The sequence below is a fragment of the Mixophyes fleayi genome, chromosome 1 (genome assembly GCF_038048845.1).
Source record: "Mixophyes fleayi isolate aMixFle1 chromosome 1, aMixFle1.hap1, whole genome shotgun sequence".
Classification (NCBI taxonomy): domain Eukaryota; kingdom Metazoa; phylum Chordata; class Amphibia; order Anura; family Limnodynastidae; genus Mixophyes; species Mixophyes fleayi.
In genome coordinates this window covers 279,663,037-279,807,215 of record NC_134402.1, presented here as the reverse complement: position 1 = coordinate 279,807,215, position 144,179 = coordinate 279,663,037, and the positions used below count along the sequence as shown (strand labels likewise).

The 144,179-nt window shown below is 40.2% G+C and overlaps 2 protein-coding genes across 4 annotated transcripts in view; one reads left to right on the top strand and one right to left on the bottom strand.

Annotated features, from left to right (window-relative positions):
- CORO2A (coronin 2A) overlaps nt 1-15,083 on the top strand; it is a 135,381-nt gene extending 120,298 nt beyond the window's left edge. Inside the window, exons 9-12 of the mRNA XM_075210935.1 lie at nt 4,504-4,616; nt 5,700-5,790; nt 11,544-11,821; nt 14,527-15,083. Of these exons, the coding sequence (XP_075067036.1) occupies nt 4,504-4,616; nt 5,700-5,790; nt 11,544-11,821; nt 14,527-14,658 (614 nt within the window). The 3' untranslated portion in view covers nt 14,659-15,083. The remainder of the gene's footprint in view (nt 1-4,503; nt 4,617-5,699; nt 5,791-11,543; nt 11,822-14,526) is intronic.
- Nucleotides 15,084-82,246: 67,163 nt separating this feature from the next.
- On the bottom strand, nt 82,247-137,732 carry ANP32B (acidic nuclear phosphoprotein 32 family member B). 3 transcript variants are annotated; one of them, XM_075210933.1, is made up of 7 exons: nt 137,384-137,732; nt 103,554-103,703; nt 102,488-102,610; nt 96,124-96,319; nt 95,510-95,640; nt 94,290-94,353; nt 82,247-83,042 (listed from the first exon to the last, which is right to left on the bottom strand). In XM_075210933.1, exons 1-7 carry the CDS (start codon nt 137,435-137,437, stop codon nt 82,969-82,971), a joined length of 792 nt encoding a protein of 263 aa, XP_075067034.1. In that variant the 5' UTR covers nt 137,438-137,732; the 3' UTR covers nt 82,247-82,968. The 3 variants fall into 3 exon arrangements, with proteins under 3 accessions (XP_075067034.1, XP_075067033.1, XP_075067035.1); XM_075210932.1 differs by having other exon boundaries at nt 94,290-94,356; nt 137,384-137,731; XM_075210934.1 differs by lacking the exon at nt 137,384-137,732 and adding an exon at nt 136,658-136,704 and having other exon boundaries at nt 94,290-94,356.
- Nucleotides 137,733-144,179: the final 6,447 nt, after the last annotated feature.

The window sequence follows — 144,179 nt, the reverse complement described above, 5'->3', positions numbered from 1 at the left end:
ATGAACTTCTGATGACCGAGACTGAGTCACAAAGCTTGACTGACTACATTTTTGTGAAGTTGCCAGCTGCACAATGATTGATATGTAAAATATTTTGTACTTGTATTTTGTACAGCCACTAAAGTATTAAAATAACACATTCACGTACGATATAAGCTGCTCATATTTGGAGGTACATTTTATAATCACAAATTAGTTTTCTATCTGTTATCAGAATGTTTGTTATCTTTTGCATTTTACAATAGAAACCATACAAACATTACTAGAGATATAAAAATTCTATATTTGTATTAGCATCCCCAGTTCTGAATATTGTACCCATGGTCCTGCACCTCCTGACATACAGTTTCCCTGTGTTTTCTCACACTAGTGTGCCAGCTCTGACAGTGTTAAATGCCTATCCCCTTTGTAACGTAGCAGTGGGCGTTTGAGGAAGAGGGGCAGGCACTGAAATTCTTTACTTTGGACATAAATCATTGTCGCTGGACCTAATGCTTGCTTTCCTCCTATTTCCATGTCAGTGGGTTGGCCCAAGGCTCCATATTGGATCCCATTTTTTTCTCCTTGTACAATCTGTCTTTATAGGGGATAACATTTTTTTGCATTTGAGTGTCATCTATATGCAAAACATCTTGGAATCAGGCAACTTTACTTAAGAAATGGGAGCACAGTTGGTTAGCAGTCATATAGAGGACTCATGTCAAACAATTGTTAGTAAGCAAATAATATTTGCACATTTTAATGAACCTAGCTTTGGGGCTTAAATTAGAGATATGCGACCAAACCTGCTGATACGTCAGTATGTAGCATATGAAATAAAGATTTTTGGATGCGATTGGTGTGGCTCCAAAGCACAAGAGTTTCATTTGCAAAATAGATAAGGTCAAAGTATTGCATGCATACGCCTGCGCGGTTGGCACCAACAACACGCTCTGAACAATTTATACACTGTACAGTCATAAAAAGCAGTGATATCACAAAGATACACAGTTACAATATTAAGGTCCACATTCATAGGTCGATGGTTCATGACCGCCCAAGCACTCGATGCCCCATTGGTTGATTATTCTGGTCATTGTTCCTTGAGGTGGCGGTCTTATCTTTTCTATGTGTGGCCAGCTGTTTTTCCTCAGGCTCCCCTCTAGACCTGTATAAACCGGTTCTTTTATGATATCTCTGGCAGGGGCGGATTGGAAACTTAAAGTGGCCCTGGAAAAAATTATTGAAGTGGCCTCATGTCGGCGGGACCAAAATAACTGTAGGTTGGGCCCACAAAAAAGTAGGCGGGATTTAGAACTACAGGAATTTGGTTGTAGTAACATTTAGGAAAACCTAGATGTGATGACTTTACACACAGTGGGTCATGTCTAAAGCCATGCAGGACAAATGTATAGTATACTATAGGCAGCCCCCTCTTAGTATAGTATAGGTAGCCCCCCAATAGTATAGTATAGGTAGCCCCCCTTAGTATAGTATAGGTTGCCCCCCTTAGTATAGTATAGTATAGGCAGCCCCCCTTAGTATAGTATAGGTAACCCACCTTAGTGTAGTATAGGTAACTCCCCTTAGTATAGCATAGGCAGCCCCCCCTTAGTATAGTATAGGCAGCCCCCCTTAGTATAGCAGAGTATAGGTAGTCCCCCTTAGTATAGTATAGGACCCCCCTTAGTATAGTATACTAAGCCCCCCCTCACTTACCTTCAGTTGCTCTGAGCAGCGTCTCTTCTCACATCAGGCAGACAGGAAGTGAAGTCAGACTTCCTGTCTGCCAAACAGCACCGTGGGAGCCTAGCAATTGGCTGCCTGTTGCTGCCCACTGAACACCAATATTTTAGATTGCTTTCATGTACGTGCCTCCCCCCGCCGCATCCAAATGCGCCCCCCGGGAAAATCTGAGGTGGCCTCGTTAGGCCATCGGCCTACCGGGAAACTTCCCTGTAAGGTCTATGGCCAATACGCCCCTGATCTCTGGAGTTGCCATTTGGTGTATGAAAAGTAATATTAGTTATTCCTAGCGTTCGCAAAGTGCAAACGCTTTATAAACAATACCGGAAACGTTCTCATTTCATTGGGAACAGAATGAGACCAAATTCGATGTAGGAAACATTAATTAGATTCTTTACCATATTATGTCTATAAAAACTGAAGTAAATAGATTAAACATATTTGCATGTTGTTTGTTAAAATAATTGTTCTATTGCGTACTAATCTCATCGCAACCGATGCAATTAGAAATTGTTGATTACATAAATTGCTGATTACCACTTTCATACAATTATTAAACGTCAACCCCATAACTAGACATTTTACTGCCCTGGACGAAAGAACACTTGCTCCCAACCCCAGCCTGTCTTAGGTTCGGTTTCTGCTTGGCTGGATCCTGAAATGTTGGGTCCCTATTTGGAAAAGAGATAACTACTATTCACCTCCTGTAAAGCAGTAGTGAGTAAACACTAGGTCACCCTTCCTCGAATCAGCCCTAAAATGAAGTTAATAGCATTCACATTTCATAAATAGATCTTTTTTCCCCCCATATAGTCCCCCCCAAAAAATAGCCGTCACCACAATCACCCCATCATTTAAAGAATAGCCCCACAACAATAAATGCCCTTACCCAGCCACACTTACCTTCTTGCATCCAAACTTCGGAGCTATATTTTGTAAGAGACAGACTCTGCCTCCATTGCTGCCTCCACATATAGGAAGCGCACATGTCAGAAACTGCGCTGTCCCATGTGTGACTTTCTGAGAAGGGTGGAGGCTGTCACGCTGAGGGGAGGTAGAGGTGGTTTACACTCTGATGGGGTTTGTTGTTACAAGCTGTAGGGGGAGGGCTATCGCAATCTGTGGGGTGGGCAGGGGGAAATTTGTCACAGACTGTGTCTGCCGCAGGTTGAGGGGACAAAGGGAAGGCTGTTACAGGATGTGGGTGGGGGGGCATGGAGGGCAGTCACAGGCTAAGGGGACAGCGTTAGAGCCCAGTATGGGACACTATATGCAGATGTGGTAATTGCGCTACCTTAGTCTTGGAGAGGCAGAATAGGGAGGGAAGGCACAAGATTACAGTATGCTTATTGCAAACAGAGGCAGACTCGCACAGAGACGCATTTATGTCTGTTAGTAGCTATATCACTGGGTGCCTAAGGGCTGGTGCAAATACAGACTGATGATGATGATGATGTTTGCCAGCAATACCTACCTGATTTTCATTAGCTGATTGCTCATTCACTTCTAAAGCTGATAGGTGTTTTCTTCAATGCTTGTGCCTATGATTTTGTTGGCACATTTCAGAATAAAGTTTTCTACTTTCATTCAACAAGAAAGAAGATTGTACCTGTTGCATTATAGAGGCTTTTTTTAAAAAAAAAACAAACCAATAATAAAATCTAACCTTTATAGTGAATGTGTTTATTGTTATCAAAATAAATGTTAACTTTTCTGTACTTATAAACTGGTTGGGTATAAGTATGCCTGGTGCATATGCGACTAGTGGAGAACTGGATGCATCTTAAGAGCATATGGACATAAATGTTATTTTTACATGCATCTTTTTAAAGCTAATTTTTTGGACATGTCCCAACTCTGCATGAACCCCATGTTGGAGAACTCAGTTCAACTCTATGAGATTTCAGAATCTGTCTCAGGGCAACCTCAATGAACATATATGCATTTCCTATTTGGGAAAGAGTGGTTAATGATTTTGGTGAATGCCGGACCATAAGATAGTGACACATACTTACCAGTAACTAGTTTACATCATCCACTGTGGGGATAGCTCAAGGAAAATCTATGCTGGATCTGTCAACTACTCAATATACCCAATGCAACAGTGTGAGTGTAGCTAATGTCAGGTGAAGGGAAATCCGAAAGGTTAGGTAATGGGTAATCCAGTTCAGATAATATGCATTGCAAACCTAAATGTGTGGAAACATGAGAGTTTGGAACATAAATCAATTTTTTTAGCTGCTGAAAATATTTAAATGTGTTGGGTAGAATTGCCCAATGTATTTAGGACCATAAGGGCTCCACACTGTTACATCTGCCCTTCATTGGAATTTAAGGAGGAGTACATTGTGCTATAATTGGGCATATTGATGCATAGCATTCTTATAATACAACATGACTGACTGAATCCCTTGAGTGTCTGCATTATGACAGTGATCCTTCTATTTGAACAAGACTGACCCCTACAGCTCAATAAGGAGACATTCTGTGATACCTTTATTTGATTGAGAAAGAGGCAATTTATTATCTCCCGTTTCCAACACTATCCAAAGTTTGATGATCATTTATAAGTTCTTAAAGAAAATTAAGAAATTACTTACAAATTATAGCAACAACCTGTGATCATTACTGGAACTGATAGTTTAAAGGGCATATTGTAAATTTTCAAAACTGTATGAGAAAAGTTAAATCGATAGTGTGAATACTCACACAATGCTGTGTGAAAATGCAAAATACATTATAATAGTTATAATGTAACATGGTCTAAATGTTTTACAGGTTTTTTGCCAAAGAGGGGTCTTGATGTATCTTCGTGTGAAGTGTTTAGATTCTACAAACTGGTTACAATTAAAGGAATTATCGAGCCCGTTTCAATGATTGTACCTCGGAGGGTAAGAGCAGATTTCCTTACTGGATTAGATTGACCAAATGAAAACAAAACATCCATTTCACATACACACAAACCACCAACATTTGAATTTTAAAGAAGGTTTTATCTGATCTCAGAAGATTTGGAGTAAGATCTGAAAAAAACATCTTGTTGAAACACTTAATAAAAGTACCATTAGCTGTAATTACTGCACATCTGGATACTGTAATTTTCAACTATTTTCCTTTGCAATATTGCAAGTTTTCTCATGTGCCAATTTTCAAATAATTCACAATGGATTGAAGTCTAAGCTTTCACTGTGTCACTTGAAAATATGAATGTATTTTTCTAATTCATGGCACTCCAGTATTTGCTTTGCTTCATTATCCTGCTGGAATAAATTCTTCCCCCAATCCCTAGATCTCTTGCAGACTGTAGCAGGATTTATTCACAAGACTTGTCTATCACTTGCTCTGTTCATTTTGTCCCCTATCTTGACAAGTTTTCCAGTGCCACAAGCAGGGCAGCATACCCAAAGCATTATGCTTCCTCCCCCGTTTTACACATTCGGTATAGTGTTCCTGAAATGATGTACAGTATTAGACTTGCACCAAGCACTGAAGCCACAAAGTTCATTCTTGGTCTCATCAGACTATAGAATCTTCCTCCACTCTTTATGGGTCATCCTCATGATTTCTGGAAAACTGTAGGGGTATATTTACTAAACTATGGGTTTGAAAAAGTGGAGATGTTGCCTATAGCAACCCATCAGATTCTAGTTATTTATTTAGTACATTCTACAAGATGACAGCTAGAATCTGATTGAAAAAGTGGAGATGTTGCCTATAGCAGCCAAGCAGATATTTATTTATCTTTATATGCAAGTAAGACGTTTTGTGTAAATGCAGATGTATAGATAGTTAAAGAATAATTCAGTTTTAATTTGTACATTTTATACTAAAATTTCCTGTGATTTTTCTGCCTCTCCACTTTTCCAGTAACTCAACATTACCCACAATCATATATTGTAATGTATATTGGCAAACTGCTATCAAAAATACTGATGTGGTTTTAACCCTTGAGCTCTCTTCTTTGTTTCTTGCAGTCTGAATCATACCAGGAGGACATTTATCCAATGACAGCTGGAGCACAGCCAGCTCTCACTGCACGTGAATGGCTGAATGGAATCAATAGAGGTCTGACAGGGATATCCTATCTGAGCACTTGCTTGATTTTATTTTTTATTTTTTTTAATATGTCTGTGATTAATGCTATTAGCGTGTGTAACTAATCTGGGTTTTCAAACCTAGATTTAACTCCAATTATATAATGTATAGATGGGTGGAAGGAAACAAAGTGGCAATGAATACTTTCAAAAGCTAGAATCTTTAATATTTAAATATATCATGTCTGAAAGCTAGCTAGTGACCGTCCAAATCTAGCATAGATTGTTCTTACGTTTTCACCTTTATAAACTTTAATCAGATCAATTTTGTAATAATGTATAAGAATATCCCTCCATGGCCTTTTATGTTTGGAATGCTTGTGTGAAGAGAATGAATGTCATACATAATCATACAATTGCAGTCAATGTCGGACTGGGACATGAAGGGCCCAACAGGGGATACAGTGGTAGGGGCCCACCAGAGGGGTTGTGGCCAGCCACTAGAGAGGCGTAACCAAACTACTAGAGGGGGTGTGGCAAGCCCACGAAGGACAGCTAGCACCGTAGTGTAGTATATAAAGAATGCAGTGTGTATATAAAGAGTACACAGTCTTGGCCTGCCCCTTAGATTGGGCAGAACAGTCACTAAAAATCAGGATTGTCCCACTAGAATCAGAACAGTTGGCACACTGTGCTGCTCTCTCCTATCTGTTCTTGTCACTTTCACCATCTGTGGCTGCTGGTTTCTTTAATTGCGGCTTGTCTGGATCCTGGAATGTTGGGGGCCCTATTTGAAAATAAATGGGCACATTTAGAAAATGTCAACCAACCCCGGCGGTAAATCAATAACACCCACGATTAATAATTAGGCCTTCCTCCAGCCCCAACATTAAAATAATAGTATTCCAATTTAATAAATAGATCTATATCTCTCCAACCAAACCCAACATTAAAGTAATAGTATTCCCATTTAGTAAATAAACCTATTTCCCTCCATCCAAACAGCCCTAGCAATAAATTAATAGTATTTACATTTAATAAATATACTTGTTTCCGCAAACATCGCTTGCCATTAAATAATTCATATTCACGTTTAATAAATAGACCTAATTCTCCCCAAACTCACCCCCACATTCAATTAATAGCCCCCAAACCACCCCGTCTTAAATGAATAGTCCCCACTATGAAATTAAATTGCCCCACCATCACCCCACAAAGAAGAGCACCAATAAATTAGCCACCACCTACCACACACACACTACAGTGCCACAAGTTCCCTTCTGCCATCGCACACACATTACTGTGCCCCTTCATCATCACCACGCTATGCCCCCTTATGATCACATTGTGTCCTCCATGCTGCTTTTCCCCCCTTCACCTGGCCCCCCTTCATCACACTGTGCAATGCCGCTCTCCTCCCCTCTTCATCACTCTGTGCCTTTCTGCCCCCCACTTCATCATCACTCTGTGCCCTTCTGCCCCCGCCTTTTCTTTTTTCTGTGCCTTTCTGCTCTCCTCCCCTCTTCATCACTCTGTGCCTTTCTGTCCCCCTCTTCTTCATCACTCTGTGCCTTTCTGTCCCCCTCTTCTTCATCACTCTGTGCCTTTCTGTTCCCCCCTTCTTCATCACTATGTGCCTTTCTGCTCCCCTCCCTTCATCACTATGTGCCATGCTGCTTTACTCCCCTCTTCATCACTATGTGTCTTTCGGCTCCTCCCCTCTTCCCCTCTTCATTACTGTGTCTTTCTGCTCCTCCCCTCTTCATCACTATGTGCCTTTCTGTCCCCCCTTCTTCGTCACTCTGTGCCATCCTGCTTTCCTCCCCTTGCCTCCGTTCCTTTACTTATATTCCATTTGGCTTCTTTCAACTCATTTCTTTTCTTGTCTTCTGACTTCTTTCTTGCGTGCTGGCTCCTCTCTGCGCAGTTCATCACTGAATGTTGGGCGTGACGTCATCACGTCACGCCTGACATTCAATGCGAAAGGAACAGGGAGGAGGAAGGAGGGGCACTGGTGCCACAATAAGGTTTTTTTTTTTGGTTTTTTTTAAAAAAGTACCTGCTCCCTCCACCACTGAAGGGGGCGGAGCCGTCACAAGTCGGGGCCTACCGGGGAATACCCTGGCCCCCCAGCAGGCCAGTCTGACCCTTTTTGCAGTTATAGTATTTTAATGGAAGTGTTGGGGTTTTCCAAAGTCTATGCAAATCACTGAGTCAGGAATAACACAGGTCTATTTTTAATGAGAAGAAGCAAGTTTAGAGTGTCTTCTAAGCTGTGCTTTCAGAGGCACATCTTTTGTAGGTTTACACCTTATGCAGCAGAAATATATATCATAAGATTTACCTTTTCAGTTCACAACTGTACCTCAAATTTATCCCACCTTTCGGTTGTGCTAATTCCACACTGAAACTAGTCTTGATGGACTTAATCTATCTTGAAGGATATCTACAGTATATAGGGTCAAGAGTATCTGTATAAATCCTACAGCAGTCGTCTACAAGTGTGTTTGTCAAAACTGGGCATCAATATTGATATCTATATTAGTGTAGTAAACTCTGGCAAGGGAAGAAGTCTTATAAATTTGTTTACATAAGTTATGAGCCACATGAGTATTGTAGAAAGCCCCATAATCCCAGCTAGAATTTTTATACTGATCACAGTATTCCCATCACCCCAACTGAACACTGCATTAGCCATGTAACCTGCGTTGTTACCTTTCTACGACTTTAAATATACTTATGAACAAGGCCATTATGTGGTTAAAGTTTTCCGTGATCCCAACAGCAGATATTTTTCTCTTGAGAAACATAAGAGTATTTACCTTATTACCATATTTATATTTGACTTCACCGATCATTTGGAGAATATCTTTATGAGCTTCATTAATGTGTCATGTGTCCATTAGATCGGGTACCTCACTCTGAAGCTGGGCATCCAAGTTTAATGTCCTCCTATTATGACAGGGGCAACTAGATGTAATCAGTGGGTAATTTACAATCTGTGTCGGGCCAGACAAATATGCCAACTTTGTCTCCAAATGTCCACAATAGGACCCATTGGCCAAGGGAGTCACGTAGTTTTAGTTTGGCCTACATAAAAGGACATGATCCTGTTGAAGAGGAGTCAATGTGAACACTTATTCCTAAAACAATATGTGTACTGAATGGTACTGTTAGGCAAGTAGTCAGTAATAACACCCTGCATGCTATTAGTAGAGAGAGTAGCGTTAATCTAATGAAGGTTATGTTGTGTGGACCAACCCTTCACAGTATGCCTGTAACTTGGGTATAGTAAAATTCACCTGTACCTTGTATTTGGGCCATGCCTAAAGCTCTTCAGCAATCCATACCACCAGGATCCCATAGTCCCATTGAAGGAAGCAGAGGCAGAACTAGTGCACTGTGGCCCCCAGTGCAAGGAAGCGGTAGGGAGGAGGGAACCGGAGCCCACAGCTCAGTGTTTCCCTGTGCAGCGGGCCCCATTATCTCTATGAGCCCTGGTGCACTGAACCTGCTGCTCCAATGGTAGTTCTGCCACTGGAAGGAAGCTATATTAATTAATCTGGTAAATTCCCTACCCGTACTAGTGCCAGGCTGGTATTTTCCCATTCATCCACCTCTTAGTGCAGCTTCATAGAAGTCATTAGAAAGTAGGAGATTAAAGTGGTGTAATTCTCAGCATTGGTCACTAAGGAGATGAGGGCAGTCATGGCTCTCAAGATAGAAGCCAGATTGACTGGGATTGGTCCCATGCTAGTTTAGAGGCTGCTGTAAGTCTTTAAAATCTTATAGCTGCCCTCAAAAACTACATACAGTCTACCCCAGGAGAAACAAAACAGAGACTTTTGCTGCGTTATTAGTGAAAGCATTGCCTTTTGAAATATAATATGTGTTTTAGTATGTGCCTGACAACAGAATACGACAATAATGCAGTATAAAGGAGCTGGACAGATCTTCATATTTAGTAGGGGTGTCAGTTGACATGACAAAATCTATGTTCATACCACAATGAGTCCAAATCATTAAAGTCACCCAAATTATTTCTAGAGTCAGTGCAAATGTTAGTAATTATCCTCTGAGTAAGCCCTAGGGGTATAGTTACTAAACTGGTGGTTTGAAAAAGTGGAGATGTTGCCTATAGCAGCCAATCAGATTGTAGCTGTCATCTTGTAGAATGTACTAAATACATTATAACTAGAATCTGATTGGTTGCTATAGGCAACATCTCCACTATTTCAGTCCCACAGTTTAGTAAACATATTCCTATATAGATTAAAATCTCTACCGGCCATTTTGATCTGTATAGCCCTGCAGTGCTTTTATAACTGTGTTGAACAGTTCCAGCCTTGTGTATTGACAACCTCTGAAGCCTGCTGTTACTACACTCCCTTAGTCCCAGAAGCACCACCACCCAGCTGACTGTGCTATAGATTGGCTCATTCAGGAAAATGTTGGGTGGAGGATCAGTGCCTGAGCTTTTACTCAAAAGTCAAAACCATTTTCTGAAAATATGAAAGCTGCATATTATGTATGAGCATATATGTCCCATGTATGACAAGTCTTATTTAAATGCATCTTCAGTCTAAATGGGATTTTATAAAACTGAACATCAAAGCATGCATGATGTTAAACCTTTATAAACCATTATACTCCTCTTACTATTATTCATTAATCCCAAATCAGTTAATAGGGATTTGGCATTTTTGTGTTATGTATCTAATAGACATACAGTACATAAATTAATTATTCAAAATTAGCATGCTGCCGTCACATTTTTAATTAAAGCTGCAATCCCACGTAACCTAAATTACTCTGGTTTACTGTAAAAAGTGACATGGCGGTCTTTTTCCTTACCCTTTTCCTGCAAGCAGCTATTTAGGATTTAAAGTTTAAGTGTTGTGTGTTCACCATGGTGGCCATAGTCCTAGGACATGTGATGTAATGACCAGAGACACTTTGGTAGGCCCCACATCTCAGCATATTTGTCAGTATCCCTCTTTCCATCATATACATGAAGCAAGGTCTCTGATTCCAAGGTCATGTGACCCTCTCAGGAACGTGCTAGAATTCTGAAATATAAATGTATTCCACCTGAGAGACTTCTCAGACATATAAGTCTCCCTCACAGATAGATTTTGCAAACAGCAAAAACGAGTGAAATGCATGTTTAACAAGGTACAAAACCTGTTGTTTAAAAATAAAGATAAAAATGTATTTGGGATTGCACCTTTTAAACCCATAGCAATGAACAATCTTATTTTTGTCAGTTTAATGTGCATATTTTGCTAAAATTTCATCCATCACACATGCATTAGTTTTATTTGTCTCTCTCTCTCTCTTAACATGGACCATGTAAAATTAAATCACTTGTGTTTCATAGTACGGAGTGACAAGGAAACAATCCGTAATATATTCAGCCAGTGCTATAAATCTTTTATTTTGATATTTTTATTATTTTAGTTCATCTCTACAGTAGCTATTAAAGGACAGATGTGTTTTCACTATCATATTCAATTCATATTTAATGTTAGGACTGTATGTACTGATAGATGGTATATACATATGTTTATCTATGGCATTGTTATTTCCCTGTTCTTGCTGAAGAATATTTTATTGTTAGATTGTGTTTTTATTGGGACCAACTTAGATGAACTGGCTTGGGCTGGACCCAGAACCTAATATTACTTAGTATCAAACCTATTAGGTATTTTGCTAACATTAATTTTTAGTTGTTTGTGACTAAATAAGTCAGTTAAATTAAATTTATGCTAATTTTTATTTTAGGTCCTCTTTTGATATCTTTAAAGCCTGGATCAAAACCTCCCTTCACTCAGATAACACTTCCTGATGAGCAACCCAAGCTGCCTGCTAAAGAGCCAAAGAAAATATATGATGAAAAGCCTCCCAAAAAGACAGTATGGGAAGTAGAATACAAAACAGAAATCATTAGAGAAGACAGGGCGAAGAAGAGAACCACTGGACGGTTACAGGACAATAGAAACTCTTTTATCTCCAATGGATTGGACTTGTTTGAATGTCCACCACCTAAGACAGAAAATGAGGTATGGACTTTTCAGGAAAGGAGTTGGAGAACATAGAGTACATCTTATGGTTAAGTTTAATTTATTTTCCTGGTTAAAGATGAACGTGCACCTGAGAAGATACTGGCTTTCAAAGTGTGCAACTTTTGCCATTTGGCTATTTTGTATTTATGTTCACAGGTATATTGATTACATTGTGCACAATTTACGGGTCTAATCTCAGCTAACAATCCAGGTAGCCTCATTCATGTTGCATATTTTACCGATTAGGCCTAGAAAACAATCCAAGTAAAGGGGGAACTTGTGGATCTCGCAAATGTTCAACTACATGGAGATCGGGGGGACGGGGGTGGTGTGGATTGGTGTTTTCTAAAATTATTATGGTGTTTAAAGAAAAACACTTATAAACTGCATTTCCCCATTAAATGATGACTTCATTTTCAATTAACTTAAGCCAATTCCTGTCCCTGCCATTTCAATATTTTTTTTCAAATATTGTCAGGATAATAAAACCTTTTGAGTCCATGCATCTGCCAAATGTCAGCAATACAATTTGGTGGGGGTGTACCAGTATATTGTTATATTTCAATAGAATTTATTTTGGGTTCCTTGAGAAGAACAGTCATGTTTGATTGCTGCCTACATGGAAGCAATATATTCATCTGTGAATAGGCTTCTGCAGCTACATAATGCTCAATGTCACAAGATTAGGAAAAATCCACGGATAGAACAGTTTAGTCATGTTAATGCATTGGCCTCATTAGATGTCAGATCTCAATCCAGTTAATTATTGATGGGTTGAAACCAGCTATTTGTCGTAGGCCTTAGCTGATTTACAAGAAATCATAGTGAACATGACCCAAATTTTTTTTACCACACTTTCAATATTTTGAGTAGTCCATGTCTTGATTATTTGAGAATGTTCAAATTGCTGATAGATATTACGTTGATGTGGACCCAAAACCTAATTAGGTCCCAATAGTACGTATAATTAAAGGAAGACATAAGAATACTTTATTGTTCTTTAATCTCCTAAAAACATTAAATAAACATTTTTATATTGAAGCTTATCATGGATTGTAGTATAGTATAAAACAGGTTAACGGCCCATTAAGTTGACAATTAGATACTTTACATTAGTAGATCTACTGCTGGACCTTGCTCACTATATAGTCCAGTACAGTGTGGAACAGTTGTCGTCTACCATGGTTTATTCAACATCACTCTTCTTCTGTCTAGCTATTAGACGCAAGATAATCTTTGAAATTCAGAAGTCTCTCATCTCTACTGCATTTAGCCTGAAAATGTTCTTTGTTTCATCAGTATCCCAATTCTAACAATTCAGTGAAGCCAAATACCTCCAAGAAATCTCTTCTTGACCCAACTTGCAATAGTTATATTAACAGAGGTGTGCCTAGTCATTCTGCTGTCTCAGACAACAGAAATAACGCATTCTAATCCCTTATACAAATCACCATAAAGATAGGTATATTAGTTGTATGCACTCTAGAAGACAAATATAACATTAAGAATTGTTTTATTTAATGCATCTATGATAATAGAGACTTATGCAGTACAAAAATATATATTTTATAATATTCCCTTCAAGTTGCAGTCTGAGACAGCTTGTTAGGTTGCTTCACTATATGCATGATCCCATACATTAATACAAAGCAAATGTAATACATAGTGTTGGTATATATTGCATCCATTGCTTTTCTCAGCATCGTCCACGTGGAAGGGACTTTGAAGTGTGTTACAAGAACTTAAGTTTCTAGAGGCACCAGCGTGTGTCTGGCACAATATTTCCACTTTTAAACAACCACCTCTTTTAATGAACTAATTGTTTACAATTCATACCTTGATTACTGATTTCTGTAAAAAGAAATATTGTTCTATGCAGCCTTACTTTATTACTGAAAGGGGAAATCACTTTAAATAATAAGAAAAATATTATTACATAGCTGTTGGGGTGTGCAGTAATTTGGGTTGGGTATGCTTCAACGATCACGAGAAATCCGACAAACAAGACCTACAAAGAAAAAAACAAAAAACGATTTCAGAAAAAAACAACTGGAATCTACATAGACTTACCTGAAACCGACACTGCAGATATCCAATGGCAGCAGAAGGCTGACATTACTTCCTTCCGAATGGACAGCTCTCCGGCAGTAGTGTCTGACGTCAGTGCGACCTGAATAAATTTTAATTTAAAGTGGCAATGTCGGGACCCCGCTGGTTAAACACTTAACCAGCGGGGCCACTTTAAATTAAAATTCATTCAGGTCGCACTGACGTCAGACACTACTGCCGGAGAGCTGTCCATTCGGAAGTTAGTCCTGTCAGTCTTCTGCTGCCTTTGGATATCTGCAGAGTCGGTTTTCTGGCAAGTCTTTATAGATTCCAGTCATTTTTTCCTGAAATTGTTTTTTTGTTTTTTTTTGTAGGTCTTGTCTGTGTCGGATTTCTCGTGATCGTTGAAGCGATTACCACCGAGTAATTTCCAATCTGTAAACATATCCTATGGCATAATGCCTTGGTGAGCAGAGCACAATTGCAACAAAGTCAAGTCTGAGTATAGGCTGCTGCTACTCCTTGCCTGGGCTCTTGGCATATGCAATACCACATTGTTTTTTTGACAAAAGATTGTGGAGGGAACTGTAATGAATGAGCATATACTCATCATATTGTCTTCAAGCACCATTATTGTTTCTTTTCTTTTGCAGTTGTTGCAGATGTTCTACAAGCAGCAGGAAGAAATCCGTAGATTGCGTGACCAATTGAGCCAAAGGGATATTCAGATCCGCCAACTTGAGTTAGAAATCAAGAATGTGCGGAACAACGCAGCCACCTATTGACTATAATCTACTACTCTGCCTACAGACACAAGAATGTAACACTCAAGAATGTCTCCAAAAACACTTTCAATGTATTTTTATTTTGTGTACCGAAAAATTCACTGACCGCAAGGTAGCAACGCTACATAGTGCACACACTGTTTATTTTGATTTGTTGCCAGTGTTTTTAAGACAATTTTAAGTTTTAATAGTGTAATTATGGCGTGTCAATCCTAGGGGTTGCAGAGTCTCTTCATTAAAGGCTCTTATCTGTATTTAAAAAAGGAAAAAAAAAGCTAGAAATAAAATGCCTATCTATGCAGTCGGTGCATATCCATTATCGTCTTTCAGGGCATCTAACACTTGGCTAAATAAATCCCATCATAGGTCTAATTTTTCTCATGTAAGAACCAATGGTGAATAGACTATTAAAGATTTATAATTGAGTGCTTTGACATAAATGCATCTTAAAGTGAGCCAAAACTGTTAATATTAAAACTATTCCTAAGACCTCCAATCTTGACAGTGAGAACAAAGACATTGGTAGACACTAAGATTTGTATGTTACTAGGGTCAGTACTTTTTCTGCTGTGGTTGATAGATCAGGATGACTAAATAACACATACTTATGTGATGCCTCCATGCTCTGACATGTTCATAATCAGATACTGTTAATCTGTTTAGCATACAGGTTTGTTTTTTTTAATTGTCCTGAAATAGTTATTCTGTACCCTTAAACAGAGGTCTAATAGTTTCCAGAGGAACTGTTTCTATTTTTAAAATTTATGTGCAGTATGATTTAAAAGCATCAACCCTATTAAGAGAATTCCTGTGAGATTTATACATAACTGAGAAGCAGGTCATTGGTTTAAACTATTTCATTAGCACCAATGCTGCTGAGTAAAAGTGGAAATAATGATAATTAAAAATGTACATTTTAAATGGTAAGCTGTGGTCTCACTTCAGCTCATTTACATTGTGCCTGTACTACAGGCATCAAATACAATTTCTATCTAGGCCATTCAGTGGCGCACGCAGGGGGGGGGGGGTTTCTGAGTCTCCAGAAACCCCCCCCCCCTGCACTAACTAAGTGGCTGCTATAGCTGCACTGTCCTATACAGCAGCCGCGGCGCTGTCAAAGAAGCGTCCGCGGCGGTGCTGTAGTGTATACAGCACCGCCGCGGACGCTTCTTAGACAGCGCCGCGGCTGCTGTATAGGACAGCGCTGAAGAAACGGAGCAGCTCTCGCGGGGGTGGGGTTTTTTTGGGGTCGGGGGGGGGGAACCCCCCTTCCCCCCCTCCCGACAATCCTCCGTTCGCCCCTGCCATTATATTCCTAATTTCCGAGTTCTACAGAAACCATGACATTGCACTCTAGCTTGGAGTCTGGACAGCTGATGGTGGCTTATGGCTCCAGTTTGCAAAAATGGCATTTAATCATTATTCAATTCCTAACTTTTTTTGTGTGTGTGTTAAAATATACACTACATTTTGAGTACAAGTCTCCTACCCATAGGAAATACACAAACAGGAATGGTCAGATAACAAATAAAAGCAGTGGACACTTTCATTAGATGTTTAGTGTTATGATGTATAACTTAGGAATGTTTCAATATAATCACATGTTCCAAACAAACAATATTTTGTCTTATGTAAGTTGTAGCAGTGGTCGAAGTGAGCTGGTATACAGTGGTATGTCCTACCGCCACTTTTCGTACTGCCTTCATTGGAAACCTATCAAATTCCACCAGTCACTTACATTTTTCCATACCACCACTTCTAAATTTCCACTTCAACAACTGAGTTGTACTCCAACACAATGGGGAGAGCAGCTTATTTATTGTGCGTTTAATAAATTAAGTTAAAAAAAAAAAAGCTGGTAACCTGTATACAATGCATATGTAAGGATGGTTGTCCAGATAAAGTCTCAAATTGTTTGTGTAACAAATTAACTACTTGCTGAGAATAAGTTCAGAAAACTTCAGGAGATATAGTCTCCCTCTTTATATATCTGCCTTTTTAACCTCAGGGTAAAGTCGCAAGATGGCAATCTGATTACACTTGCTAGATCAGTCTCGATAACTGTGTAAGTTACTTGTTAGAACTAATGATAAAATCCTTTGGCAGAAAGGCAGCCAATACATTACCCTGAAAAGTGCTTGTCCATGAAAAACCCTTTTCTAGATTTTCTTTATTTCTTACAAAAAAATATTTTGATATATAGCAGTAATTGCTACAATGCCTTAACACATGCTTTAATTGTGGATTCTGAGACTCATGAGTTAATGCTTATACAATCTTTATCTTCCAAATTCATCTATTATATTTAACTAGGAACATTAGTTAAGCTAAATATTTGAGACAAGTTTGTTTATATCATTTAACTATATATTTTTAAAATGATTTCAGATTGTATAACTCAGAAATGCCTATCAAACATGCCCTTCTGATAGAGCCAAAAAAGAGGTAAGGTGACGTTAGTAAGAAATGGGGCAAGCTGTCAGGAATACTAAATCCTTTAAAAAAAACAAAGAAACAAGTTTATTAATACAATTTAATCTAAAGAATGAAGCTCCAGTCAGCTCACTTATAAGCATAGTACGAATTTTATAAAAAGTTTTCTCATGCATGTTACAGACTCTTGCATGCTTTAAAAGTAATTTATATCTCCAAAAAACAAAACTAAAGGGATTAGTTTATATATGGCCTTCCTTAGTATTCACCGTAGAATAATAATGTGCTAACTAGTCTACGAGCTGTTGTGCAAGATGTGCAGTTAGTTCAGCCTGAAAAATTACTGAAAAGGGCTAGTTGGTAACCTGCACTGCACTTCAAAGTGGCCGTCTCCAAACTGCCATTTCATACTGCTGATGTATTGTACAGATCTGCATTCTTTTGGCTTTTTATTGTATAAACTCAAGCCTCTCTTGTTAAAGTTTAAAAAAATATCTTTAGCCACATAAAAAGATAGTTTATAATGGAGCATGATCTATTGTCTTTCTATTCAAAATTATTATTTTCATGTAGAATATATTTAAATTATTCTTAAACTACCATAAAAATATAAAAAGTGTATTTTGTAAGATTCATCTATTGTATTACTTTAAAATTCATTATTATAAAGAGGTTTAAAAAAACAAAGCAAAAAAAATAATGAACTCACCTGTGTTAATTACTGGAAAAGTTAATTCTGTCATTGTTTACGATGTAAACTTTCCAAGAACAAACAATTAGCACTTTGTTTGGAATACTTCTACATAAACACGAGTCACATAAGTTTTATATATTTATCAATTTATTTACTTTTTTTGCTTCCGTTTTTAGGTTATTTCCTGCCTTTGCAAAATCAAATTTTTTGTTTAAATTTTGTTTTATTTCTACAAAAAGTATAATAAAATCAATTTTGTGACCATTTCAATGTGGTATCTGTAATTAATGCATATTGCCTAATGTATATTTATCATTATACGTTTTTTATTGGGTTTTGAAATATTCCCCTATTAGAGGTAAAAGTGTAGAATTTTTTTTTTTAAGTTACGGCTCCGCAGTTACCCAAATGAGTATAATAATATAATAGATGAAGTTCTCCCACCCAGAACAAAATGCTACAAGCACTTTATCATCTTGGAACATTACTGTAGTTCTCAGTACGAACAGATTAAAGTTTCAGAACTGATGATGATACTTGCTGCACAATACATCAGTAAAACTCCTATAATTTGAAGCTAAAGTTCCATCTATGTAACCTGAAATTGAGGTCATAAAATCAGCAGTTTATGTATGTACTGTTTTCCCTACTGTACAGCGCTGCGGAGCACTGTGGCGCCTTACAAATCTACAATAATAATATAGGTTCTCTTTTTGGTTGCCAAATAAAGTAACATTTTTATTGTAACCTATTGCCATTATTTTGATAATATAAATGTAACTATAATGGCAGAGATACTTCTTGGCTTGGCCCCCTCGTGACGGCAGGAAAGATCACTGGGAGGACAATAAAACAAATAAGGCACAGGCCTAGCTGGTGAGAAACGATGATGCAGACAGCTTCGCCATCGCAAAGGGGCATGGCCAAGCGGTGTGGCGTGAAAGCACCAAGCACCGTTGCTCGCCAGTGACGTGGAAGTGGAAGTCGGAATTTATAAAAGACTAAGCCTTCTCGTGCATAGGGGTGGAGTGTGGTCCCTGGCAAAATGAGAGTGAGCGACAGATGCCACAAGTCCATAAGATGTCTCCATTAAGGGGGGGTCTAGAGGCCCCATATATTGACAGCCCCATAAAAGTTGGGCAGAAACAGAGGGGAGTCCCCACCATCAGGGGTACCTAAGGAAGGTGCCAGAAATGCCATGAGGAAGTTTATCATTTAAGGGGAACAATCCCTACAGCAAGAACACATTTATACGGTGAGCCATCTCAAAAAGATACAACTAGAGCACCAGATCTCAAAGATTGTTGTAACTCTCTTTAAAACAGATGGGGTATTTTAATGATATTAATAATTTTACTGTTTTTTCGATATTAAAGAATATTTGATAATGATTTAATAAAATTTAGCTTTTTAATTTAGAGGAATGATCACAGATATGCTATGCTACAAGATTAGCTGTTACCCTCATTACATCTTGGGGGTAAATGTATCAAGCTGCAAGTTTCTGGCAGATTTAAAAAGTGGAGATGTTGCCTATTGCAACTAATCAGATTCTAGTTATGATTTATTTAGTACATTCTACAAAAGGACAGCTAGAATCTGACTGGTTCCTATAGGCAACATCTCCACTTTTTAAACCCGCCAGAAACTCTTGAAATGATTATCACATCCTTGACTTGTGAGAGTCAGAACGTGATATCTTTTAGAATGCCCTTGCAATATATTGGACGTACAACCAGAAAATTTAACATATGGATAAAAGGGCACATTTGAAATATTAAGAAGGGCTTTACCCTACACAGTGTGTCCAAACATTGAGAAACAGGACTGTAAACCTGATGATTTGAGATTCCTGGTCATTAGATCTGTGAATAAAAATTGGAGGTGAAGTAATTTAATTCGCAAAATCAATAGGAAAGAATGAGGGTGGATTTCCAAAAGGAAAACTCTACACCCGAAAGGGCTGAATAAAGATTTTGACACTAGTCACTAGGAAAATAATCTTTTAGTCCTAGGCCCCACACTAGATTAGAGAGGTGGTGTTTATGTGCAAGCATGTCAACTCGCTATGAGTGAAACACTATCCATCTGCTATATAACCCTCAGTGTGAAAGGTTTTTGAATTTTTGACATTTCAGTCTCCCTTTGGCAACAAGTATGGAGCCATAACATTCTAGGACTGCCATTACCAAACTTTTTATATATTTATAATTCTTTTTTAGTTTATTTTCGTTATTTTAGTTTATTAGTATTAAGAGAAGATACAGTGTTTTTAACCACCTATATACTCGTAATCAAAGAAGGCAGGTTCGATTCCAGGTTAATCTGGTATAATACACTGTAAGCATGTAACATCCATGGAGGATTGCAGTCCTGATGAGTAAATACATCAGCTATTCATGCAGATTCCATACATTTGCAGATAGATTAACATAGTTATGTGCCTAGGCAGATATTATGAATCACTTATTATTTCATACCAACATTTTGCTGTATGGACATTACAGAATTCAGGCAGGTATATATACATTATAGCTGACAGTTTGTGAGGCTGCAAGAAGTACTGACAACCGTCAAATTCTGGAAATGGAGACAGTAGATGAGCTGTGGGGTTGGCCTCGTATGATCACTGATGACAGGCAATGTGGGTAGTTAATACAGGTGAAGCACACGTTTCTAATGCACAAGCTTTAAGTTATTAACATAGTATTTAGGAAGCAGAGGAAAATGGGGCTAAACATCTTGAGAAAGTCCCTATAGTAGGATGAAATGCGTTGCAGGCAAATACAGAGAAATATATTACGCAAAGTACACAGACCATCTGAACTACAGGTCTGAGATCCGCATCTAACTTACAAAATATAATTTGAGAGTATTGAGGATTTAGACATGAGCTGTGACCACAGCAGGACTGCATTTACATCCAGGAAAGCTGCTCTACACGTATTGTGTATATAATAACCCATTATGTGGAACACGTTCTGTCATATGGACTTCACATTACCAGCTAATAGAGGAGGTAATCCTTCTTATACTTACGTCTATATACTATTTTCATTCCTGTAGATTTACTTATTCTAATTTATTAGACAGCATCCGTTAATTTAGAGATACCAGGCATTTTAATACATGTTGTTGTGCGCTGAGTGTAAACACTTGCCTGCGGGGTCCAGACATTGGCACTTTAACATTTATCAAAGTCGCGCTGACGTCAACCTGAAGTGCTGGAGTTCTGTGTCTTCGGAATGACTGCCTGTTAGATCTGGCGCTTCGGTTTTCAGGTAAGTCTCTATATATTCTACTCGTTTTTGTGACAAGTCGGATCTTTTTGCAGGCGTAAAGGCTGTCGGATTTTTCATCATTGGTAGGGACATACAACATATTGGTATCCTTGCAGCTTTTTTCTAATGATGCATCATTCCTTGCAGAAAATTATTTAAATTAAAAAATATTGTGGTATCCACATATGTATTTCTTAGGTATGCAATGGAATAAAACATAAATCCAGAAGAAATTACTAAGTTGTAGCTTATTCCACAGAGAAATCCTTAAATGGGATGGGATGGTTTATTTTTGAAGAGTCAAAACTCAAGGATAATCCTTGTCTATAGAAACATGAGGAAAAGGAAATGAGCTTCTCTTGGTAAATTAAAGGGAGAACGAAAGTTGAAGAAGGATAACCACGGGGACCAAGTGTTGCTAAAGGATTTAGAGGAGTTGTTGAGAATGTTGGTTATAAATTCCATACGCTGAATGTGCCAGAACCAATTAATTATATATTAAATGGAAGGAGGGTTCTGTTGTTTCCAGTCAGCAGCGAGTTGGCATGTGGCCATTGTAAGGATATCTTGAGTGAGTTTATTATGGTGACGTGTAGCCCCAGGTATCCCTAATGGAAGTAGAAAAAAATTTAGGCTCCATGGTGACAGTGATTGTAGAATCGCAGTTATCAAGCTATTCAGTTCAAGCCAGAAGCGAGTCAGCTTCGGACAGCTCCACCACATGTGGAGGATCATCTCTTCCAAGGAGCAATCTCTCCAGCATTGGTCAGAAGCATCGGGTAACATTTTTTTAAGACTGGTAGGCACATAGTACTATCAATATAAAACTTTATAAACATTTTCTTTAATTTTCACACATATGGAATATGGAAGCAGCATTCTTACGCCAATCATTGGCAACGAAGTCCTCCCCAAAGTCTCTTTCCCAGGCCAATTCATGGGGGTCACTTTTGGTCCTGCATAGTAAAGGAGAGTTCTGAGCAGTGGATAGGTATTAAACCTACCGTGAAGGATTTACGAAGACAGTGGGAATCGAAAGAAGTGAGTGGGCGGACAAAGAACCGGTGTTTGATTGTATTGTGAAAGTTGCGAATTTGTAGGTATTGGCAGAAAACTTTGGTAGGGACCGCAATGGTTTTCTGGAGATTAGAGAATTGAGGTCATTCAGAAACCTGACACCTCAAGTGTGCCATGAGGCAAACACGGCAGGCGTGAGGCATGGGAGAAATCCAGGGAATTGAAGAGTGGTATAGCCGAAAAAGGGTTGAAGAGACAGGCATATTTCTGAGAGACCAAGTTCCAAATTGTCAAAGAGTGGGAGGCGATAGGATGAAGCAAAACTAATTTTGGGCGGTGGGCTCATGGGAGCCATAGAAAAAATGCAAAAGACAATAAACCCAGAGCCTCAGCCTCAATGCAGATCCACATTCTAGGGGAATTGGAGCAAAACCACAGGGGACACTGTGCAGAAAGGTAGTAGTATTTAAAGTTGGGGATGCCTAGACTGCCGCCCCATGAGTACCTCTGTAGAACCTTCAGGTGTACTCGAGGACGTTTACCCGAGCAAATAAATCGGGAGATTGTGAATTGTAGAAATTTAAACACATAGGAAGAAACAAAGACAGTGAGGGTCTGAAATAGACAGAGGAACCTGGGGAGAATGTTCATTTTGATTGTGTTAATGCGACCTATCCAGGAGATGAGACAACAGGACCATGTGTTTAGATCGGATTTCATGTTGGAAAGTAGGTGGGGGAAATTGGCTTGGAAAAGTTGGTGGTATCACTTCGTAATGTAAATTCCAAGGTATTTTATTTTTTGGAGTTGCCAATTAAAGGGAAAGATTTTTTCAGTGGCTAGTGCCATAATCAGGGAGGAGATTTTACCAGTATGGATAGAATGAATCAAGTTGAACGTTCTCCTGGTATTGTCCGGAGCCTGTCTACCTGGAATAAACTGACCTGGTTCTGATGAATAAGGGATGGCAGGAGTGGATTTGATTTACTGGTCAGAATTTTTGCATAAAGCTTCAAATCTACGTTAAGAAGCGATATCGGCCTGTAATTGGTGCATAGGGTATGGTCCTTCCCAGGTTTTGGGATCACTTGAGTGGTGGCAAGATCAAAGGAGGCACCTTCTAGAATCTTGTTAAGAAAAGGTGGTTAAGAGGGGTTCAAGGACCCCCACAAACTTTTTATAATTTTGAGTGGTAAATTTGTCAGGTCCTGGGGGTTAGGAGGATTTAAGAGATTTGATGGCTACCAGAACTTCCTCTTGTGTGATAGAGTTCAGGAGAGAAAGCTGAGCTGGAGTGAGCTTAGGGAGGGCAGTGTTGGTTAGGTATGCACTCAAGTTCTGTTCAGGGAGGTCCACATGTGGCGGAGGGGCAGGTAGGTTATAAAGGAAAGAGCAATATTCCTGAAAAATATGAACAAAAGCCGACGACTCATATGTAATAGAGTCATGGACTATCTTATGAAGTCTATCAATAAAACCTAAGACCTGTTTTTTCCGTAATTTCCCCAACCAGCACAGAACCAGCTTTATCCGCCGTAGTAGCGTTGCTGGAGTTTTTGCATTATAGAAGCTGCCTAACGGGAGAGAAAGGTGTTTGATTGGCCTTTCAAGGAATCCATCTGCGTCAACAGGCTAGGATCAGGGCGAAGTTTGTGCTTGGTGAGCAAGACGGAAACTCGCTGCTCAAGAGAGCAGATCTCTGCAGCCGATTTCTTCCTAGCTGCAGAGGTCATACTAATCAGGTGTCCACGAATAGTGGCCTTGTGGGTTTCCCAGACAACTCCAGGCACTCTGGAAGGGGACGGATTCTCTAAGAAGTAATTAGTGATAGACGTATGGATGGTTAATGCTATAGAGTCATTCAGTAGAATTGAATCGTCCAAGTGTCATGGTCAAGAGTGAGGAGGTTGGTGGATAAGATCCAACAAAATGTATACTCCTGCATGATCAGTCCATGAAAATTGAGTGATATCCGCTTGGTTTGTATGGGACGCGAGAGAATGAGAAACATGAAACATATCTATGCGGGAGTATGCCTGATGAGGGGCCAAAAAATAAGTATTGTTCCTAGCCGTGGAATATTTGAGGTGCCAGGAGTCATGCAGGTTGTGCGGTGTTTGAACAAGCAGGAGGAGTTTTTGGAGAGGGCGGAGATGATATGTCTAGAGAAGGGTCAAAAACTACATTAAAGTCTCCGCCTATTATAAAGTGTTCCTATGGCAGTTTTTCAATATGTTTAACTGAAGTAGTGAAGTATGAACCTTGTCTCTGGTTAGGGGCGTAGACAGATACCAGGGTGATTGGGTTGGAGTGGAGAGTGTCAGTTACCAGTAGGAAGTGGACCTCTGGGTCCAAATATGTGGAAGAATGGGAGAAAGGAACCTTACTATGGATGAGTATCGCTACCTCCCTCTTTTTGCAGACTGCTAAGGCAAAGAAAGTCTGTGAGAACTGTTTACCTTGAAGTTGGGTGTGAGTACCTCTGAGGTGAGTTTCTTGAAAGACAATGACATCCGCCTTTTCTCTCCTACAGACTCCCAGGATTATAGTACGCTTGCGGGGTGGATTTAGCCCATTCATACTGATGAAAAGAAGTTTCAATGTCATATGAATGAGATGTATTCGGTCTCGAGATGCAAAATGAGGAGGATAGGACAGAAAGAGAAGTGGTTAGTCCTTCCAATAGTATAGGGGGAAGCAGGGAGAGAGAAATAGAAATAGCCACATTGGGGAGGGGGAGGGAGAAGGGGAAAAGGCAGCCCAACTTGACGAAAACCCAGAGGAGGTGTTCAGAAGGGACAATGTACAACAGATGAGTAACATACACAAAGAGGAAACAGAACTGTTCTGTGCAGATTGATCACTGGACGAATAAATACCAATACACATTAATATATTTCAAAAAGATAAATGTGACAAGAGGGTCTCTAAAACGTAATTTTTAATTACTATATATATATACACATATAAAACATTACCAATAGGTATTAGTATGCAAATATGAAGATATAAGGATAACTCCAAGCCAGGTTCCAGCAATAAAATCCAAATAAAGCCAACACAGTCCTTAAAGACCTTGAAATAGATATATTCTCCTGACGAATCCCAAAATGTGAGTATACTGTGAGTATTTGGGAGAAAAAATGCAGTCCCATAAAATAATTGTGTGCTCACACAGACCCCATTTTGAGATAAATGGAGACAAGGTCTTGTATAAGAACTATCCAGGTCAGATATTGGAGTATATGTCCTGTCCTGTTTTATAATAGTGGTCCCAAATGGTAATAAAGTGCAAATACGTCTTACCTGTATGCATCTGATGACCAACCCTCCAGGGAGCCATGAATGCATACCACTCCCGCCCATAGTTTCTGTAGCTTCTCCATAAAGATCACCGGTGCATACTCCTTATTAGATTCCTCTGATACGGACCCCAAAATTCAGTTCCGCCTGAACAGTAATGGCATACAGAAGAGAGCCGAATCTCAGTGCATAGAGTTCACAGCTGACGTGTTTCGTCTTGTATCAGCAACTTTGTCAGAGTTGTTCATAATAGATAAAGAGCCTCTATTTAAGGGCTACAAAAGATGACGACCTCCCCGCTAATCAGACTCTACATGACACTTAAATAATTAGCCAGTCAATAATAACAAATATTAATAGATTAAACAAATACTTATTGTTACTGCAAATTATATTTTGCACACTAGAAAATCGATTTAAAATACAATTACAAAATAATAAAACAACATTATCAATTCTATAAGAGACCCGTCTGTCCAATGAGACAATATGAAAAAAATAAAAAACAGAATGAATAAAATACATTAAAAAAACAAGTATCAAAATTTAGACCTTTCATAAGTTCTATAAATTTAATCCAACTAAACATAATAAAAATAAATATAAAAAGAAATAAAAATAAAATTAACTAATATAGAATAAACATAAAAATCCCATAATACTAATCCGTTAAGGATGAAATAAAACTCCCTAATGGACACATTAATATAAACAATTATGGTCCAAGGCCTCATTAAGTGCCTCTTATGATTGTATTGTCTATAAATTTTACTCCCACGACTGTAAGACCATCTGGATTACCTCCATGTACAGTAGAGAAGTGTCTAGAGACACTGTGTACCAATACATTATTCAGTATGTTCCAACTGTGTTCACGAATTCGGGCCTTGAGGTCCTACCTACGTATTGTAGTTTACAACTGTACTCTAAAACAGACTACATATACAGTATCACAATTGATAAAATCCTTTATCAAAAACTTAGTCCCTTGTGAATTCAATTTAATTCTTTCAAACCTATTGAAAATATGTTTACCAGTAATACATACTGATTTGTTACAGCGAAAACAACCATTGGGTCTTATTGGGATCCAAGAATCCCTAGAAGTTTTCCTTTCCATTTTCAGCATACTAGGAGCTAGAATTCTTTTAAGATCCATGTTCTTTTTAAAAATGACAGCTGGTCTGTAATCCAGGACCTTGCTTAGTATATTATCATGTTTCGATACCAAAAATTGATATTAATAATCTCCCTAATATGACGGGAGTAAGTATTATAGGTGGAAACAAATAAGGGTCTATCATTCATAATTTTCTCTCTTTTCTCTAGTTCCCCCATTCAAGAGATAATTGCTATCCAAACTCAGGGCAAAAGTTTCAGCCTTTCTTAATAAGGGTTCTGGATAACCCCCATCTTTAAAATTATCCAACAATGTCCTAGTCTGTTTTAGAAAGTCAACATGATTCGAACAGTTGTGTCGCAATATTCCAATTTGACTTTTAGGAATATTGTTGATCCATGGAGTATGATGACCACTCCTATAGTGCAAAAAATTGCAAGAATCTACTGGTTTATTAAAATTAGAGGTTACAATTTGATTATCATACATAGAGAGGGCGATATCTATGAAGTTAACCCTGTGAAAATCAAAAGTGTGTGCAAATTATAGATTGAAAGTGTTCGTGTTCAAAAAAGAAACAAAGTCCAGTGCTAGATCCAAACCCCCATCCCAAATAATAAAAAGGTCATCTATGACCTGGCCATAGAGGACCACGATCGCGCCAAACGGACAATTCCAAATAAGTTGTTCCTCAAGCAGACCCATATACAAGTTGGCACAACTCGGCGCGAACCTGGACGCCGTTCCCAGTACCTGCAAATAAAATTTATTTTCAAATAAAAAATTATGTGTCAAAATAAAATTCATTGCTTTCAAGATATACTCACGTCTTCCATCTAAGATACTTTCATCAGCTTCCAAAAATGATTAATTGGCTTTCACTCCCCTTTCATGAGGAATATTAGTATATAAGGCCTGTACATCTAGGGTTAAAAAACCATTACCCTCCTTCCATTGTACTTTCTCCAAAAGTTTCAAAATATGCAATGTGTCCTTAATATATGATCTTAGATGAGAGACGTGATCCTGCAAATGATGATCCACAAAAAAGGAAAGATTCAAAGTCAAAGAACCCACTCCCGAAATGATTGGACGATAGGATAAGTAACAAGCATCAGTAACATATTTAAATATGGAGCAGGAAGGGAAGGAGGAAACAAGTGGGAAGGAGCAGAGGGAAAGTGTAGGTGGAAATGAGGGGGGAAGTAAAAGGGAAAGAACGGGGAGGAAGAAGAGTGTAGGATAGGAGAGCAGGTTGTTTCCATGAGGTGAGAGAGAAGAGAAAAGAAAAGTAAGAGCAAATATGAGCATATAGTATATTGGAATGTATATACAACAGTATACAAACGTTAACATGTTATGACGATGAAGTAGCAACATGGAATGAGCAACATAAGTTACTATGGACAATGTGCAAATGCGACATTTAGATATGGAGCAGGGAGGGAAGGAGGAGATGAAGGGTAAGGAGTAGAAAGAGTGGGGAGGGAAATAAGGGGTGAGGTGTTAGGAACCCCTCCAGCCGGCACAACACAACCCGGGGTCTACTCTGCCAGTTAGATGTTCACTGGAGCCCCTGATGGTGGGGACAGGCTTGGCTGCAGACTGACAGAGGGTCGTGAAGTGTGTACCGGCTGGGGAGAACCCAGGCAAGCGGAGTGGAGTCCAAGCAGAGGTCAAGGGCCGGCAGCAGATAGCAGATCCGATAAACAAGCCGAGGTCAGGGGTCACGAGCAGACAGGGAGGTCGGTATTCAAGCCAGAGCTCAAGGTCACGAGAAACACAGACAGGGTCCAAATCCAGGCAAGGGGTCATACACGGGTAATCAGTAGAATTTCCAACAGACAGGAACAAGGCACAGAGCAGGTCAGCAGACTGGCAAACAGAAGCTATAACTAGCAGTGAGGCTGCAGACCTCACTGCCTTAAATACAGACACAGACCAATCAGGGCTTGCCCCTGGGAGATACACAGCTGCAGACTAATTGCCTGCCATACCAAAAGGCCAATCAGGGCTAATCCATGAGGGAGACAGTTGCAGGCTAATGCCTGTTAATTAAGCATTGCTGCAGCTAATAAACATTAAATACTTAGTAGCCATCAGGCTATTACAGACCTCTGCACACGCGCCCGGCTGTCCCCTTGTTGCCGGGACAAGGCGCTGACTTGCAAAGTGTCCGGGGTTAGGAGGAAGCGAAAACCGGCGAAAACCTCGAACTGTAAGAAGAAGCCCCAATAGTATCTAACATTGTGTTGACGAAGGAGTCTAGCGACTGGTTGCAGGTCTCTACATTTCTGAATGGTGGAGGGTGGCAGGTCTTGGAACAGTTGTATGCCCATTTCACTGAAGAAGGTGGCAGAGCTATCTCTGGTAGCCATGAGAATCCACTCCCTAGCACGGAAGTAGTGCAGGCGAATGATGATGTTATGTGGGGGCTGATCGTCGAGCTTTAAGAGCTCTGTGAGCTCGGTCCATGAGGCAGTCCGCATCTGAGAGGTCCGGGAGAATATGTACAAATAAAGCTTTTAGAATTGTAGGGAGTTCAGATGAAGAAATTACTTCTGAAACATTGCAGACGCGGATATCGTTCTGCCAAGAGTGATTTTCAGAGTCCTCCTGCTTTTCTTTTATCACCTCTAAAATGTCATGAAGGCAGGATATTTCTCTACTGAGGACGTCATGAGAGCGACACAGGTTGTCTGTTTTGGGTTCGAGGGTGTCTGTTCTATTGCCTAGTTACATAATTTTGGACTTGAAATTGTTAACCGCTTTGATAAGTTCCTGGCGGACGGTGGCTTTGACACCTTCAATTAGATAGCTTGTATCTGTGGATCAAGCTCCAGATCTGCAGATGACAAAGAACCTGAGGTCTCGGATTGATCAGATGCCTGTGAAGCAGGCATAAGGACTGCCAGTCACTAATGCTGCATTGTAGAGGCCTTTCTCGGCTATAATTATCTGAATGTGTAGCAGGCCCAATGGGAGACCCCTTTTGGATGAAGGTGGAGGGGATGCACCCGCAGGACCACACTACCAGGCAGAAGTCCGCGTCACCCGGCAGAATAGCAGGGAGAGATGAGCCTGGCAACAATGATGATCTCTGCGGCAATCAGATCTGGTTCTACTGTGCCCAAATGTCACAGGGGAAAGAGCAGAAGCATCAATGGCTCTCCAGCTCTCTCACTGGAACAGACAGCGGAAAAACCGACAGCGTGATCGCACTTCACAGGCCCTCTGCAAGATGTCCACATGAAGAGGCACAGTCAGTAAAGCAGGTGAATCCAAGGCTATCCGGAGATCTTTGAAGATTTTCACAGGGCCCGAGATAGGAGTCACGGAACGGGACTCTTGGCGGGAAAACAGGCCAGATAGTTATTGCAGGAGCCAATTCGCTGTGGTGGGTCCAGATAGCCCCCTCCCTGAAACAATCTATAGCACTATATTTACCATACCATATACTGCTATAGCCGAGAAACTGGGCAAGCCTTATGCTGCTGCGTAGATGTCAAAGTGGGCGTGGCTTGCATTGTTGGGGGCGTGCCTAGCAGGTGAAAAGAGCTAGGCCACCCTCCTACAGAAAAAACCCTGCAACCCCTGTATATGACCATAAACAAACAAACACACATAAAAAAAAGGGAGTGACAGAAGTTCAAAAAATGTGCATCCTTTGGTACACTAAGGAAAACCACCAAATTCTAAAAAAACCAAACATATGCATGAAATAGTGTACCTTAAGTGTTCATTCTCCCAAAAGGCAGTTCAACCGAGGTAGTTCTTCATCCTCACACTCTTCTTTACTTCCCTCAGAGTGTGAGCCATTGTGCCTTCGGCTCTGTTAATTTACTTACCTTTCTATTGCCGCCTTCTTTTCTGTTCTTCTCTGTTCTCTTCTGTTCTGTCTTCTTTCTTTTCCAGGGTGTGGCTCCTCCACCTGCCAAAGAAAAAAAAAGAAATCACCTGACTTGAAGTCACATGGCCCGGCAGCCTCCTCCCCTCCTCTCTGCTCCGTTCCACTGAATGTCGGGCGTTATGTCATCACGCCCGACAGCATATTCAGTGAGGAGCTGAGAGAAGGGTAGGATGCTGCCTGGCCATGTGACTTCCACGTCAGGTGATTTCTTTTTTCTTTTTCTTCAGCCGCACGTTATTATCCTGGGCTGGCGGACAAGCGGCAGCGGGGAGGCCAGGCAGAGGGGAGTGTATCTCAGGCTTGGTGCCCCACCGCCTTTCTTACCCTGCTCAAAGTGGGCCCCCTGGGAACCGCTGGGCCCTAGGCATGTTCCTAGGTTGCCTAGTGGTAAATCAGGCTCTGGCACTGGGTGCTTTAAATGTGTGCATGGCATCATGGAGATTTGCAAATGACCATGCCATTTTGAACTGCAATGTTAAACCCAGTATCATAAAGCTGAGTCTACATCGAAGGACAATGACCCCAAGCACAGTTTTACAAAGCACCCAGGAATGGTTCAAGAAAAGAGACAGCACAGTTCTGAAGTGGACAGCTAGGAGTCCAGATTTATATCCCATAGGACACATATGGAGAGATCTGAATACAGCAGATGGGAGAAAGCTCCCTTCAAATTTGGTAGAAATGGAGCAGCTGGCACAGACCAAACTGCCAGTAGAGTGGTGCCGAAAACTCATCCATGAATATAGTAGTTGATTGCAGTTATTTGACCAAAGACTGTACTACCGAATATTAAGCCTAAGGTGTCAATGTTGTCAATGCTATTTCTTTTAATTTTCTGATTTAAAAGGCTATACAGCATTATATTCAGAATGAAAAAGAAATAAAGTTATGTAATATTATATAACAAAATACTTTTGTTAATTTCAAATCATGTTTAGAGAAAATTTAGAGTTATTTTAAAAAAAATGCAAAGGTGTCAATATTTTGGCCGTGATTGTACCTCCCAACATTCTGAATCATGCGACAGCGCCCTCCAATCTGGATTGTCCTATGTAAATCAGAATAGTTGAGAGGTATGCATATACCTCAGTGTTTAAAAATCCAGAAGTATATGAATAACAAACATTGTGCTGAAGTAATCCAAATGAATTCTCAACTAGCCTCAGAGCCTGCTTACTGCCTAACACCACAGCTTAGAAGTAGTCCACAAATTATGACCTTAGACAGAGAAGCTATCAGCCCCCCTCCTGCAAATTCAACATTCCAATTGCACTTACAATAAGAAGTGGAGAGAATTTGGCCACAATCTTTTAGTAATTAGACACCATACGGTTAAGGGGAGACGTGTAACCGGGCAGCCAAGTGCCACCAAAGGTCCACCTTGCAGGCCACCTGTCCACATTGTCCTTGTGACAAACACAAAACCAAGGCCCACAGACAGCAGCTTCTGCACCAACCTAATTTTCTTATGAAATTTTCCGTGTAAAGTATGGTACATGTTGAAATCGGCATTGAGGAATCCTGGGGAGAGTCTTAGGAATGTCATAACAAAATGGCTCAAACAACTGGAGTTTTTCCAACAGATTGATATCAGAATGCTTTGTAGTGAATTCAGCAAAACAAAGAGTAGCTTGCGTGTATTTGACTGAGCAGCACATGCCTCTGAAAATTTTGATCCTTGATATTAAAATCCAAGTGTTTGACTGTGAAGGCAGTTGTGTGAGAAGCAGTATCACATTATACATACTAGTAAGCGGCTAAAAGGCAAGGTGCTGTGTTTGACTTCACAACCCAAAAAAACACAAAACATTATTTTTAATGAACCAAATGTATTAATGTGAATGATATTGTGGAGCAGTGTGGGTATTGCAAGGTAACTTTCCTTCCTTTCCTTATCTTATCGGGTGTTCACCTACTGAAGTTTCAACTACTTGAAGCTACCACCACAAGTAGCATTACTCCTTTTGTCAATCATGGATCAGTCTATAGATCAGGAGCATCTCAGTACTAGTACTGTCAACTTAACTAGTACTTCCCACATAACCTTTTTTTACTCATGGAGGTTGAAAACTTATTGCTAACGTTTAAGAAAGGGTGCTCCAAATCCAAACAACTTTTGCCAATTTCAAAGAAAACATCAGCTCTTGATGTATTAATGGAAAAAGTTACTGATGAATGTGGTGATTTGTCTAAAGAAATTAAAATAGCTTACATTCCATATAGATAGGAAAATGTGGAAAATATGCGCTTCCCAAGGGGATAATTCTTAGAGATAACAGTAGTCAGATTCCCCGGTGCGGGAAAGGGGAATGGAGGATGGGAGGAGCCAAACAACATAAGTACTTGGAAGGCAAAAAGTGTATTTAAACAAGTAGGCCAGCTGGCGTACTTGTATTTATTCAATAGAGGTAAAAAACCTTGTTATTTAATAAATCAGCAAACACTGAATCAGGTATAAATGCGGATACAAATGTATATGAACACAGTCTTAGAAACCGTTAGTCTGTAGACAGAATAAATAGCTTCTATTGCTTAAGCCAGCTGGCTTGTAACAAACAATGCATCCAGTAGGATCATGAAGCATAGATATCCGCAGGGTTGGTGTTCAGTCAAAAAGAACAGTATATATACTGTATTCAGGTGGTACATGAAGATAATCAGTTATTGCAATAAAGGTCCATAGACCACAATGTTAGGTTTCTGCTTGCATGAAGCTATATCAGCAGATAAATATGTATAATCCACGGGCAAACAATATACACAGATAAATCTTGTGGAATAAATATATCCAGTAAAGTTCAGAGCTTGAAAAACAGATGGTAAGTATTAAACGAGCACGTATCGGAGGCCGATAAGAAAGCAGTCCTTTAATATATGCCGTGTGACTGAAGTCCGTTAACCAGACTCTGACTTGGCTTGGCTTCTATACACAAGAGTTTAGAGTCTGGAGCTGTGCGGTCGTAGTGAGAGGAAGGGGCAGTGCACTTAACCTACTTGAGGAACATATTCCGGGTGTCCCGGTCCTTAGGTAATCCTCTTAGGGGCACATTTAACAAATGACGGTATTGCACTATCGTGCACTTACCGTGAAAATAGGTGAAGGAAGTCTGCAATTGATATTTATGACAGCTCCGTTCGACTGTTCAATCTTCAAAACCACTAATTTTCGCTGCAGTTCAATTTTTCTAACAGTCACCATTCAACAGAATGGTGACTGCTCCTGGCCGCAATCTAACAAGTCCCGAAAAAACATTTTTTTCGGGAACTTGTCATGTTAATGTACGCCAGCTGAAGCTGGCGTACATGAGGAAATCTAATGCTGTCAGCTCTGCTCCGGAGAGCAGAGCTGGACAGCGCATGTGTGGAGGGATCACATGATCCCTCCCTGTCACTCACAGCTCTCTCTCTGCAACGATAGTTGCAGAGACAGAGAGGGGATCTGTGTACTGGACATGCGCACTTGAAGAGTGAGGAGAAGACCTGAAGACAGCGCTTCCGAAGAGGGGGGTAAGTATGTTTTTTTTTATCACTGAAACAGCAGTTTTTCGGAACTGCTGTTTCTCTGCACGGCTGTACATAAATGTGAGAAGTAGTTCAATCCTTATCATTGCGATAAGGATTGAAAACTACTTTTCACTTTATGTGAATAATGATAAATGTGCCCCTTAATCTGTGCCGCACGATGTACAGGTCCACCAAAAGTGGTAAGAAAACAGCCGGCGAATAATCGAAGTCCTATAACGCATGCATGATATCAGTAGCGGGTATGGAGCGGAGCAAATGTCAAGCCGGGTGCTGTGAAGAAGATATCGATATCAGCAAGTAAAAAGTGTATAATCCTACGTGTTTCACCCCAGGGGGTGTTAGGCTGTGTGCCAGTGGCAGTACTATTGAAATACTAATAGATGATCAATATGATATACTAGTACCACATTTGGATCTGTGGCAGGTATACTATCTATGTGGAAGTATTAACATACCAATAGATATTATTTGATTGATATTTAGTCCAGCTACAATGATATAGTAGGACTGCTATCTAGCTTAAAATAACGCACTGGGCATATTAATTAGCATCTATTTGTCCATATCCCTAGTTATATTGATATATGTCCTTTGGGGATAATATTTGGCTCTAAATGAATATATATGAGGGTGTAACAAGAGTGTGAATCTGATGAGACATATATAACTTGTGATCTATATGAGTATATGGAGGTATATTAAGTTTGATACGTCTAATTATTTGATGTCTCATTGTTTGATGTAAAACTAGAGATGGGCGGGCTCGGTTCCCTGAGATCCGAACCCGCCTGAACTTTGCCTATGCGAGCCAAGCAGGCTCGGTACTCTCCCGCCCGTTCGGAATAGAAATCGAGGCAAAACGTCATTGTGACTTCGTCGGATCTCGGGGGTCGGTTCTCGCGATATTTGAAATGCATAAATACCCGCCTCCACAGCAACCCATCGCCATTTGACAGACGGAGAGAGCAGGGTTAGGTCACAGGCTGTATTAGAGCAGGGACAGAGCAAAAATTGTATACCTTATTCTTTAAATTATTATTGCAATTCTGCTACCAATTCTATTAGCAATTGTTACAGCAGGAAGAGAGGAGGATAGAGGAGGCATTTTTTTCAATATTTTGCACTACAAGTGCTTTGGGGTGTCCCATATTCCCCAGTGTGAAACACTAATTTTTCTGGCTGCCAAAAGTCATATTTAGCAGCAGTATCTATTGAATATTTTGCACTACAATTGCTTTGGCCTCATTCAAATGGATTCAAAGCAGTCCACATATGAGCAGGATCAGCAAGCAGGTGCTGGCACCAGTCCTGATGGTAGTGTTCCCAGTACATCATCTGGTAAAGCCTATGTAAAAGTACATAGTCTTTTTAAATCAGGGAAAAAAACACACACACAAAAAAAAAAATTACCGTGTTGAAGCAAAAAAGAAGTGTAACTGACGAAAAGTTAACTGCCGGAAAAAATTTTTGGGCAACATGCCATTCTACACACGCAGTGGCAAAGAAAGAATGAGGCCTTCGCCTTTCTCTATTAGTGGCAGATCAAGAAATGTTACTGAGCCTCCTTCTTGTACGGTCACTCGTGACCAAGCAAGACAGTGACGCACGCAGGGGGGGTTTCTGAGTCTCTAGAAACCCCCCCCTGCGCTAACTAAGTGGCCACTGTCCTATACAGCAGCCGCGGCGCTGTCAAAGAAGCGTCCGCGGCGGTGCTGTATTGTATGCAGCACCACCGCAGACGCTTCTTAGACAGCGCCACGGCTGCTGTATAAGACAGCGCCACGGCTGCTGTATAGGACAGCGCTGGCTAAACGGAGCTGCTGCGCATGCGCAGCAGCTCTCTCTCAGGTTTTTGTTTTTTTTTGGGTCGCACCGCTGCAAGACCAAGTAATTTGGAGTCTAAAAGTGGTGCACAACTACTGTTACGTTTCAAAGGCTAGCTGCAAAAAAACAGTAAGGCATTAGAGGATAATGTATGCTCAGAATCAGAAATGACACCAATCACTGTGGAGAGTCCATCCACCAGTGGTATGTGTAATCGTGAGCATTCTGTTGGTGTACCCATAAAGAAGGGCCCTTTCAGCAGTTCTGCTGATGTGTGCCTTAACAGCCCGAGTGTAGCCGGTGATACACCAATTGAGGATGTCACTTTGGAATTAGAAGAGGATGAGGGGGAGATTTGTGTAGGCGACAAGGGCACTAATGATGATATTGATGAGGATGATGCAGATACCAAATTGCCTTTCTCAATTTCTATTTATATTCTACAGTCTATAAGGGCTGAATAGTTTTCTATTTTACTCCTAGTGGAGTCTGATGCAGACAGATAGATACCAAACTGCCTTTGTACATTTCTTTTTATATTCTAATTCTACAGTCTATGCAGGCTGCTTTTTTTTTCTATTTAACTACAAGTGGAGGGGAGGGGGTCATAGACAGCCACCAAACTTCCTTGTTCCATTTATTTTTTATATTGTTCAGTCTATGCAGGCTGCTTTTTTTCTATTTAGCTACAAGTGGAGGGGGGGGGGGGAGGCTAACACAGACTGACACCAAGCTGCCTTTGTCCATTTCTATTTAACGTACAGTCAATGCAGGCTGATTTTTTCCTATTTAACTACAAGTGGAGGGTATAATATACACCCAAAGACGATGGCTACATTGCCAATAGTCAAAGATAGTCAAAGATAGAGGGGGAAGACAACCAAGTTTGTCTGTATAATTTGCAGGCAAGTGTTAGAATTAAGGACGGCCTACCAGGGATTAAACTGTTTTTTCATAATTTATTAGCTTTAGAATTACCTCAATTATCCAAGAAACTGGTGGAGCACTAAATTAGGTTATTTTAGACCAAAAAAAATATATTTTCAAAAATAGCAAAACAAAACCAAAACCAAAACACGCAAGGGCGGTTTTGCGAAAACCAAAACACAAAGGTAATGCAGATCCAAAACCAAAACACGGGGGTCAGTGACCATCTCTATGTATAAAACACACATATCGCCTAGTACATTCCAAGGTCTAAACAAACACAAGAATTTTTTTTTAAAAAATTTTTTTAACATCTTCTCTCTATACTTTTTCATCTCTTAATGTTTTTAAATATTTCGCCTATATGTGATTTATATAATAAAGACTTATTTTGCCCAATAATACAAAATTTTAAAGATCATTTAGTTGGGAACATTATAGATAAAAAGCAAAAAAAAAAAAAAAAAAATATATTTTTCCCTTTATTGTATTTAGTGAACTGAAGTGCCTTCTATCTATATACTGTGACCATACTTGGGTCTTGTTTGTAAGAGTTTGATCTTATATTGGAAGGGCACCCCCTCATGGCATTTTTCTGATATAACATTGGATTGGTCTGAAATGAGGATGGTTTTAATCCTAGTGCGATAACTATCCCCCCATTTTTTCTGTACAATTTATGAATTGTCAGACTCCCTCAGTGATCTATTTATTAGAACGCACATGTGGAATGAAATACATTGGCAAGGCAAAAAGACCACTTAAACTAAAAATACAGGAATATGTTTGTAATATTAAGAATGAAATACAATCCCACTCTGTTTCTAGGCATTTCATTACTGACCATAATTCTGATCCTAGTTTTCTTTTCAAAGGATAGAACGTGTACTTTTGGGCCCTAGAGGTGGAGATGTTCAGATAAATTATCCAGAGGAGAGATGTTTTGAATTTTTCAATTAAATACCCTTGCCCCCTCTAGTTTTAAGGAAGGATACGAGATTGCCCCTTTTTTTTTTATAAATATTATGGGTGTATTTATATGTTTATACATAGTATAAAAATTATTTTAATGGTATTTTTATAAGGTATTATTTTATATGTGCTATATGTATTTTAGATGTGCTATATGTATTATTGCGATTTTATATTGTACTAAGTTTATCTTAGCAATGTTATTTGTGTACTATTATGATTGATTTCCAATGTACGGTTATTTTATGCATTATAGATTATACCCTTAGTGTCGTTTAATAGTTGTTGTTCCTAACAGTGTCTCTGTGGACACAAATGGTTTATTAATGTTTTTACATTGTAAAGATGGCAATTGTATTAGTAATGAATGGGCTTGGTTTTGCCCTCATAAAAAATGGCCGCCGTATTAAATGAGAGTAACTGACGTTGATACAAATACCTGTCATTTGTTAATTTTTGTTTGCCGCTCTGGCATGCTTATTTAGCCCATGTGTCATGAATATTTATATCGTAGCTCGGTCAACTGTACTCTCGTGAGTACGAGCGGACCGTGCATGCGCAGAAAGTCTGGTCTAATGCGCATACGCAAAATGGCCACCGTATACAATATAAATAAAGCCAATATGGATTATGTGTGTAATATGCTCCTGAGAAAGTCTGAGATAGACGAAACGCGTAGAGAAGGAGGGTCCTGCAGTGGCACCCTCATTGTGTGGAGCATCTGTACCCAGTTTCCATTTGTTGAGGTTTCCCGACATCTTATCCACGGAAATGGGGTTGAAGGACATATTACGTCATTACAATAAGCTTCTGCATTGAAAGTTAGACAAATTGTGCAGTTCTCCCTTACCTGATCTTGCAGTGTAGACCATCTGATGTTCTCTCTTGCTTGTTTTTGGAGTATTGTCAGTTTGCTGGCCTCTGGAGTGGAAAATGTTAACAAACCCTGAATGATACAAACACAACACTCCATGACTACAAAAAACAAAAACCTTAATACAAGCATATATAGACAATAAAATATATGAAAATTATTTATAATCATATACTGACATCTGCCAACACCGTCTGTCTGTCTAATATTTAGCATTCTAGTGATCATGGCCCCAACAAGCTATTTCATCACCTCCCCCATCCATTTTTATCAACCCCTCCAGAAAGTTTCAGATCACTATCTATTTCATCACCCACCCAATCATTCATTTGCTCACCCACCCCCAGGCCAATAAATCACCTCACCTTAACCAGTACATTAATCTTCCCTAGCCCATTCATTAACCCCCAGCCAATTCATCAACGCATTGCAGCCAATCCATTAGCCCCCTCCCAAGTCAATTCATCAACCCACTGCAGCAATTCATTAATCCCCACCCTCGCGGCGGCAAATTCAACAATCCATTGCAGCCAATACATTAACCTCCTCCCCAATTCATCAACCCATTGCGGCCAATTCATTAATCATTCACCCCACCCCCCAGCATATTATTTAAACCCACTGCAGCCAATTCGTTAACCCATTAACCCCCTCCTCCCACCTGTAGTCTCTCCCCCTCTAAAGGGAAAAGTATCACCTTCTCCTCCCCCTTGATATTAAGGACAGAACTAACATTGCTGTCTTCTGCTCCTCCTCTGTTCAGAAGCCGGCACTTCTGTCTTCTTGACAGGCAGCTAACAGCAAAGCTGATGCTGTTAGCTGCCCTGTCAGTGCGGACATGCTCTCACTGCTTAGTGTGGTCACGTGAGATGTGATAATCTTACAAGACCAAAGCATACCGCACCTGCATGGGCAGGGCAGCTAACAGACAGGCAACTAACAGCAAATCCGATGCTGAGCCTAATTGGATCCACTGACAGTTAGGGCCACACCCTGATAATGGAGGAAGAAGCTGATCGCCGGCATTTGCAAAAAAAAAATAATTAAATATTAATGTGCCAGACTCTACGCCCCCCGCCAGGCTGCAGCCTGATCAGCCTATCCATCTTCAGTCTCTGAGATGGTACATATTAATACATATTTATAAAGAGACTGTTAAAGTGAATGCAAATGATGTAGACCTGGACATAGATACACCTGTCAGGAAGCGTATCCGTTGTTGGTGCTTTACTGTTGGAGTAAGATACAAACTGGGAATGACAACGATTGGCTGCCACGTGTGATTGCTGAATGCATCTTTACCCCTCCCACTGACAATCCAAAACATTACTGTGGCTCCTATATAATATAAAATGCAATTTATTCCCATCACTTAATTGTTGTTTGCATTTTGACCTCAGCAGGAAAGAAGATTTGCATTTGACAGTGGATGTTCATATTTTTTTTTTTTTTTTAAATCCAGTATTTTTATTGAATTTTTTTTAAGATATAAACATACTAAACAACAAAAAGAAAAGAAAAACAATCGCATACATATCGGAATTAAATGACGGAATTTACAAGATTACATTAAAGCATAATAATAATAAATGTGCTATATTCATTCAGGATCATACATCGTAAATGCTTATACATAAGTATGTTACACATGCAGGGTTTATTACATGGACTCAGATACTTATTATAAGAACTGTGGTAGCCATACATTTAAGTAGATAGAGCATCTGTACTAGATGACATAGGATAGAATGGAGACTCTAACCATCTGTACCATATATTCTCAAATTCCTTCAGAGCCTGTCTGCTAGTATAAACAAATCTCTCGTGCCTTATGGTGGTATTGACCAGTGCCTTCCAATTTTTAACCGTGGGACTCGTCGGGCCAACCACAGCCTTGCTATACAGACTTTAGCCAACATCAATAACTGTGAAATGTACATTTTTGTCAGTTTATTAACTTTCCCCTTCAATCGGAGCCCAAAGAGACAAGTGGCCGGTGAACTAAATGTTCATATTAATGAATGTTCATATTTAATGGTATTTTAAATGCTAAATGCAACTTTTGGTTTTATAAGTAACACTTCCATACATTATTCTCTTAGGTATATGCCTGTCATTAGAGTATTAAATTGTGTACTGCATATGTGGTGGTCGAGTACTGATGGGATTTTCTTCCCTTACCTTGTCCTCCAGACACGAGTCAGGTTCTTTTTTGTTCGGATATCCGGTTGTTGAAGTCGTATAATTGGATGAACGAAAGTATATTGGTTTAATATTGGTTTGCCGTGCGTATTGCGAAGCGTACGCCACGTGTTACGTGGCGTGGTGCGTTCGCACGGTAAAATACGCACGCACACACTCGCATTACAACAGTTAGTTATTTATATAATTTCATATTGGTTCTGTTACACTGTAATTCAGGAGCAGATAGTATTCGGTTTATTATTAGTATATATATATAGTGATTATATGTACATTGTAGTGTTATTAAAGGTTTAGGTAATAGGAAAGGTGTCATGCCTGATATCATATTGAAGCCCTGATCATCAGCAGCTGTCCGGTGCAGTCGGCGAAGAGATCGCACATTGCATACTTTAGTTATTGATATTAGAGAGTAAACCTTTGTATGATACTGGCTATGAAAAGGAGCAGACCCCCTGGAGAGAAGACCCCCACCTTTGGATTCCTTAGATTAAATCAACCTATTACCTGTCTGGCCTGGACCCACCCAACGTCTGGACCTATAGAAACAATCTACGTCATCTCTATTGTTCACAATGAAACACTGACTGTATATATATTAGCTGCATCTCACTGGGGCCTCAGTCAACTCTGACACAATATTCTATACAGAATATTGTCCATCGGGTCCCGTGGGTGCGCAGCGTGCGCAAGCGATTGCATTGGTATGTACTTATCTTTTGGTATTGGCTGTGCTGTACTGTACTTTATCATAATATAATAATGTATTGAAAATGTTGACTATTTACATCTGCTAAAATAAATCACTTTGTGCTTTGGACACACATTCAATTGATTGGGCAATGCTTATTTTAAAACGATAGAATTACTTTAATAATTTGGGGGCTCGTGAGTTAGGCGTTACGTTACCGGCAGGTATGCAACGCTTACGATATTCGGTTCCTCAACAAAGGGTGGATTGACGGACGCGTCGCATAAAGCAGGAAAGAATGTAATGTGTTCAAGACCTGTGGTTCACTGTGTGTTGCGAAACCGAATGTCCGTTGTTGCATAGACTGAAGGAACGCTAATTAGAATCTAGGGACAAGAAAGAAAAATGTTTCTTTTTATTGTCGTTTTATGTTTTAAAGTGTATTGCATTGCTGTGCGTATGTGTACTTCCTGCTGTGCGTACGCGAACTTCCGGTAGATTTGCCACGTGGTTGAACAATCGTTTTGATAGTTATTATATGCATAGTATAATTACTTGTGAAAGCCTCTGAGACATTATTACTATTGTTGGGAACTTTTGATTTTCTGCGCAGAAAAGGTGTATAGTGTGTGATTTTGTAATGTAGATACACTGTTTATTGCTGAGGTGCTCAGTTGCTGTCTGACGAGGCGGATTGCCCAACTGAAGGACGGTATACAGGGCAGGTATACCGAATGCGAAAACAAAGTTTTCGCAAAAGCGCTACCAATAGATCGCAAGGTTTGCTAATAATTAGTATTGGTAGGCAGTGCGATCCAACCGCACCGTTAGTGCGAATTGGTAAAGCAGCTAGGAGGAATTATACTGGAAAGGTAGGTTGATTGTATCAACTTGCGCTCCCAGCGATAATAAACTCAGCAGATTTTTGTGGTTGAGCCAGGGTATCGAGGAGCTGATAGCCCTTGGGGCCCACAGTGATATTTCTGTATTAGGGATCCTCGTCTGGTGCGAGCAAAGCGAGTGAACGCGACTAAAGGAAATACGTTCACCGAGCATTATAGATCTCTAGCGGTGAGTATAGCAACAGAGTTGAAATTATTTGGTGGAAAGAACAGAGCATTGCGGTGTGTCTGTATTTCACATTTGGCCGGAAGGAACAGAGCATTGCGGTGTGTCTGTGTTCCGGGTAGAAAGTATATTGTTCAACATGGGTGCTAGGCATACGCTAGAGATTGCCAATTTACTGCCTAAGGAAGGTCTTATTGAGTCAGTGAGATTTCTCATGTGTGCAAAATATGGTGCATACGCAACTGTGTATTGTGACACGTGGGTCGAAATGACCAAAGATTGTGATAGGCCTTTCCCAACAATAGGGAGTTTTAATGCAGAGGTACTAAATACCGTAAAAGATAAAGTACGGTTGATTAAGTCAACGAAAGTGAGAAATGCACATAATCATTGTTTAAAATCGTGGCAAATGGAAGGTAACACATGGCAGAGCAGCGAACGCACAGCGGAAGTGAGTGTAAGGAAAAACACGTGTTCAGCGTTAGTAAGCGTACCGGAAACAAGCATTCCGGAAGTGTGCGTTGCAAAGCGTGGCGAACTGAGCGCAAACACGCCCCCGATAAATTCGGTTGGGGCGGGAAGTACAGCCAATACCAAAAATGTAAAAACTGTAACTAGTAAGTTGTATGTTGTTTTAAGTAACGTTAAAAGTAATGTTTCAGGACAAAGAAGAGGAACGGTCCCACCAGCAGGGGCAGCTGCTGAAAGTGGTGAGAATAATGAAAAGGTTAACACAGGGGGAGACATCCATTGTACTGCAGCAGCAATTTCAGCAACTAGTTTTAGTGATTTGGTAGACTTACATCCTGTCTGCACAGCAGCAGTTCCCAATGGGAAAGCAGACAGGAATAGTTCCCTTAAAACATGTAGCAAAGCATGATCCATGCACTAGGTCTGAAACATTTTCAATTTTGTCTGATTTCCCTGATCCTAGGAAAGATTTGACCAAATGTCAGCAGTTTATTAGATATTATGGTAATGTGTATGAGCCAACTAATAACGATTGGCGAGTATTATTGAAGGCCTGTCTTCCTCTCAATACTGATATACAAAAGTTCATTAAGGATTGTATGTTGGAGGAGGATGAATCCTTAACCGAGGATGATAATCAGGACAATATTAAACAAATAATCACACGGTTGGCCACATATTTCCCAGTGATAGTGGACTGGAGTAAAATTTTTAGTATCCAGCAAAAAGATAGTGAAAAGGCAACAGACTACTTTTGCAGGGCTCTGATGGAGATGGTCAAATATACTGGGGTACCAGACATAAAAGATAATCCATATTACAGAGAGGTTGCTGTTAAAGTTCTAATGGATGGCCTCAGGGTAAACTTGAAAAGAAGGGTGCAAACTTCATTACCATACTGGAAAGGAACCACTGTAAGTGCTCTCAGGGAGTCAGCTATAGAACATGATAAAAGTATAAACAAACAGAAAGAGACACTAAGTGATAGGGTAATGATAGTAAGTATCCCAGCACTAGAGGGACTGCACACCCGACCACCAGCATACAACCCACATAACAGGAAACCCAGAATAGTGAGATGTTACAATTGCAGAGAAGAAGGACACATTAGGAGAGATTGTAAAAAAGAAGAGAAACAACATGAGTTGAGAAAGTGTTTTAGATGCACTAAAATGGGACACCAAGCACAGGACTGTACAATAACAAGAGCGGAAGCAAAGAGACTTGGCCCATCTAAGGGGGAATCACATAGACACCCACAGAGATGGCACACACAAGTCTCGGAGACTTCTCAACAGTTTCCTGTGCACCTCATAGCAGCCAATGCCTTGGGGGAGAACCATAAACAACCCTGGAGGTTAGGTCAGACCTGTAGTCCTACAACCAGGTGGGGTTTAAACTGTGGTAAGTACTAGTGTGCAGGAAACTGATTTTTAAAAGGTAATCTTTGTTGATTTTGTTTGTTCATTTATGTTGTGAAATGTTTGTTTTCCTAAATTGGTAGCTGACGGCAAAGAATAGAAATGTTTGTTGTGTTTGCTGTTTTAAGATAACTATCTTGTTTTTCTTCTCACAGGTAAAGGGGACACAAAAGGAGTATAGATTTAGTGATCAAAAGGGGAGATAGAGAAATAGAAGAATCACTCTTGAAAGACAAATTAACAATAGACAATTGGAACACTCTTTTGTTTTATGCTGCAGTGACTCATGATAATTTGTTTGGCTGAGAATCATTATCCAACAATGAAGTATGTACATACTTTGCTCCAAAATATCGTTTTATGTATTTCAGCGAAAATATGAGTCACTAAGAGTACATTTTTACATTTCTCTATTATAAGTTAGGAAAGTCCGTTGAAAAGGTATGTAGTCAATGTTATACCGAGTTCTTACTGAACAAATGACGGACGACACTGGATGGCACTGTTAAGACCCCCTAGTCAAGTATGGGGAGGGGTCATAGTTAGCAAATAGCTAAGGGGAACAGTGGAATGAATACAGCCATTTCCCCAAGAGTCAGAGTCCAATCCAGCTGTCATTTTGTTGTAAAAATCTCCCTTTCTACATGTATGTTTGTATTCAAACCTTTGTATTCCCATCATTCATTGCTTTCCTATTTCCCATTCTTTACACAAATGCTAGTCTCTCTCTCTACTCTCTCTCTCTCTCTCTCTCTACCCCTCTCTCTCTCTCCCTCTCTCTCTACCTCTCTCTCTCTGCTCTGGTAGAGATAAAATCAGACACAGTCTCAACAATGGGGCTAAAACATATTTTTATGTTTTTACATAAGACAAATTCAGAGATACACACACTAGATTGACATGAGTTACAGAAACAGTCAGGGGTTTTGTTTTCATGTGTATAGAAACTGCTGATTTTTTAAGCAGAAAGGTTCTGTTGTGGAAATACGATTCATGTTTTATAGATTGCATATCTGTTTTGTTTTTTTTTTGTTTTGTTTGTTTTGGTTCGTGCCTCCTGTACAAAAATGTGCCTTTTTATGGATGCACAAAGGGTGGAGACAGGAGATTGCTAGAGGATAGGCATACAGATATGCATCTCTGTGTAGAACATTGGAGTAGGATTATTACCACAAGATACGACATAATGTGAAACCCTAGAAAATGTAGAATTTTCATGTTTTATATTTTTCACTGTTAGACAGGCATGTACTGGATACTGTTATATTTGAAGAAAGTGTTATAGAAAAAGACCCCTTTGCCTTTCCCACTTAGTCAAGTAGGTGAATATGAGGTACTGAGAATGACATGTGAGCTGGCAGAGGGAAAATCGATTGATATACATTGGTCTTTAGCATTTTTCTAGTCTAGAGGGCGATGTTGAGGTGACTGAGAAATCGTTTTATAGCAATACCAGCACATGATTAGGACACTACATAGAGGACTTTAGACAGTGACACAGTTACCAACTGAAGTAGCTGCTAGTAAGGTCCACACTTACACGCACAACCATACAGGGCTGTCATACCAGGGAGAACATAGCTGTCAAATAGACAACAGGGTTTTATGTGACAGCTAACAAATCTATGTTTTGTTTGTTTTTCATTGTATTGTTTTAGTTTTAAAAAGGTGAACACACACACACATGCACGCATACACATATTGGTTAATATAGGAAGATTTGTGTTACCCGAGGGATAAACTGTCTGGAAGGTGAAGAGATGTGGTGAGGAGTCTGGTGGACTCTGGAGAGATGGACAAGGTAGACCAATAGAGCCATCCCATATCCCTCCTGCTGATGGGTTTTCCTCCAGGTAAAACAAATACACGTCATCAAATTACCACCATGCAGGATCCTCAAGTATACACAGGTGTACCAAATGAAATATGTCTGGGTAAAGGTGTATTGAAATTAGGGATGTGCACGGGCGACTTTTGAGGTCTCGTGTTTTGGATCCGGATTTTCTCGATGTTTTGGGTTCGGATTTGTTTCGCAAAACACCTGCCGAAAGGTTTTGGTTCGGATTTAAGGTTTTGGATTCGGATTTTTTTTGAAAAAAGCATAAAAAGTTAAAAAATCAATTTTTTGGGCTTATTTTCACTCCTACGCTATTATTGACCTCAATAACATTCAATAACAAGCATTTCCACTAATTTACCGTGTATTCTGAACACCTCACAATATAGTTCTTAGTCCAAAATGTTGCAACGAGCTATCTTTCTGGACTGCGTAGTGGAGTGGTCCCCACAATATAATAAGAAAACCTTAAACTGGTCTTAATCACACCAAAACATGTACCTGGACTGCGTAGAGGAGTGGGTCACAACGATATAAATTAAAAACCCTGAACTTGTATGATTCGCACCAATAATGTACCTGGACTGCGTAGAGGAGTGGGTCACCACAATATATATAATAAGAAAACCATCAACTGGTATGAATCGCACCGAATAATGTACCTGGACTGCGTAGAGGAGTGGGTCACCACAATATAAATTAAAAACCCTGAACTTGTATGATTCGCACCAATAATGTAAGTGGACTGCGTAGAGGAGTGGGTCACCACAATATATATAATAAGAAAACCATCAACTGGTATGAATCGCACCGAATAATGTACCTGGACTGCGTAGAGGAGTGGGTCACCACAATATAAATTAAAAACCCTGAACTTGTATGATTCGCTCCAATAATGTACCTGGACTGCTTAGAGGAGTGGGTCACCACAATATATATAATAAGAAAACCATCAACTGGTATGAATCTCACCGAATAATGTACCTGGACTGCGTAGAGGAGTGGGTCACCACAATATTATTAAAAAACCCTACACAGGTCTGAATTCCACCCAAAAAGTTTATGGACTGCGTAGTGTAGTGTTCCCCACAATATTATTTAAAATTTTTGCAGCAACAGGCAACGTTGTTTAATATCTGATACACCTAAATATGGACTGCACAGTGGAGTGGCCCCGGTAGTAAATTTGGTGCCGGGGCCACAATACCTCCTCCAACTTCCAAGTGTAGTGTTTATAAAGACAGACAGCGTCGAAGTGTTATTAGTTGACTTTCTTAACCCTAAAATTGTCCCTGTTGCAAATATTCGTGTAATGGACAGTTACTTTTTCATTGAAAGACTCAAGCTTTCAAGTGTAGTGTTTATAAAATATAAACAACAATACAGTAGTTTTAGAGCACGTCAATACCTCTTGTTTTAAATTATGACAGGGCATTTTACTTTTGGTTTAATTTCTTGAATTTGTTTAAATTTGGTTTTACTTTTTGAACATGGCAAACGACTGTTGATTGGTCATATAATGCAAAAAAAAAAGTTCCAAGATGGAATTGTCCTTGGGCCCTCACACCCACCCTTATGTTGTTGAAATAGGACATGCACACTTTAACAAACCAATCATTTCAGCGACAGGGCCTACCAAACAACTTTGGCTGAAATGATTGGTTTGTTTGGGCCCCCACACCAAAAAAGCTATTCATCTCTCCCTGTACAGACTAAACAGGCTCTACTGAGGCAAGATGTCGTCCTCATCCTCAACCTCTGATTCCTCTCCCCCTACAGTGTGTACTTCCTCCTCATCACACATTATCAATTCGTCCCCGCTGGACTCCACAACCACAGATCCCTCTGTACTATCTGGAGGGCAGTGCTGTACTTCATTGAGGAATTGATTATTCATTTTTATAAACATCATTTTTTCAACGTTATGAGGAAGCAACCTCCTTCGCCGCTCACTGACCAGGTTCCCCGCTGCACTAAAAACTCTTTCCGAGTACACACTGGAGGGGGGACAACTCAGGTAAAATAGAGCCAGTTTGTACAGGGGCTTCCAAACTGCCTTTTTTTCCTGCCAGTAACAATATGGACTGTCTGATATGTCTACTTGGATGGTGTCAGCAAAGTAATCATCCACAATTTTTTCTATTGTGACAGCATCCAATGCAGCGAGAGTAGACATGTCTGCAATGGTTGGCAGGTTCTTCAGTCCGGACCAGATATTATCAGCATCCCCACCAGCGCCTCTTTTAGGAAAACTGAGCTTTTTCCTCGCAGCCATAGATGTGGAAGAAAATGAGGGTGGAGCTGTTGGCATGTCACGGTCCTCTTCAGAGGACAATCTCCTGACCAGCAGGTCTTTGCACCGCTGTAGACTTGTGTCCGCCGGAAACAGAGACACAACATACGCTTTAAACTGAGGATCGAGCACGGTGGCCAGAATGTATTCCTCTGACTTTAAAAGAGTGACCACCCTCGGATCCTGGCAAAGCGTACGAAGGGCTACATCCACAAGAGCTACATGCTTGGTGTAATCGCAATGGCTTACCAGCTCCTCCCTCACTTTCTCCAGCTGCTTCTGCAACAGCCTGATCAGGGGAATGACCTGACTCAAGCTGGCAGTGTCGGAACTGACTTCTCGTGTGGCAAGTTCAAATGGCTGCAGAACCTTGCACAACACGGAAATCAGTCTCCACTGCGCTTGACTGAGGCGCATCCCCACTCCTTTGCCTATGTCGTAGGTGGCTGTGTAGGCCTGAATGGCCTTTTGCTGCTCCTCCATCCTCTGCAGCATATAGAGGGTGGAGTTCCAGCGCGTCACAACCTCTTGTTTGAGGTGATGGCAGGGCAGGTTCATGCTTTTTTGATGTGCCTCTAGTCTGCAGTAGGCACTGGCTGAATGCCGAAAGTGTCCAGCAATTTTGCACGCCACCGCAAGCATCTCCTGCACACCCCTATCACTCTTGAGGTAATGCTGCACCACCAAATTAATGGTGCGGGCAAAACATGGGACATGCTGGAAATTGCCCATATTTAATGCCCGCACAATGTTACTGGCATTGTCTGACACCACAAATCCCCATGAGAGTCTAAGTGGGGTAAGCCACTGGGAGATAATTTCCCTCAGTTTCTCTAATATGTTGTCAGCGATGTGCCTCTTATTAAAGCCTGTAATACACAATGTTGCCTGCCTTTGCACGAGCAGCCATTTTGTAGATGCTGCTACTGATGCAGCTGTTGCTGCGGAAGGGGATGCATCTACCCAGTGGGCTGTCACAGTCATATAGTCCTTCGTTTGCCCAGAATCACTTGTCCGCATGTCCGTGGTTAAGTGGACAGTGGGTACAACCGCATTTTTTAGAGCACTGAGGACACTTGATCGTACTTCTCTGTACATTTTTGGTATCGCCTGCCTAGTGAAGTGGAATCTCGACGGGATTTGGTACCGGGGACACAATACCTCCATCAACCCTCTAAATCCCACTCCACTGATGGCGGACACCGGGCGCACGTCTAACACCAACATTGCAGTTACAGCCGCAGTTATACGCTTTGCAATAGGGTGACTACTATCGTATTTTGTGGTCATGGCAAACGACTGTTGGACGGTCAATTGTTTTGTGAAAGACTTAGCGGTCTTACGACTTCCCCTCTGGGAAGATGACCGACTAACAGCAGCAACAGCAGCAGTGGCAGTAGTAGGCGTACCGCTGCAGGATTCCTCGGATGAATCCCGTATTGAGGAGGACTCAGTCTGGCTGCTGACTTGGGCTGCAGGACTGAATCTGATGGAGATTGTGGAGGAAGTTGACGAGGAGGGTGTTGCTGGTGTGTATCCAACTGGACCACGGGATTTAGGTGTCCCTGTACCGATGAGGGTCCTAGCCCCAGTTCCTGAACTAACCACTGAACTATGAAGGTTATTCAGGTGACGTATAAGGGAGGATGTTCCTAGGTTGGCAAGATCCTTACCCCTGCTTATTTGAGCTTTACATAAGCTACATATGGCCATACATTGGTTGTCTGGATTTGGATAAAAATAACTCCAGACCGAAGAGGTGCATTTTTTGGTCTTCTGACCAGGCATGACGATGGGCTTTTTCATCCCATGGACATCAGCTGTTTCCCCCCCTGGTGCCTCATTTACAATAACCACATCACCATCCTCATCATCAAGTTCCTCCACAGCGCCAGCTACATCATCAATAGGCTCCTCCCGAGCCACCTCTTCCCGTACAGTGATGGGAAGGTCAGGCTTGACAACCACCAACACCCTTGGACTCGCCTTGAGGATTTGTGATAATTTCTCTTTAGAAGGCAAAGTTGTTTGCTGTTTTGTTGCTGACAGCATAACTCTCTTCAATTTTTTGTAGGGGGGGAGGAGGAGGAGGGATAAGATCCGTGGGTGAAGCTGAACCACTAGTCATGAACACGGACCAGGGCCTAAGCCGTTCCTTGCCACTCCGTGTCGTAAATGGCATATTGGCAACTTTACGTTTCTCCTCAGATGATTTTAAGTTTCTCTTTTTGCTACTTTTTCTTAACTCGGGCTTTTTGGATTTTACATGCCCGGTACTACGAGATTGGGCATCGGGCTTGGAAGACGACGTTGATGGCATTTCATCGTCTATGTCATGACTAGTGGCAGCAGCTTCAGCATTAGGAGGAAGTGGGTCTTGATCTTTCCCTACTTTATCCTCCAAATTTTTGGTCTCCATTATATGTAGCACAAGATACTGCAGAATGTGTGAACTTGGTAATATTGCAGTACCAATGGACTTCTACTGCTGGATTGGTTTTGCAAATTTGGTTATAATTACTTTTTTTTTTTAATTTTTTACTTTAATATTTTTTATAACTTTTTTTTTATTTTTTAAAAACTTGGGAATAATGGAGAAATAACTATGCCCTTAGAAGCACAGAGCACAGGACACAGCACCACTGGACTGAACAGGACACAGCACAGGACCCAGCAGCACTACGGAACTCAGCAGGACAGAGCACAGGACACAGCACCACTGGACTGATACTGCAGAATGTGTGAACTTTGTAATATTGCAGTACCACTGGACTTTTACTGCTGAATGTGTGAACTTGGTAATATTGCAGTACCAATGGGCTCATACTGCAGGATTGGTTGTGCAAATTTTGTGGTAATTAAAAAAAAATTAAATTAGTTTTTGGTATTTTTTTAAATAACTTTTTTTTATTTTTTTAAACACAGGGGAATATTGGGGAAATAACTATGCCCTTAGAAGCACAGAGCACAGGACACAGCACCACTGGACTGAACAGGACACAGCACAGGACCCAGCAGCACCACTGACCTCAGAAGGACAGAGCACAGGACACAGCACCACTGGACTGAGCACACCACACCACAGCACAGCACAGCACAGCACGAGATATAGCAGGACAGAGGACCACCTAACACACCCTCCCTCTACCCTGATCAATGCCTGAGTGTAGATGGCGGCGACTAGAGGGGAATTTATAGGATCCGAGTATCGCGAGATCCGACAACGGGATTATGAGTCAGAGCCTCAGTTTCAGATTTGAATTTGGCGCCAATACCCGGATCTGTCTCGGATCGGCAACGTTCGGGTGGGCTCGGATTTCATAAATCCGAGTGCGCTCATCTCTAATTGAAATGTGTCTAATGTATTACTGTATCATACTCAAAGCTTTTGTTATTTAATGTGATATTCCTAGAGTTATAATAGATGATAGGGGTATTCATGTTATTGATAATAGATGTATAATGTATGAGTAGTGGTAACAAATCACATACTTTCAGTTAGCCATAAATCAGTGTGAACATAAAGTAGTGGTACTCGGTAGAATGAATTGAATAGAATAAGAGTTGGAACTTGATTGAAGTGCCACTAGTCCTTTCCCGCTACCAAAAGATCACCCCTGGGCAGACTCCTAACCTGTCAGTTTTTGAAATGTTCTTGACCCCTCGTGAGATGAGATTGTAACTGGGTGGCTAGGTTAGACCTTGAGAGAAGGTAAATAGTGAGATAGTAACCAAGAACGTCCAAAACACTGTTTCCTGAAAGGTCACACTAACTGTCAGGATGTTGGATCGGGAGAGTAAGTTGTGGAGCAGAAATCTCTTAAGCTTAGGTTATTTGCCAGACAGGTACCAGGTGTAGGCTACCAGCCTCACGGCTTCAAGGGTAGCAGAGACACACTGGTGCCCATACCACCCACTGCAGAGGGGCCAACACTCAGAGAAGGGTCCAAGGGCACTCATGAGTTTGTACTGGAAGGCCTCGAATGCAGTTAGTAGCACCTGAGCCAAAGGCTAAGACTGGTGTCCAGCATGAAGTTGTAGTTTTTCCTCTTTTGTGTTCTCTCATTTCACTCTCTTCTCGGGACGGTTAATTCTTTTGATTATTAGCAGGTGACAGAGACTGGTTCAGTTAATGATAAGGAGGTATCGGGGAGGAAGAAGTTAGTAGCATAATCAGTCCAGTCAATTACTCTATTCAATTCAGGGGTAAAGGAAAATGTAGAAACCTTGGAGCTTGGAGAAAGTGCGAGGGGCTATTGTCTGAGTAGCATTACGTCCGTAAGTACGGCGACCCCATAGTTAAAAAGAGACACACCCAGCGATGCCAGTCCAATAATATTCGGACTTGAGCAGGCATCCTTGAGAATGATTATCATTCTTGGGAGGGTAAGGTTTTAGACCAAACAAAGTGCTGGGCGTGCTCACGCGTGCCTCAGTGATTATATCAAGTAGGATTAGTTCTCTTTCCACTAAATATTCTTGAGGTACCCAAACTATGGGTGGGAGGTCACTAGGGAAAAAAGTAGGACACCTAGGTCCCTTAGTCAGAAGTCTCCCAATGCTTTGCAAGCCGATCACTGTTAAATCTGAGTATTGAGAGACTGGGAAGAACGAACAGACAATAGCCCGCCCACAAGTGTTGATGAAAAGAACTGGTGACATTATTAGATGTGTGTATATTAACGCAAGCTGAAGGAGATTGCATATGACATTATTGATAGACATAGGATGATGCTATTGATGAACATGAAGTGTTTAAATGTATTCTGAGCTTAAAGACATGCGTTGGACAGAAGAACCTGTTAAACTTGAAGAACTGTAGTAGAGAATTCTGTATAGCTGATACACGTTCTACTGTACCGTGTACCTTTCCAAATAATGTATTAAGTGTTTTATTGCACCCTTGAAGGGCATATAAAAGGTTATCTCCAAGCTCCAGAAGTGTACGGTTTATAGTAAAAGAAGTCGTCGTTTAGAGGATTAAGACTCTCTCTTATGATAACTTGTTTAGATCTACAAACAGCGTGGACATACACCAAGGGGGATTTTATTACATAACAATGAAACGTGGTACTGAGATCCTGCTTATAACATCTTTAAGGTGATAGTTTATTGTACTATCAAAGGGTGGACTGTTGAAGTCGTATAATTGGATGAAAGAAAAAGTATATTGGTTTAATATTGGTTTGCCGTGCGTATTGCGAAGCGTACGCCACGTGTTATGTGGCGTGGTGCGTTCACACGGTAAAATACGCACGCACACACTCGCATTACAACAGTTAGTTATTTATATAATTTCATATTGGTTCTGTCACACTGTAATTCAGGAGCAGATAGTATTCGGTTTATTATTAGTCTATATCTATATCTATATATATATATATATATATATATAGATATATATCTATATATATCTATATCTATATATCTATCTATATATCTATATATCTATATATCTATATCTATATATGTATAGTGATTATATGTACATTGTAGTGTTATTAAAGGTTTAGGTAATAGGAAAGGTGTCATGCCTAATATCAGTCGCACATTGCATACTTTAGTTATTGATATTAGAGAGTAAACCTTTGTATGATACTGGCTATGAAAAGGAGCAGACCCCCTGGAGAGAAGACCCCCACCTTTGGATTCCTTAGATTGAATCAACCTATTACCTGTCTGGCCTGGACCCACCCAACGTCTGGACCTATAGAAACAATCTACGTCATCTCTATTGTTCACAATGAAACACTGACTGTATATATATTAGCTGCATCTCACTGGGGCCTCAGTCAACTCTGACACAATATTCTATACAGAATATTGTCCATCGGGTCCCGTGGGTGCGCAGCGTGCACAAGCGATTGCATTGGTATGTACTTATCTTTTGGTATTGGCTGTGCTGTACTGTACTTTATCATAATATAATAATGTATTGAAAATGTTGACTATTTACATCTGCTAAAATAAATCACTTTGTGCTTTGGACACACATTCAATTGATTGGGCAATGCTTATTTAAAAACGATAGAATTACTTTAATACGGTGGTCAGGAGATAAATACTTCAATGAAAGGGACAAGGATTGGTCAAATAACTAGGGTTTATTAATAATGCGGTAAAGATAATTTTGGTAATTATAATAATTTTGATAGTTTTGCCACCGCGCCACTGACCCCTTCAACTCAATGGTAATGACAAAATATTCATTTGATCAACACAGAGCACAATAGCATTTAACATATAATATACAACTGGTGAGTATAAGGCACAATAGCGATAACATCTTCAATAACAATAAATCAATTTTTAGGTAAATCACTTAACATTAACATTCAACTAAAACATTTGGTGCACCAATATTATCCCTGGTAACGTTACCATATTTTACACTCAGTCCTGGGCTGACCTGTGCACAGAAATTTTGTAGTACATTAAATCTGTCAGCATGGAGGAAAGCAAGTGGAGGAATCTGTGACAAAGGTGATTTGCAGACCTACTGTATTTTCAACTAGAGTTCCTTCATATGATCGACTTCCAGCAGTAATACCTCTAATCTCGCTCAGCCTGTTCCTGAGGTAGTGAGCAGCTACATGGAAAGATTCAACTCAGATTTCTTATCTTTCGATCTGTCTTCTTGTCACTCATAAACCTCATCTCTCTCCCTCAGAAGTCTAGAACTTTCCTCTCCCCACTGCCTTCTGGGAGTTCACAGTTATTACCAAACTCAGTGGACTTGTTGCTATGACACACACTCGTCCTTCCTGCACATCCTCCTGGGCACGCCACTTCAGTTCAACTGTCAACTGTCATTCCCACTGTGTCGTTCTCAGCCTCTATTAACCCCTTGTAGCTCTGCATTTCAAAAGCATTTATGTACTTCCTCTGTGCTGTTTACCAGGGTTTTGGGGCACCACACATACAGATATGAGAATATAAAACAAACATTGTTAAACTACAACTGCAATGTGGCTGAATTACTTAGAAATAACTTATTGCAGACGTTTATTTCAGAGTGTGCCAATGTGTATCATTGCAAATGTACTGATTTTTGTATTGGAACTGTAGTGATATGCCAGGTTGAAAGAAATTCATTTTTTTGTAACTTTTCTAAAGGAAAATGCTCATTGGAAATTGGGCCTTTTCAGTTGTGAGTGACCAACACATCCTTTAACACATCCTGAATGCAGAGGAGGGGGTCTTACACTTGCATCCTGTGTCTTAGAGAGAGAGAGAGGATGCCTAACAGCATTTAGGAAATCACAGGTTGATGTGAATTTTGTTAAATCCAAGAGTAGAGAATATATTACATCCTGATGCTAAATATCTGATGTAATATCTCAGACTTTATTATGTCAGTACTTCTGGATGATCATTAGTACCTCCAACTAGTGTGTAAAGGTCCTTGTCAGGACTCTTGAGCAATAAAACATCACTGATTAATGATTCTGCCTGAGGCATATTATCTGCTGTATTCGGTGACCAACAGATGAGAGCTTACACTCTAACCCATTCCCCAGCTGTCCTTTGTTAAACCCAGTGTCCCTGTTTTAAATCTCTGCCCGCTACCCAGGAATTCTGATGCATAATAAGTGGTCAGGAGGTTCCGTCCAGCCCACAGCAAGGAGGAGCTGCAGCAGCTATACCAGCTACCCAGAAGTAAGCGGTTCTAAATGCCCTTGAAGGAGTTTATTTCAGAGTGTGCCAGAGTGTGCTAGTGGTGGCAGTCGAAATCTCCTACAACTATTGTGCAGTTGGCATTCAAAGTCGGCGAGTGTCTGGTGGCATAGTGACACGAGTAGAAGTAGTCAGTAACAGTCTGTTACTGACGGTGAGAGAGAAACCCAGATAAACTGTGCAGGAAGAACATCCCTTTACCCCCCTACAGACCGGGTGTTGCAGTAAACCCATCCTTTGACATAGGCTTTATCATAGGCCTGTAAATCCCGTCTGTAAACCAAAAATGTGTGTTTCTAGACTTAAACCAAACATACAAACCAGCAATCCAGATCTGGCTACATCTAGACACGTTTCCGGCTCAGTATACTATGTAAAATGTGTCTTTTTCAGACACAACCTAGGCCTGCATTTTGTACAGAAATTGCATCCAACACTATATAAGGCCCTATGTTTTTTTTCTCCACTCAGCGAGACCTTATGTCGTAATAAAAAATAAAAAAATCTTAAGAGTATCAGATCACTCAAGGTTTCCCCTTACTTGAGGAGCCACTGTTAATGCAGATTCAGGTTATCAGAAAGATCTTTCAGGGGACACACATATGGATGAGACACAGCCTACGTTTCCCTTTGGCAGTCCACAAAGCTCCAAACACTTAGCACACAAATGAGCTTCCCTCTCTCTTAATTCCCTTCAACTACTTTTATCTGGCAAACCAAGGATGTCCAGAATAGGATTCACTATTTTACTGGTAACATGCACCATGTCAATGCCTAGTGCAGGCAAACAACTCAGGCCTGTGGCAGACTAAATACAACTGGCCATAGCTGCCACACAGATAAAAGTAACTTGTCCTTAGACAGGGGATTCACTGCAGTAATTTGAAGCCTCCCATTCTGACTTTGTGGACTGGAAATGATATGTGGCCAGGTCATCCGCCTTGAGAATCAGAGGAAAATTAGTGACCTTCAAATGGTAATGGTGACCCCCGTGTGACTGCTTCCCCTTTTGTCGTGTCTTATAGTCATTCACTCTCCCTTGCTCCCCTCTGTGAGTGAAAGCCTTTCTCTCCCTTCCTCCAATCAACATGTGACAGTCCCCCCCCCTTTCCTCCACCACAGCCTGTGACATCCCTCCATATGTCCCCTCAGGCTATAACAGACACAGCCTATGATGGCCTGTGTAAACCAAAGACAGATCTTACTCTTAAGAAAAGTAGCATTATGCTCAACCCTGAAAAGGGAGGATGAACTGTTCCACAGAAACATATAGGAATTCCTAATATTCCCTCAATATTCACTCCTGGTATTAATCCAGCGCTGTATTCTAAAAGTGTACTATTAACACAGACCAAACTGGCAACTTATTAAAAAAAGGTTCGATATAAAGTGGTGGCTGATGCTGGGCCATGGCTTCTATTCCAACCAGGGCATGATCTGTACAGAGTTTGAATGTTCTCCCTTGTGTCCATTGGTTTTCAAAAACATTCTGGCGGTTAATTCACTTGTGACATAGTGGACCCTATTGTGTGGTAGGCAATTTAGACATTAAACGTCAATAGGGAATGGACAGATGTGAATAATATTCTCTCTACAGCACTGCATTATATGATGGTGCTATATAAATAAACAATAAATAATAATGTTGGACAAGGCAGACATATTTTTATCATAAATGTCTGCAGAACAAGGTGGTTAACAGTAGTATGCCTCTAAGACTTGCCGCCCAACTTTACACATTTTGATACCACTGACCTTTCTTGGCTCCAAACTCAGGAGGACTGTCTCAAGATCAACATGCTCAAGCCAATATAGGAGAGGAAACTGCTCCAGAGCATTTACCAACACCAGATTATCTGCCATTGGCACTTGGGAATTCTAAAAATATAGAGGAAAGCCTGTTAAGTCATATCCCCTAGAAATGTGATATATTCCCCAAAGGGTTTTAGATCAGTTTTGGGAAAACATGACAAATGGTTGTTTCATTTAAGGTGATTCACTGTACACTTGATACTTGCCACTAAGGCGGCCTCTCCATCCCTAGCCCCAGAATAGGGAAAAATATAACATGCAAGCACTTCATTCACTATGGCCCATTCATATGTTTCCATTAAGGAAGTCAGACAATTCTTTGAGATCCAGTCCTGTAAGCACAAAGTCATTACATAAAATGGTTTTGCCTAAGTGCAAAGTTACTCCTTTTATTCCTTTACTTTCATTAATGAATCAGGCCCGATATCTTTAAGGTTTTCTACTCTTTGAAATGATAACCATATTTTCAATTCCTTGTTCAACAAAATAGCAAAAGGATATGGACAACCCACAGAAGACAACTAAATAGAGCTGCACTGGAATTTTTCAGAAACCCTACATGTTTCTTCTCTCAGTTATGGCTACTGATACTGTTTTATAACAAATAATTTGTTAAAACAGCAACATATTGGCTGCAGATGTTCCTGTCACTATTTCAATTACATTATTACTTATGTAAAAAAACACTTTTAAATGCACAGTGTCCGGTTATTTACTTGTTTTTCCCTAGGATGGGTTTGCCATCTGTAAGCTTTCCAAAGAGAACAGTGCTGCTGGAACAAGTGTGAATACTGCCTCTGCTGCACTCACATGACTTGCCCTTATCTATACCGCTCCCTTATCTATACCGCTTGACTGCTTTGGAAGCAGTAAAGGCTTTAAAAAGCATTCCTCCTTACACCTATTGACCATCAACTGTTGCTAGAAAAAAATTAAGCTTGCAACTCAGTTTCTTGCATTGTAAACTACAGGGATACAGCTTGTATTCTAGCAGTGTCACATGATGTCAGCACCTTATAGATTTATTTTGAGATCAGTGATTGCCATGTATCTACATTTCGTAGTACCCCTATGATAGGAACATGCATTTTAGCAGTATTGCATTTAGTTCAGTGAAGAGCAGTTTATGAATACCAACGTTATTTAAGTTGCGTTAATGAATTTGGCAGTCATTTTTCAGACTATATTTTTGCAGGCTTCCATGATTTTTAGCGTGGGTGTGTATGGTAGCAGTGTTGGTGGTAGGGACAAGCTGAATAAAAAATACCTACCAAGTTCATAATTTTATGTCTATGTAACTGTTCCTTTCAGGGCAGAATTTGAGTCTAGAAACAACACTTTTGACTCCATTAATCAGCTCTTGAACCTTTATAGACAAGGGAGTACAGAAGAAAAAGAAAATGCCATTATTGATAAACCTATCAGACATAAGATTGCATTGCACTCTGTCAACATATTTCTCCAAATCAAAAGCTATCATCATAATGGACAAAAATATGTCTGGTCAACAGGACATCTATAAAGCCTGTCAACGAACATATAAAAGTGAAACCATTTACAAAATCGGTTAAAATCACACTTTGAGGGGTATGAAGTGCAATGGGACAGATATATTCTTAAATTGCCCACTGCCTTTGTTATATGGCCAATATTCTTGCCATGAACAAAGTCCCAGCCGGACACATTCATCTTCCCTGTCAGATATGGTGACTTACTACATGAAGGGGTAAAATAGGGGTCAATAGGTAAATGGGGCAAAACTTTTTTTTTAGGTATATAAGTCAAAGGAGAAAAACTAAAAGGAGGAATATTAAGACTAAATACAGAGAGTGAGGGTCTTGTTGAGGGAGACAAGATAATAGCAGATCACCATAATAATTATTTTTGCTCAGTGTTCACTACAGAAAGAGCGGGGAAGATAAGTTGCAAGTATGCTCATAAAAATGAAGTAGATACAAGTACACTTACAGAGGAGAACGTCCTAACAGAGCTCCCAAAATTGAAAGTGGATAAATCAATGGGGCCAGATGGGATACATCCAAGGATACTAAAAGAGCTTAAGGGGTTGCTGGTAACACCATTAACAGAATTATTCAAATCAGTCACTAGCTACAAGAAAGTAAATTTAGTCCCACTGCACAAAAGTGGAAGCGAGGAAGAGGCCAGTAACTACTGACCAGTAAGCCTTACATCAGTAGAAGGAAAATTGATGGAGACATTCTACAACTCTTTCTTTTAAGAGTATATTAGATCCCAAACAGTATGGATTTACTGGGGGGAAATCATGTCAAACTAATCTTATTAATTTTTTTGACTAGGTGACTAAATAGATCAAAGGGGCGTAGATGTAGCTTATCTAGATTTTAGTAAAGCTTTTGACACTGTTCCACATCGCAGACTGTTAAATAAACTTGAAAGCTTGGGATTGGATTCTAAGATGGTTGAATGGATAAGATCATGGTTGCAGGATAGAAAACAAAGCGTTCTAGTAAATGGAGTGCATTCACAGGAGGGAAAGGTTACCAGTGGAGTACCCCAAGGATCTGTACTTGCACCAGTGCTTTTTATTATCTTTATTGAAGACATTGCAAATAGTATTCAAGGGAAAGTATGCCTTTTTGCAGATGACACAAAGATATGCAACAGGGTAGACACACCAGAAGGGGTAAAACAAATGATTAATGATCTAGGTAGACTAGAGGAATGGTCAAGAGAGTGGCAATTACAGTTTAATGCCAAAAAATGCAAAATCATGCACTTGGGTCTCAAAAATCCAAAGACTAAATATAGTATTAATGACATAATAATGGAAAGGAGGAAAGGGATCTAGGAGTCCTATTTCAGGTGATTTAACGGCAGGTAAGCGATGTAACAAAGCAAAGAGGAAGGCAAGTGAAATGCTTGGTTGCGTAGGGAGAGGAATCAGTAGCAGAAAGAAAGAAGTAATAATGCCACTGTATAGGTCATTGGTACGGCCTCATCTAGAATACGGTGTTCAGTTTCGGAGGTCATATCTCCAGAAGGATATAAATACATTAGAGACTGTACAAAGAAGGGCAACTAAAATGGTGCATGGTCTACAGCACAAAACTTACCCGGAAAGACTCAAAGATTTTAATATGTATAGTTTGGAGTAGAGAAGGGAAAGGGGGGACATGATAGAAACTTTCAAATATATCAAGAGTTTGAACAAGGTACAAGAGGGAAACATTCTTCAAAAGGAAGAGAAGCACTAGAACACATGCACTGAAACTGGAAGGAAGTAGGTTCAGAGGAAATTTGAGGAAAACTACTTCACAGAAAGGGTAGTGAATTAGTGGAATACCCTCTCATCAAAAGGGGCAGAGGCTCATACAGTAGAGCAGTTAAAAGATGCTTGGGAAAGACATAAGAATATCCTTATAAATAATAAATGATCAAATAGGGTTTAAGGTACCATAGGTTAATAAAAAATGGGTAGACTAGATGGCCCAAGTAGTTCTTATCTGCCGTCAAATTCTATGTTTCTATGAAGTAGGTGCGCAGTAGAAGTGGGAATGAATTGACTGCAATTGGCGCCTACATCTTCTTGCAATAAGCAATTTTCAGCTATAGATGATGGGGAAGTGCATCAGGGCATACAGGTATGAAAGGGATTTGTACCCACCACCCATCCCTCAGCACAGGCTTGTTTATGCCCACCACATGCCCAGAGCACCTTGCAAGCATTGAAATCCGGGCCAACATAAGACATGGATTATAGCTTAATGGGTTTTCAGTAAACCAATGTCTTCAATGCTGGCCCAAAAGTAGTAAATGGTTTATGTTTTATTTAACCCACTATTGCTGAAAAGAGCTAATTGTGAAGAATAAATCATGATTGCACATTGCCAACTGGTTACTACTTAAAATAACTATACCACTATGTATTAATTGCTGTGTCTGTTCTGGCAAAGTTAATCCAAATATTACGAAAACTTGTTTGGGGGATCCTGACTGCTGCTAAATCTATTCACTCAATTCTTTTTATTCATTAATATTTTGCTTCACAGACTGGTGTGCTGGTGGTATGCTGCCAGATCTTTAACTTGTTGAATAATACATCTATGCTATATACAAAGGACAGTTGGAAATTTTGAATGCCCATGTGCTCAAAACCTACCACCTGAAGTTTTCATAAGACAATTTGCTTTCTCAACAGATCAAAGAAGGAACATTTTCAAATGCCATCTAGACATTCACATCCTTCCTGGAGCAGCACACATAAAACATGTTCAGTTCATGGTTATAACGTTGCATGGGCATTAGGAATATATATATAATATATATATATATATTTATTTTGTATGGTAGTTCTTTCATTTATGAACATTGGCAACACTGAAGAAAACTCTCTTATTGTCTAACATTGGTGGACACAACAGAAAAACTTCTCAAAATAACAAAGTAGTGAAACATCTGGGCTTGGATAAACAACAACGGTTTTCATTGGATTTAGAAATCCAATGGAAACCGCTTCCAAGGTTTGAAAAACAAGGCTACATGTACATATATGGTTCTTAATAAACTCACAATTCAATTAATTTACAGACAAACATGTATATATACAACTAAAAATTCTTAAACATGCCTTTAAGCTAAACAAATCTCTCTTTGCATCAGCACAGTAAAATATTCCATGTACACAACAAATACATTGCTAGGACCATGAAATTATTAGAATAGTAAAATGGTATGTTTATGCGGTATTTTCCAAAACGGTTAGTAAATGACTGCACTATTCTAGAAATCTATCACCCATAAAAGGCTCATGTACAGGACATCTACTATTGAAAAGTCAGTATCACTGCTTTAAAGAATAACCAGGAGAGCCTTCCAAAACTTCAATATACTGAATTTAAATTCCAAATTATTGTACTAAAAAATTTTCTCCTTTGCTTTAGCCTGCTTTTATTGTTGATTTGCAGCTTGATAAAGCAACAGAAAACCCTAATAAGACCAAAGAAAGGGAACAGAAAGTCATCATTGACTTGTTTTGGGTCGTTACAAGTTAGTTGGTGTAACCATCAATACTGCTCCTGCCTCTGGACACTTTGTCCAATCCCTACACTTAACATCATCACCATCATCATCACCATTTATTTATATAGCGCCACTGATTCCACAGTGCTGTACAGAGAACTCACTCACATCAGTCCCTGCCCCATTGGAGCTTACAGTCTAAATTCCCTAACATACACACACAGAGAGAGACTAGGGTCAATTTTTTGATAGCAGCCAACTAACCTACTAGTATGTTTGTCACGGGCACTAGGAGTCTTTACCCAGGGATCACCAGGTGATAGGCTTACCAGAGCAGTATAGGTGGTAATATGGTACTCTGGTAGCAGGGTGATCACGGAACAGGAAATAGCAGATGATGAGATGCTCAGGAAAGTCTATGACTAGCAGCACTGGCAATATGGAGGTAGTAATACACGAGGAACTGTATGGACAAAGGACACGTGAAGGTAGTCAGTGGTCTGCGGTAGCAAGTTGTACCACTGCTATAGTGAGGAGGAATGTCCAACAGAAACGAGGAGGTGATGAGAGTCAGCGGTCTGCGGATAGCAAGTTGTACCGCTGTCTGAGTGAAGGAATGGAATCCAAGTGGAGGTATCCGGGGAGTCAGTGGTCTGCGTTAGCAAGTTGTACCACTGCTATGTGAGAGGATACTGGAACAGGTGAAACTGTAAACAGGAGTCAGTGGTCTGCCACTAGCAAGTTGTACTACTGAATATATATGTGAGGAGGTGCACGGGGAGAGACTGCAACACAATATATACACGGGCACCTTGACTTTGATCCACAGTAATATGCACAATATAAATGTATAAATGACTGAACAACACTGCCAATATAGAAAGTCTCTTGAAGTAATCCGGCATGAGCTAACACAGTCAATGATGGCAGTAGAGTCAGCAGATAGTACACTCCAGAGGAGAACCAACACAGTCAATGATGGCAATAGACTCAGCGGATAGTACACTCCAGAGGAGAACCAACACAGTCCAGCAAGGTATGCAATACACAGCACAGTCAATGGGAAGTATGCATACCGTGGTTCAGGAGAAGGCAGTCAGACAGGAGTGCAGAGATACCTGAAGGGCAGGAGGCCAGCAGGATACAAGTCCCTTGATGGGTGAAGCAGGGGTCTAGCAGGTGCAGCGCACAGGTAGGTAGACCAGCAGGGAACACAGGAAGGCGTGGAGAGCGGATCAGCAGTAGATGGATGAGTAGCGCTGAGAAGTAACAGCAGCGGGTCTCTGCGGGAACACGGAGGTAACCAATAGCAACCAGCAGGTGCAGTAACGATGGGACACCGGAGCAGAGTTGAACTGGAACAGATGATCACGGAGAGTAGCGGGTAGCAATAGTGGCAGCAGACTCAAGGAAACACGGTAGAGTAGACAAGGACTGAAGACTGAAGCGCACAGAGGCAGCGGATAGGAATCAGCTAAACAGTCACGATGAAACACAGACGGGTTGCAGGTTGAAGACTGTAGTGCACGGAGGCAGCGGATAGGAATCAGCTAGCAGTCACGATGATGAAACACAGACGAGTTGCAGGTTGAAGCCTGTAGTGCACGGAGGCAGCGGATAGGAATCAGCTGGCAGTCACAATCATGAACAGGTGAGTGGATGTGGTTGAAGCCTGTAATGCACAGAGGCAGCGGATAGGCATCAGCTAACAGTCCCAATGATACATGGTAGAGTTGAAGTGATTAGAAGACTGTAGTGCACGGAGGCAGCGGATAGGAATCAGCTCACAGTCACGATGATATAGTAGATGGTAGAAGTGGTATGGGAACCACAGTAGCAGAAGTGGTTTGGAAACCACAGAGGTAGAAGTGGTTTGGAAACCACAGGAATCAGCAGGGCTGAATGAACAAGGAAACACAGGAACACCTTCAGAGACTCATGGGGAATGAGACTCCAAGATCAGGCAATGTGGTGATGACCACAGGTGCTTAATATAGGGAGGTTGCCTGATCTGCCAATTAAGTTAAAGGAACATACACTGGAGGTATAGAAAGGGCTGCGCATGCGCAGTCCCTCAGGATGGAGGACGGCCACGGTTCCTAAATGTCCGGGAAGAAGCACTCACAGTCCGGTGAGTGACAGTACCCCCCCTTTTAAAGGTGGGCACAGAACGCCTGGAACCGGGCTTGTCCGGATTTTTGGAATAAAACTTCTTCAGAAGGGCAGGAGCATTAAGATCTTCAGCTTTGATCCATGAACGCTCTTCAGGACCAAAGCCCTTCCAATGAACGAGGAAACGGAGGACTCCTCGCGAAATTTTTGCATCCAATACCTCAGTAATCTCGAAATCCTCCTCCTGATGAACTTGAACTGGCTGCGGTGCTGAGGGAGGAGTCGAGAAACGGTTGATGATGAGAGGTTTGAGCAAGGACACATGGAAGGCATTGGAAATCCGAAGATTCTTAGGAAGAAGAAGTTTAACACATACTGGATTGATAACTTGAATGATCCTATATGGACCAATAAAACGAGGGGCGAATTTCATAGATGGAACCTTCAAACGAATATTTTTGGTAGATAACCAGACACGATCTCCAATTTTTAGTGGTGGAATAGCCCGCCTCTTCTTATCTGCGAAAGACTTATATTTATTAGATGTCTTCTTTAAACAGGTTTTGACCTGAGACCAGATATTTTTGAAGGTTTGACAAGCAGTCTCCACAGCAGGAACTTGGGTGGGCGGGAGGGCAGGAAATTCCGGAAAAGACGGATGGTGACCGTAGACCACAAAGAATGGAGTTTTGGATGATGACTCATGGTACATGTTGTTATGGGCGAATTCAGCCCAAGGGAGCAATTCTACCCAGTTGTCTTGGTTGGCTGAAGAGAACATCCTAATAAAAGTCTCAAGATCTTGATTGACTCGTTCCGTTTGTCCGTTAGATTGCGGATGGTAAGACGATGAGAGTGCTAATCGTATGCCCAAGGTTTTACAAAGGGCCCGCCAGAATCTGGAAACGAATTGTACTCCTCTATCCGACACAATCTCAGACGGACATCCATGGATGCGGAAGATTTCTTTAATGAAATGTTCAGCCAGAGTAGACGAGGAAGGTAAACCGGACAGAGGGACGAAATGGGCCATCTTCGAAAATCTGTCTACCACTACCCAAATAGTATTGTGATTCTTACTTGGTGGCAAATCAGTAACGAAATCCATACTAATATGGGTCCAAGGCTTGGACGGAATGGGTAGTGGTCGCAGCAACCCTGCTGGAGTTCTGCGGGAGGATTTGAACTGAGAACATAAATCACAGGAAGCAATAAACTCTTTGACGTCTCTCCTCATTGAAGGCCACCAGTAACTACGAGAGAGAATCTCAAAGGTCTTGTGTTCACCGGCGTGTCCAGAAAAACGAGAGGCATGGAACCACGAAAGGATTTTCCTCCTCAGAGTAGGAGGCACAAGGGTCTTCCCAAATGGTAGCATTTTGGTGGATGAAGCAGCCAGAGAAATACATTTGGGGTCTAGAATAGCATGGTTGGGAACCTCTTCTACATCAGAGGACGTCACAAAAGCTCGAGATAGAGCGTCAGCTTTCTTGTTCTTAGCGGCTGGTTTGAAGGTTATAATTAATTCAAAACGGGAAAAGAAAAGAGACCATCTTGCTTGACGAGGGTTCAAGCATTGAGCAGATTGCAAATATGACAAGTTCTTATGATCCGTGAAGATCGTCACCGGATGGCGAGCTCCTTCCAACAAGTATCTCCATTCCTCTAATGCAGCTTTGATGGCCAGCAACTCCTTGTCCCCGATAGTATAATTTTTCTCTGCGGGCAGAAGACCCCGAGAGTAGAAGGCACAAGGATGTAATTTTTGTTGCTCCGAGCGTTGGGAGAGAATAGCTCCTAAGCCCACATTAGAGGCATCTACTTCTAGGAAGAAGGGGAGTGTCACATCAGGCTGTCGCAGAATGGGAGCAGATGAGAAGGCCTCTTTGAGGATTTGAAAGGCTTGGAGAGCCTCAGATGACCATTGCTTAGTATTAGCCCCTTTCCGAGTTAGGGCCACAATGGGAGATGCAATGGATGAGAAGTCCTGAATGAAGCGTCTATAGTAATTGGCAAAACCTAAAAAACGCTGGATGGCACGAAGAGTAGTTGGCTGAGGCCAATGTAGTACAGCATTTACTTTGTCTGGATCCATCTTCAGGCCAACTCCGGAAACTATATACCCCAAGAATGGAATCTGGGGTAACTCGAATGAACATTTTTCCAATTTACAGAACAACGAGTTTTTCCGTAGTCTGGAGAGGACCTCTGCCACATGTTGGTGATGAGAAGGCAGGTCCTGTGAGAAGATCAATATGTCGTCTAGGTAGACAACGACACATACATATAATAAGTCCCGAAAGATCTCATTGATGAAACCCTGGAAAACAGCGGGGGCATTACACAGCCCGAAGGGCATTACTAAATATTCGTAATGCCCATCTCTGGTGTTAAACGCGGTCTTCCATTCGTCACCGGAACGGATTCTAATTAAATTGTAAGCACCACGAAGATCCAACTTAGTAAATATCCGAGCTCCCTTGATGCGATCAAATAGCTCAGTGATCAGCGGAATGGGATACCGATTCTTGATAGTAATGGCGTTGAGTCCACGAAAATCTATACAAGGGCGTAATGATCCATCCTTCTTTTTGACGAAGAAGAACCCAGCTCCAGCGGGAGAGGTGGAAGGTCGAATGAACCCACGCTGGAGATTCTCCTGTATGTACTCAGATGTGGCTTGAGTTTCAGGTAACGAGAGAGGATAGACCCGACCCCTGGGAGGAGTCTTGCCAGGTAGAAGGTCGATCGGACAATCCCAAGAACGATGAGGAGGAAGACGTTCAGACTGAGCTTTATCAAACACATCGGCAAATGAAGCATACTGAGGAGGGAGTCCCGGGGAGGAAGATGAGATGGAAGATCGCTGTACTTTAAGAGGAATAACTTGAGCGAGACAACGATGGTGACATTCAGACCCCCAAGACGTAACTTGAGGGGTGCGCCAGTCAATCTGGGGAGAGTGACACTGAAGCCATGGAAGGCCTAAGACAATCGGACTTGTCGTAACTGGAAGAATTAAAAACGAAATTTCTTCATGGTGTAGTACACCAATCTGAAGGGTTACTGGAGACGTACTCTGGGTGATGAGACCATTGATGAGGCGTGATCCATCTATAGCCGTCACAGTAATGGGTGTTTTTAAAGTGATCACTGGTAGGGACCATTGATTCACTAGTGATTTAGAAATGAAATTTCCTGCTGCTCCGGAATCAATCAATGCCTGTGACTCAAAGGATTTGGTAGCAAAGGAAATCGTAACATCAAAAGCGCAGACTTTAGATTTCATAGACAATGGAGAGGACTCCAGGGACCCTAACTTCACCTCTCCAGAACTAGTTAGGGCCTGGCATTTCCCGATCTCTTAGGGCAAGAGCTGAGCATATGCGTGGAATCAGCACAATAGATACAGAGTCTATTCTTTACTCTTCGTTTCCTTTCCTCTGAAGATAATTTGGAACGTCCTATCTCCATGGGAATCACAGAGGATGGAGCTGGACGAAATTGAGGGTTTAAACGAAGAGGTGCTTTGACAGCTGTTGTTTTCTCAGACTCTCTTTCACGAAATCTCATATCTACACGATGGCAAAGAGAGATCAAATCTTCTAGTGACGAAGGAAGCTCTTGGGTAGTCAGTGCATCTTTAATTTTATCGGAGAGCCCCTGCCAGAAGGCGGCAACTAATGCTTCAGTGTTCCACTGAAGTTCAGAGGCTAAGATCCTAAATTGAATGACATACTGTCCTACTGTATGGGAGCCTTGTCGCAAACGAAGAATGCTGGAAGCAGCGGAGGTCACACGACCTGGTTCATCGAACACACTTCGGAACGTGGAAATGAATTTGGCACTATCTTGTAGAATTGGATCGTTTCTTTCCCACAGAGGGGAGGCCCAAGCCAGGGCTTGTCCAGAAAACAATGAGATAAGATAGGCCACTCTGGAACGATGGGTAGAAAAATTTTGAGGTTGGAGTTCAAAATGGACTGAACATTGGTTAAGGAAACCTCTACAAGTTTTGGGGTCCCCGTCATATTTTGACGGAGTAGGCAGGTGAAGCGTAGGAGCTGTAGACACCTGGGATGGCACTGGGGAAACGGAGGAAAGCACAGGAGCTTCAATACTAGCTGTAACAGTCTGTCCAGATGTTCCTTGGGAGGTTAACGATTGGTAACATTGAAGTAACAGCTGTTGGCGAGCATCCTGTTGCTCCACACGGCTGACCAGATGCTGCAGCATCTCTTTAGCAGTAGGTTCCGTATCTGGGTCTGTCATGGCCTGATCTTACTGTCACGGGCACTAGGAGTCTTTACCCAGGGATCACCAGGTGATAGGCTTACCAGAGCAGTATAGGTGGTAATATGGTACTCTGGTAGCAGGGTGATCACGGAACAGGAAATAGCAGATGATGAGATGCTCAGGAAAGTCTATGACTAGCAGCACTGGCAATATGGAGGTAGTAATACACGAGGAACTGTATGGACAAAGGACACGTGAAGGTAGTCAGTGGTCTGCGGTAGCAAGTTGTACCACTGCTATAGTGAGGAGGAATGTCCAACAGAAACGAGGAGGTGATGAGAGTCAGCGGTCTGCGGATAGCAAGTTGTACCGCTGTCTGAGTGAAGGAATGGAATCCAAGTGGAGGTATCCGGGGAGTCAGTGGTCTGCGTTAGCAAGTTGTACCACTGCTATGTGAGAGGATACTGGAACAGGTGAAACTGTAAACAGGAGTCAGTGGTCTGCCACTAGCAAGTTGTACTACTGAATATATATGTGAGGAGGTGCACGGGGAGAGACTGCAACACAATATATACACGGGCACCTTGACTTTGATCCACAGTAATATGCACAATATAAATGTATAAATGACTGAACAACACTGCCAATATAGAAAGTCTCTTGAAGTAATCCGGCATGAGCTAACACAGTCAATGATGGCAGTAGAGTCAGCAGATAGTACACTCCAGAGGAGAACCAACACAGTCAATGATGGCAATAGACTCAGCGGATAGTACACTCCAGAGGAGAACCAACACAGTCCAGCAAGGTATGCAATACACAGCACAGTCAATGGGAAGTATGCATACCGTGGTTCAGGAGAAGGCAGTCAGACAGGAGTGCAGAGATACCTGAAGGGCAGGAGGCCAGCAGGATACAAGTCCCTTGATGGGTGAAGCAGGGGTCTAGCAGGTGCAGCGCACAGGTAGGTAGACCAGCAGGGAACACAGGAAGGCGTGGAGAGCGGATCAGCAGTAGATGGATGAGTAGCGCTGAGAAGTAACAGCAGCGGGTCTCTGCGGGAACACGGAGGTAACCAATAGCAACCAGCAGGTGCAGTAACGATGGGACACCGGAGCAGAGTTGAACTGGAACAGATGATCACGGAGAGTAGCGGGTAGCAATAGTGGCAGCAGACTCAAGGAAACACGGTAGAGTAGACAAGGACTGAAGACTGAAGCGCACAGAGGCAGCGGATAGGAATCAGCTAAACAGTCACGATGAAACACAGACGGGTTGCAGGTTGAAGACTGTAGTGCACGGAGGCAGCGGATAGGAATCAGCTAGCAGTCACGATGATGAAACACAGACGAGTTGCAGGTTGAAGCCTGTAGTGCACGGAGGCAGCGGATAGGAATCAGCTGGCAGTCACAATCATGAACAGGTGAGTGGATGTGGTTGAAGCCTGTAATGCACAGAGGCAGCGGATAGGCATCAGCTAACAGTCCCAATGATACATGGTAGAGTTGAAGTGATTAGAAGACTGTAGTGCACGGAGGCAGCGGATAGGAATCAGCTCACAGTCACGATGATATAGTAGATGGTAGAAGTGGTATGGGAACCACAGTAGCAGAAGTGGTTTGGAAACCACAGAGGTAGAAGTGGTTTGGAAACCACAGGAATCAGCAGGGCTGAATGAACAAGGAAACACAGGAACACCTTCAGAGACTCATGGGGAATGAGACTCCAAGATCAGGCAATGTGGTGATGACCACAGGTGCTTAATATAGGGAGGTTGCCTGATCTGCCAATTAAGTTAAAGGAACATACACTGGAGGTATAGAAAGGGCTGCGCATGCGCAGTCCCTCAGGATGGAGGACGGCCACGGTTCCTAAATGTCCGGGAAGAAGCACTCACAGTCCGGTGAGTGACAGTACCCCCCCTTTTAAAGGTGGGCACAGAACGCCTGGAACCGGGCTTGTCCGGATTTTTGGAATAAAACTTCTTCAGAAGGGCAGGAGCATTAAGATCTTCAGCTTTGATCCATGAACGCTCTTCAGGACCAAAGCCCTTCCAATGAACGAGGAAACGGAGGACTCCTCGCGAAATTTTTGCATCCAATACCTCAGTAATCTCGAAATCCTCCTCCTGATGAACTTGAACTGGCTGCGGTGCTGAGGGAGGAGTCGAGAAACGGTTGATGATGAGAGGTTTGAGCAAGGACACATGGAAGGCATTGGAAATCCGAAGATTCTTAGGAAGAAGAAGTTTAACACATACTGGATTGATAACTTGAATGATCCTATATGGACCAATAAAACGAGGGGCGAATTTCATAGATGGAACCTTCAAACGAATATTTTTGGTAGATAACCAGACACGATCTCCAATTTTTAGTGGTGGAATAGCCCGCCTCTTCTTATCTGCGAAAGACTTATATTTATTAGATGTCTTCTTTAAACAGGTTTTGACCTGAGACCAGATATTTTTGAAGGTTTGACAAGCAGTCTCCACAGCAGGAACTTGGGTGGGCGGGAGGGCAGGAAATTCCGGAAAAGACGGATGGTGACCGTAGACCACAAAGAATGGAGTTTTGGATGATGACTCATGGTACATGTTGTTATGGGCGAATTCAGCCCAAGGGAGCAATTCTACCCAGTTGTCTTGGTTGGCTGAAGAGAACATCCTAATAAAAGTCTCAAGATCTTGATTGACTCGTTCCGTTTGTCCGTTAGATTGCGGATGGTAAGACGATGAGAGTGCTAATCGTATGCCCAAGGTTTTACAAAGGGCCCGCCAGAATCTGGAAACGAATTGTACTCCTCTATCCGACACAATCTCAGACGGACATCCATGGATGCGGAAGATTTCTTTAATGAAATGTTCAGCCAGAGTAGACGAGGAAGGTAAACCGGACAGAGGGACGAAATGGGCCATCTTCGAAAATCTGTCTACCACTACCCAAATAGTATTGTGATTCTTACTTGGTGGCAAATCAGTAACGAAATCCATACTAATATGGGTCCAAGGCTTGGACGGAATGGGTAGTGGTCGCAGCAACCCTGCTGGAGTTCTGCGGGAGGATTTGAACTGAGAACATAAATCACAGGAAGCAATAAACTCTTTGACGTCTCTCCTCATTGAAGGCCACCAGTAACTACGAGAGAGAATCTCAAAGGTCTTGTGTTCACCGGCGTGTCCAGAAAAACGAGAGGCATGGAACCACGAAAGGATTTTCCTCCTCAGAGTAGGAGGCACAAGGGTCTTCCCAAATGGTAGCATTTTGGTGGATGAAGCAGCCAGAGAAATACATTTGGGGTCTAGAATAGCATGGTTGGGAACCTCTTCTACATCAGAGGACGTCACAAAAGCTCGAGATAGAGCGTCAGCTTTCTTGTTCTTAGCGGCTGGTTTGAAGGTTATAATTAATTCAAAACGGGAAAAGAAAAGAGACCATCTTGCTTGACGAGGGTTCAAGCATTGAGCAGATTGCAAATATGACAAGTTCTTATGATCCGTGAAGATCGTCACCGGATGGCGAGCTCCTTCCAACAAGTATCTCCATTCCTCTAATGCAGCTTTGATGGCCAGCAACTCCTTGTCCCCGATAGTATAATTTTTCTCTGCGGGCAGAAGACCCCGAGAGTAGAAGGCACAAGGATGTAATTTTTGTTGCTCCGAGCGTTGGGAGAGAATAGCTCCTAAGCCCACATTAGAGGCATCTACTTCTAGGAAGAAGGGGAGTGTCACATCAGGCTGTCGCAGAATGGGAGCAGATGAGAAGGCCTCTTTGAGGATTTGAAAGGCTTGGAGAGCCTCAGATGACCATTGCTTAGTATTAGCCCCTTTCCGAGTTAGGGCCACAATGGGAGATGCAATGGATGAGAAGTCCTGAATGAAGCGTCTATAGTAATTGGCAAAACCTAAAAAACGCTGGATGGCACGAAGAGTAGTTGGCTGAGGCCAATGTAGTACAGCATTTACTTTGTCTGGATCCATCTTCAGGCCAACTCCGGAAACTATATACCCCAAGAATGGAATCTGGGGTAACTCGAATGAACATTTTTCCAATTTACAGAACAACGAGTTTTTCCGTAGTCTGGAGAGGACCTCTGCCACATGTTGGTGATGAGAAGGCAGGTCCTGTGAGAAGATCAATATGTCGTCTAGGTAGACAACGACACATACATATAATAAGTCCCGAAAGATCTCATTGATGAAACCCTGGAAAACAGCGGGGGCATTACACAGCCCGAAGGGCATTACTAAATATTCGTAATGCCCATCTCTGGTGTTAAACGCGGTCTTCCATTCGTCACCGGAACGGATTCTAATTAAATTGTAAGCACCACGAAGATCCAACTTAGTAAATATCCGAGCTCCCTTGATGCGATCAAATAGCTCAGTGATCAGCGGAATGGGATACCGATTCTTGATAGTAATGGCGTTGAGTCCACGAAAATCTATACAAGGGCGTAATGATCCATCCTTCTTTTTGACGAAGAAGAACCCAGCTCCAGCGGGAGAGGTGGAAGGTCGAATGAACCCACGCTGGAGATTCTCCTGTATGTACTCAGATGTGGCTTGAGTTTCAGGTAACGAGAGAGGATAGACCCGACCCCTGGGAGGAGTCTTGCCAGGTAGAAGGTCGATCGGACAATCCCAAGAACGATGAGGAGGAAGACGTTCAGACTGAGCTTTATCAAACACATCGGCAAATGAAGCATACTGAGGAGGGAGTCCCGGGGAGGAAGATGAGATGGAAGATCGCTGTACTTTAAGAGGAATAACTTGAGCGAGACAACGATGGTGACATTCAGACCCCCAAGACGTAACTTGAGGGGTGCGCCAGTCAATCTGGGGAGAGTGACACTGAAGCCATGGAAGGCCTAAGACAATCGGACTTGTCGTAACTGGAAGAATTAAAAACGAAATTTCTTCATGGTGTAGTACACCAATCTGAAGGGTTACTGGAGACGTACTCTGGGTGATGAGACCATTGATGAGGCGTGATCCATCTATAGCCGTCACAGTAATGGGTGTTTTTAAAGTGATCACTGGTAGGGACCATTGATTCACTAGTGATTTAGAAATGAAATTTCCTGCTGCTCCGGAATCAATCAATGCCTGTGACTCAAAGGATTTGGTAGCAAAGGAAATCGTAACATCAAAAGCGCAGACTTTAGATTTCATAGACAATGGAGAGGACTCCAGGGACCCTAACTTCACCTCTCCAGAACTAGTTAGGGCCTGGCATTTCCCGATCTCTTAGGGCAAGAGCTGAGCATATGCGTGGAATCAGCACAATAGATACAGAGTCTATTCTTTACTCTTCGTTTCCTTTCCTCTGAAGATAATTTGGAACGTCCTATCTCCATGGGAATCACAGAGGATGGAGCTGGACGAAATTGAGGGTTTAAACGAAGAGGTGCTTTGACAGCTGTTGTTTTCTCAGACTCTCTTTCACGAAATCTCATATCTACACGATGGCAAAGAGAGATCAAATCTTCTAGTGACGAAGGAAGCTCTTGGGTAGTCAGTGCATCTTTAATTTTATCGGAGAGCCCCTGCCAGAAGGCGGCAACTAATGCTTCAGTGTTCCACTGAAGTTCAGAGGCTAAGATCCTAAATTGAATGACATACTGTCCTACTGTATGGGAGCCTTGTCGCAAACGAAGAATGCTGGAAGCAGCGGAGGTCACACGACCTGGTTCATCGAACACACTTCGGAACGTGGAAATGAATTTGGCACTATCTTGTAGAATTGGATCGTTTCTTTCCCACAGAGGGGAGGCCCAAGCCAGGGCTTGTCCAGAAAACAATGAGATAAGATAGGCCACTCTGGAACGATGGGTAGAAAAATTTTGAGGTTGGAGTTCAAAATGGACTGAACATTGGTTAAGGAAACCTCTACAAGTTTTGGGGTCCCCGTCATATTTTGACGGAGTAGGCAGGTGAAGCGTAGGAGCTGTAGACACCTGGGATGGCACTGGGGAAACGGAGGAAAGCACAGGAGCTTCAATACTAGCTGTAACAGTCTGTCCAGATGTTCCTTGGGAGGTTAACGATTGGTAACATTGAAGTAACAGCTGTTGGCGAGCATCCTGTTGCTCCACACGGCTGACCAGATGCTGCAGCATCTCTTTAGCAGTAGGTTCCGTATCTGGGTCTGTCATGGCCTGATCTTACTGTCACGGGCACTAGGAGTCTTTACCCAGGGATCACCAGGTGATAGGCTTACCAGAGCAGTATAGGTGGTAATATGGTACTCTGGTAGCAGGGTGATCACGGAACAGGAAATAGCAGATGATGAGATGCTCAGGAAAGTCTATGACTAGCAGCACTGGCAATATGGAGGTAGTAATACACGAGGAACTGTATGGACAAAGGACACGTGAAGGTAGTCAGTGGTCTGCGGTAGCAAGTTGTACCACTGCTATAGTGAGGAGGAATGTCCAACAGAAACGAGGAGGTGATGAGAGTCAGCGGTCTGCGGATAGCAAGTTGTACCGCTGTCTGAGTGAAGGAATGGAATCCAAGTGGAGGTATCCGGGGAGTCAGTGGTCTGCGTTAGCAAGTTGTACCACTGCTATGTGAGAGGATACTGGAACAGGTGAAACTGTAAACAGGAGTCAGTGGTCTGCCACTAGCAAGTTGTACTACTGAATATATATGTGAGGAGGTGCACGGGGAGAGACTGCAACACAATATATACACGGGCACCTTGACTTTGATCCACAGTAATATGCACAATATAAATGTATAAATGACTGAACAACACTGCCAATATAGAAAGTCTCTTGAAGTAATCCGGCATGAGCTAACACAGTCAATGATGGCAGTAGAGTCAGCAGATAGTACACTCCAGAGGAGAACCAACACAGTCAATGATGGCAATAGACTCAGCGGATAGTACACTCCAGAGGAGAACCAACACAGTCCAGCAAGGTATGCAATACACAGCACAGTCAATGGGAAGTATGCATACCGTGGTTCAGGAGAAGGCAGTCAGACAGGAGTGCAGAGATACCTGAAGGGCAGGAGGCCAGCAGGATACAAGTCCCTTGATGGGTGAAGCAGGGGTCTAGCAGGTGCAGCGCACAGGTAGGTAGACCAGCAGGGAACACAGGAAGGCGTGGAGAGCGGATCAGCAGTAGATGGATGAGTAGCGCTGAGAAGTAACAGCAGCGGGTCTCTGCGGGAACACGGAGGTAACCAATAGCAACCAGCAGGTGCAGTAACGATGGGACACCGGAGCAGAGTTGAACTGGAACAGATGATCACGGAGAGTAGCGGGTAGCAATAGTGGCAGCAGACTCAAGGAAACACGGTAGAGTAGACAAGGACTGAAGACTGAAGCGCACAGAGGCAGCGGATAGGAATCAGCTAAACAGTCACGATGAAACACAGACGGGTTGCAGGTTGAAGACTGTAGTGCACGGAGGCAGCGGATAGGAATCAGCTAGCAGTCACGATGATGAAACACAGACGAGTTGCAGGTTGAAGCCTGTAGTGCACGGAGGCAGCGGATAGGAATCAGCTGGCAGTCACAATCATGAACAGGTGAGTGGATGTGGTTGAAGCCTGTAATGCACAGAGGCAGCGGATAGGCATCAGCTAACAGTCCCAATGATACATGGTAGAGTTGAAGTGATTAGAAGACTGTAGTGCACGGAGGCAGCGGATAGGAATCAGCTCACAGTCACGATGATATAGTAGATGGTAGAAGTGGTATGGGAACCACAGTAGCAGAAGTGGTTTGGAAACCACAGAGGTAGAAGTGGTTTGGAAACCACAGGAATCAGCAGGGCTGAATGAACAAGGAAACACAGGAACACCTTCAGAGACTCATGGGGAATGAGACTCCAAGATCAGGCAATGTGGTGATGACCACAGGTGCTTAATATAGGGAGGTTGCCTGATCTGCCAATTAAGTTAAAGGAACATACACTGGAGGTATAGAAAGGGCTGCGCATGCGCAGTCCCTCAGGATGGAGGACGGCCACGGTTCCTAAATGTCCGGGAAGAAGCACTCACAGTCCGGTGAGTGACAATGTTTTTGGAGTGTGGGAAGAAACCGGAGCACCCAGGGGAAATCCCACTCAAACATGGGGAGAACACACAAACTCCACAGATAAGGCCATGGTTAGGAATTGAACTCATGACCCCAGCATTGTGAGGCAGAAGTGCTAACCACATAGCCACCATGCTGCTTAACATACCATATTTACTCAAATTCTCTGAAACTGCTAAAACAGCAAAAGACAAACAGATTTTAAAAATGCCGATAACTGAAATCTCTTTTCCTTTTCATACACCATGATAGCCATTACAACGGGTTAATATCTTAATTAGCTTAGTAGAGACAGGAAAATAAATACATGGGGGTATATTTATTAATTATCGCATATGCAAAACTGGTGCTCCTCAACGGTTTGCCGTCGATATTGAAAAGATTTTATTAAAAGCAAAGGCCATGTGCTTTTCTCTTTAATAGAATTGCCATTTCAAATTTACCTCTTGGGGGTATATAAAGTAGCTTCTACTTCCAACTGGTGTCTTTTTCCTGTCTCTTAGCCAAGGAGTTAGTATAGTAGAATTTTGTTTGGCTTACCTTGTATTCCGACAATCTGGAAGGACATCTGTAACTCTCCTAATGTAGACAGGGACTGGGGGTGGATTCCCTGGGAACACTTCCTGCTTACCTCAGGGCAGCAGAAGCTAGGATTACAGTTATGATTTACGCTTTTACATGGACGGCAACCCTATGACAAAATCGGAGCTATGCTCTGCCCTTATGTACTTCAGTGGTGCCTCTCAAATGACTTCCTGGAATAAGTTGCCCCCAATCCTGACCTGAGTGCATAGCTCATTGCATTGGTTCTGAACTGCTATAATGCAGCAACAAGAGTGCCCAAGCTCAGCTATGTTAAATTTGGATTCTTTAAAAGAATTCCTGGCGCCTGCACTGCATAAAATAAAGAATTGATCATGTTAATATGATCACTCACAAAGGGGAATGCGCTAAAGAAATACTGGAGACTTATTTAGAATGAAGATGTTCAAACCCAGAAGGGCTTATGTGAGGTCGCTTCCGGATTAAAAACTAGTTCAATGTAGGGATGTTCACTAACCCCAGTGTTTTGGAGCTGTATTAACTTCGTGTTTTGGTTTTAGATCTGTATTTTTTTTAAAAAAAAAATTCTAAAATATGTTAAAATCACATAATTTGGCAAATTTTTTGTTCCTACATTATGAACTCAATAACACTAATTTCCAGTCAATTTTGACCAGCTCACAGGTCAAAATATTATTTTCATCAACTTTCAGCCAAAGACTGCAGCAACTTGGCTTGATACTAGGCGATAGAGCAACGGCACAAACACATGGCAGTTCATAGCACATCTTGGAAACATTGGCACACAGCCGTGGCAGAAAAGGAAAGTGGTGCAAGATGGAATTGTCCTTGGACCCTCTCACCCCGCCCTTATATTGGATGTTAAAAAGAACATATACAGTGTTTAACAAACCAAGCCCTTCAGCGACAAGGACTGGAGACTGGAAAGGCACAAGAACGCTGCTACCCCTCCTGTTTCTGTGTTAGCAATGGGACTGGAGAGGGACAAGAACGCTGCTACTTCTCCTGTGGCTGTTTGAGCAATGACACCGGATATCCAGTGGAGGAGGGGGAATCCAAAACCTGCGAGATCCAATGCAGCGGCGATTACTTTTGCCTCAATTTCCATTCCAAAGAGGTAGGACAGTACCAAGCCGGCTCAGTACTCAGATTTGGGATGTTCGGGGGGGCTTAGTTTTAAAAAAAAACCGAGCCTGAGCAACCCTAGTTCAAATAAATTGCTGAGTCATTCTGTCATTCTTAGATTCTATGTAGGAGCTGCAAATTAGGCATCTATTTGACAGACTGCTGGTCATCTGCAATGGGGCAAAGTCCTTCCCAAAGAAGCCGAAATACACCTAGCAAGCACCAAGTGAGGGGTGTTTTCTATGGGATTTTTTTTATTTTTCTTAAGAGTTTTTTAATCAGTTAGTAATCATTTCTTTTTTTGGTTCAGCCTAAAATTGATACTGCTAAACAACTTGAACAATTGAAATAAGGACCCGGGTGATTAAGTAAATGCAGGATGCTGTTTTAAATAGAAAGAGAATAATCTTGGGCAAAAGAAAAAAGAGCACACATTATGTAAGATCATTTCCTCAATATCCTTATAGAACACATTTTCATAGGACTATTGCACCACACTATTATCAGTTTCTCAGATTCCTTGTAATTTTGGCCTCTATACATCTCCAACGACCTTCACCTATGTTCTGATAGTCCTTATGGCTGCTCTCAGAAAGCATTAAAAGTCTTTCAGATGTATATGGATGATATCCTGGTCATAGGAAAGTCGAAGCACATTGCCAAGACAAGTAATCTTGTTTCTAGAGCAACATTGTTGGATCATCAATGTGACAAAAAGCCATTTTGTGCCCTTTCAGCAGTTTCAGTTTTAGGCGTTCAAATGGGAACTGCTTGAGACTGGGTGCCACTCACAAGATTCAAGTTCTGGCATCACAGGCTCAGTTTCAACAACTAACCTCGATACAGACCTATTTAAGTCTCTTGGGAAGGTTGTCATCAGTATTCTTCCATGAGCAAAGTGGCACATGTGAGATCTTCAGCTGGTTCTGCTCACTCAGTGGGATCACATATTGGATTATTTGGATCATGTCTTCAGACTTAAAGGTCACCAGAGAGGGTCTCTCAGGTGGTGGCAAAATCAAGCTAAAAAATAATAATCTAGGAATGGGTCTTTTCAGAATGGATTGTACACACAACAGATTCAGGTTTGGGCACACATCTACTTGTAGAGGCGACACAAGGATTATGGCTACAGAACAAAAAGCATCTGCACGTACACATTTTGGCGATGAGAGCAGTTTGGCATGCAGTTCAGCATTTTTAATCTCTTCTATGACATCCTTTCCAACAATCGAACAGTAATTGCTTTTATAAACAAACAAGGTGGCACAAGAAACAGAACAATGATGCCTAAAGTGACTGCCATCATGTAATAGTCAAAAAACAATGTAAAGTCACTTGCTGCAGTTCATGTAACAGGCAAAACCAATACCATAGTAGATCAAATCCACAGATGTCGGATTCATCCAGGAGAATGGACCTTACACAAAGTTTTCCAATTATAAATCCATAGTTTTGTCCTCCCAAGATGGCAACAACTCAGACCATCAAGGTACTTCGATTCTACTGCCACAACAGGACTATCAAAGCAGTTGGAGTAGATGCTCTGTCAGTGCCACTGAACTTCCAACTAGGGTATTTCCCCCCTTCCCTCATTTCACACAACCTGCAGAAGATAAAGTAGTTGTGGAAGTCCTAGCAATTCTTCCATTTGGCCTCGTCAATCATTCTTCACTTAGCTTGAGGGTTGTTTTCGAACCAACTTTGGCCTCTACCATGCTAACCAGATCTTCTACACCAGGGGCCAATTCTCCCCCCAAATGCAGACCCCCTCTCTTTCATGGCATGGAGATTGAAGTCACTACTGAGAAGCATGGGTCTTTCTGATAAAGTAATTCAAGTACTGATTAAGTAATAATTCCTTGCATCAAACATTTTGTTTTTTACTTGGTTGCCACTTTCTGTATCAAAAGATCATATGACCATCTGTGTGTACACAGCCAACTAAAGAAAAGATAGAATTATTATATACTCTAGATCTTGTCAGAGCTATCCGTTTACCTTTCCAAGTGAATTTAGGAAGATGGAACAGCTATGTGTCCATTCACAAGGTTCCTGCATGATCCATTAAAACCTAATCTTGCCAAATGAATTAGTCATCATTGCACAAGCTTATTAGAAGAATGGACTTGAAGTGGCTGAAATTTTAATGGCACATTCTACAATGGTGGTTGCAACCTAATGGTCCCACAAAGCTCAGGTCTCAGCAGACTGGTAAGCCATCTCTTCACACTTTCACCAGACACTATTTTGTAGATTTCACATTATCGGCTGATGCGCAGTTTGGAAGGAAAATACTTCAAGCTGTTCAATAAAAAGTTCAATTATTAAGTATTGTAGTTCTTTAGTCCACCCTATTTGCTTCCACTGCTTAGGTACATCTCACTGTAATGGCTGTCATGGTATATGAAAATGAAGAGAATTATACTTGCCATTAATTAAATTTTCTTGAACTATTACATGACATCCTAATATTCCCACACATATTGTGTTTATATTTTCACAGGACAGCTTGGGAAGTTTCTCAAGGGCACTAGATTGGAGGAGGCACTATCGTGTATATATACCCTCCAGGTGTGCGTCTTTTCCTGTCTCCAATCAGCTAATTAAGGAATTTACCCAGCATAATGGCTGTCATGGAGTACTTCAAAGAAATCAAAAGTAATTATAAATTTTCTTATTTCAACATCATCTTACTATCTACTGCCACTGTATGTGGTGATCTGGTATGAGTGCAGCATTGACATATGCGAGTGAGCACTGGTATAGATGATTGGATCAATGCTTCCCTTCTGTATCCTTACCACCGTATTCTGTGGCTAGCACTTTCTCTGTTACACACTAAAGTTGTAGGCAATTACAGAAGAATGGGGACTTCAAAGAAATCAAAATATGGGATAGCACTGTAAAGAGTTGTTGTAGATAGACATTTACATTTCATGTTTAATGGTCTTTTGAAGAATGATACCTCACAGCAAAGAATACAAAATGTAAACTAAGAAATATTGGAAAAAAAAATAATCTGTTTAAATTGTTTAGGCATGCACTAAAAATGTTGACTTGAAAATGTAAGTCAAAAATTGAGAAAATGTATTTAAGAATAATTATATAAAAACGAACAAACAAAAAAACATTACGACTACATGATTAGGAGTAATTTACTTCTCATTCAGAAATGTAAACATACAACTAGGGTTTACCAAATAGTAACATGTTTATTTCACTCATGTTCTTAAAAATAGTTCATCTGTAGTTGTCGCAAAAACATCCTACTGTAAAAAAATATTGAACTGTTAGGGAAAAAAAGCAAAGCATGAAAAACAGACCCAAAAATGTTAAGATTTTATTTACAAAGTTTTTTTTCCTCTTTTTGTTGTTGTACAGAAAGTAAAAATGGTGCTCCAACGTCTATTTAATAGGTAGCCATTGACAATCATGACTCCCCAAATCAGACCCTCAATGTTTTATTTTGTTAACCCTTAAGAACCCCAACATAATAATAAAAGCATTGACCCAGTTTTTTAGCTGAAATACATGTATGTGTGTGCGTGTGTGTATGTATGTAAATACGTATATATACATATACACACACACACAAACACATACAGAAATATATTTAATTTTTTTTTTTGCCTTTTTGAGACTTAATTATAAACCATGATGTAATAAGCTTCCAGTAGGGTTTATTGGCTGTAGGAATGTCACAGTAACGACTCTTTGGCTCTTTTTGGGTGTTCAGGGATAGGGCTTGTTTTAATTGTTACAATTCATTTGCAGCCTGGTTTTCAGTAATCCATGGATGGGGCCAGTTCAACCAATACTGTATAATCCATTAAGGTCCTTTTTCATTATTTTCTTTTGTGATTTTAGTCGTCCTCTTCATCACCTTCGTCATCTGTTTCTCTCTTCCTCTTCTCTCCTTTTACAGTTTCTTCTTCTTCTGCAAAACATGACAAATAAGGTATTAAACTTCACATCAAAACACTAAAGTCATTTTCCTGGTTTCTCCTACAAGTCTATAGAAAGCTTTTTAATGAAAAGGCTCACTTATTTTTAGAACCCACATACGTTGCAGCTATCACACATTCACATATAAATGTGTGTAATACCCAAGGAATGTATAATTTTAAAGGCCTCAAAGCTTTTCACACCCTATCTCCATTTAATACCTGTAATTTGGGTTTGGAAACTGATGGATAATGATTTTGCAAGATTTTGTCAGCGATAAGGTAGGTGTTTAAAAAAACAAAAACACGAAAAATCTAACTATATAGTCTCTGTATACACTGCAAGGAAGTATACTGAAGCGCAGAACAGAAGAAGTTTTAACTATGCTCACTACACAAAGTTTGTGGTTCTGACAATTTAAAAAAGTCAGAATGCAGTATTTAGGGCCATCAGGAAGTCAGCTAAACCAAACATGTGCTTCATATATACGTGTTACATTTCTTCTGCTCCTGTTACACAACTGCATTAAACAGCTTGTCACAAAAGGTGAAAAGCTTTTAGGAAGCCCTTTTCCTGCCAGCAAGAAAACTTGGAACAACAAAAGGTCAAAATATTTTACATGTTTTGTTCCCCATATATAATGCCCATGACGACAAGATATTTACTCAACAGTAACAAAAATGTCCCATCTGCCTCAAAAACACATGGGTAGAGAAAAAAAAAAAAAAGTATTTCTGGTGTGTGAGGTAGAGGGAAAAAAAAGTTAAGCTTTTTAAAAAAAACAACAAAAAAACGAAGGTCTTGAAGACAACCAATTTTACTTTGCATTTATTTTATCTTTTAGTGTTAAAATTTGCATTCAAAAAATAAATAAATATATATATATATATATATATATATATATATATATATATATATATATATATATATATATACACACACATATATATATATATACACATATATGTATACACACATACATATACACATACATACATACACACACACACACACATATATTTAAACAAAATGCTAAACTGCTGAAAATACTAGTCACGAGCAATACACTTTATTGAAATTAATAATATGAGGAATTCATTGTTTACAGTATAACCATACAAAGGTCCCATTTTCACTACGGGCAAAGGGGGAATGTCCTAGCGGTTGGGGCATGACTTGAGTTCTGATGTTTTACAGTGCTCGTTTGGAAGTATATTTTATATATTATCTTGCAGTAAGTGACAGTTGTGGGTTCATCACATTTCCAGATTTCTTTTTAATTAAAAATGCTTCCTTTTCACTCGATCACCACACTGCTTAAGAATTTGACCGTCACTGCATGTAGATCAAGAGCTTCTAACAGAGCTCACTGACCAGCACTGTGAAGGAGGGTTGGAGGGAAGAACAATAAATAAAAAAAAAAAAAAAGTATGGCAATGTGGTTATTAGGACACAATTTTAATGCTATAACTATCACAACAGTGCACAGACTACCCAAAAATAACTGGAAATGAATCAGGTAATACATGGGCATCTGCACATTACTCTCTAAAATTGTGTGCTTAAAATAATGCAACTACTGGATTATATTAATGTTTTAAAATCAGAAATATATGAACTATAATTTGCAGGAGGGCATGTACAAGTCTTCTGAACATATTTAGATATGTGTTGTAAATACCACTTGGATAATATCTACATATTCACAAGTATAAGCCAATGAATTATAAAAGGTTCTAAAAAAAAAAAAAAAAAATATAAGCAGAAATAAAAACAACAAGTCACTTTCTCAGCACACCATTCTTGAGTATACAGAGGAAGGCAATGTGTATTATCCTGACAAATTAAATGAATGTATGTAAATCCCTTAGTTATGTTTTGCACATTCACAAAAGTAACACTTTTGATATTTTTCCATACTTAATGCAACTCCAGAAATAAACTTTATGTTTGTTCTACAATATAACATTTAAATGAATGCAAAATGTGTGCAGTTTATTTTAATGTCTTGTTAATATAGCCACATTTTTGGTAAACTATTGCTCTATATAATGGCCAGTTGCAGTGTAAGGTGTGAGCACTTAGAATTGAATGCACAATACTTCTACATAGTTGTCAACAAATTGCTGCGGAGTCTATGCAGATAACATATGATAATTTCTCAGTGGACCTTGGAGCACTACAATCCCTACTACGTCATCTTTATGGTAAGAAACTAGTGCTTTTTCCTCAACATACTAATTTATACAGTCCTTGCCAAATATATTGGCACCCTTGCACTATTTTCAAATAGCTCACAATTTGCTCTAGACACAAGGTGACATTAGCAACAGTATTAATCTACAAAACAATTGTTTTTTGTTCTCAATACTGTACATCCTTTTAAATGAGAAAAGGAAAATAAATTGCTCTAAATTATTGACACCCTAGACTTAATATTTGTTAGTGTACTCATTGGTCAATAACTACAATCAACTGCATCTTATAGCCATGGATGAACTTCCTGCACCACTCTACTGACAATATGGTCCACTCTTCTTGTGCAAACTGCTCCCGTTCTCCCAGATTTGAAGGAGGTCTTCTCACAACGGCTGTATTCAGATCTCTCCACGTGTGTTCTATAGGATTTAGATCTGGACTCATTGTTGACATTCTCATCTTGAACCATTCCTGTCTGTCAGTATGTTAGGGAATTTAGACTAGATCAAGATGTAGATCAAGAGCTCCCTAACCAGCACTGTGAAGGAGGGTTGGAGGAAAGACTGTTTTGTGCTAAGAATTAAATGTTTGAAGATGAGGAGAAGATCTCAAAGTGCTGGTCTGTTATCTGTGACTTTAGACAAGTCTTAATTTTTCTCCTGTGCAAAAACAGTCTCGCAGCAATAAGTTGTCCCAAAGCAAAAGTAAATGCTGGGCATATTGCTGTAATAAAGGTTACTGTATAGCATTCTTCAATATTTCTACAGGATCTACTTTGTTTTTAGAGAGACATTGTAATGTTGTCCTCCAAATGTTTGATCAGGTCCATCTATACGTTCTCCGATGCACACAAGATATTCACCAGATGCGGATAAAAAAGCTTCATGTCTCTCAAGATATTTAATCTCTTAATGTACTCTCCAAAGAATTAATGAAAAGTACCTACATATCTGTTTATATCCCTATTTTGCATAATACGTATATTCTAAATTCTATCTTTTAAAACTTTTGCCAGCTTGAGAATATACGCTGGAGAAACAACGGACTTAACCAGTGCATAGTTAAGAGCCATATTTTGCGCCACACATTTCATGTACAAATTTTGTTTCAGTTCATTTGTTTTGTCATTAAGTCATATAAGGCTGGATTTCTAAAGAAATCCTTTTGTGAAAGTTTACATTAGGGATGTGCACCGGCGACTTTTGAGGTCTCGTGTTTTGTGTTTTGGATCCGGATTTTCGTTATTTTTGAGGTTCGGATTTGTCTCGCAAAACACTTGACGAAAGGTCTCGGTTCGGATTTAAGGTATTGGATTCGGATTTTTTTTGAAAAAAACATAAAAAGTTTAAAAATCAAGTTTTTGGGCTTATTTTCACTCCTAGGCTATTATTAACCTCAATAACATTCAATAACAAGCATTTCCACTAATTTACAGTGTATTCTGAACACCTCACAATATAGTTATTAGTCCAAAACGTTGCAACAAGGTATCTTTCTGGACTGCGTAGAGGAGTGGGTCACCACAATATATATTAAAAACCCTGAACTTTTATGAATCGCACCAATAAATGTACCTGGACTGCGTAGAGGAGTGGGTCACCACAATATCTTAAAAACCCTGAACTTTTATGATTCGCACCAATAATTGTACCTGGACTGCGTAGAGGAGTGGGTCACCACAATATCTTAAAAACCCTGAACTTTTATGATTCGCACCAATAATTGTACCTGGACTGCGTAGAGGAGTGGGTCACCACAAGATATATTAAAAACCCTGAACTTGTATGATTCGCAGCAATAAATGTATCTGGACTGCGTAGAGGAGTGGGTCACCACAATATCTATTAAAAACCCTGAACTTTTATGAATCGCACCAATAAATGTACCTGGACTGCGTATAGGAGTGGGTCACCACAAGATATCTTAAAAACCCTGAACTTTTATGAATCGCACCAATAAATGTACCTGGACTGCGTAGAGGAGTGGGTCACCACAATATATATTAAAAACCCTGAACTTTTATGATTCGCACCAATAAATGTATCTGGACTGCGTAGAGGAGTGGGCACTGGGCACCACAATAAAATATATAAAAAACCTTCAACAGATCTGCATTACACTACACATACGGCTGCTCCTCCATCCTCTCCATCATATACATGTTGGAGTTTTAGCGTGTGACAACCTCTTGTTTTTGATAATGTCAGTGCATTTGGAATATTTTTCAATTTGCCCCACACCACTGAATGTACTTTATCTATGATACGCAATACGCATCTATCTATCTTGACTGCGTAGTGTGGTGGCCCCGGTACACAATTTGGTACCGAGGCCACAATATAATTAAAAAACCCTCCACGTGTCGGAATTCCACCAAACAAGTATCTGGACTGCATAGTGGGGTGGCCCCGGTACCCAATTTGATACCGGGGCCACAATACCTCCTCCAAACATGCTACAGACAATTCGTCATTGAGAGACCCCAGACAGACAGGGTCGAAGTGCTATTGTTTGACTTTGTAAACCCAAAAAAATGTCCCTGTTGCACATAGTCGTGCAATGAAGACTGACTTTTTCATTTAAAGGCACGATCTTTAAAGTGTAGTGTTTGTAAGTCTAAGTCATATTATACTTTTGGTAAAATTGGTTTTTTTTGTTCCTCTTTATGGTAATTAATTAGTAATAGAATTAAAGTAGGAAATAGAATTAAATAGAATTAAAGTAGGAAATAGAGTGGTATAGAGTTGTAGTGTGGTATAGATAGAGTGGTCCACACAATATAATAATAAAACCCTCAACTGGTCTGAATTCCACCAAACAAGTATCTTGACTGCGTAGTGTGGTGGCCCCGGTACACAATTTGGTACCGAGGCCACAATATAATTAAAAAACCCTCCACGTGTCGGAATTCCACCAAACAAGTATCTGGACTGCATAGTGGGGTGGCCCCGGTACCCAATTTGATACCGGGGCCACAATACCTCCTCCAAACATGCTACAGACAATTCGTCATTGAGAGACCCCAGACAGACAGGGTCGAAGTGTTATTGTTTGACTTTGTAAACCCAAAAAAATGTCCCTGTTGCACTTGCACATAGTCGTGCAATGAAGACTGACTTTTTCATTTAAAGGCACGATCTTTAAAGTGTCAGAAAGAGAGAGAAGACACAGGAGAGGAGAGTTGTAGCTGGGGACCTGGGGTGGAAGCTCCCAGGCTCCCCCAGCATTGCCTGGAAGTCTGAGCGTGGTGACTGAGCCAGGGCAAGGAATGTGTGCCCTGGATGAGGGGGAGAACTCCATGCCACTATAGTGAACCCAAGAGAGAGGGGGACACTGCACATGGAAGAGGCCCTGGAGTGAGGGCTGCTACAAGAGGCATGGTAGCTGTAGTGTCAGATCCTGAGGCTGAGAGTACACAGAGTGACGTGTCAGAGCACAGGAGACATTATCCCCGCAGAGGAGGGATGAGCTGCAGTTGAGAGGTATGTTGTTGAAATAGGACATGCACACTTTAACAAACCAATCATTTCAGCGACAGGGCCTACCAAACAACTTTGACTGAAATGATTGGTTTGTTTGGGCCCCCACACCAAAAAAGCTATTCATCTCTCCCTGTACAGACTAAACAGGCTCTACTGAGGCAAGATGTCGTCCTCATCCTCAACCTCTGATTCCTCTCCCCCTACAGTGTCTACTTCCTCCTCATCACACATTATCAATTCGTCCCCGCTGGACTCCACAACCACAGGTCCCTCTGTAGTATCTGGAGGGCAGTGCTGTACTTCATTGAGGAATTGATTATTCATTTTTATAAACATCATTTTTTCAACGTTGTGAGGAAGCAACCTCCTTCGCCGCTCACTGACCAGGTTCCCCGCTGCACTAAAAACTCTTTCCGAGTACACACTGGAGGGGGGACAACTCAGGTAAAATAGAGCCAGTTTGTACAGGGGCTTCCAAACTGCCTTTTTTTCCTGCCAGTAACAATATGGACTGTCTGACATGTCTACTTGGATGGTGTCAGCAAAGTAATCATCCACAATTTTTTCTATTGTCACAGCATCCAATGCAGCGAGAGTAGACATGTCTGCAATGGTTGGCAGGTCCTTCAGTCCGGACCAGATGTTATCAGCATCCCCGCCAGTGCCTCTTTTGGGAAAACTGAGCTTTTTCCTCGCAGCCATAGATGTGGAAGAAAATGAGGGTGGAGCTGTTGGCATGTCACGGTCCTCTTCAGAGGACAATCTCCTGACCAGCAGGTCTTTGCACCGCTGTAGACTTGTGTCCGCCGGAAACAGAGACACAACATACGCTTTAAACCGAGGATCGAGCACGGTGGCCAGAATGTATTCCTCTGACTTTAAAAGAGTGACCACCCTCGGATCCTGGCAAAGCGTACGAAGGGCTACATCCACAAGAGCTACATGCTTGCTGTAATCGCAATGGCTTACCAGCTCCTCCCTCACTTTCTCCAGCTGCTTCTGCAACAGCCTGATCAGGGGAATGACCTGACTCAAGCTGGCAGTGTCGGAACTGACTTCTCGTGTGGCAAGTTCAAATGGCTGCAGAACCTTGCACAACACGGAAATCAGTCTCCACTGCGCTTGACTCAGGCGCATCCCCACTCCTTTGCCTATGTCGTAGGTGGCTGTGTAGGCCTGAATGGCCTTTTGCTGCTCCTCCATCCTCTGCAGCATATAGAGGGTGGAGTTCCAGCGCGTCACAACCTCTTGTTTGAGGTGATGGCAGGGCAGGTTCAAGCTTTTTTGATGTGCCTCTAGTCTGCGGTAGGCACTGGCTGAATGCCGAAAGTGTCCAGCAATTTTGCGGGCCACCGCAAGCATCTCCTGCACACCCCTGTCACTCTTGAGGTAATGCTGCACCACCAAATTAATGGTGTGGGCAAAACATGGGACGTGCTGGAAATTGCCCATATTTAATGCCCGCACAATGTTACTGGCATTGTCTGACACCACAAATCCCCATGAGAGTCTAAGTGGGGTAAGCCACTGGGAGATAATTTCCCTCATTTTCTCTAATATGTTGTCAGCGTTGTGCCTCTTATTAAAGCCTGTAATGCACAATGTTGCCTGCCTTTGCATGAGCAGCCATTTTGTAGATGCTGCTACTGATGCAGCTGTTGCTGTTGCTGCGGAAGGGGATGCATCTACCCAGTGGGCTGTCACAGTCATATAGTCCTTCGTTTGCCCAGAACCACTTGTCCACATGTCCGTGGTTAAGTGGACAGTGGGTACAACCGCATTTTTAAGAGCACTGAGGACACTTGATCGTACTTCTCTGTACATTTTTGGTATCGCCTGCCTAGTGAAGTGGAATCTCGAGGGGATTTGGTACCGGGGACACAATACCTCCATCAACCCTCTAAATCCCACTCCACTGATGGCGGACACCGGGCGCACGTCTAACACCAACATTGCAGTTACAGCCGCAGTTATACGCTTTGCAATAGGGTGACTACTATCGTATTTGGTGGTCATGGCAAACGACTGTTGGACGGTCAATTGTTTGGTGAAAGACTTAGCGGTCTTACGACTTCCCCTCTGGGAAGATGACCGACTAACAGCAGCAACAGCAGCAGTGGCAGTAGTAGGCGTACCGCTGCAGGATTCCTCGGATGAATCCCGTATTGAGGAGGACTCAGTCTGGCTGCTGACTTGGGCTGCAGGACTGAATCTGATGGAGATTGTGGAGGAAGTTGACGAGGAGGGTGTTGCTGGTGTGTATCCAACTGGACCACGGGATTTAGGTGTCCCTGTACCGATGAGGGTCCTAGCCCCAGTTCCTGAACTAACCACTGAACTATGAAGGTTATTCAGGTGACGTATAAGGGAGGATGTTCCTAGGTGGGCAAGATCCTTACCCCTGCTTATTTGAGCTTTACATAAGCTACATATTGCCATACATTGGTTGTCTGGATTTGGATAAAAATAACTCCAGACCGAAGAGGTGCATTTTTTGGTCTTCTGACCAGGCATGACGATGGGCTTTTTCATCCCATGGACATCAGCTGTTTCCCCCCCTGGTGCCTCATTTACAATAACCACATCACCATCCTCATCATCAAGTTCCTCCACAGCGCCAGCTACATCATCAATAGCCTCCTCCCGAGCCACCTCTTCCCGTACAGTGATGGGAAGGTCAGGCTTGACAACCACCAACACCCTTGGACTCGCCTTGGGGATTTGTGATAATTTCTCTTTAGAAGGCAGAGTTGTTTGCTGTTTTGTTGCTGACAGCATAACTCTCTTCAATTTTTTGTAGGGGGGGGAGGAGGAGGAGGGCTAAGATCCGTGGGTGAAGCTGAACCACTAGTCATGAACACGGGCCAGGGCCTAAGCCGTTCCTTGCCACTCCGTGTCGTAAATGGCATATTGGCAACTTTACGTTTCTCCTCAGATGATTTTAAGTTTCTCTTTTTGCTACTTTTTCTTAACTTGGGCTTTTTGGATTTTACATGCCCGGTACTACGAGATTGGGCATCGGGCTTGGAAGACGACGTTGATGGCATTTCATCGTCTATGTCATGACTAGTGGCAGCAGCTTCAGCATTAGGAGGAAGTGGGTCTTGATCTTTCCCTACTTTATCCTCCAAATTTTTGGTCTCCATTATATGTAGCACAAGATACTGCAGAATGTGTGAACTTGGTAATATTGCAGTACCAATGGACTTATACTGCTGGATTGGTTTTGCAAATTTGGTTATAATTATTATTATTTTTTTAAATTTTTTATTTTTTTTTACTTTTTTCTTATTTTTAAAAAACTTGGGAATAGTGGGAAAATAACTATGCCCTTAGAAGCACAGAGCACAGGACACAGCACCACTGGACTGAACAGGACACGGCACAGGACCCAGCAGCACTACGGAACTCAGCAGGACAGAGCACAGGACACAGCACCACTGGACTGATACTGCAGAATGTGTGAACTTGGTAATATTGCAGTACCAATGGGCTTATACTGCAGGATTGGTTGTGAAAATTTTGTGGTAATTAAAAAATATTAAAGTAGTTTTTGGTATTTTTTAAAAAAACTTTTTTTTATTTTTTTAAACACAGGGGAATATTGGGGAAATAACTATGCCCTTAGAAGCACAGAGCACAGGACACAGCACCACTGGACTGAACAGGACACAGCACAGGACCCAGCAGCACCACTGACCTCAGAAGGACAGAGCACAGCACACAGCACCACTGGACTGATACTGCAGAACACAGCACAGCACTAAACAGCACAGCACAGCACAGCACAGCACTAAACAGCACAGAACTAAACAGCACAGAACTAAACAGCACAGAACTAAACAGCACAGAACTAAACAGCACAGAGGACCACCTAACACACCCTCCCTCTACCCTGATCAATGCCCGAGTGAAGATGGCGGCGACTAGCGGGGAATTTATAGGATCCGAGTATCGCGAGATCCGACAACGGGATTATGAGTCAGAGCCTCAGTTTCACTTTTGAATTTGGCGCCAATACCCGGATCTGTCTCGGATCCGACTCGGATCCGCAACGTTCGGGTGGGCTCGGATTTCAGAAATCCGAGTGCGCTCATCCCTAGTTTACATGATGTTTCTTTCTTAGAAAAAGCTGAACAGTTTTTATCAAATCTAATACTTTTTGTAATACTTGTCCTTGAGACAACCAGTGTACCTTGGAATGGTACGGAAGATAAACACTAAATGGTTCTTTGTCTGTCAGAAGAATGTCTCAAATTATGATGGCATAAAGCATTTGCTCTAATGCAGTTTACAATACTAATAAATTTACGAAGCGTATCATTTTAAACTGTTGATCTTGGCGGAAAGATATTGCTGATATAGTACAGTGAAATGGAAGCAACAAGTCAGGATAATAAGAACCCTTCACGTTTTCCCCATCATAGAATGTGCACCAGCAGAGCACACGCCAACAATTTCTAGCAGCTTCTAAGATTTCTAGCTTGACATTTCTCTTTGAATAGTGCAAAAAAATCAATACCTCTTGTTTAGTCCCTTAAGAAAATTTGCTGTTATAGTACAAATAAATGTTATAACTGGCGCAGTATCAGTAATGTCCATTGACTCATCTAATACAATAGAATAAGCAAGACCTCGATCTGGCAGAATGAGTGAAGAGGTAAGTAGTTGTGATAACCTGTTGACTTCATCTGGACACAGAGATTAAACAGGTTCTACAATGCACTCTTTAACAACCTCAACATCACTATAAGGTCTCCCTTTCTTTCTTATTATGTGTGCTATTTTTAGAAGTAGTCTTAATGGCTACTTAATTTTCTTCTAGACCATAGATAGAAACAATAAATGGTAAGGATTGTACCTAACATGCAGAAAAAGAAGACTTGTATTATCCAGCTGGTTAATATTTATAAATCGGAACCTTTCCTATTAAGAACAGTCAGATAATATAAACATACACACATTCTGCGCATATGTATTTTTGGAAAGCAGCAACAGTTAGTATAATAGTGAAAAAAATAAAGTCATATGACAGATGTGTCACTGTATCAAAAAGTTTGTTTCCTTACTTGCACTGTACTTGTTAATGGGAAAAGTGCCTTAATAGTGCATTACTTTTCTTTTGCAAACAACCCACTGGGTTATAAAACACAATTGTTGGCATAGAGAAAAAAATAATCTTCACACAACTGGATATTAGAAAGACCCAAATTGTTGGAGCAGCATTTTAGCACATTACTTTTACATTACTTATGAGGTATCAAGCGCGCCGTAACGCATTGCCAACCTATGCTATGCTCCTGGCCTTAAGATCACTATTTTTAGAATTCCAGTCATACACAACAATCACTGAACCATTATAAACCAATCTGTACACAGAGCTGGCAACTCTAATTAGTTTTGTGAAGTGTTGGGCATTGTTTTTAGTATGGTGCAGATTTTGGCCAGTATCTTATTTTACAGATACGATGTGTAATGTGGCCTGGAGTTGACTGTTTGAAAACTTTTATTGTGAAACCAGATTTCTATTTACACCCCCACTTATGACTTCAACAAACCTTCATCTTCCTCCTCGTCGTCATCTTCTTCTTCATCTACTTCTCCATCATGTCCAAAATCTTCCTCCTAAATTAGATGAGCTGGAGTTAGTGCAAAATCACAAGTTTTGCCAAGTTAAAGTTTGCCATTTAAATTCCTCACATGTTGTCAGTATGGATTCACAATCTTTGAAGCCATCATATTTATAGAGACACATACAGTGGAGGCTGCCCAAGAATTTTCCTAACTCAAACAAACCCTACTGTTTAAATGGTTTGTGATGGTCCCTTATTTATTTGCATAAAAATACAATGTAATGTCCTTACAAGTGTTATACACAATATAATTAGAAACTAATTATGCTGAAAGTGCTCTCAGACTCACTAGTATAATAGTATTTTGTCATTGAGATTTCATGGATGAACTGAACAGGAAATACATTTGAGATCCAAAATAAATAGCATTCTTTGGTGCATAGTGTAAGCAACAAAACTCCATTATACAGATTTCTTTCTGTGTGTGATGCAATTAAAGCTTGCAAGTGTACTCCAACTAAATACAAACAATTCAAGGGTATTGGGGGGCAAACAAAACAATCCAAAACAATGATTATACAAACAAGCATAAAACTGTAGGTAGAGCCTCATTTCTACCTTCCGCTGCTGCATCCCTTTTACCTCTTTGTTGCCTTTAGCCCGGCCTTATAAACTACCAAAAAGTATTTACACAAAATAGTGTAGCTTCAGCGACTCTCACAAAATGAAAATATTGTGCCCCTATTAACTCACCTTTATTGTCCCTACACACTGGCCTAGTGTACACTAACTCTGAATCTGTTATAAAATACTAAGTTCACTCTTGGCACTGATGGTTTTTCCATTGGAGCTAGGATAGTATTCCCAAGTTTGGGCATATGTTTACAAGCAGCTAAATCTAACTCCCCCCTTCCAGCACAGCATTATATAGGCTTCAGGAAATCTTTCAAAACAAAAAAGTATAAGCCACATATGCCAGTTCTGCCCAGACATGCATATTTTGTGACTCTAATGTTTGATGGTGTTTGGTCACAGGATAGCAAATAAAACTCAGTTAAAACAATGATCATTCATTGCTGTAATAGTTTGAAAGAAATGTTAATATGCATAAAAGCTTCCTTTATTTTAATGATCTGAGCATTGGGCTAACAAAAGACGGTAAACATTATTAAAATAAATTAACAGAAAAACACATTACTACGAACCTCCTCCTCTCCACTTCCATCATCTTCATCGTCCTCTTCCCCAACCTCTTCCTCATCATCATCATCTTCCTCATCTATATCCTCTTCCTCTTCGCCTTCCTCCTCTTCATCTTCTTCCTCCTCTTCTCCTTCTAGAAAGTTACAAAAAAATAGATATATTTAACATGAAACAATGCCATAGTAAAAGAGCACATGGATAACATTAGGCCTCCTATGCATAAGTGTATGATTAGATTTTATTAGAATTATAATCAAACAAATTGGCACACAACTGGTACATGATAAATGTGTGGCTAGAGCAGGATTAAGTCTAAATGGGACCACCTCTGCTGATGTCCAGTTCAACATGCTCATTCAGCTAGAGGTGCACCACCCATCAACTGTAGAAGAGCACTGTAATATTTAAATTTCACATGAATAAGCTTGAAATCATGGCTTAGTGTATGGTTGCAGGTGTTGTGGGTTTAACCAATAGTCCTGATAACGCAGCAATCAAGGAAGTGCATTCCTTTGCATGTTCAACCATGAAGTGACAGGTGCAGTAAAAAAAAAAAAAAAAAAAAAAAAGAGAAAAGAGAAAAAAGAAGCGTTTAAATTAAAAAAAGAGAGCACACCTTCTTCATCATCCTCCTCGTCGACACCATCCCCATCAGCCTCTGCATCGGAGTCTGGGGCTTCCTTATCATCTCTGTCATATCCGTCCAGGTAGGTTAGCTGAGGGAGGAGTTTGAATACACTTTCTCTATAGTCATTAAGATTTGTTACTTCACAGTTGAACAGGTCGAGACTCTTCAAATGCTCCAACTTTTTCTGAAATAAATACATTACATGATTTTTAGGTGAGCTGACACGCCTCAAAGATCCAGAAAACTAAACAAAAAGCAAAACAAAGTTATCAATAATCACAAGTGTTTTATAGTCAGATGAGAAAAGAAGTAAAAAGATTGTTTTACAATACGAGTGGTGTGAATAATCTACCATTTATATCAAGTGTACATTTCAACAAAAGAAACCTAAAGGCACATATCACTGAATATTTAAAGCCGACATTAGAGGACAAGAATATCCCTCTACTCTTAATTCTAGAAGCAAAACACACTCAATGTGTACATATTTAAAATATGCAACACCTTTTATATTTTGCATTACTGTTTTCATTACTGTAGTACTTAGGGAGTAAATTCTACGTATACAATAGAGCATTCCTGCAATTTGCATCTGATAATTAGAGATGAACAAAATGGGCTTTGAAGTGGTACAGGGTATTTTGCAGAGGTGTGACATTTCAGTGATCCAATCTTTGAATTCCATATGAACACCATTTTGCTCTGTATTGCTAAATTTGCATTTTGCGGAAAAAACAGAGCAGGGACTGTGACTGTCAATTCTCTTGTGTGGTTTGAATAGGACTGGAAACACTTAAGACCAAATCCCACCCACAAATTGTGCATAATTGTGCAGGCAATGGGAGAAGAGTTTTGACAATTTTGCTCAACTCTACTGAAATCATCTACTAATTTTCCATGGAGACCATTACCTACAGCAAGGTATGAGTAGTCTGTAGTGTGATTCTATGCTGTGCATGCAATTTACACCTGCTCACTTTAATTACTAGTATCACTATATATTTTGCCCATGAAAATATAATGAACTCTAAATTGATTGTTTCTTTGGTGTAAAATCTAATACTGATAAAACAATTTGTAATTTATAGTATACCTTACACTAAATATTTATCAGGAATGAGAAGGGTACCATTTCAGGCATACTGAATTTAGAAGCGAGATGAGAAGACAACGTATACTAGCCAATGTCTGCATCAGCACATTTACAATAAGAACCAAAACAAAACAAATTTTTTTTAATAAAATGTCTATACAGTATAACTTGATGAAAAATGAGAAGTGGATTTACCTCCAAATATTGGACAGTTGCATAACTATTAACTTATACATTAACAACATTAGGGGTATAATTTCAACATTATATTCCCTAGTCAATAGAATGTCCTGGATACAAAAAAATAAGTGGAAAACAATAAGTAAACATATAAACAGGGAACCGTAAAAACAAACAAAAAAAAAACACCTATTGTATTATTAAAATTGGTTTGCTAATGTCATCATGCCTATTAAGTTTGTTATCAAAGGTTTTATAACATCCATCCAGTTGTTTAGTTTTGTTGACCTTTGAAAAAAATGACCGAAAATTGCCCAGGATAAAACTATATTCAATGCACGAATCATAGCTGATCTGTAACATTTAAGGGCTATCTGCAAATTCCAGAATAGACAGAAGGAAGTCTAAAAGAGACTACATTTTCCTTGTAAAACCTTATTCTACTGCTACTCCACTCTATCTGTCCCTAAATTGGTCACCTGTATTTTACAGAATCCAATATAAAATGCCTGAACATGCATACAAAGCCATATACAAAACTGAACCAACATATATCTCTTCCCTTGTCTCCAAATATCTCCCAATTCAACCCATCTGCTCTGTACAAGATTTGCATCCACATTAATTACCAGCTCCCATCTTGGTTACAGGACTTTTTTCAGGCTGTACCCACTCTGTGGTATTCCAATTACAAACAAACAAAAAACACTTCTCTAGCACTGGACATGGAGTAGGCCTTTCAAAGGGTAGCATCTAATTATTTAAAGCTTGCCACCAGGACTAGTCAGGGTTATAACCTCTTAACCCCAATTATTTGCTCTGGTCATGGAACCATTAACACAATAAGATTAAACCCTGATAATTCTTCACAGATCACGTCCTCTTCACCATATTCGAACCGCTTACCTCTCTTCCTGATTTATTCAGAGTACTCTCTGATTTTGGCTCTACATCTAGTTACAAGGTGAACAATCACAAATTAGAGGTTTTCACCTTCCAAACGAAAGAAAATAAAAGTCTTCTTAAAATGTTATTTTCATTGCTTAACGGATTAACGGTGTTATTATCACTAAATCCTATGATCAATTATATTAAGCTAATTACCCATTAAAACCATTATGTGTCCTTGATTTGCAGAATAGAATTCAGAAAATAAAAATTTCTGTAATTCCAAAAATCCTCTATTTGTTTCAGACCCTACCACTTAGGGTGCAGAATCAGACCATCATTAACCTTCAGGCAATCTGCAATAAATTCATATGGAATCATTAAAGAACCACGCTTGAGAAGAGCGATACTGACCAGGGCACCTGTCGTAGACGGGTCCAGAGCAAACTCTCCTCTGCAGCTACTGTAACTCAACTTGCTCGAGCCATCTCCTGGACTAACACCAAACCACAAGTTGGGGAGACATAGAAAATGATCTTATGGGAGAAAACTTGTACTGAATTTATTCTTTGGCTTAAAAACACCACAGACCAAAATCAGTATTATCCATCCCCACAGTAGCTCTAACATTAGTATCTTGGGATTTTCAGTAGACGCCATCTGTAAAGATTACTCCTCACCACTACCACCTATATGGGATAACTTGTTCTTTTCTTCATGACACTGAGGCAAGGTGACCTCAATATGAGAAGAGGTACATGACGCATTTCCAATATGTAATATGGGATTTCGCCACACTTATTTAGTGAACTACAAGAGAAATGTTACATTTTGAACTATAAGGTCTATCAAGATTTCCAAATATGCCACTTTGACCACACCTGCCTCAAAGAAGATCCGGTAAGAAAATGGTCCTCAATAGAACACATGTACATACAATTCCAATTGTAAAGGCACAACTCTACTTTACCACACACTCCTGGCTCCAGAAGCACCAACTTTAGAAACAAAATGGCCGGGAAACACACATGGGAGTTACTCTGGAGGATGAAATTGGGGAGAAAATCTGCAAGCATACAGGAAATATCTAAATTCAGATGTTTTAAAGTTTACTCCAGGTGGCACCTAGTAACAGAAAGACTACACCATATGTATCCTCACAACTCCAATAAATGCTATAGGCATAGTGGAAACATAGGCATCTCCCATCACAATTGGTGATCCTGTCTGAAAGTTATAACTTACTGTAGTGAAATACAAACAGCAACGTCAAACATTACAGGATTGTCTTTGGATTTAAAGTATGTAGGTAGGCTTATAATGCATATCCGTTATGCAGTAAAGTACCTTATTGCGTCCCACTGCAAAAAACAAACTCTACTCACGGCAAAATTACCATTCCACTTCAGTAACAGGTTCTTCTTAAGAAAAATATATAAGCTGGAAGCCCCCTCGCCCAACTTGCATCTACTTTCTCCACCACAGTACCCCATTTTGCTCCTATATTGAAAACTTGCCCACCTCACCTTACTACATGGTGTACACAAGCAGAGAGGAAAAGAACCCCCATCTCCCCCCAAAATATTTAAGCCCCCCTTCCCCCCCATAATGAATACATTTGCAGAAATAAACACTATGCAGACAACAAATTTGTATGTTTATATTTGTTATTTTATTGAATATTCTTAAGTGGATGCTGCTATTGTCACATTTCCAACAATACATTTACTAACAAATGCATGTACTGCTGATTCTCTCTCTAGCATAACCTTCAATTAGTTTTTATATAGACAGGTTTTTTGTATCAACAAAAATTGCAAAAAAAAAACCCTCCAAAGATATAAAGCAGTTCGTAAACGTTGAAGGCTATCTGCAAACCAACAAAGTCCTGTATGCTTTGCTCACCCATGTCTCACATAGTGAGCTTGCTTTAGCAGCATATTTGTGCTTAGAGTGTCTGCCTATGACCTAGCTGGGGTGAAGTTCATGTTTATTGCTGCAAATCCATTCTGGATAAATCCACCCTGCCGTGTTACCATATGTATGGGGACATCACAAATATACATATCATGCCTGCATCATCTTTAAGTTTTCGTAATGCTTTTTACATTTCCTGCTGGAAAAATTACAATTGCTAGTAGGCTTGGTGCAACTACTATTGAACAATTAAATTCTGCCAGGGCATTCACAAGCTGAGCTGCATACCAAATCTCTGAGATAAATGAAAGCCATCAATTTCTCATCATGCATGAGTAATGTTACTACTATGAATCTATAGATATTTTCTGAAGTGTTCACAAATGTTATAATCAACACCTTTTCAATGCAAGACGTTTTCATCATGTCTGAACATTTGCCATATTTTACCAACTGGTGTCAAAATAAATGCTTTTTATTTCATTCAACACTATTAAAAGCATATAAACTGATATGGGAATAGAACCCACTGGTACCAATGAACACATTAACATTTGCATTGCGGCACAGTAGTTCCTATGACCCATTTTCCTTGTGTTCCCTGCAAATGAACACTTTGAGGTTACTGCTGTGCCCTTTCCACTCATCAAGCTGCAACCCCCCAGGAGCCACTCTATGCATTTGGTTTTTCCTGTGCTGCATGGGTAGTCTAACTGAAAAAAAGGTCTGTGTGAGGATTTAGACTGAGGGTAGTGCGAGTGGAAGCCACAATCACTGACGTTGTGAATTTTAATTGGTCCTTGTAGCTAAATGGATATACAAATACATACAGCATAACTTCAACTAAGCAGTGCAATAGAATACACAAAACAAATAATACTGGTAATTTAATTGGCTTCCAAAAAAATGAACACCAGTGAGAGTTTGTGTGGTAAGGAATTTAGACTGTAAGCAATGCAACAGGGACTAATGTGAATGTTTCAATAGAATAGCAGATGAGCATGTCCAAAATGGCTACCTCACCCTCTGCAGCAATGTAAAGTGCTACGAATCCTATAAGGAGAAAGGTGCTATATAAAGAATCATTATTATTATTTACTACTTTCTCTAAGTGTCACAGTTGGAACCAGAATAAAGCTCTCAATTCACTAAACCACCATCTCTAAAAATCACATGGAAATAGTATTATGTAGGTTTTAAAAATCATTTTAACATTTTGCTTATGCCAGTGGATCCCAAGCTTTCTCACTCTGAGGCACCCTTAGGGTCTCCATAATTTTTTCAAGGCACCCCTAAGCCAAAATAATTATATAAAGTAATCCCCCGCCTTGCTCACCCAGCTTACCACCAGCCCTGGCCGCGGCACCCCTGTGAGATCACCGTGGCACCACGGCGCACAGTTTGGGAAAAGCTGGCGTATGCCAATTAAACATTAATGAAGAGGCAAACAGATAAGACATTTTATTGTTCTAGTACATAACTACTTAGACGTGTGTTTGGAGTTGAGCTGTTGGATAATCAGTGACAGTGGGATAGACATATTTTGTTTCATACAAGTAAAGATTTAGAAATTTTGGTCTATAAAGCACCCACTTTTGAAAAGATGTAAGAAAACTTCTTTGGTAATTTTATAACCAGGATCCTTCATCATGGTGATGTGAAAAGCAGCTCCCACTTATGCATATGGGCAAAAATAATCCATGCATTGTTTTGGATCACACATTACTTGTAAAAACAGTTTTAATATTAGCTACATATATTCACAAAGTCATTGTTTTACTCTTAATGTGCAAATATGGAATTTTCCAAAACTGAAATGTCACTTGCTACTAAGTTGTGGTCAGACATAGTAATCTTAATTATTAGTAAACAGCTATTTAGCAAGACAAAGTTACCAGATAATTATTTATGTAGAATACAACAAGTGTGTATAAGAAGTAATAACATGTATAACTAACCAACCAATTGCATGCAATGTATACCCATTAGTCTAAAGTTGCATATTATAAATAGTATTAGAAGACAAAAAAACAGAAGATAAATCACTAACTAATAGGAACACTATTAATATTACTGATTAATCTGTTATAGTTTGGACATGCATGAGGTTGGGCCCATTGGACCAACACCAAAACATTAATTTTACAAATAATACAGAAATTACAATGGTCAGACTATTTGAGAATATTAGGTTTCTGTGGATGGAGAAAATATTTCAGAGTAGTGGCTTCATGAATGTTTTTAAAATAGCAAAAATATTAATAATATACATACCAGAGGTTCCAAGGTGCTAATGTCTTTTAATTTATTTCCACTGAGATTCAGATGTGTGAGGTTGGGCAGTTTCTCTGCTAGTACATCCAAACCTCCAGAGATTCTATTGTCACTCAGTTCAAGCTGAAAAAGGGGGAGGATACAAAACAAACTAATTATTACTAATTATTGTCAAATATCAACATGTTTAAAGAAATAAAAAAAAACCTTGATGGAAAGTATTTACATGGTCCTCCCTTTTCTCCAATGTACCCAACATCAAAGTATCTGTGCGCAAATTTTTAAATTAATGCAGTGTTCAATATGTGTTAATTACCTGAAAGTGTTGATAATTAATCACTGCAGAAATAGTTGGTCACACACTGCTAAATTCTATCCAACTTAAAAACCCTGTTTCCCATAGTCCTAAGGCAACACCTCCATCATACAAAGATATTGCCAGGTACAGGACAGACTGAAGATTTCTGGGTAAACAAACTGTAGACGACTAGTAAGTGCATCAACATTAATGGTGACGGTCAAAGGGCAGAATAAGGGTCATACACCATTTTGTCACAGTAATCTTGCTTGTTACCCTTGTCTGAAAAGACTGCTAATATAGCAAATGTAATTACAGTATGAAAGGTCTTACATTCTTTGACAAACTACAGACCTTTAATATATAAATATCTATCACTATATCTCTTGTATATGAGGAAGCTTCAAAGTCAGTTTTAGTGGTCCTTGTAGGTTAACTGATAACAAATAAGAATATAACAAGGCTGTTGTACACATTTGTTGTGAATAATGTTGACAGAACATCAATTCTTATCAATATACTGCATATATTTACACTTCACTACAAACGCAAATTGTCCTAAAGCACTGAATATGTAAATTGAAATAATTGACAACATTATTTATGATGATCAATGATTTATCATTGTGCTTCCCCATCATTAATGCTGCACGTAATCTCTAGAATTGTTGCAGGGAACAGCTACCTGGTTGCTCTAGTTGACAATACACTGTTTGATTTAATGTATAATTACAAACGGACAAATAGAAGCGATTACTTTCACCTTACCTTTTTTAATTTGGGTAGCTTTGGAAGATTTGAAACAGACATCAACATGACATTAATTAGGCTGAGAAACTCTAGATTCACAAACTCTGCTGTTAGACCCTCAATTTTTCCTTCACGTGCTCTGCAGTTATCCAGAACTAGTTCTCGTACCTATGTGGGAAAAATGAGAATGTAAATTATAAAAAGTTAGTCTAGTATCTTAACCAATGCACAATTAAACAGTATTATATACAAGTTCAATATTAATTTTAACACTATTACAACCATCTCCTGTACAAGATGCCTGAAAATAAACCCGTGACAAAAGTTTCTAAAGCAATAGTTTGTGCTTGAACTACTTGTGTCAGTCAGTGTTATAATTTAACACAGATTTATACAATTTAAAATTATAATCAAGGTTTTCATCAGAAAGAAGAAACGTTGACAAAACACACAAAAGCCAGTCTACTTCAAAAGCGATCAGAAAACTAAATTAATATCTTGGTGACCCAGACTAAGGGATCTAGTTAAAAAGCTCGAAAACGTACAGCTGCATCTCTTGCTAAATGGGCCAAGTACCTACGCAATACTCCTTTCCTTATATCAGGATGGTGACAGATGATAAAGACAGGAAACATATTTAAAAAAAATTTTTCCTACCCAAGTGGAACTAAATGCCGGGTCATGTGAATCGGTAAGAGTCCCATTGCTACTGACAGCCTGTATCACTAGACAGCAGAGCATTTTAATGGTAAATTTTGGTGATATAAAAATTTCTCTCTCTGCAAAAAGCAGTCACAGAAAAAATATGTTATCTCCACAAATGATAACTAGGGGCCTATGACTCAAAGGTATTCGACCAGGCCAGTGGTCTCCTACTGCTTTCATTGAATGGAATTTGATAGTTTTACACTTACAATTCCACTGTATCTTTCATGCCGCCACTTCTAAAATTCGAATTGACTCTTTAGATTTTGACAAGGCGTTTGATGCTGTTGCACATGGAGAGCTTGTAAAACTCTCCATGTGAAAGTTTTAAGATTAAACCTTAGACTGCACATTGTCTATATAGCTGCCTAAAGGACAGGTGACTATTGTTGCAGTGTAATCTGAGGAGAGCAGTGCTAGGTGACAATGCAGAACATATGGTAGTACAAAACTGAAGATACAAATATGTATAAAAACCTGGCATTCTAGCAGTGGTATATAACATGATAAATATTTAACTGTGCTTCAAGAATGGTCATGGCAGAGAAAATTGCAAAATAATGCTGCCAACTATAAAACAATGTTCTCTGAAGAAAAATAATTCTCTATCAGAATATTGGACTTGGGTTGTAGAAAAAAGAGGAAAAAGGGCTTTGGGTGCCTATATCAGATAACTGTAAAAACAGGTTAATGGTTTAGTCAGGCAACAATTAAGAATTATTGACAGTAAAATATATCAGTTCAAATACCAGCCTTATGTTTGGAGCATGCAACACAGAAATAGTAAGTGATTTGCCTAAGCAAGGGCACAAAGATTGCAAACTGGAATGAACAAGGAACAAAAATGTCTGCCTACAGTGGCAAGATAAGGCAATGTAAACAATTACATTTTGTGCACCTCAAAACCTGTTCTAAGCAAGAACATGGCATCTACGTAGCAAGTTGCCAAAATATATGAAATAGCCAAATTATGTGCTGTAAAGGGAGCAATTTAGACATTTTTGGAACACCTAAGAGAAAAGCAGATAAAGTTTATTATAGTGAACCACGCACCATTGTTAATGATTACATGGAGAATACTTTTCTTCATTGCAAATGTTTTGACAATGTACACTGTCATCTACATCTGTATTGAGTCATAAAATTGCAGTTTTTAACATACATCTGACTGGCATGAATTAAAGGGACCGACCACATTTTGGACAACCATCTCTTTTCCAAGTGCCCCTCCCAACAATTTATTGAAGTACAAATTTAAGGTGGTGGCTTTCTTATGTCCCAAGATTTCAAATACCAAAGAAGGGAAATAAGGACTGCGACTATGATGTTCATAAATAAATGCAGATTGCTTTTCTTCTGTTACATTTCCATGGTGAAGGCTTTACACATATTTGTGTCTTCTATATGAATAATGACATCTGCTCACAGAGCAGGAAAGCTGAATTCAGGTGGTCTCCAGCTATATCTCTCTCTCTCTCTCTCTCTCACACATGATAAAATTTGAATATAAAAGAGGGGGTTGCTCATTTCCAAAGTCAAATGATAGGCAAGCATTTTACATATTAATGACTCCTATTGCTAGCTCTAGAATAGGAAATACATATATCCGCCATGTAATAATCACATATACTTTTGTTAATCAGAAGACAGCCATCTGGAGAAATTTAATGGATATTTCAAATACAGCTTAACACAAATTTTACCCACAATGCATTCATAAGTCAAAGTGGGAAAAGTAAAAATTAAAGACAAGACTTTTAAAAAAAAAAACAAAAAAAAAAAAAACCACAACTGATATTTTTACATTGCATTTCCATTCTATTGTCTTAGTAGTGTAACAGGACAGCAAGAAAGAAAGGTTCCCTGAAATTAACAATTTTAGAATTCTATTTTAAAGAGGAAAAAGCTAGATATAAAATATTGATAACCTTATTTTAAAAATATCTTCTATCTAAATCAAGCACTAATGGAAGTGCATTTAAATACAATATGCTTTCAAACACTCTCTTTCTTTAAACATCTGTCCATCTTTAAAAACCTGGTACAAGCAGTGCAACTAGAACGGACGTGGTCATAGAAAATCAGTCTTTATGGTAAACACATCATCTGTTCACAGCAGAAGCACTTGGAATGCAACAATTCTTGTTTCTAGTGCATTAGCACTTCAGTGTGGATAGAGTACACATTTTCTATGGAGGCCAATGGTTTATAAAGGTGGTCTTTCAGTGTTCAAACTAGTAAAATCTGCATTACAGCGTACTAACAACCTCCCCCAAGATGTTTTACCTTGTGTGTATGTAACCTAAGGCTGCTTCTAAACCTGTAAAACCTTCCTCTTATAGTCTTATATAGTTTACAATCACTATCAGCATAATACTATTTTTTTTTTTAAAACGTAATAATCTACCAGCTTTAAAGTAAACCATACCCATCAGCATTTCAAATGGAAAAGTCAGGTCACACTCAGGGGAGGGCTCGCAAACTTTTAGCCTGGGGGCAAGACTCAACTCTGCAGCATATTAGGAACATTTTAAAGGAAAAAAAATGCAAGCGGCCCAGTGCACTCAAGGTAGCCCACTATGGGACCGGCCAGGGGGCAGGTAGCCCACTATGGGACAGCCCGGGGGGGGCAGGTGCCCCCCCCTGCCCTGGTCCCACTCCCCCCCTGCCCTGGTCACACTCCCAGGCATAGATCTGCTCACAAATGAAGAAGCTTTTAATGTCTCAATTACTACATGAATATATTTACATGCGCTAATATAAGCTTTGGTATCACTAACATCCAAGCTTAAGTTAGAACATATACAGAGATGCTCAAACTAGGAGCACTGTAGGTAGAGCAATGCAGGTAATAAGATCTATAGGTTTTCTTTGTTTGAGGGAGATAGCAGAGATGACGTAATCAGTGACCATGAGGAGCCTAAATTAAGCAATATAATTAAATACTGGATTAAACTGATCCTTGCAGATGTTTTGAACTTCGACTGAAATAATATATAGTAGCACAATTATTGATATAGTAAACAACTATTGTTCTAGATAAAGCCATTGTGTGTTCTAAGACTGCATTCACATGAATGTTGGCTCAATTTACCAGGCATAAGTGTTTCATGAATATTGGCTTTTGACATTATGAAGCACACTTGGGGTCTATTTACTAAAGTGGTGAGGAGCCAAAATGCCAGTAAATGCCGGCAAAAGGCTCTTCCACCGCTCTTTGCTATTTAAGTGTTAATGCCAGAGAAATCAGATATTTCTCTGACCTTAACCCCACTAACAGGGCTTACCGCAGTCCCCACAGAGATCTCTGGAGATGAAAGCACTATTCAATTAATTAAGCTTCCTGAGATGGAGTTACCTGCCTTATAAAAAAAAAAAAAAAAAAAAAAACAACTAACCACCACATTAGTCCTACTTGAAACCACCATCCCTTTTCATTAAAATAAACATTTCGCCCACCACCCCACCCCCGAAACACTGTTAGTGTAAGAAATTACTTTGACATATGCACCTCCAACCACTAGAGGTCTCTGTATTTACCAACTTGCCCTTACAGTTGGCCAGTTTGGCATCAAAGATAAACCATCTTGGATCCTGTTTCCTGTTTTGGCCCACAAATGGCAATTCCTGGTTCAGACATGTGCTTGAGTATTCTGCTTGCTTAGCTCCTGCTACTTTTCCTTGCATCTGTGACTACCTGCTTGTGTACCGACCCGACAAATGCTATTCGCTGGATATCTACTCAGCTATTGGGCTTCAGATAATACCACCAGTATCGTTACAGGATACTCAAGCCTTAAAATGGATCCAGCTGAAGATATATCTATATAGCAGTGCGTGGCAAATTTAACCACCATGCTAATTGAAAGCCTGGTGGACCTGAAATTCCCGAAGGACAGTTTTTTGGCTCTCGAATTACAGATTAAGCAAGAAATTCAAGTTCTCTCACAAAAGGCTTTTGATGCATATAGTGGTTTCCAGGAATTTCTAATTAGTCTGTCTCAACATGATGAACGTATCTCAGAGTTAGAGTGCCTGTAACATCGCCCTCACCTGCTGCTCTCCCTCTCCCACCAGCTTGGTTTGGTGGGGACCCTCAAATGTTTTGCGGATTTATCAAACAAACAAAGCCAGTTGCATTTCCAACTGTTGAGTCCCATTTCCAGTCAGATATGTCAAAGGTCCAGTGTATGCTTTTGCTACTTAAGGACACCCACCTTGCATGGGCTTCTGTCTATAGCAAAACTTCTAGTCCAATATTAGAGAAATTTGACGACTTCCTCAAGGTAATGAAACAAACCTTTGTTGATCTGAACTGGAAAGATACTGCTGAAAAAACATTTTTGAAATTACGTCAGGGGAGACGCTCAGTTCTGGAATATACTGCAGATTTTCGAAGATGGGTCCTTGACACTACTTGGAATTCTGAGGCGCAGCTGTGTCTACCGTAAGGGACTTCCGGAGACCATTAAAGATGATTTACTCCGAGCAGAGGCACCCACTAAACTTGAGCCTTTCATTAACCATTGCATTCGAATTGATGCTCGACTGAGACGCGACAAAAAAAGAAGGCCTTTACCTGGAAATATCCCAGTTATCGGGAACCCACAACTTCAAACTATTATGGGAATTCTGAGGTAAAATCCAATAAGGAATTTGAGTCTGAACCCATGCAAGTAGACACACTTCACAAACGTAGTTTTTCCAATGAGAGAAGGGAGCAACGACATCAAGAAAACCTGTGTCTTTATTGTGGCAAACCAGGACATTATGTCTCAAATTGTCCTAGAAGACCTCAGAAGACAGTGGCTAGCTTAGCAGATGCAGACTTTTCAGATCAGGAGTCTGTGATTTTTGACATTCTCTCAGCATGTGAATGCAATTATTCTTTGTCTCTCCTCCTTAGCATCAACTGAGAAGAATAAGGGAATAACTCACATTTCTCAATTCCAATTCGATTCCAGATCGGTGCAGACTGGATTTCCACTACAGCAATGGTGGACTCTGGTGCGAACGGCAATTTTTTGGACATTATGTTTGCCAAGAGAAATAAGATTGAATTTAGAGAGAAACAGATACCTGTGTTAATGGAAACTGTGGATGATTCTCCTTTGAACTCTGGTCCAGTTACTCATGAAACCAAATCGCTGGACCTCGTAATTGAGTCAAACCATCATGAGACTCTGACTTTCTTTCTGATCACTTCTCCCCAGTTTCCTATTATTCTGGAAATTCCTTGGTTGGTTGCAAATAATCCATCCATTAACTGGGAATCAAAGACTATTTTTTTTTTCAGAAGAAACATATGCTCCGGAAACTAAAACTGAACCCCCTGTTGAAGAGGTGAGCAAGTTTTATAATTCTCCTCCTCATGTTTTGGACCAGCTACCTCTACAATATAAAGACTTTTCTGATATCTGTAGTAAGAAGAATGCTGGTAAATTACCACCTCACAGACCCTATGATTGTCCAGTGGATTTGTTACCTAGGGTGGCCATACCCTTTGGATGTATTTATCCATTAGCCGAGCCAGAGTTAAAGGTCCTCAAGATTTATGTAAATGAAAGTTTAGAAAAAGGTTTTATTCATCCTTCCACGTCTCCAGCAGGTGCACCCATTTTCTTTGTGAAAAAGAAGTATGGTTTATTATGACCATGTATTGACTATAGAGCACTGAATAAAGTTATAATCAAGAACCGTTACCCACTCCCACTTATTTCAGAATTCCTGGAAAAGCTTTGCTCAGCAAGAATTTTCACCAAATTAGATCTACCAAATTCGATGTAAATATGGACATTTTGAACATCTGGAGATGCCCTTTGGACTGTGCAATGCTCCTGCTACATTCCAACATTTCATGAATGACTTATTTAAAGATTTAATTGACCAATTTGTTGTCATTTATCTCAATGACATACTAATTTTCTCAAATTCCCAAGAGGAGCATCAACAAGTTCGAACTGTACTGGAATGTCTTCACAGACACGGTTTATACATTAAGTTGGAGAAGTGTAAACTAAACCAAACACAGATTCAGTTCTTGGGCAATATCATCTCACCTCAAGGTTTGAGAATGGACCCTAGCAAGGTCCAGGCTATAGTTGATTGGCCAGCTCCAAGAAATGTAAAAGAGGTACAAAGGTTTGTAGGGTTTGTCAACTTCTATAGACGTTTCATTAAAGACTTTTCCAAGATTGTGACATCAATTAGTCAACTAACCATGTGATCCTCTTTCCATTGGTCTCCAGAAGCTGAAAGGGCTTTCTCTCTGCTTAAGACAAAGTTTATTACAGATCCCATATTAATATATCCCAACCCAAAACTTCCTTTTATCCTCAAGGCAGATGCTTCAGATTCAGCAGTAAGGGCAATATTATCACAGAGAATAGGAGAGAAGGTGCTATTAGATCTATGAGCTTTTTTCTCTCGTCAAATGACTGCTTCAGAAAGAAATGATGTGGGGAAATCAGGAAATATTAGCCATTGTGGCTGCATTTACTGAATGGAGACATTTGCTGGAAGATGCTGCACATCAAATTACCGTGCTTACTGACCACCGGAATCTAGATTTTGTTCGGTCTGCAAAAAGACTCTCTCCACAATAAGCCAGATGGAGTTTATTCCTAAATCGTTTTGATTTTGTTATCCCTTATAGACCTGGATCCCGAAATGGAAAAGCTGATGCTCTATCCAGAGCATATATGGAAGACTCACCACAGCTTGATCCAGAAAAGACAATCCTCTCTAAGTCAAATTTCCTGGGAGCTATTGGCACTGGTGAACTGTTGTCTGACATCAAAGAGGGTTATAGAACTGATCCGATCCTTTTAGACCCCCCTACAGATTTACACTTAACCTATCGAGATAACATTTGAAAGTATGAACATCGTATGTATTTACCAGCATGATTAAGAGTACTGCAGTTTGTCCATGAAGGCCATAAAAGGTGTTTGCAAAACTCATGAATTATTATCTCGTTACGTCTGGTGGCCGAAATACAAGGAGGATGTTAAAAGATTTGTATCATCCTGCAGTACTTGTGCCTGGCTTAAGACTCCCCGCACTGCTCTACTTGGACTTTTACAGCCTTTGCCAGTTCCTTCTCGTCCATGGATTTTATTGTGGATTTACCATCATGCAAGTGTATGACTACAATTCTGGTGGTTGTAGATTGACTCACAAAGATGGCTGATTTTGTGCCCTGTCGTGGACTTCCTTCTGCAAAAGAAACAGCAGAATTACTAATCAGGGAAGATTTTCGTCTACATGGAGCTCCTGATGATGTAGTCTCTGACCGAGGAGTACAAATTACTTCATGTTTCTGGAAGCAGTTTTGTAGTGCTCTTAATATTAATATCAAATTTTCAACTGCCTTCCATTCTCAATATAATGGACAGACAGAACGCACCAATCAAACATTAGAACAATACCTACGGTGCTACATTTGCCATCTGCAAGATGACTGGATTAAAGTTCTCATACAACACTCATCCACAAGACAAACTCCTTTTTATGCCAATTTGGGGCATCATCCAAACCTTCTCCCCAATTTTCCATGGGATTGTTCAATACCTGCTGTTACACCCAGACTAGAGTCACTACAGAATAATCTTGAAGTATTAAGAGAGACATTGCAACATGCACAGGACAGTTATAAAAGAATTGCAGACAGACTTTGTAAAGCTGCACCAGTTTTAAATGTTGGCAACGATGTTTGGCTTTCTACATGAAACATAAAAGTAAACGCGCCTACTCCTAAATTAGAACCGAAATATATAGGTCCTTTTAAAATTTTGGCACAAGTCCGTTCATCTACCTTTCGAATTGAACTCATAGAATCTATGAAGGTTCCTCCTGTCTCATGTTTCTTTACTGGAGGCAGTAGTTTCAAATTATTTTCCTGGTCGCACCTTGCCTCCTCCGGATCCTGTTCAAATTGATGAACATGAAGAATTTCTGGTAGAGAAAATACTAGATTCACAAATATTTAGAAATAAACTTCAGTATTTGATACAATGGTAGGGATATGAACCAGAAGACAATTCATGGGAACTAGAAGAGAACGTCCATGAACTTCGATTGCTGCACAAATTTCATCAAAGATACCCGAAGAAACTCTGCAAAGCACGTTATTGAAAGAGGGGGAATACTGTAAGGAATTACTTTGACATTTGCACCTCTGACCACTAGTGGTCTCTGTATTTGTACTTGCCCTTTTTCAAGATGGCCAGTTTTTAAACAATGTATTAATTATGTTTGCTGTGCAACAGTAATCTAACATCAACTTCATTATTTTTTTTTCCAACTATGAAACAGAGTACCCTGCTGATTTATTTTTTTTGTGGTAGTAATTTATACCTTTTTTTCAACACCCCCCAAAAAATGGGATCCCTAATGTCAATAGAACCTACTATTGAGAGAGAGAGAGAGAGAGAGAGAGAGAGAGAGAGAGAGAGAGAGAGAGAGAGAGAGATTTTTTTTCACTTACCCGGCAGTGGAACGCATATGCGTTCCAACAACAGGAAGTTCGGCATTTGGAACGCAAGTTTGCGTTCCAAATGCCGAACTTCCTGTGTTGGAACGCATATGCAGAAGTTGAAGCCGAGGGACCGGACACCAGGTAAGTTCACCCGTGTATAAGCCGAGTGCCCTTTTTCAGCATACAAAAGTATGCTGAAAAACTCGGCTTATACACGAGTATATACGGTATTTAATAAATTGAAAAATCAAAATTTAATCAACTAATTGTCAGACAGTCAGAATATTTGGCAGAAATAGTTGTTTTGACATCCTCTCTTAACCAAAAAAAAATTTCGGAGAAATCTGGGTGGTGGACAACCATGGTTGAACTGACATGGAATGACCCATCATCTGTGACTACTTAGTTATGTACCGACCTGGCAACGATCTAAATACACGCTGGATATCTACTCGGCTATTGGGCTTCAGATAATACCACCAGTATTGTTACATTTAGTTTTTGCCTATATTCTGGCTTAACATAATCATAACAGTTATTGGACATATGGACAGTTTTTTATTAAACGTGGCAATTTTGGTGGTGTGTGAAGATTTTATGACATTGTTCAAAGTGCTTCTAGAAATGTACAAAGTGCAACATGAAGGTGTACAATGGGTCCCATTAAAAGTATAGAGTGATACCCGAAAATTACCCAGCTCTAAGTTGGCGAGTCCTTTTAAAGAGTGAAAAGGTCATGTGCCCCTATGCACAGCAAAGGAACATCCATACAATGAGCATTTAAATTTTGCTACTCAAATGGAAATATCATTCCTGCATTAATCATCAAAACTAGATTCACTGATGCATGCAGCCCACACATTGCAAGAAACACCCTCAATCCTACCGACTCCTCCCCTCGGTATGTGCAAAATACAACTCTTCCACAAGTGCCACTACCTTGCTCATACTTGCCAACTCTCCCGGAATGTCCGAGAGACTCCCGAAATTTGGGTCGGTCTCACGGACTCCCGGGAGAGCTGGCAAATCTCCCGCATCCTGCTACTGGCACCCCAAAATGACGCGATTCGTGGTGAATCGTGTAATTTTGGCTTCGCCCCGGCGACAAAACAGCATTTTCGCCACCGGAAAGGGCTATGAAAATGTAGACAAGTATGAGTTTGCTGTGAAAATACATTTGTCTTTACAGAAATTTAAGCACAAACTTATGGGAATGGCGCATCTAAAGCTGGCTTTCCACTTCGTTAAGCACCTCCACTGTGCATTTTAAACTGTTATTGATTGTTAAAGCTGCCCTATTTGGTAGAGGGGAAACCAAACAAAACTGCTATGTTATTTGTGAGGCATAGAGAAAAAAAATAAAAAAATAAAAAAAGGTATATCGACCAAGAGTTAGACACTAGAGGGCAGCAACAGCGCCTATCTGACATAATGGGTAGCCCAGATTGAAACATACAAATGTCACAACTATAGCTTTTTTTTTTCTTAGTTACACGGTGGTGCCATTAATGTGCACTCCTAAAACTCTGAATAGATTTTCTGTTACAAATGTAACTTTCAAATCTCAGCCACGAGAAACCACCTTTTCTGAACTAAGCTGCTGTTAAAACAAGTTGTTAATTTTAAGAGTCAAAAGTAACGACTGTTGCCCCTGGCTCAGAGCTTCCAAAAAAGCCTACATCTAAAATGCTTTTACTTTGTTAAATCTACCATTTCTAAGAATATCAGAAACGTTTATTCAGGGCGATAATTGTGATATGCAAAGCGACTTCACATTTAATTATACATAAAACTTGACTTTGAATGCTCATTATTTTGGAACATTCTAACGTAATTGTTAGTGGTTTATTTAAAAAAATAAACACGTTTCTTGTGTCGTTCATGCAAAAGAACAGGAGCTTTTCTGTAGCAATATCTCTAAAAGTTAACTTTCACAGGCTTCCTGCTGTGTCTTAAGCATTTATTTGAAAAATGGAAGTCATTTCAAACATTATCTTTAGCAAATTGCTGTATATATATATATATATATATATATATATATATATATATATATATATATATATATATATATATATATATATATATAATGTGTGTGTGTGTTTTACACACACACGCATACATACAGTTCCTGCCAAATGTGCCTATTTAAGTAGAACAGTACTGATTTTAAGGCTCCGTCCCACAGGACAGAAAGTTGAGGAATGGGTGCCATGCCCACAGCACTGAAAGGGTGTTTTAAGACAAAGAGGCTGTGGGCGGCCCAATGAATTATAAAAGCTGTGAATTATAAAAGCTGTGCATGACCCTGTGAGGAGTGGTCTTGCCCCCTTGTAGCGCGCAAGTATATTGTTTCAAAAAACTCAACACAAACAAAAAAAAAAAAAAACAGTTTTGTCCACACTTGTTAATTATATTAAATGGAGGCGTTTCAATCAGACCCGTAGCCAGAGGAGTGTAAAATCAAGCACCTAGTCATGCAGTCTCCTTTTGCAAACATTTGTGATACAAAATGGGTCGTTCTGAAGTGCTGTGATTCTTCAAGCGCGGTACTGTGATAGAAATATAGAATTGGACAGCTAGATAAGACCCGCTTGGCCCACTTAGTCTGCCCATTTTTTATTAACCTATGGTACCTTTAACCCTATTTGATCATTTATTCTTTATACGGATATTCTTAGGTCTATCCCAAGCAGGTTCAAACTGCTCTACTGTATTAGCCTCTACCGCCTGTGATGGGAGGCTATCCCACTTATTAATTACCCTTTCTGTGAAGTAGTTTTTTCTCCATTTTCCTCTAAACCCTCCAGTTTCAGTGCATGTCCTCGTGTTTTAGTACTTCTCTTCCTTTGAAGAATGTTTCCCTCCTTGATATATTTGAAAGTTTCTATCATGTGGTCCCTTTACCTTCTCTGCTCCAAACTATACATATTAAGATCTTTGAGTCTTTCCGGGTAAGTTTTGGCGTGTATGCCAAGCACATTTTAGTTGCCCTTCCTTCTACAGTCTCTAATTTATTTATATCCTTCTGGAAATATGGCCTCCAGAATTGAACACAGTATTCTAGATGAGGCTCTACCAATGACCCATACAGAGGCATTACTACTTATTTCTTTCTGCTACTGATTCCTCTCCCTACGCAACCAATCATGTGGCTTGCCTTCTTCATTGCTTTGTTACATTGCTTACCTGCCATTAAGTCACCTGAAAGTGATTTTAGATCCCTTTCCTCTTCAGCAGTTTCCATTACTATGCGATTAATACTATATTTAGCCTTCAAATTTTTGAGACCCAAGTGCATGATTTTGCATTTTTGGCATTAAACTATAGTTGCCACCCTCTTCACCATTACTCATTCCTCTAGGCTACTTAGATCATCAATCATTTGTTTTACCCCTCCTGCTGTGTCTACCCTGTTGCATATATTTGTGTCATTTGCAAAAAGGCATACTTTCCCTTCAATTCCATTTGCAATGTCACCCCAAAAAAAATTAAAAAGCACTGGTGCAAGTACAGATCCTTGGGGTACTCCACTGGTAACCTTTCCCTCCCGTGAATGCACTCCATTTACTGTAACTCTCTGTTTTCTATCCTGTAACCATAATCTTATCCATTCAACCATCTTAGAATCCAATCCCAAGCTTTCAAGTTTAACAGTCTACAATGTAGGACAGTGTCAAAAGCCTTACTGAAATCTAGATAAGCTACATCTATGCCCCCCCCTTGATCTATTACTTTAGTCACACAGTCCAAAAAGTCAGTAAGATTTGTTTGACATGATCTCCCCCCAGTAAATCCATGCTGCTTGGGATCCAGTAAGTTACTGGATTTGCGATATTCTACAACTCTTTCTTTTAAGAGTGTTTCCATCAATTTCCCTACTACTGATGTAAGGCTCACTGGTCTGTAGTTGCTCCTCTCTTCCTTGCTTCCACTTTTGTGCTGTGGGACTACATTTGCTCTTTTCCCAGTCCTCTTTAATTACCCCTATAGCTAGTAACTGATTGAATAATACTGTTAATGGTGTTACCAGCAACCCCTTAAGCTCTTTTAGAATCCTTGGATGCAGGGCCGGTGCTAGGGTTTGCGGCGCCCTAGGCAAAATTTTGCCGCCGCCGCGCCCCCCCCGGTACCCGCACCCCCGAACACACTAAATAAAAAAAAATTAGATTTTTTTCTTCCTCTAGTTGCATGCTGAGAGGGGAGTGGAGGGGGGCGTCGGGAACAACTTCAGAGGCACCGCCGGACAGACTATCACATGATCACTGACGTCAGTCAGTGATCATGTGTGAGATGCGCCGCAGACATTGAAAAACAGCGGCGGCGGGTTACCGAGCCGCTGACTAGAAATTAGAAAATCTAGTCAGCGGCGCCCTGCAGGTCCCGGCGCCCTAGGCAACTGCCTAAGGTTGCCTAATGGGAGCACCGGGCCTGCTTGGATGTATCCCATCTGATCCCATTGATTTATCCATTTTCAGTTTTGAGAGCTCTGTTAGGACGTTCTCCTCTGTAAGTGTACTTGTATCTACCTCATTTTTAGGAGTATACTTGCCACTTAAATGTGGCCCCTTCCCCACTATTTCTGTAGGATGCCACCTTTGCAATAAGATGGTTTGTGAAATTTCATCCCTACTCGATATTCCACGGTCAACTGTTAAGTGATATTATCAGAAAGTGGAATCATTTAGGAACAACAGCAACTCAGCCACAAAGCAGAAGATCACGTAAAAATCACACAGCGAGGTCAGTGACTGCTTAGGTGCATAGTGCATAGTGCATAAGTGGCCAATGCTCTGCCAATTCCATAGCTGAAGAGTTCCGAACTTCCACTGGCATTAATGTAAGCACAAAATAGTCAAATATAAAATACACCAGTTACACCATGTATATTATTCAGAACAGTATTACAATGCCTTTTGATATATTACTGTCAAATAGTGGCTTTATGAGTTCTTTAAGGTGCGCTTGACTATGACTACAATGAGGTGCTCAAATCAATCTGCAACTCTGATGTTGCTCAGTTGTGAAGATGGGCAGAGACTGAACAACCTGTAGCCAAATCAGATCTTCAGAATGGTCACAGCAGCAGCATTTATGGACATATGTATTGATCTTGTAAGATGCAGTGACCTGTGTAAGATTGTATACCCATTTGCATTGTGTTCGACATGTGTTTGCTAGTATTAAATGTAAAATGCAAATGTGTTTGTTACTAGCGTTTGGAGCTCACGGAAGACTTCCCCAATGCGTTTGTCTGCGGTAAATGCATTAGAAAAACCAGGACACAAACCGCTAATGAGGCAGTAATTTTCAAAGGCTAGTAAAAGCAGCAATGGCTATGGTCTTAAATGTCAGACCCAGTTACATGCTTTTTACGAGTGTTAAAAACACATAAATGTCAGTGGGTATGAGTCCTCAGTGAAGACAGGGTAGGACAGAGGGGTCATGAGGTGGAGGGGGGAATAAAGGCAAGAAGTCCTATTCAACACTTTTACCATTGACCCCATCCCCTAAATTACATCACAGTTTTAAAAAATCACAGCAGGGGGTGGGGCCACAATGATGCGCAAATCACATCATAAACCCCGCCCCCACCACTAAACTAATGGTCGGTCAGGAACCGGGAGGTTTGCCTGCTCTCCCAAGAAGACTCACAGAAATTTGAGAGTCTCCTGGACATTCCGGGAGAGTAGGCAACTATGGTATATTTTCCAGATTACGAGATACGAGAATAGCCGAAGTAGGATAATAAATAAAACTCAATAACAGCAATTTCGGCAGCATCTAGAAACTGCATCCTCCACATGTGGATTCAGAGCTCTCCCCATTTTAATTATTTAAAAAGTAAAACATTGCTGTTTGTCATTAGAATGGACTGGTTGGAGGAATCTCTCCAAAGAGGACCAAACTCAGAAATTATTTGAAACATATAGCTATATTGTGTTTGTTCTTGCTCCCCTCACGAATCAAAAGACAGATTATTGTTGTAAATATGAATATGAAAATTGACTTTGTGTGTGTTTAAACAACTTTAAATATATACACATATAAATATATATACATACACATACATACATACATACATACATATACACACATATACACACACACTAAAAATGCTCTACTGCCTTACTTTCTAGCAAATTGTCAGCTTAATACTTTAACAGTAAGGGGGGGTATTCAATTGTTAGCGAGTTTGGAAGTTCGAGCGTGCAAAGTAATTTTTTTGCTATTTTACCTTATTTTCGAGCGCGAAAACTTCTCACGCAATTCTAATCTTTTTTTTTTTTTACCGAAACGGTGTTCTCGCGCTCCAAGCGTTTGTCAATGTTAAAGTATAGGCTGGCTGCGAACCCTTAGCGGAAAAAGCTATTCAATTGTTTAACGCTGAGTGTGAAAAAGGCAAATATGCTGTTTTATCTCGTACCTCCATGGTCTGCTCAAAGAAATTTTTTTTTTATTAAAGTTAAGAAAAATATACATTAAACTGAGAAAATAGGTGTAAAAGTTCATAAAAGTAACCTAAAAAAAGAAAAGTACTAAAAAAAGTGTATAATAATTAATAATTTCCCCCTTTAGAAAAAAACCATAGTGGTGCATGTATTTAAACTTTTTTATATTATTTTTTTGTTTTTAAAGTGGGGGGGGGGGGGGGGGGGGGGTTGGTTGTGCCAAAAAAAAGTATCATGGTTTTTTTTTTGTTTTTTTTTTAAAAGCAAAATCATTTGCTCCCCACTCTATTTAGTCTTCGCCCTAGTGCTGGCAGGCTATTGATGTGTGAAAAATTTGACGTAGGGTTCCCCCTAATTTAATTGAACCAGCACTAGGCAAACTAGGCAAACCAGCCGGGGTACCTTACAAATGTCCATGCTTGGCCAGTGTTCAAATGTTTGTAAATTTCAAAAAATGTACCTCCTTGTAAAACCTTTAATTCTGCTGTACAGGGGGGGCCATTGTTGCTTTGTGGGACAGTGGGCAAGCCGGACCTTTCTTCGAAGGTAAAAATATTTGTTGGGACTTTGCGTAAATGAGTGTGTGTAAGTAAAGCATCATAAAACTGAGGATTTCGTCCATGGTAAGTATTTTTTTATTTATTTTTTTTAATTAAAATCTATGGTGTACATGAGGGTGTTTACTGTATTTCTTGGGGTTTTATTATTTTTAATAAAGATTTGTGGTTGGAATGAGGGTGTTGTGCTTTTATTTAACATTTTGCTTTGTGGAACTACAGATCACAGCCAGCCGTGGGTGTAAGAGCATGTTGGCACTTGTGGTTCTACTACAAGTGCAAACATGCCCTGGGTGCTATGGGTACGCTGGTGCTTGTAGTTAGACAAGTAGCAGCATGCCCACACTATTTAGGACAACATGGCTGGCTGGGATATGTAGTTCCACAAGTCCAAAAAAATTTTTGGGTTTTTTTCTCATTCAAAATCCCCATTTATTACCCTACTACCCACAGCCCAGGGGTAGTAGGAAGAGCCCTAGTGCTATCGGCACTGGCCTGGGTGTCCCTAGGGGGGGGTGGCCCGCTTACATTTTTCAGCGGACCACAATCCCTAGGGAATCCAGGCCAGCGCTGAACAGTCTGTGGGTGTTTAGTCATTATGGCCATGGGACCCAAACTGCGTCCCCCCCCCCCCCTCCCCCTGTTATAGTGCCTATCACCCCGGCTGGTTTGACTAGTGCTGGATAAAATAAATTAGGGGGAACCCTACGTCAAATTTTTCACACACATCAATAGCCTGCCAGCACTAGGGCGAAGACTAAATAGAGTGGGGAACAAACGATTTTGCTTTTAAAAAAAAAACATGCACCACTATGGTTTTTTCTAAAGGGGGAAATTTCCAAAAATTATTAATTATTATACACTTTTTTTAGTACTTTTCTTTTTTTAGGTTACTTTTATGAACTTTTACACCTATTTTCTCAGTTTAATGTATATTTTTCTTAACTTAATAAAAAAAAAAAAATTTCTTTGAGCAGACCATGGAGGTGCGAGATAAAACAGCATATTTGCCTTTTTCACACTCAGCGTTGAAAAACAATTGAATAGCTTTTTCCGCTAAGGGTTCGCAGCCAGCCTATACTTTAACATTGACAAACGCTTGGAGCGCGATAACACCGTTTCGGCGAAAAAAAAAAAAAAAAGGATTAGAATTGCGTGAGAAGTTTTCAAGCTCGAAAATAAGGTAAAAATAGCAAAAAAATTATTATTATTAATTTTTATTTATAAGGCGCCACTATGTATCCGTAGCGCCGTACAGGGACAGGCAGAAACACGATACAGGGAGAGACAGCACGGAACAGTTAACAAAAAGCACAGTAACTCGGAAGCTCAATGTACAGCTAGATAAGAGGTGAGAGCCCCCAGCTGTGTAGCTAGAGGGGCAGAAGGGCAGGAGGACCTCACGGAGGAGACAAGGAGCTGGAGAGCAGAGTTAAGGTGGTGGAGAACAGGAGTAGAGAAGGCCCTGCTCAAAGGAGCGTACAATCTAAGGGGAGGGTAGGACGGACAGAGCCACAAGAGTAGGAGGAGGAAAGGGGGAGAACGCAGAGAGGGAGAGGAGAATGACGAGGAGGGAGGCAGGAGGAGGGCAGGATAGGGAGGGCGGGAGGTGGGAGGTTGGAAGGAGGTTGGTTAGGAGGGGGGCTGGAATGCTTTGAGGAAGAGGTGGGTTTTTAAGGCCCGTTTGAAGCTGGACAAGTTGGGGGATGTTCTGATGGAGCGGGGGAGCTGGTTCCAGTGGAGGGGGGCAGCGCGGGAGAAGTCTTGGATGCGAGCATGGGAGGAGGTAACCAGGGGGGAGGAGAGGCGACGGTCATTAGCCGAACGCAGAGGGTGGGATGGAGCGTGGATGGAAATGAGGTTGGAGATGTAGGGAGCAGTGGAGTTGGAGAGGGCCTTGAAAGTAAGTATGAGGAGCTTGAACACTATTCTGTAGGGGAAGGGGAGCCAATGAAGGGATTGGTATAGGGGGGAGACAGAAGAGGAGTGGCGAGAAAGGAAAATGAGCCGAGCGGCTGCATTGAGTACAGAGCGAAGGGGAGCGAGATGAGTGCGGGGGAGGCCGGTAAGGAGGAGGTTGCAGTAGTCCAAGCGGGAGATGATAAGAGCGTGGACAAGAGCCTTAGTGGCATCTTGGGAGAGGAAGGGCCGAATGCGTGCGATATTCCGCAGCTGGAAGCGGAAGGATTTGGCGAGAGAGAGAATGTGAGGAGCAAAGGAGAGAGTGGAGTCAAGGATGACACCGAGGCAGCGAAGTTGAGGAACAGGGGAAATAGAGGAGTTGAGAACAGTGATAGAAAGGTCGGAGGGGGAGGGGGAATGAGCGGGCGGAAAAACAATAAGTTCTGTTTTAGCGAGATTAAGTTTGAGGAATCTAGAGGACATCCAGAAGGAGATGGCAGAGAGGCAGGCGGACACCCTGGAGAGGAGGGAGGAAGAGAGATCGGGAGAGGAAAGGTAGAGTTGGGTGTCATCGGCATAAAGGTGGTACTGGAGACCAAAAGAGCTGATGAGTTTCCCCAGGGAAGAGGTGTAAAGAGAGAACAGTAGGGGTCCGAGAACAGAGCCTTGGGGGACCTACTGGAAGGGAAGAGGGTGGGGAGAGAGATCCAGAGGTGGAGACAGAGAAGGAACGGTCAGCAAGGTAGGAGGTGAACCATGGCAGGACCGGGCCGGAGAGGCCAAAGGATTGAAGTGTGAGGAGCAGGAGCGGGTGGTCAACGGTGTCGAAGGCCGCTGAGAGATCCAAGAGAATGAGAAGGGAGAAGTGGCCCCTGGCTTTCGCAGAGAGGAGATCATTAGTGACTGTGGCCAGGGCAGTTTCAGTGGAGTGGAGGGGGCGGAAGCCAGATTGGAGAGGGTCAAGGAGGGAGTGGTCAGAGAGGTAGGTGGAGAGGCGGCTGCAGACAAGCCTCTCAAGTAATTTGGAGGCAAAGGGTAGAAGAGAGATGGGGCGATAGTAAGAGAGAGAGCTGGGGTCAAGGTTAGGTTTCTTAAGAATGGGGGATACAAGGGTGTGTTTGAAGGAGGAGGGGAAGATGCCGGTGGAGAGGGAGAGATTAAAGAGGTGGGCGAGGTGGGAGCAGGTGGCGGGGGAAAGGGAGCGAAGGAGGTGGGAGGGGATGGGGTCCAGGGGACAGGAGGACGGAGGGGAGGATGAAATAAGAGAGTGTACTTCTTCGCCCGTAGTGGGGCGGAAGGAGAGGAGGGGGCTTTGCACGCTCGAACTTCCAAACTCGCTAACAATTGAATACCCCCCAAAGATTCAATTCAGCTTGGGGTCTACATTTTGCAACTGTGCCTATTTCCGGGTATGACTCCCACCCGTAAATGACAGTTTATATAGACTGCAGTCTAAATATTTATCATAACAATATTGTGAATAGAAAACCAGATGATGCACTTTTTTCAAGCATCTTCTTTTCCTAATATTAACTTGCAGCACACAGCAATATTTGTTACACAATACAATCACTGTTGGACAGTGGTTATTTGTAACATCTCTGGAGCTTGCACAGATTCAGGGCTATAAGTTTTCATGGTCACCTGTAAAATATAAGGTCTGTGAATATATGATGTTACACTCTGCCCATTGAAATTGGTTCCCAACTCTATAGCATCGGTGCTCTTCGTATATCCAATATAAACATTACTTGTGGATTCTGAAGTTGTGTTCTGCCTTACTCCCCTAAAATACAAACCATTACAGACACTAATGCTCCGCTTGTCACTGTTTAAAAGGTACAGTATTTTTACAGGTAATTTCTTGCATTGCAAACCTTTCTGTACTCACTTACATCAATTGGTTTAGCTCTATTATATTTATTAATAAAAACATTTTCTCATTTTAGCAGAAATGGCTAAATGCATTCTTTCTATTATTGTTTTAGCCATCTGCTTAAAAACGAAACAATGTCACTTGTGTTTCATGGTCAGAGGGCTAAAGTATGCTCAAGGGGTGGAAAGCAAGAGTGCTTCATTTACTTAATAGTACTCTAACCTCAAAAAATGTTTTTCTTGATTGTGCATATGTAGTGTTCTGTCTCTCTCTACAGGCTATGCCAATGACCTACCAACCCAGCTCAGCTGATTCCTGCCCCTTTGGTCGCTAGAATGCAGTGCTCAAACTGAATTGTGTTCCAAAGGCAGAAACTCTGTTGCACCATACCCCCTGCAAAATTCAATAAAATCAATATGACATCATCAGGATTCCTTCAGATGTAGCAAAAGCTATGTGTGTGTGTGAGAGAGATCCAGATTGCATCCTTGAAACTAAATACCTGCTATTGGTGTTCTTTGGATTCAGTACGAATCCAAAGAACACCAATAGCACTAATGTGCAAGGGAGGCCCAGATGTTTCTCACTTGCACTTTAAGAGCGATATGCATTGTGTAACATTCACTAAAGTAGAAATACATGGATCTCAGAGAATAAACTTGGGCCATCTTAAAAATGCTAATGTTTAATTTTGTCTCAAGGCCGCCTTAGGTCACCACCAGATTTGAACCCTATTGAGCATTTATGAGATATTGTAGAATACCGCCTACAACAGCATTTTCACCATCATTAACCAGGAGCCAGCTGACCAATGTTCTTGTAGAAGAATGGTACTGCAATACTCTCGCACGAATCTAGATATTGGCAGACTCAATGGCATTGCGTAACCAGGCCACACTGGCTGCACATGGTAGCTCAATGACCTATTAAGTGGCTTTACGTTGGGCGTTTCCATTATTTGTCCACTAGATGATTACAACTTGTGTCACTGGCCCATGATATGAGCAATACAAGGTCATAAAGTGATACTAGTATTAAGAGCATGGTACCTATCAAATGTGAGTAGAATACTGTTCTATGACATGCAATCTAATTCATAAATGAAAGACATCTGCAGTAAAAGGATTTACTCATAAGGCAAATTCAAACCATTGATTAGTGGAGTTACAGAAAAGAGAAGTACTCAAGATCAATTGAATGGATAAAGGGTAAAAGCAGGTGTGATGAAAAGCAAGAGAAACTGCAGACCATGAATATGTAACATTATTGCTTTCATCTGTAGATTTAGCCAATAACATGATGTGAACATCTGACATGTAGTGGGGGAAAAAAAGCTGCAGTCCAGATAAAGATAGAAACTGAGGATTTTGTCAGTGGATGGACACAGGAAATTATGGATGTGGGCAAGATCTAAAATTATTGCAATGAAAAAATTCTAGTACATACTATAGGTGACATGATTTTAAAGACAGAGTGTTGATTATGTCAATAACTACAGAAAAAAATAAATATATATACATAATTCTAATACTTTGGGGCAGATTCAATTGACCGCGTTACTCTCGAGATTAATGCAGCCTGAGCACTATTACCGTTGATACGGTAATAGCCCCCTGAGCAAAAATCAGCGTTGAAATTACAGCACTAACAGTAATAATACTTGCTGCCTGTATTTGCATTTAGCAGACAAATACTGAGGCAGCTTTAATTTTACACATTGATTTTGAATTTGAATTAGAAACTCCAGTTTGCAACAGTTTCCAGTTTGCAACTTTAATCCGTCTGCAGTTTTAAATTTACCCGCCCTGCAATGCAAAACGATTTTACCAAGGTACAAAATTGCACTAACTGGATTTACTTCCTACTCAACATGAGGCCCACTTTATACAGATTACACATTTCAAATACTTTAGTAATGCTCACTTTTAAGCTGGTTACACACCTATGCAAGTATCGTGCGGATCACACGATTCACGTCCGTTTGTTCAGATATTGCAAGAGTGTGTATGCTCCCACAATCATGTTTTAACATACCAAAACACATCATACCTATTGATTTGGTTTTCTAAAACTTCCTATAGATTACGATGAGAGATGTCAGGCTAATGTAGAAGTATGGACACACTCACGATCAGCAGCATAGCTAGATATATGTAGTGTGAGCAATGATCTTTTCAGCAGACAGTTATGCGAGATGAAGATCCCAGATCTGAAGGTAAGTTGTGCAGGTGTGTAAGCATGAATCAGCATGCTCATCAGGGCTTTCAATTGTTGGTAAAATCGCTACAGAACTTGCACGTGTAGTAAGATTGCATAGGTGTGTACCCCCAGTTTTAAAATACCCAGTAAATATTCTACACATTTTACAGTAATGAACAAATCTATGCCCCTTTCTTAATTCAGTATGCAAATAGAACCTACATTCTCTGAAATCAGCTTAGCCCTTATACATACCATACATAAAACCTTTCAGATGTTTAAACTAAACTTTGGGAATAATCCCTTCACCCTTTGAAGTTGTTTATATACAAATCAGTGAACGCACAGACTAAAAAGGTACGCAGAACTACAGGCTTCATTCATGAAGAGTCAATAAAACAAAATAAAGAACAAGGGAGTGCTAAAGGACCACTAACATCATTAAGGGGAAATGCAATCGCTCAGTTATGTTCTTCTCTTACCTTTACTTGCACATAAAAAGGCAAATATACTCCATTTTTTTTTTTAAATATCTCTGGTAGTTCTGGCCTTGCCTTGGGTTGCTGTGGTCTTTTCACAAATATGTATTAGGGTCTAAGACAAATAAGCTTCATCTGTCATTTCTAATTATTCATACAACCTGTTAGTACTGTCATTAATTAGAATGAGGGCAATCCAATTGACAGCAGAGGATAGCTTAACAACATTAGGTAAATTATGCTACTAATATTTATTTTGAATGCTTATTTCAAGTTAGGTATTTTTATTTTTTGATGGGGAATCTGCTATTTTTATTTAGATCTGATTTTTTATTTTTGATGGCACAATCCCAAAAATGGGACAAAGTGACTCACAATATAAAATACTTTGTGTATAAACCTTTCTGCATAGCTCCTGAATGCTCTAAGCCAGTGGTTCCCAAACTTTTGCAGTTCGCGGCACCCTTAGAGTCTCCATAATTTTTTCAAGGCACCCCTCCAAAATAATTACCAAGCAGTCCCGTTTTAAAAGTAGTCAATAAGACGTAAATAAGTATTTAGGTCAGAACAGAAATACTTATTTAGTTGTATACAAAAATAATACACATAAATCCAAGGGAAAAGAATTTATTTATGTATATTTTTTTCAATTACATTTCTGTCAAAGAATAATTTACAGCTAACACACTGCATCCACACACTCTGTGCCCTCCTGCATCCACACACTCTGTGCCGCCTCAGCCTCCATGCTCTGCCCCCTCAGCCTCTGCCCCTCGCTGTGCCTCCCACCGTGGACAGGAAGAAGAAAAAAACCCCCAAAAAACTACTTACCAATCCGGCGGCGCCCGGGACCCAGAATCCTCCTCCTTCCTCGCTTCTCACTGAATGCCGGGCGTGACGTCACGCCCAGCATTCAGTGAGAAGCGAGGAAGGAGGAGGATGCTGGGTCCCGGGCGCTGCCGGATTGGTAAGTAGTATTTTGGGAGTTTTTTTTCTTTTTCCTTCCTCTTCTCCTTCCTGTCCACGGCACCCCTGTGACAGCGCCGCGGCACACAGTTTGGGAACCTAGGCCCTAAGCCATTTTCCCAAACCTGGTCCTGAAGGACCGCCAACAGCTTTCTATAACCATACACAGGTAAGTCAAGCCCTTTGGCCGAGTTCGTAATGTCCCCACCTGTTCTCTAAGACAGAAATGCATAAACCATGAGCTGCTGGGGGTACTTGAGGACTGGCGTTGGGAAACACTGCACTAGGCTGAAAGCTCAGAGGAGTCCAAGATAGACATTTAACAATCCATTGCAGGGTAATTTTAGGGCAGCCAGAATATGGTATGTGTTATTACAACTTTGGATGTGTCTAGATTAATTATGGCAGTTAAAGTTAATATTAATTCATTATTATACATATATATACTGCCAGGATACTCAGAGCATTACAATTAGGTACAAATTAGACTGGATAATAAGAAACAGAGGTACAATCCATAGGAAAAAAAAAGTTTGATACATGGGGTTGAGTGCCACATAGTGCATACCTCAGATTGCAACGGGGAATTATGCTTAGAAGTGCATTATGATCCAATTATACAGCAACATTGGTTTGGCCAATAGACCAAGTATAGAAAGGGAATAAATGTTAGTTTTGTGCGAATTATGATCTTTAATCACCACCATAACCTATGTAGGCTCTTCTCCGCTACCATCCCTCTTCAGTTAGGCAGTGAATACATCCCTGATGGAATGACAGAAAGCCATTAAGTAACACTGGTAGAGACAGATGATGAAACAGAGAGAATAGGTTAAATATGGGTGTCATCCACATAGAGTTGATACTGAATCCCAAAGAAGCATATTTTGTTTTCCTAGACAAATGGTAGAGTTGGCCCATAGAGAGCTGAGGGTCCAGGATGTAGAAGGTAGGTCCAGTGAAATAGTAAAGGAGCAGTTTGATAGGTAGGATGAAAAATAGGATAGGACATTGTCCTGAGCGCCTAGAGAATTCAGCATTCATATTAGTAGTAAGTGGTTAACAGTGTTAAAAAACAATAGGGAGGTTAAGGAGAATTAGAAGAAAGCAATGATCAAAACAATGACACCTTAGTTAGTCACCTTAGTCAGTGCAGTCCTGGTAACAAAAGCTTGACTCAAGTGGTTCCAATAGGTTACACGAGAAAAGGAAGTGTGTGAGGAGACAGAACACATGCCTTAGAGGCTTATTCTTCCTCAGAATAGGAGAAATTAAAGGATGCTTGAATGGCATTTGAAAGATGGAGAGGGAGACTGAATGAGATAAGAGGCAACAAGCAACTGATTTGTGATGGAATAAGGTCAAGTGGAGAATAAGTAGAGTGGGAGAAGAGGGTAGACTTCTTCATTTGAAGAATTAAATGAAGACAAGGGAGCAGGAAAGGAACTAATCAGGTGGTTGTTCAGTTAAGAGGACACCATTGCAAACAAATTTTGTCAATCTTGTAATTGAAGTAAAAGCAACATCTGGGGCAGTGATGATGGTAGGAGGACTTGGTTGAATAGAAAAAAAAAAAGTTTGACTGAGGGAAAATAGAAATTGAAATCACTTGTTGATGACGATGTCCAGAGCATATCAGCATGAGTTGTAAATATCAGTACTTTTGAGGAAATTATTAGACATTTGGGACTTTTGCCAATGATGATGTTCTTTCTACCTTGCAGTCACCATTTCCTTTGTGTGTCACAGTTGAGGTTGTGGTCTACTCCAGGATGAGTAGCTAGAGCCAGTTCACGAAGGGTTAGGGTCTGATTAATGTGTGGGACTGAAAGATCAGGACAGAAGAATGTAGAAACTGGGGAGAGAAGTTCTTGATAATTAATAGAACTGAGGTTTCTGCTTCTATGATGATGCTTGGTTGAATCAAATTGCAAACAATTTAAAGTGATGGAATAGAGATTGCAGGTTTGAGGGAAAGTGCTTTTATACCATTTCAGATCTAATTTGCTGGTCTTACTATTCAATTATATTCATTTGTTATGAAGTGTTATCTTAATGGAATGGCAAACGTTGTCACACAGGTGTCTTGGTTTTAACATTCTGGTAATCATACAACTTTTACCACACACTTTTTTAACATATACATTAAAATAGTATGAACTTAATATGACATATTAACACTAGTATGACTCTCCCCATGTACAATGTGGGCCGTATGACTAAGGCTTTTCAGAACAGTATGATTTAATTGGTGCTTTTAAAACACGCCAGAAAGTAAAATAAGTGCAATTTCGAAACATCAATTTTTTTTATTTTAACCTTTAAAGATCAATTGTAGAAAGAAAATGGTTTGTTTGCAAAGACTAGCACTAATCCAGCAACCAAGATGGCCATGAATAAATTTCAAAATAGAAAATAAAAATAGTTTAGCTGCAACCTAATTGAACATGGGGAAACATTAGTGGAATTATTTCCTTCTGTTTTATGAGAGCGTTATGGAATAATAATAATAAAAGTACATATCTTAACAAAATAATAGAGGCTTTTCATACTACCACATATTGAACTTGTTGTACAAAGATATCTCACTACACTGTCGTAATATAGATTTCAATGTGAATAAATGATCTGTTCAGTTTAAGGGAAAAAACATTCAACTTAGCAAGTTAAAGAGCAAGTCAAGCAACTATAGGATTAATAAATATGTATAAAATTTTCCTCAACATTATCCATATTTTTTAATCTCACAGCCTGGAATTGTTGGGAATGGATTATTTTTTTTACATCTGCAAGTCATCCCTTCGTCTTCACAAGGTCACCCAAAAAAAAATAGATAATAGTAAACGATAAAGTAAATTAAAAAACATTAATTGATAACATTGCAAAGTATTCTTCCCCTTGGTCAATACTTAGTTGAACAACCTTTAGCACCTATTATAGCGAGTAGACTTTTTTGGATAAGTCTCTTAATTTTGGTACCCAAGATTGAGAAATACTTTCCCATTCCACCTTGCAAAATGACTCAAGCTGGGTCAGGTTATTAGGAGAGCAGCAACGGACATAAACTTCATGTTTTACAACAGATTTTTTTTTTATAGAATAAAGGGGAGGACTTTGACTGGGCCAAACGAGGATATTTTATTAATTTTAATTTACTCCAGCATTGGTCTTTTAGTGTCCTGCTGAAAAAAACAAACCTGTCTCCTGAATGTGAGGTTTTTGGTAGAGTATAGCAGGATTTTGTTCAGGTATGGTCTGTAATGTGCACTTTTGATCTTCCAATCCATCCTGAAAAGTTTGCCACTAAAAACAATCCTATACATAACAGTGAGGATAGTTTTATATAGCTGGTGTGCAGCGCAACTGTGTCCTTCAAAACACTTAGCATTCTGGACAAAAGTTCTACTTTAATCTTTATTTTTTTTTAGATCTGTGTATTAATATTTATCCATGCACTGGTATAGCTGGCTTGTTTATTTATTTTTTCATTTTTAAACTACTAATTAACCCATATGAATTCTGATAGGACAGAACAACTTTAAAACAAGAAGGTGCTTAAACTGTAGTATAAAATCATGGACCACGTACGTTTTAAGCGCAGACTTTCAAACACATAGAAGATGTTCCATATGGATATAGACTCCTCCCACTTGATGATAATTATTCCGTGTCTATAGGTGGATATACCAAACCTATACAAAAACTCAAACGACACAAAACAGGGACAATAATCGTGCAGTATATTCACAAATCAATAATGATAGTCCCAAAATAGGTCCCAAAGGTAGATTTTTTATATATTCATTCACTTTGTGCAGGGAACGGAAACGACACCAAAAAAGAATCCTGTGTTGTTCATATCCAACTCCCCCAATGATATTATGCTTACAAGAATGCAAATGGTAATGGGCATCTCGTACATATGTATTCAGAAAAACTCTCCTTTACATCCCATCTCAGGGTGCACTCCACCGATTAGATGATGCAAAACAAAATAATAAAACACAATCTGGTGCATTAACTTTTTAAAAAAACATGTTTATTACATAACCAACATGTCATGCTTCACAAGTTAAAACATGTATAAAAGGTAATGCATATATTCGTACCAGATTTAGCTGTAATCATGCGTGTATGTTCAAACGTCGATGTTATCCAAAAAACGTCAGGTACCAGGAACACAAATCAGCTTACATCCTACGCGTTTCGACTCAAGACAAGAGTCTTTCTCAAGGTATTCAATGATATGTGAATATACTGCACGATTATTGTCCCTGTTTTGTGTCGTTTGAGTTTTTGTGTAGGTTTGGTATATCCACCTATAGACACGAAATAATTATCATCAAGTGGGAGGAGTCTATATCCATATGGAACATCTTCCATGTGTTTGAAAGTCTGCGCTTAAAACGTACGTGGTCCATGATTTTATAATATTGTATTTTGGAGAGAGGTGGACTCTCCACTCCACGTATTAGGCTGCAATCTTAGTGAAGCGCCACATCATCCTATATTGTGTATAACAGCTTAAACTGTAGCACAAACTTGTGAAGAAATTGCCAGTCCAGCAGAGAAACGCATCAGGTGGCTAATCTACTTCACGAATATTCAGTCCATTATGAAAAAAGTTAGGAATTTGTTTCTTAATATCTATTTTCACAACATTCTAATCCACTGATTAATAAAATAATTTAGAAAACACTGTCTTAGCTGGGAATCGAAGACCACTTTTGTTTCCCATTTGATGGATATATTGGATGCCAATTGTCCAAAAGTATACAAAAAGAGGCTTAATGCCTCCGGGTCAGCAAACTGAAATCTCCAGTCAGTCAAATATCTCCAAAACAATATTGGGACTTAGGTTGTCGTCGAGAGTATAATAATATCAGTCATATTCAGATTAGTTTCATGCGTTATTTAAAGAAACTATCTACATGACTGACCAACATGACTACATTCCAGAGCATATGCTACAGCCAATGTGCACTCTATGGATATTCTGGTAATAAAAATGGTAAAACATATTGCATTATTGAATTTGTGTTTGATATTTTCATATATATGTGAGCACTACCTAAGCATTGTTACCATAATATTTTAATTGAAAATGTGAAAAATACTATTAACTGTGATATGAGCCTCTTAGCCATGTTTTATAATGTATTTTGGAATATTTTATTATAAATGTATTATGTACATGACGTTTGGTCTACAGTGACTGTATTTTATGTGATTTTTTTCCCCTCTATTTTTATTTGTGGTGTAGTCAGCCTTGAAAGCACCCATACCCCAAACCATAGCACCAGGAATAAACAGCTGCACGTTCCTCAGCGCCAGATTAACGGAATGGAGGCCCCTGGGTTAAGGGTGCCCCCATTCCCCCGTGAGCCCCCCCTCCCCAAGCGCTTACCTTCTCCTGTCACTGCAGTCCTCCTTCCGCGGCGCGCTGTAAGCTGCTTACTGAGGAGATCTTGTGACACTCTCGCGAGATCTCCTCAGTAAGGAGATTACTGAGCGCCGGAGAAGGAGGACTGCAGTGACAGAGCTCAGCATTGATCGGGCCGGGGGCGCCCCCGCCCCTGTCCCGATCAATAATTCTGCTGAGCTCTGTCAAGGGCCCGCTGGATGCCCGAGGCCCCTGGGCTGTAGCCCAGTTCGACCTCTGGTTAATCCGGCCCTGCTCAGCGCTGAAAACTCGGAAAAGGGGTGAATGGGGGATGTTGAGCTTACATATCCCGTCTCCATTTAACGATAGTGAGTGTTACTAATTTGGTGGTTCTCTATTTGGGGAACCGCAGAGCAATGGGAAAACAAATGCATGCAGTATTCTCCCAAACTCCAGGCGGCAGTGCATTTTTAAAAAAAAATAAAAAAATTCATGTTTGCACCATCATGCAGAAACACATTTTATATTGTATAATATTTACAGAACCAAAAATAAGCACATAGGTTTGAAAGATTAAAGGTCTAGTATGCACCTACATCAGAGCTACTAAATACAGTTTAATACATAAATTAGATTTCTGGCAGAAAATTCTAGCTTTGTATATACACACTCAAAAAAAAAAACCCTTAAATTTATGCACACATGTAAAATGTGATGACAATGCATACACAAATGAACATGAAGATTGTGCAGAAAATGGTGGAGGATGCTCTTGTCTACTACCTCTAGCTAGCAAAAGTACTGTAAAAGTAAAATACTGCAGCAGGAATACAACTATCTTTAAAATACACCATTTATAAAATGTCACCAACGTTGTCAAATAAACAGTACAACTAAATAGCTACAAGGCTGCTTCACCCAAATCAATACACTGAAATACATTTAATCGTTCAGTTACTGCAAATTACCTGTGAAAAATGAATCTAAAGGACATTAAACAGGTTATACTGCAAAAAAAAAAACAAAAAAAAAAAACTACTTTTAAGAGAGTGGCTATTACGAGTCTTAGGATGCATTTTCAAATATAATTTGGAACTAGTGGGAAATCAGACATCAGTGCAATCATAGTATGAGTCAAAATATGTATGGGACAATGTGCTCCCTTATTTTAAATTAGAGGGATATTAAGGTGTTAGGACAGTGATGGGCAACAGGTGGACCTGGGGCTGCATGCTGCCATCTAAGTTTTCAACTGTGGCCTTCAGCGTATTCCTGATTGTTAGATTCGTTTGTCATAGCTTGTAACTCTTGTTTAAAATACCTGCTGTTATGTTACTACAGGTAGGTGTATCTTTTTTTATTATTAAATGTACTGTATTACTAAGTGTAATGTATGGCCCTTGTGAAGATTAGAGGCTGCCATGAAGTGCATCAGGTTGCCTATCACTGTTTTAGGAGGTCTGTGTCCATATAAATGCACAAGGCTGCAGGCAAAGTGCTTTTATACAGATCATGGACATCCAAGGCGGTTACATCCATAATTTACAGTACGGGGTCCATTATTCCTTATAATACACAAATTTCCATGATGAACACTGAAGTGATGATATCTGAACTCCTGGATTGTAAACAATGACACTAGAATTCACCATTCATAGAGCTATTTACAGTTTCTATATATTCTGGATAATGCACCCTCTAAAGTAAATGATATGGATATTACAAATCACCAACTTACGTGACCATATAAAATCGCAAAGCTGCAGGTCAAGTGCTTTTACACAGGACAGAAATCCAAGGTGACTTCTAATAGCCTTAATACTTTACAGTAGGCTATATTATTCTTTAGGATACACAATTTCCAAATAAATACTTAAGTCAAACTTTATACAGATGTTTACAGGAGTTTATACACACTGTACATCACTTGTGTATTATAAATGTTTCCTAAAACTACTTACAGAAAAATTGACACTTAAAATTGCTATCAGAAGTCACATTACACTTTCACAAGCCTTGTGACCTTGAACAGGCCACTTCATCTATTTGTAGATGTATCAGCAAACACTGGATGGTAACAAAAATAATAACAATACTTATTAGGGCATTTAATTTGTACTTGCACAGCTCTTTATTTTGTCACTACCGCATTAATAAAAAAAATATTATAAAACACAAAAATTGTCATGTCAAACTACAGTTCAGTGCTTGTAAACATGCTGGATTAACCGGCTGTTGAAAACCCCATAAACCAGCAATAATTCCAAAAACTCACTTCACTATATTATTAAAAATACAGGGCGTGCTTGACAATGCCTTTTGTGCACATATTTACCAGGCCAATGAAAATGGAAGTTTAGGATAAAAACAGAATTTTCACAATTGCTTAAATTAGTGGAATAAAAAGAACTTAAATCAGCCAAATATACTGTACACAGTGATCACACAAAGCAATGCTTGGTTTTGGATAGGAACACAATTTTCTTTGGAATGATGAAATACTACATTAAACATTATTGGATGAGAAAATCCAAACGTCTACAGACAATGAAAGACTCTAGGACGAAGCATATAAAAGGTCAGAAGTTTCCGGAGGACTGTAACAATATTCAGCTGTACAGTATATGACGAATTGTAGCCAGGCCGAGACGAGGTACTAGAGAGAGATTACACCTTTAAAAGAAGGAAGATAACAGACAAAGAAATAGAGGGGGAGGGAAGGAGAAGCGGAGGAGGAAGGCAGCCAAAATGCTAGAGAGACGACGAGGCAATACACGAACACCCAAGCAGCGCCATGCCGGACACATAGACACAGAACAGGGCAAGATGGAGGGTGGAAGGCGGGCACTGCAGCTGTCACCAGAGGAGAGCACCGACAGTACGACATACTCAACATGGAGAGTGTAAGTGAGGAGGAAGACAAGGAAGGACAACATGGCGATGTCTCCTCCTCTGACATTGCGAGTCTGGGGGAGAGAGCTGGATTACACCAACATAACAGGCAGCACCCGCAAGAGCTGCCTGTACCTGGGCGGGGATGTATTATCCACATTAATATGGTTAATGTATTTATTTATTACAGTGTATGTGTGATTAAGCATTCTCCTCCCCCTCTGTTGCTTAGCGCTTTCCCGCCCGACTAGCAGAGGAGGAAGAAGAAGAGGGGGAGGAGGAGGGGAAGATGTCGCCCGGACATATAAACGTACGCTGATTATGTATCTAGATATCATATGCCGTATATACATATTTACAGAAAACAATCAGTAAGACGATACTTTAGCCATTGCCTGCTCAAGTTAGAACAGTGTATACGTGTGAAATATGCAGATGACCTATGTATTGCCAGTAACTGAGGTGTAATGACACATCCTACATGATTAGAGGCCAAGCACTGGCACATTCTGCTGTAGGGACACAGTTATTTATTGTACAATACTGTACACATCACAGGGCCGTTCTGTGAGACACACAATGGGAGCGCCCTGGTGGGTAACTTCTATGACACCTCACGGATGTCACTTCATATTGGTTTTTTAAAACACACTGGCTTAGACAATGTCACTTCAGCCCCACAGATCAGTGCACAGGGTGTACCAGACAATTATAGTCACTCTAAAAAAAATGCCCATTCTTGTAGTCACCTAAAACGATGGTTTTGGTGTAAACATTTGTCTTCTATCCCCTGCACTGCATATTTCTGCTAACTTTCCAGCTGACTTTCTGCCTGCCCGTCTGTAGACACACTGAGAGACTGTACAAATGTTATGTGCGACTCAGTTCATTCTGCGGGTGTGTGTGGGGTTTTTTTTTTTTTGGGCTACAATGTAATCACACCCAGAGTTCAGCGAGCTGCTCTGCAAACAGCTTACCCAGGGTACAGCTAACAGTCTTTATGCAGGCAGCCACCATCATATCACTTCCAAAATGCTGCATGCTATAAGGGGCATCTTTATTCACAGATCTGAGTTGAAGCCTAGTCCTCAACTCTTAAGAGTCTGCTGCAAATCGTGGGTTTTATTCCTAAATAAGCAGCATGACGCCTGAGCCTGCAAGGGTGGAAACATGACAGCAAGGCGAACAAACTAACCCAAGCCCCGGCTATTATTAATACAAGCTTATTTTAGTACCTGCAAGGGCGGTCAGGTACAGGCATCTATACAAAACATGGCTACCAGTCTGATGGCTGAAAGAGTGTGAAGGAGTAAAGAAAAAAAAAAAAAGAGGAACTTAAAACTCTGAAAAACCAATGAAACTATCCATCTAAATCTAATTTTCCATAACGCCATCCCTGCCTCCTCCTCCTCTCCTACAGACAACAAACTCACACTTTGAATGATCACATAGCAAACACAAAAACACATCGAAAAGAAAATAAATAAATAAAATCTATGGAGTGAAAGTTTAATGTTTTGCTTAGAAACCAACAAACTGAGATAATATCAAAACACCAAATACTGGTATTTGCTACATTTCGTGCTTGAAATGATTTAACTGTAAAAGTAACAATTCATCTTTTAGAACATTTATATCATCTACTTGATACTGTTGAACTGTAACACATGTAACAACGTTTTCACGAGTGTTGAGCTGGAAAGGGAGGTAATATGAAAAAAGCAGGGAAGCCAAAATAAATAAATAACGAGAAACCCATGTGGTCACAATTCTGGGCAAGTCATTTTTGCTTAAAAAAAAAAAAAAAAGTGAACTAAATGCTTAATCCGAACCCTTTGACCGGGTAGTTTGCTGAAGGGAATAAACAGCATGACCATCACAGGCATGTACTTCATAGGGATGTGCGATCAAAAGCCAGGAGTCAATTAAAGAAACATGAATTAATAGAAATATGATCTTACATCAGACGGCGTCCTGTTCCTCAGCTCCAGGTGAATTCTTTTTTCCATGTCCATCTTCTTGTTTTTGTATCAGTCGTGCGTCCCCCGTGCTCTGTCTATAGATCTGTGATATATTGGTCTCCCCCCGTCCTGGCTGTGTTTTTTTCTAGGTGATCTAGCTGAGAAATAAAAGTTTGGGAGGGAGGGGGTGGGAGGCTGCACAGTGCTCCGCTTGCAAAAGAGCAGCTCGAGGTGTCCTTAATGGAGGGAGAGAATCTGAGCGCTCTCTGTTTAGGAAACGTGTGGAAACTGCTGAGACCAAACGCCAAGTTACTCACAAGAGCGAGGAGGAGAAACCATGGAGGGAAAAAAAAAGGCACTGAAATAATAAAAAAAAAAAAAAAGGACATTGACACTGCCCCTCCTGGCCACAGGACGTCATTGCAGCTTCAGCAAGCAAATGCTGCAGCAAAAAGCAGAAAGCAACACCAGGGGAAAAAAAACCGCTTGCATAAGAAAGCTTAGAGAAAGACAGCTTCTTTTACATAGCAGTTAATGCACGCTTTCAAGTCCTGCATTTATTTGACCTGTTACACTTGTTTAGAAAAAAAAAGAATTTAAGGTTATTATAGTTCAGTTAGAAATAAACAAATATGCTAAGGAAAGGCAATAGGAGTGGCTCAGAGTGCTTGAATTCAAATTATTCATTTTGACTTCAAGTTTGCATCGGTGTTCCCAGCTCACCTACTGCCCAGTTTTAAATCTCAGATTGTTAGAATGTCAAAATATTAACTTAACTTGTATTTTTAATAATTTAAGGAGGTTATCAGATTGCGTTTGTACTTGTTTACAGTGTATTAAATGTAAAATAGCACTTTAACGAAATTATTTTCAATGATTCCAAAAATTATTTAAAGATGATCTACTTTATTTGTAGCGGACTTGTAAAAATAATAAGGAAGAGGTATTTAGACTGTCATACACTGACTGTTGAACTTAACAAGGGATCATTCCGTAAGCAAGAAGCTTCAAGAGACGGGTGAATTTATCAAGCTGCGGGTTTGAAAAAGTGCACATGTTGCCTATAGCAACCAATCAGATTCAAGCTGTCATTTTGTAGAATGTACTAAATAAATGATAACTACAATCTGATTGGTTGCTATAGGCATCATCTTCACTTTTTCAAACCCACAGCTTGATAAATTTACCCTATAATCATCAAAAACTTTGATGTTGATGTTAGGGTTAAAACTGCTACCAGCCTTGGGGGGGCTGCAGCTTGCTACTCTTTTTTTTCCTATACCTATGCTGGTTCTATAATAAAGAACCAACAAATCAATAAAGATACTGCATACCAATCCCGGATTTGGGGACCAGAGTGCAGCAGCCCTTCCAATTGCGCCAGAGGGGTTCTGTTAAACCAGAATCGGTCCCAAATGGCAAATCGTCACAGGGGAGCTCAGAGAACTTTACTATTATCTTTGGGGGACTCTGCATAACTGCTACACCCCCAATATTATGGTAGTTACACCTTTGCTTCCAGCTGTGCTGTCTAGGTTACACTCCTGTCTCAGTAAAGCCAAGAGCATATCTTTGTGAGAGAGACACTCAGTTGGCTGCTTAATATCAGGTAGTGAATGCAAGTCAGAAAAAAGCAGTACTGTGCATATGGCGTCAAAAAATAATGTGCAACTTAAAGGGCATCTTGTGAGACACTTATAACTTGTAACCCTTCTCCAACAAACCCTATATGGTGTAGTATATTTTAAGTTTAAATGAATGTAAATCCTATATTTTTTCCTTTTCGTTTGTCTATTATAAACATTAAAACTCGAACCATTAAAACAAACATCTGAAATATTTTTACTAATGTGCCTTTAGTTGGAGCTCCAGAGGCTGCTATATGCACCAATTTTTCCTCTGTTCCTCTCACAGCTGCTGTGGAAAAAACCGCAGGAGAGGGTGATGTAAGTGGGAGGTCCAATCACAAGCCATAATCGATGGTTTGCAGCTTGTGATTGGCTCTTCCACTTACACACCGCTCCCTCTACTGACAAAAATCCTATTGGTCTCACTCAGGATTGCTGTTCATTTTGATTAAAAAAAGACTATTGGCGTGATATAATTGCTTGCCAATATAGATGAAATATACACAGCAGTAATTCCAAACTTTTATTAACTAGATATAAATGCAATTTTGTCCCCTACTCGATGCATTTTATAAAAATGTAGGACCTATTCAAAAGTTTTCATGTTAGCCATTATTGTCTAATATACAGATAAATATAGTGGTGTAAAGAATATGCACAACATTAAAAATGAAGCAAATTTCTGTGTTTATTCCAAGTTTTGGGACATTTAATATTAGCAGGGTATCACAAAACATCATGCCTTTTAAGTCAAACTCTTTACTGGTTTCTCCAGTTCACCAGAAACCAGCATGGCTAGTACACCATCCACTTCTGTCACAACTATTCTACCCAGGTATAGCGTATGCATCAGGGGTGCACAAGTGAATTCACAGAAGAGCTAAGCTGTAAAACAAGGAACGATAAATTGTGCATTATGTAATGGAACAGTATACATTTATTTGCTGTATACAACATTATTATTTTAAAAATGCATTTTTATAGATTATAATCTCAGGCCTGATTCATTAAGGAACTTAAATTAAGAAGTGTCTTATTTCAGTCTCCTGGACAAAACCATGTTACAATACAAGGGGTGCAAATTAGTATTCTGTTATGCACATAAGTTAAATACTGTCAGTTTTTTCATGTAGTACACAAATACTTGATAGCTTATTTGTACACTGAAATTTAAAGTTGCTATTTGTGTGCTACATGAAAAAACAGTCAGTATTTAACTTATGTGCAAAACAGAAAACTAATTTGCACCCCTTGCATTGTAACATGGTTTTGTCCAGGAGACTTAAATAAGAAACTTCTTAATTTAAGTTCCTTAATGAATCAGGCCCCTCATCTTTATTGCCTTTAGGTTAAATAGAACTATTTGATGGTCACTGTCTTTAGCTGTGGTTTACTCTATATTACTGTGGTTTGGATTCAAAACACTAAAGAGTGCTATTACATACCTTTGGGTATTAATATGTTTATATAGCATCAACATACCCTGCATCTGTGTACAATGCTATAACTTTACTTAGGCAATTCCTCAGTAAAGCTGACAATCAATTTTGCCCTACACATACTTGAAAAGGGTGGCAGAGGAATGAGCCATGATAGATTCTTCACGAATGAATAGTACTCTAACATAAATAAAAACTGTTTAGTATTTTTCAATTACAGATTAAGTAAAAGCATTTACATGTCAAATAAGTATTAATTAGTCTCTGTCTGACCTGCTTCCCCTTTTCATATTGTCCACATCAGCAGATGTTACAAGCACTACTGCTTCCTTGCTGTCTACTGCAATATGCAATGCCCTAGTTTGGTTTAAAGGCAGATTGTGCAGTAGAGAGCAAGCAACCACAGTATCTTCCACCTTTGCAGGGGCGTAGAGAAGCATGACAAAGGTTTTTATCAAGGCACCTGGAGCTGGTCTATATTAGTCCACATGTAGAATCTTTAACATCCCTAGTGCTTACATGCAACTCATTATATTTGTGCTGGACAGGTGTGCGGATGCAACAGATGTGTCAATAACCAATAGCGACACCCATATCCTGCATCTTATAACCACACATATGACATTTTATATTTAGTTCAAGTATAATGTAGACATGTTAAGAATAGCAAACTATATATATAGATATATATAGATATATATATATATATATATATATATATATATATCTCGTATGCATACAAGACTGCCGTCACTAATAATTTAGATTAGCCCTGTAGCCAAGTTAAATCATCATCCTCATCATTTATTTATATAGCGCCACTAATTCCGCAGAAAAACAAATCATTTTGAAATGGACAGAGCTGGATTCGGATGTGGCCACGTGCACTTGATTTTGACACATCTTTACTGTACGGCAAAACGCCCCTTCCCTACCCCATTCACTCCTTTAAGTGTCCTTTAAAGACAGAGCAGACAGAGCAGACTTCACGGCCGTATGTCCGGGATCTGCGCAGAGTGATTTTGCGTACATTATGCTCAAAATAGTCAGATACGTGCCTTGATGGATCAGGCCCAATGCCAGGATCCAATTATACTGCATATAAGTAAGGAGTGTACTCTACAAAGGCTACGACAGTGTCCATCTCAGTTGAACAGTATGATATGGTATGGAACCCTTCATCATAATCATTTCCTTATAAAACCTATCAGTATGTTTTTTGGAGTGTGGGAGGAAACCGGAGCACCCAAAGGAAACCCGCGCAAACACAGGGAGAACATACAAACTCCACACAGATAAGGCCATGGTCGGGAATCGAACTCATGACCCCAGTCCTGTGAGGCAGAAGTGCTAACCACTAGGCCACTGTGCTGCCCGACTGGTAACCCTTGGCATGCAACACAGGAAGGAATACATCCACAAGGCCATGTATATGAGCTAAGCACTTCATTTAAAACATTGCTTCTAGTGACAGGATATCTGCTGGCTGGTATACATATTACAATATATTTATTTGGCATTGAAGTATATAATCTAACTGATGTTTAGTTAGCAAATTTATTATTAAGAACACTGAACAAATATATAATTATGTTATGGAACCATACGACAGCAATTGACATAATTGACTATTTTTTCTACACATATGGTATCATTCAGTATAATTTAGAATAATCCAGTACTATATTTTAAATATTTTTTTTATTAAATTCACTGTGTAACAAAATTAAATAAAGAAAGATAAAATTTTAAAAAGTATGTGCTACAAGTGACATATATTTAAAGTTCCTTATATAGGTTTTTAAAAAATTATAATTATAGACTTAAAAAATAAAGTATTTATGAAAAGAGTGTAAGAGAATTAATAAAATGTCCTTGAATAGTACTGCTTTCCACAGCCTTTAAGGTAGTGTAGGTTTCATGTCTTTAATGGCTTAAAATTTTCATGTTTTAAAAGGCTTAAAAGTCCTGTTTTGCACTGTAAATAAGAATGACTCTTTGGTGCCACATACAATGAACACCCCAATCTATCTGTGCTTCAACCTATTGTTTTAAAAATTATATTTTATGTGTGAATGTGTTTCTGCACCATTCATATTTTCACCCTTTTGCTGTACACACATGTATGTAGCCCTGTACAGTTATGTTACCTATGTTTCCAATGCATTCTGTGGTTTTATATTTTATGAATTCTCTGTGAGATATACTCATACTGTGCTACAGACTATATCTTCATACAATCTTTTAACAATTGATTATGAAGTACATAACAAATCACAAGGACTACCTAGGAACTGTCTGATTGGAAGTCTGCCTTTATTAATCGTGCCTTGTTTAGGCATTCATTTTCATAGGTGGAGTGATCACAAAGGAATGTGAAAACCTGTGATTTTGTGTTTCTTGTTGTGGAATCTGTTCTGATCGCTGCCTGCACTGACCTTTGCCTGGATTTGACTGTGGTAGTTTCTCTGCCTACCTTGCACTATGTCTGTATATAATCACTGAACTTTTGCTGCCAGCAATAACATATGCCTGGATTTGATAATTGATATTTTGCTGCTTGCTCTTACCTATACATTAATTTGATAATTGATGTTTTGTTGCCTGCTCAGAATGGTGCCTGAATTTGGTCATAGAAGTTTTTCCACTTGTCCCGATCTAGATATTGACCTAACCTATCCAGTCTCATTTACTCTGGCTTCATTGACTTGTTAGCAGCTCTGATATTATTCCTGGATACATCCCCATAATGACTCAGTTCTGTCTGGGCTCCTGTGGCCTATACCTCCTTTAGTTGCACAGAAAACAGAGTAAGTTTACTCATTTTCTTCTGCCTGGTTCTAGTAGTCTCTAAATTGTTGCTGTTTCTTGCCTTTTGTCCCCATCTTCTTCAGACTATGAATGTAGTCTGTACCTGTCAAAGGTAAGCTAGACTTATCTGCTTGATTTAGTTTGTTGCACATGCTGAGCATAAATGATAAGGCATTTGTTTTTCATACATTTAGATCAGTTTATGAAATTTGCTTTAAGTGTGACATCATTGTATTTGAACAAGGAATAAGAGGGTTGGCAATTTAGGATAAGTAATACGAATAAAATAGAAATGTGTTAAAATTTGAAAGGCATTTTCACCAAAGATATATCACACATTTCTGTACAACAAAGTGTTTAAATAATGAAACGCACCACTAACACTCAACGTGTTTATTTCTGATTGCATTTGTCAAATTGATATAAAATAGGAATATATTAATAATGGATTTTTCCCACGACTTTGCTAAAAATTCCTAGGGCTAAAATGAAGTTACTTTTTAGACTATAAAGTACACTATTCTGGACTGAAATATTATCTTAAAAAGTGTAAGGGCTAGATTTACTTAGCTGCGGGTTTGAAAAAGTGGGGATGTTGCCTATAGCAACCAATCAGATTCTAGCTGTCATTTTGTAGAAGGTACTAAATAAATGAAAGCTAGAATCGGATTGGTTGCTATAGGCAACATCCCTACTTTTTCAAACCCGCAGCTTAGTAAATCTAGCCCTAAGACTCCAAACAGTCACCTATTTGATGTGTAAAAACCCATTAGATTGTAAGCTCTCTCACCAGCAGAGACATCTCTACACTTTTTTTTCCAAGTTTGCATTTGTTTTGTCTATCTTGTATGTACCTGTTTTATGTATGCCCTGTTTTCCCCACTGTCCAGCACTGCGGGGCCTCACAATCAACAATAC

Coding starts and splice junctions, on each gene's coding strand:
- ANP32B (XM_075210932.1), bottom strand. CDS start 137,437: ATGGACATGGAAAAAAGAATTCACCTGGAGCTGAGGAACAGGACGCCG. Junction 102,611..103,553: donor AGCTACCCAAATTAAAAAAG/GTAAGGTGAAAG, acceptor CCCCTTTTTCAG/CTTGAACTGAGTGACAATAG. Junction 94,357..95,509: donor ATGGAAGTGGAGAGGAGGAG/GTTCGTAGTAAT, acceptor CATCTAATTTAG/GAGGAAGATTTTGGACATGA.